At 37.6% G+C, this 144,179-nt stretch overlaps 2 protein-coding genes and 1 non-coding gene across 4 annotated transcripts; 2 read left to right on the top strand and 1 right to left on the bottom strand.

The window, feature by feature from the left end:
* Positions 1-24,325: 24,325 nt before the first annotated feature.
* Positions 24,326-24,432, bottom strand: LOC142179663 (small nucleolar RNA R71). The gene has a single exon (XR_012708208.1). It is a non-coding gene; the product is annotated as a small nucleolar RNA R71 (small nucleolar RNA).
* A 13,438-nt stretch (positions 24,433-37,870) lies between these two features.
* Positions 37,871-45,639, top strand: LOC142175492 (uncharacterized). The gene is made up of 5 exons (XM_075242351.1): positions 37,871-38,540; positions 39,996-40,257; positions 40,683-40,968; positions 41,085-41,318; positions 45,433-45,639. The coding sequence occupies exons 1-5, from the start codon at positions 37,871-37,873 to the stop codon at positions 45,637-45,639; spliced, it is 1,659 nt and encodes a 552-aa protein (XP_075098452.1).
* Positions 45,640-57,989: 12,350 nt separating this feature from the next.
* Positions 57,990-131,820, top strand: LOC107773460 (uncharacterized). Of its 2 annotated transcripts, none has more exons than XM_075249149.1 (17): positions 57,990-58,102; positions 58,566-58,672; positions 83,552-83,770; positions 84,273-84,572; positions 85,484-85,549; positions 121,686-121,910; positions 122,443-122,769; positions 123,127-123,348; positions 123,803-124,087; positions 124,454-124,675; positions 125,181-125,513; positions 125,620-125,685; positions 125,820-126,038; positions 126,542-126,841; positions 127,465-131,117; positions 131,200-131,277; positions 131,357-131,820. In XM_075249149.1, exons 2-15 carry the CDS (start codon positions 58,628-58,630, stop codon positions 131,107-131,109), a joined length of 6,474 nt encoding a protein of 2,157 aa, XP_075105250.1. In that variant the 5' UTR covers positions 57,990-58,102; positions 58,566-58,627; the 3' UTR covers positions 131,110-131,117; positions 131,200-131,277; positions 131,357-131,820. The 2 variants fall into 2 exon arrangements, with proteins under 2 accessions (XP_075105250.1, XP_075105251.1); XM_075249150.1 differs by having other exon boundaries at positions 131,352-131,820.
* Positions 131,821-144,179: the final 12,359 nt, after the last annotated feature.

Below are 144,179 nucleotides of genomic sequence, written 5' to 3'. Positions count from 1 at the left end.
ACTCACATTACTCTCTGCACCATGTGTGCAGATCCAGGAGTCTCGGGTCACGTTAGCGGGTGCTGATTTGCTTTCCAGCAGGCTTGTTCAGAGTTAACTAGGTAGCTGCTCGACGTTCGTAGCCCAGTGCTTCTCCTTCCTATATTTATATTATTTTGTTGTTGTGAGCACGTGATTTTTGCCTCGCGAAAACTACTCCAAAATAAATCAAAAAATAAAATAAATTTCTTTTAGTGTGCAATTTTAGAAATTGTGTTGCGTTTATTAATTATTGGTGTTGTCCGTAAATATTTGCTTTGTTATAATTAAACAAAAAATAAAAATTAAAATACATGTTTCATGCGTAGCTAGGATTTAATTATGCATTTAATAATTGAGTCAATTTGAAATAAAATCACAAAAAATATGCATTTGTTCTGTTTTTAATGTTTCACTGCGTGATTAATGTTTTATCTGTGTTAATGGTTATTAAAAGGTAATTAGTATTTTTTTAATGATAATTTTTGTTTTTATAATTTTGATTAGGATTTTAAAAAAATTTAAAAATAAAATTAGGAAATATAAAATAAGCTTTAATTATAATAATTGGACCTGGATTGAAATCCAGGCCCAAATAAAACAATTTTTCCCTTCAGCCCAATCCAGGCAACCCAGGACCGGTCCAATTCAAAGCCAAGACCAAACGACGACGTTTGGTCACATTTTTTCAAGGACCGTTGGATCAAAGCCAACCAACGGCTGAGATCCCACGAACCTAACCCGTAATCATTACCCGATCCAATACCCGGTTCAACCCGTCCCCCAGCTTAAACCAAACGACATCGTTTGGTTAAGTGGATAAATCCTAGCCTTTCATTCTGCTAGATCTAACGGTCAGCATCAACCCACCCCGTCCCTATATAAGTCCAAACCCCTACCCCAGCCCCCTAACTTAACACCCCTCCTCTCCACTGTTCATCATCATCTTCCTCAAACACACCCCTAACCCTAGCCGCCCTTATTCCACACCGCCTGAAACCCGGCGTCATCAACGCCGCCGGTCACCACCATAACACCCCAAAACCCCCTGAACACCCTCTATCCGAATATGTTAGCCGCTTGGCTCGAATCTTCCTGAAGGTTCTCGAATCTTCATTTGAAGATTCGAGCCAAACTCAAATCTAAACCAAACAGCCCCTAGTTAACACCATACCACCCCCTAGCATGCCTCGTTATGGATCCGGTGTTTGTTTGGCTCGAATCACCTTAGAACTTCTCGAATCTTCATTTGAAGATTCGAGCCAAACAATAACTCACCCAGATCTGTTCTAAACTAACACCAAGTCACCCCTAGGTTTCCCTCACCCTTGTGTCATCATTGGTTCCACTCGAATCTAACCAGAAATGGTTACGCCCCAAATCGAACCTTCGGGAACCCTAGAAATACCAGACTTTTGGATTCTGCCCAAATTAAATAGAAGATTGAGGTTTAATCGACCTTAGTCGAAGTATTTTCAGTGGAAAATACTTCGACTAAGGTCTGTTTGATTTCAAACAAAGTCCAAATCCAAGTTGAGTTCGAGTCCAGTTGAATTTAAAGATTTAGAGGTACTTTTCTTATTTCTTTTTGTTTCCTACATGAATAATTATTTGTTTAATAACCTGTTAATTTTTCATATTTTTTTTGATTAATTCTGTCATTTTTGTCTCATGCCCGTATGGTTAGTCAAATAAATGAATTGTTTCTGTTGGTTGTGATTAATTACAATGTGTGTGATCGACTCGATTAAGTTCGTCGATTGTTTGTATTGTAAATCTTGTTTCTGAAAATGTTGACTGAAACAACCTATTTTGAATGGATTATTTTGTTGTAATCGGTTGTTTCTTATTTGATAATCAGACAATTAAAACATCTTTGTTTATAGTTCAATAAAATCCGTCAAATGGATGTTGTATGTATATTGTTTCCTGAACATTAAGTTTCAGGGCATTGTCAGTATATTGACAATGCTCCTATTTGTTTGATCTTAGTTCAAAAGCTGAAGTTCAGTTTGAATTATTGTATTGAGTTCAGGGTAATGTTATTGTGATGCTAGGTTTAAACTCCATTTTACAAGTATTGATTAGATACCATTGTATTAGAAAGAGTATATTCTCAGTCAAAATTCAATTTAGAACTTAAGAGAATTAGTTGTAGCTGTCTTAAATCAGATTAATAATCAGGTTTGAACAGATTTTAAAATCTGTATTGTTAGATTCTGATTTTAAGTTTGAAAGCAGTAATAACAGTAATTACAGTAGGATTTCTGGGAGCATTTCTGGGACAGAACAGTAAGGGTAATGTGATAGTATAGTGGGCTGGAAGTGGAATGTTAATGGCTATAGTTTAATATGATAATGGGAAACAAAGGGTAATGGGGCTGCTTAAAATCAGGATAAGATCATTTAAAGTATTCAAAAGCAGTTTTTAATGGAACTTTCTGATTTTAAAAGAAGAAGGGGGTCCAAGAAGCACTAAAAGGAAATAGGACAGACCTGTATAAGTACAGGGACTGGAAATTTGAAAAGGGATCAGATTGGAAAAGGGAATTTGGAGAGAGAGAAATCAGTTTTTAGACAGAGAGTTTTGAGATAGAGTTTTTTAGAGAGTTTTAAGAAATCAGATCATTTTGTAAGAAGAAAAAAAAGAGGAAGAAAACAGAAAAAGAAATAAAAAGAGAATATTCACACACACACACACAATCTGAAACATATACAAAGGCAGAAACAGAAAATCAGAAAATGTGAATTTGAAATAGGAAAGAAACTGAAAATCTGAAAAAATATTGTTCTAGAATATGTCTGTTGTTTGTTTGTGGATATTATTCAGTTTGAATCTGAAATTTTTCTCAAGTTCCTATCACTGATCATCTGGATTAACGGGTCTTGGTCAAACTTGTTGTGTTACTGGTATATTTTGCTGATTCTGTTACTGCTGCAACTGCTGAAATTTACTCCTTCTACCTTCATTTCCAGGTACCTATCTTTTAAATTCTATGTTGAGAAGAGATTCAGCATGACAAATAAATGAAGCTTGAATTGTAATACCGTCTTCTATTCGTTTAAGCTTAAACATTTAAATTTCAGCTTTGGTTTCATGTTGGTTAACCAGTAGTGAGTTCGACTCGATGGCTACAAGTTAATTGTCTTATTTTGAAATTCATATAAAACTTTGTAATAATGTTATCCATGTCAAAATTTCATTAGTTTAGTTATCTTTGAGTTGTGTAAATATGAAGCATGGCAGAAAGTTGGCTTTTATTTACACTTTATGGTATTGTTAGCTAGGTATAGCATAATATGAAAATATTAAGGGAAAATACGCTATTAGTTTATTTTGTTAATTAGTTAGTTGTTGTTTAAAGTTAGATGACGTTGGTTGCAATTTGCTATCTTTTGGCACAACATTGGTTATGTTTATAATCAATAGTTGAAAGACGCGTTAGTACAATCCGCTATGTTCACGATGTCAAATATGGTGATTGTATGCAATATCATTTATTTAAGTCAACAGGTAGATTTGTTCTCTTTCTTAATAACAAAGGGCCTAGGAACTTATACAATGTGAAAGTTAATGTTTAGCAAAAATTCATATAGATTGAGAATCAAATTGGTTTGATTATATATATATATCTATCCCAACTCAATCATAAGCATAATTAGTTAAAATAATTAGGCCTATTAGATTAAAAGCAAGTATATGAGAATAAGATGAGATGTACAAGAACAAATTGCAACACTTTATATCAATGTTAATTAGAGATAGAATTTGCACTAAATAAAAAATAATGAAAAATTGTTCAAAAATACTTCTTCCCTTCATAAGTCATTTTTTGTTAGTTTCATATACAATTCATTCTTTGGCATATATATATATGTTGTATTCGCTAAAAAAATAGTATTAATCATATTTTTATTCTTTTTTTGAATTTGAATAGTTTGGATGAATAAAATTTATACTTGAAAATTATAATCGACGGTCAACATTTAATAAATTGTGCACTTTTTTTTAAAAAAAAAAGAATTTAAAGGCATCCCTTAAATGTGAATTTCTCAGGATTTTCATATAAAAATGTGTAGATATAATAAACAATTTGTGGAAAATCCATAATATTATTACAAAGATTTTGCGCAATCAGGGATGCGTTTACGCACCCTGATTATATTTTTAAAAGAAAATTCGGATTATGCGTACGCGCAATTTCGAGCGAATATTTAATAAAAAGGATTTCTCCAAAAATGTTAAAATAATTTCATATAACCCGGGATGTGCAGTTCACTGTTTAAATATAAGGGTGATGACGTTCATAATTTTATTTAAATCATGAACATATAAATTTGAATAAAGGATATAATATGGTCAATTTTATTGTGTACACGTATGCGTGACACGATCCCCTGTAATTATAAAAGGTATATAATACGAATATACGTACGCGTAATTCGTTTATATAATTGTAAACCATAAATAAAAGCGGTAGTAAAATCATGCAATAAAAACGTATTTAGTAAAATCAAGATAATTAAGCCAATAATAAAAACAGTTGAGCGACCGTGCTAGAACCACGGAATTCGGAAATGCCTAACACTTTCTTCCGGATTAACAGAATTCCTTACTCAGGATTTCTGGTTCGCAGAATAATAAACAGAGTCATATTCTCCTCGATTCAGGGATTAAAACCGGTGACTTGGGACGCCTTAAAATTCCCAGGTGGCGACTCTGAAATAATTAAATAAATCCCGTTTCGACTGTCCTTCAATTGGAGAAAACTCCCCACGCGCCCCGCGGGCGCGGTAAAAAGGAGGTGCGACAGCTCTGGCGACTCTGCTGGGGACCGAACCCAGAATCTCTGGTTCAGGGTTTAAAGAATTCGAGCTTAAAATAACTGTTATAACTGGCTTTATTTATTGTCTGATTTTTACATGATATATGCTCAATATGCTAAATGAAATTTTTACTGCTTTAATATTATTTGAATTATGCATATACAATTGCCATGAAACCTCCTTCTTTCTGAGTCTTCTGAATTTATGGTGCACACGTGCGCGTGGCCCACCTTTCTGTTAAAGTCATACCAAATAAGACGAAGTTGGGACAAGTAACTAGGCCGGGTAGACTTTCGTGCTCCCGGTACGTTGCCCCCGCTTCGGCTCAAACTGTCCGTTTGGGTAAGCCAGGTTTAGAACAATCAACCTCAGGTTTTTCACCTAGAATAACTCAGCCATGTACCGGATCCCTAGTAGGAACGTCTATTTGCATCATGTACATTTGGCCTTGGAGACTCAACACAGGGGTTGGGTCTGTCTAGGACAGGTGAACCCGAAACAAAAAGACCATCCTGATACATCCTAATTGCTACTTGTACATTCCTTTGCCTCGAACATGTTTGTTGACCAGCTTAAATGAAATCATGGTGAGAACCAAGGAATAAAATGGGTTGTTTTAAAAATTTCCAAAAAAATAGTTTTAAATCTTGAAATAAAGGTTTTAATAAATAAATATTTTTGAAAATGATTTTTTTAGTGTATATTTTCAAAATGAGTCTTGACTTTATTAAATTAAATTTCAGATACAAAATGAGCACCACGCAAAACCCCCCATCCACGAATACAAAAGAGTTTCTATTTCAGCTTCAAATGTGGTGGTATGATTTAGGCGAAGATGGTCAAAGATGGGTCGTCAAGCATTTGGGAAATCTCACGGATATTATGAAAGTTAAACCCCGTGATGATCTGATTACGGCGTTAGTAACTTTTTGGGACCCTGTTTACAATGTCTTTCGTTTCTCTGACTTCGAGCTTACTCCTACATTAGAGGAGATAGTTGGATATGCTGGTTTTGACGGAAGTCTAAGAAATCAAAGCCTGATATTCACAAAGGCTCCTTCGGTACATAGATTCTTCGGTCTTCTGAACATCAGCAGTCAAATCAGGAAAAGCAATGTCATCAATGGATGTTGTTCCTTCAACTTTTTGTACTCAAGGTTCGGAAAGTCAGATGGGTTCGAAATTCATGAGAAAGGCCTTACTAACAAGCAAAACAAAGACACTTCGCAGATTCTCGCTTTGCCTTCATGGTGGCTTTTCTAGGAATCATAGTCTTCCCAAACAAAGAGCGAACAATTGATATTCGCACCGCGAAAGTTGTACAAATCCTCACCACCAAAGAAAATCACACTCTTGTCCCCATCATTCTATCAGACATTTATCGGGCTTTGACTTTATGTAAATCAGGAGCAAAAGTCTTCGAAGGATGCAAAATTTTATTGCAAATGTGGGTGATTGAACATCTCCAACAACAGCCCAAGATCATACAGTATGGTCCAAACAATGATAATTATATTGAGAGTTATGAGGAAAGAATAAAAAATTATCAGGCTCCAGAAGGGATAGAAGCATGGGTATCTCATCTAAGGGTTTTGACGGCAAATCAAATTGAATGGACTTTGGGATGGCTCCCGATGAGGGAAGTGATACACATGTCAACCTCAAATAGTTATCTGATACTATTGGGATTGAGAAGCATCCAGCCGTATGCGCCACTAAGAGTCCTAAGACAACTAGGGAGATATCAAGTAGTTCCTGATGATGAAGATTTGAGTATGCAAGTAATCGAATTACACCTAGAAGCCACTATTCCTGAGGCTCTACTTCAGCAAATGTGGAATGGATGTCGATACTTGAAAAGTGATACTCAAGTCCCAGACACTACAAAGGGTGAGATAAATCCTGGATATGCAAGGTGGTTTGAAAAACGGTCTCGCGTGGATGATGTACCAGAGCCTGAGCTAAGAAGGCCAACAAAAAGACCCCATGTTCAAAACTTCAATGATAAAATCCAAGAGCGGTTGATCTGGGGAGAAAAGGAAAAAGGGTACAAAGCAACTATCCATGCCCTAAAAGAAAATCTGAGAAGCCTCAGTCTGGAGAAAGATTTGCAAGCACAAGAAGCCGAAGGCGAGAAGAAGAGTCTAGCTTGTGAGAATGAAAATCTTCATGCTCGATTCCAAAAAATGAAAAGAGTTTCTGAAACACCAAAGAGGAGCTGGAAGGATCAAAAAACCATCGCCAATCTTTTTGAAAGAATGCAAGATTATGATTCCATTCTTGCGGAAAACGAAAGGGCGTTGAGCAAAGCAAAAGAAAGGATCCAACAATTAAACGAAGAAGCCAGATCTAATAAGGAATGCCAAGATAGGCAATCCGAAAAAGACAGGGCACAATTCAAGAAGGAAAAAGACCATTGGATACGATCAGAAGACCATCTTCGTGCACAACTAGAAGAGACAAGAAGATGCAACAGAGAACATCAACAAGCAGACATCGATAGGGAAAGAGCGCATGCACGATTAGAGAAGGCTAGACTCCGAGCTCTATTAGAATCAGCTCTAGATCGTGAAAACCGTGTAAGAGATATAGCCACCACTCGTCAGCAGCAATTGCAGAACCAAGACCAACGTCTCCAAGATTTCAGGGCACAAATCCACGACCTGGCAGTCTACATTTCTCAAAGTTACGTAAACTGCCAAGGAATGGATTATGAAAGGTTTACAGAGCATGCACCCACTTTTGCCCGTCATCTAGCAATGGAGTTGGAAAGGATGTATCGTACGCTGGGAGGTCATCCAGGTCAAGCCCCACATTGAGCAAATAATCTAATAATTTACAACACAAGTGGAAAGTGGGGCACGTTGTGAGATGTTAAGAATTGTATCTTTTATTTTGATTTAAGTGTGTGTGTTTCAAGCCATTTTCTTACAAAATTTTCAAATGTAATGTCTATTCATCTTTGTATAATGAATAAAAGTGTTTGCCTCATGTCTGAACTACGCAAGGTCTGATTCATACGGGTGCATGATACGTAGGCAATCTTTATAAGATTCGACCACCACAATAAAAGAACATAATAAATAAAATAAAAGTGAGTAACAATAAAAATTTCAAGAAAGCTGGGACGACACAAGCAGCCGAGCAAATGCATAATAGAAAGGGGATATTTGTCTAGGAGCATTGCATCTCAACGTGTAATTATATATGTGTTAAACTCTCAAGACTAACAAGTTTGTTCATTGCCAGAATTCAAGCAGTTAGTTTCTCTAAAGAGTATACTGGCATATTATCATTATCACACGAGATCAAAATGACCAATACCCGAAAGTATGTCTATCCCAGATGTTGACACAGGTATGGAGCTAGAGGAGATGGATGTCGGGAAAATGAAAGAAGAGATGTTTAAACTCAAGCAGCAAATGGCTGAGATGTACCAAGCTTGGTCTAAGGACAGTTACCCCCGTCTTACCCAACTAACACTGCTCCATCAATGACCCAAACTCAGGATAATATTACCACTGAATTATCCCTAAATTTCCCCATTTACCAGCACTACCGAGGCACCACCTCTCAGACACCGCAGTCTCCACCTCCGAAACCAGTTCCATATTTTACTCCACCTATGACTCCTGTTTTCGTAGCACCTCCCCCGGCTACATTCCACAAATCTCCTAGTGAGCCTACATTCCAGGCCCAGGACAACCAATATTACCCCCCAGAGCCCACCCTCAAAGCCTCTGAAATCCATTCAACTGCTCCTCGTTTTGATCTCCCAACCGAAATTGACAAGCCAGCCAAAAATGCTGAACAAGAAGAGATGTTCATGAAGGTCAAGAGTCTAGAAAAATCGTTCAGAGACATGCGAGGATTAGGTGGGCAAGTCAGTGTAACTTACAAGGATTTGTGCTTATTCCCCAATGTACAATTACCAGTTGGCTTCAAGATGCCCAAATTTGACCTATACAATGGGCACGGCGACCCAGTAGCCCACTTAAGGGGTTTCTGCAGCAAGATGTGAGGAGCTGGGGGAAAGGATGAATTATTGATGGCTTACTTCAGTCAAAATTTAAGCGGATCAGCTTTGGAGTGGTATACACGCCAGGACCATGGGAGATGGTACACCTGGGATGACCTGGCACAGGCATTCACATACCATTTCCAATACAATCTGGAAATCATCCCAGATCGACTATCTTTGACAAAATTTGAGAAGAAACACAATGAAAGTTTCAGAGAGTACGGCTTCCGGTGGAGAGAACAGGCAGCAAGAGTGGATCCTCCTATGAAGGAGAGTGAAATGGTAGACTACTTCCTCCAAGCCTTGGAACCAACTTACTATGCCCACTTGGTTTCAGCAGTAGGTAAATCATTCAACGAAGTAGTAAAAATGGGAGGTATGGTGGAAGAAGGCCTCAAGACAAATAAAATCATGAGTTATTCAGCAATTAAGGCAACTACTCATGCTATTCAAGGGGGGTGGGAGGAATCGGAAGAAAGAAGAGGGATGAAGCAGCAGTAGTTGATTCAGGAATTTGGTTAGGACCCAGAGGTTCACCACCTTACTATAATCAACAACGACCTCGCCAATCAATTTACCACCACGATTCATCCCAGCACTACTATCACCCTTCCGAGCCTCATTTTTCCATTAACCATGCACAAACATACAATCAGCCACCTGTTCACGCCAATTGGCGTGCTCCTGCCATACCAAGTACTTACCCACGAGCCTATCCCGGACCAGGTTTCAGGCCTAGGCCAGCATTCAGGGGAGAAAGGGAACAGAAAAAGAAAACTTACACTCCATTGGGAGAGTCTTACACTAGTCTGTTCCACAGGCTGAGACAGCTAGACATGCTAAGACCAATACAATCCAAGCTACCCAATCCTCCTCCAAAGAACCTGGATTACACCATTAGCTGTAAGTATTGCTCCGATACACCAGGCCATGATACGGAGAAATGCTGGCATTTGAAAAATGCAATACAAGAGCTGATTGATACTAATAAAATCGAGGTTCAAACCCCCGAAGCTCCCAATATCAATAGAAATCCAATGCCAACCCATCAAGAGGCCAATATCATAGAAATCATACAAGCTGATGGGGAGACAAAGAAGCCGTTACAAACTGTCATGATGATCAAGTCTCATGAAGCCAAGCCAGATAAGCAGTTAACAGAGGAAAAGCCGGTACCTAAGCAGAACAGAAATGGTGATGAACCATCTATGATAGTCGAGGAGGGATCATCGAGCAAAGTTGCCACAAAACAAGAAAGGCCGAAAGTGATAGTACCAGGGGTTGCTAACAAACCCATTGTATTCGTGGAAGGAGCCCGTACAGATCGGGTTATTATCACACCTGTAACCCAGCTGTCAGTCATCAACAACAAAGCCATCCCATGGAACTATGAACGGGTGACTGTAATGTACAAGGGAAAAGAAGTCAAGGAAGAAGTGTGTTAGGTGAAAGGCTTGACTCGTTTGGGAATATGTTTTATGCCCGAAGAGTTAAGAAAAACTAAAAATAATCCAACATCAATAAAGAGAGCTGTGACGGAAGAAGAGGTGGAAGAATTTTTAAGAAAAATGAAACTCCATGACTATTCTGTAGTGGATCAATTGAAGAAGACGCCCGCTCAAATTTCATTATTGTCATTACTGATCCATTCAGAGGAGCACCGTCTGGCTTTGATGAAAATCCTGAATGAGGCTCATGTTCCTGAAAAAATCTCTGTAAATCATTTGGGAAGAATAGCCAACAGAATCTTTGAGACAAACAGAATTACATTTGCTGATGATGAATTGCCTGTGGAAGGTACCGAGCACAACAGAGCTCTTTACCTCACCGTGAAATGTGAAAACTCCGTAGTAACCTGGGTATTGGTTGACAATGGGTCAAGTGTAAACATCTGCCATCTCTCCACTTTAAGCAAATTAAAAAATAAAGAAGAGAGGATCCAGAAGAATAGTATCTGCGTACGGGGGTTTGACGGTGGAAGCAGAGATTCATTTGGCGACATAGTGTTGGAACTAACAATAGGGCCAGTTGAATTCACAATGGAATTTCAAGTGTTGGACATAATTGTTTCTTACAACTTGTTGTTTGGTCAACCATGGATCCATGCTGCTAAAGTAGTCCTGTCAACACTACATCAGGCTGTCAAGTTTGAATGGGAACATCAAGAAATAGTTGTGCATGGGGAAGAAAGTTTAAATGCTCACAGCAGTACCATTGTACCAGTTGAGGGAACAGAAAATGACCAGGGACCATGGGTATACCAAGTATCCGACACAGTGTCGGTAGAGAAAATTCCAGAGGGGAAGTACCTTCCGAATCCAAAGATATCCTCTGCATCAGTCATGATAGCTTATGAAATGTTAAAAAAATGGTTTTATACCCGGCAAAGGTCTGGGCTCATCTTTGCAAGGAATTATACAACCAGTATCTCTCCCCGAGAATTGGGGAACATTCGGTTTGGGGTTCATACCCACTGTCAATGACGTGATAAAGGCCAGAAAGTTGAAACACAAAGCATGGGTTCTTCCAAAACCAGTCCCATGTCTGTCAAAGTCTTTTGTCAAGACCGGTGCTAAAAATCGCCCGATAACAACAATTCCTAAATCCCGGGTCAATCCTGAGGAGGAATTAATTGAAAGATTCGAGAAATTGTTTAATGATGTGAATATGTTGGAAAGCGGAGAAGGGTGTAGCAACGCAGAAGTTCAATTCGTTGGGCCAGAAACAAAGCTTAATAATTGGAAAGCCACCCCTCTCCCAATTCGAAAGGAGTCTTGGTAGTTTATTTTGATTTTCTTTCAGTTTGTTTGGGTTACTTCAGGGTTGTAATCCCAAAGCTTATCTTACAGTTTGTTTGAAGTGTGCAAACCTTGTTATCTTTCATCATCCAATAAAATACAGTTTCCTTTTTCATTATCATTCATGATAGTTTCTTTTTCCATTTCTTCTTTTTCTGTACAGTTCTTTTTACGTTGGCTCTAGTGATATGGCATGCATGAGGAATCCTCAGCCCAGTCTTAAAAATCAATCTGATTCCGAAGTAATAATTCAAGAAATATATTGTGATTATGAATCAGAATATGATGAAGATGAGGTTTTTGAGGAGATTAGTAAAGAGTTAATTCACTTTGAGGAAAAAATCAAACCTAACTTGAGTGATACCGAGGACATCAATATAGGGGACACGAGTAATATCCGGGAAACTAAAATAAGTGTCCATCTCGAACCAAAGATCCGAGAAGAGTTAATTAAAGCACTCATAGAATTCAAAGATGTTTTTGCATGGTCATATGACGACATGCTGGGCCTGAGCACCGATTTAGTGGTTCACAAATTGCCCACCGATCCAACGGTGCCTCCTGTCAAGCAGAGACTGAGAAAATTCAAGCCTGATATGAGTGTGAGAATTAAGGAAGAAATCACCAAACAGTTGGAAGCAAAGGTCATTCGAGTCACTCGATATCCTGTTTGGTTAGCTAATATCGTTCCTGTACCAAAGAAAGACGGCAAAATTAGAGTATGCGTCGACTACCGCAATCTCAACAAAGCAAGCCCGAAGGATAATTTCCCATTACCCAATACCCATATTTTGATCGACAATTGTGCCAAGCATGATATAGGGTCTTTCATGGATTGTTATGCCGGGTATCATCAAATTCTAATGGATGAAGAAGATGCAGAAAAGACGGCATTCATCACACCATGGGGAACTTATTGCTACCGGGTAATGCCATTCGGTTTGAAGAACGCCGGAGCAATTTATATGAGAGCGATGACCACAGTGTTTCATGATATTATACACAAGGAGATTGAGGTATACGTGGACGATGTGGTCATAAAATCAAAGCATCAGACCAACCACGTTGGGGATTTGAGGAAATTCTTCTTAAGACTTCGAAGGTACAACCTCAAGCTTAACCCTGCCAAATGCGCATTTGGAGTTCCATCTGGAAAGTTGCTGGGATTCATAGTCAGTCGACGAGGCATCGAGCTAGACCCATCAAAAATCAAAGCCATCCAAGAATTTCCACCTCCAAAGAACAAAACTGAAGTAATGAGTTTGTTGGGAAGGTTGAATTACATCAGCAGGTTTATTGCTCAGCTTACAACAACCTGTGAGCCTATTTTCAAATTGTTGAAAAAGGATGCTGCGGTCGAATGGACCGACGAGTGTCAGGAGGCGTTTGATAAGATAAAAGGATACCCGTCAAACCCACCTGTGTTGGTCCCGCCAGAACTAGGAAGACCTCTGATTCTTTACTTAACGGTCTTGGAAAATTCATTTGGTTGCGTATTGGGGCAACATGACCTCACTGGCAAAAAAGAGCAGGCCATCTACTACCTTAGCAAGAAATTCACAGCTTATGAGGTTAAGTATACTCATCTGGAGAGGACATGCTGCGCCCTGACTTGGGTAGCTCAAAAATTGAAACACTATTTGTCGTCCTACACCACTTACCTCATTTCGCGTCTGGATCCATTGAAATATATTTTTCAAAAGCCTATGCCAACGGGAAGACTTGCAAAGTGGAAGATATTGCTCACAGAATTTGACATCATCTATGTGACTCGAACTGCAATGAAAGCCCAAGCATTGGCTGATCATTTAGCCGAAAATCCGGTCGATGAGGAATACGAGCCGTTGAAAACCTATTTTCCCGATGAAGAAATAATGCATATCGATGAGATCGAGCAAATTGAAAAACCTGGTTGGAAACTTTTCTTCGATGGGGCTGCTAACATGAAAGGAGTCAGGATAGGAGCTGTAATCATCTCTGAAACAGGATATCACTATCCTGTTACGGCTCAACTGCGATTTTATTGCACCAATAATATGGCTGAATATGAAGCTTGTATTATGGGGTTAAGGCTAGCCGCAGACATGGGTATCCATGAAATCTTAGTCATGGGAGATTCGGATCTTCTGGTACATCAAATTCAAGGAGAATGGGAAACTCGATATTTGAAGCTCATACCATACCGACAATGTCTACATGATCTTTGTCAGCGGTTTCAATCAGTGGAGTTCCGGCATATTCCAAGGATCCATAATGAGGTCGCCGATGCATTGGCTACTTTGGCATCAATGTTGCACCATCCAGACAAAGCTTATGTGGATCCACTACATATTTGAGTGTACGATCAGCACGCTTATTGCAATATGGTTGAAGAAGAATTTGATGGTGAACCATGGTTCCACGACATCAAGGAGTATATCAGGATGGGGATATATCCCGCACAAGCCACAGGAGATCAAAAGAGGACCATTAGGCGATTGGCAAATGGATTCTTTTTAAGCGGAGGAGTTTTGTATAAAAGAACACCAGACCTTGGATTATTAAGATGCATAGATGCCAGACAAGCTACAGATGTCATGTCTGAAGTACATTCGGGAGTTTGCGGACCCCACATGAGTGGATATGTGTTGGCAAAGAAAATCCTCCGAGCTGGTTACTATTGGCTTACCATGGAGCGAGATTGTATCAGCTTTGTGCGCAAGTGTCATCAATGCCAGATACACGAAGATTTGATTCATTCTCCACCATCCGAGTTGCACACAATGTCGGCACCATGGCCCTTCGTTGCCTGGGGCATGGATGTTATTGGACCAATTGAGCCGGCAGCATCTAATGGGCACAGGTTCATTCTGGTAGCCATTGATTATTTTACCAAATGGGTCGAGGCCAAGACATTCAAATCGGTGACCAAGAAAGCTGTGGTCGATTTTGTCCACTCAAATATCATATGTCGATTCGGAATCCCAAAGGTGATCATCACATATAACGGGGCTAATCTTAACAGCAACTTAATGAAGGAAGTATGTCAACAGTTTAAGATTACACATCGCAACTCTACCCCATATCGGCCCAAGGCGAATGGAGCGGTCGAGGCAGCCAACAAAAACATAAAGAAGATACTTTGGAAAATGGTAAAATGTTCAAGACAATGGCACGAAAAACTACCATTTGCGTTATTGGGATATCGTACTACTGTTCGCACTTCAGTAGGAGCAACTCCTTATTTGTTGGTATATGGCACTGAAGCAGTAATTCCTGCAGAAATTGAGATTCCTTCCCTTCGGATCATCGCCGAAGCAAAGATTGATGATGATGAATGGGTCAAAACTCGTCTAGAACAGTTAAACTTGATTGATGAAAAATGATTGGCCGCAGTACGTCATGGTCAATTATATCAAAGAAGAATAGCAAGAGCATACAATAAAAGGTGCATCCACGGAAGTTCGAAGTGGGTCAACATATGCTGAAACGTATTCTTCCACATCAGGTTGAGGCAAAAGGCAAATTTGCCCCGAATTGGCAAGGACCATTCATTGTGACCAGAGTATTATCGAATGGTGCACTATGCTTAACAGATATTGAAGGCAAATGCATAGACATGGCGATCAATTCTGACGCGGTAAAGAGATATTATGCATAACTTTTTGAATGTTTGTATTTAGCATTATTTCGAAGATTGGAATGACAAAGGCAATTTATTCTGCTATCCAAACACTATACCATTTGCTTCCCCTTCGAGCCATATTTGTTTCTTTCTTACCCTCTCTTGGAATCAATGAAAATCAAATATGAAATTAAAAAAAAAAAATCACTATTATTTAGTGAACTACGTTTGACCTGATTCCTCAAAGAAGGATACGTAGACGCCTCATGGCTCGGTCATAGGGTGCACAATATGCATAATGTGCACAAAAAGAAACATCAAGAGACCCCAAATCAAGAAACTGGGGCAAAGAATTGTATTGGAAATAAGAAATAGATTCCAAGAGGTGTAATTTTAAACCCATACCAAAGCTATTTAGCTTTTAATACCTTTTCCATTTCTAACCACATATCAAAAAGACCTTTCGATCAATCTTAGAAAAATGCTGAGACAAACAAATGAAGATGGTTCATAACACTCTGGTACAAACAAGAAAAGAAGGTAAAAATGAGAGAGTCTTATAGGTGAAAACCCACACGGGCACCATAAGGCGATGGAAGTTGAGAGAAAGTAAAAATGAGAGAGTCTTATAGGTGAAAACCCACACGGGCACCATAAGGCGACGGAAGCTGAGAGAAAGTAAAATGAGAGAGTCTTATTGGTGAAAACCTTCGTAGGCACCATAAGGCGAAAAAGAAGTAAGAAATGAACAAATGAGGAAGGTTTATCGGTGGAAACTCTTGGAGATATTGCAAGTCCAACAGGTCTGTAAAATGAAAAATGAAGTTAGATTACGGAAATTTTGGGGAAAACAAAAATGAGACAATTGAAAGGAGATTGATTAAAAGACTGGGTTGATTAATCCAAATTGCATACCATGATCATTGGCGCCAGTGACTCCAATCAGATAAGTCCTTTATTCCTTCGTCAACGATCATCCAAATTTGGATTCTTCTTTTTCATTCTATAATTGTCGAAATCAGCGTGTTTCGTCACTAATAATCTTACTTTTCTAAAGCTTTGAGATAAGTTTTATTCCAAACAAATAATAAGGAATGTCAAGGTATACTACCAAGATTCAAGGTTACATAATGCAAAATACGGCCATGAAGGGCGGGAGATAAAAATAATAAGATATGGGTGTAAGAAAAATGGAATCAAAAGCAGATCAGCAATGTCAGGAGAACATATGATTACGGTTAAAAGGGTTTGAAGGAAAACATACAGAGGGGAATCCTATAGTTAAGGATCAATTACAAGGACAAAGAATTGAAGAAGTCAGGCGTCCACCTGGAGAATGAGGACAAAGAATTAAAGAAGGAATCAGGCGTCCACCTGGAGAACGAGGATGAAGAATTAAAGAAGGAATCAGGCGTCCACCTAGAGAATGAGGATGAGAATTAAAGAAGTCAGGCGTCCACCTGGAGAATGAGGACAAAGAGTTGAAGAAGTCAGGCGTCCACCTGGAGAATAAGGACAAAGAGTTGAAGAAATCAGGCGTCCACCTGGAGAATGAGGTTATAAAGAAGAAATCAGGCGTCCACCTGGAGAATGAGGACAAAGAATTGAAGAAGTCAGGCGTCCACCTGGAGAATGAGGATGAAGAAGTTAAAAAGAAATCAGGCGTCCACCTGGAGAATGAGGATGAGAGTTGAAGAAATCAGGCGTCCACCTGGAGAATGAGGATGAGAATTAAAGAAGTCAGGCGTCCACCTGGAGAATGAGGATGAGAATTGAAGAAGTCAGGCGCCCACCTGGAGAATGAGGATGAGAATTGAAGAAGTCAGGTGTCCACCTGGAGAATGAGGATGAGAATTGAAGAAGTCAGGCGTCCACCTGGAGAATGAGGACAAAGAGTTGAAGAAGTCAGGCGTCCACCTGGAGAATGAGGACAAAGAGTTGAAGAAATCAGGCGTCCACCTGGAGAATGAGGATATAAAGAAGAAATCAGGCGTCCACCTGGATAATGAGGACAAAGAATTGAAGAATTCAGGCGTCCACCTGGAGAATGAGGATGAGAGTTAAAGGAATCAGGCGTCCACCTGGAGAATGAGGATGAGAGTTAAAGAAGTCATGCGTCCACCTGGAGAATGAGGATGAGAATTAAAGAAGTCAGGCGTCCACCTGGAGAATGAGGATAAGAATTAAAGAAGTTAGGCGTCCACCTGGAGAATGAGGATAAGAATTGAAGAAGTCAGGCGTCCACCTGGAGAATGAGGATGGAGAATTAAAGAAGGAATCAGGCGTCCACCTGGAGAATGAGGATGAAGAATTAAAGAAGGAATCAGGCGTCCACCTGGAGAATGAGGATGAAGAATTAAAAAAGGAATCAGGCGTCCACCTGGAGAATGAGGACAAAGAATTGAAGAAATCAGGCGTCCACCTAGAGAATGAGGACAGAGAATTGAAGAAATCAGGCGTCCCCCTGGAGAACAAGGGAATACAATTAAAGCAGACAGAAGTCAGGCACCCACCTGGAGAACAAGGGAATGCAATTGAAGTGTTGAAATCAAAAGCCCGCTCATATGAGAAAGGAGCACATTTAGAGTCAATAAAGCAGAGAAGTCCAACAAAGTCCCCAGCATGAAACAACAAGAATCCCAAACAGATAAAGAAAATACGGGACACAATGAAAAGGAATACGTAATAAGCCAAATGCCCAAGAGTCACCAAGATATCAAGACAACAAGAAACGCAAGGGCATGATCTAGATAAGATTTTATAATTCATGTACCATAGTCTAGTTTAGCTTTTTGTATTACCTTTGAAGTAAGGTGTAATAAGGAGGTCAACAAGCAGTAAAAACAGTACGAAGCAGCAGTAACATCACAGTCCCATGGTAGTCCCAACTACCCAAAACTTCCGGAACTACATTGACCTGATTCCTTTATAGCCAAGGATATGTAGGAAACCTTTGAAGCAGAGGTTCGGTCAAATCTTTCAAAAATGCTTCCCACGGAGTATTTAAACGGGCAAAAATCGCTCGTATCCGCTTACTTTATCTTTGCACGAAAACTCTTCGAGTTTCCGCGAAAAGAGGGGCAGCTGTGAGCACGTGATTTTTGCCTCGCGAAAACTACTCCAAAATAAATCAAAAAATAAAATAAATTTCTTTTAGTGTGCAATTTTAGAAATTGTGTTGCGTTTATTAATTATTGGTGTTGTCCGTAAATGTTTGCTTTGTTATAATTAAACAAAAAATTAAAATAAAAATACATGTTTCATGCGTAGCTAGGATTTAATTATGCATTTAATAATTGAGTCAATTTGAAATAAAATCACAAAAAATACGCATTTGTTCTGTTTTTAATGTTTCACTGCGTGATTAATGTTTTATCTGTGTTAATGGTTATTAAAAGGTAATTAGTATTTTGTAATGATAATTTTTGTTTTTATAATTTTGATTAGGATTTTAAAAAAAATTAAAAATAAAATTAGGAAATAGAAAATAAGCTTTAATTATAATAGTTGGACCTGGATTGAAATCGAGGCCCAAATAAAACAATTTTTCCCTTCAGCCCAATCCAAGCAACCCAGGACCGGTCCAATTCAAAGCCAAGACCAAACGACGACGTTTGGTCACATTTTTTCAAGGACCGTTGGATCAAAGCCAACCAACGGCTGAGATCCCACGAACCTAACCCGTAATCATTACTCGATCCAATACCCGGTTCAACCCGTCCCCCCAGCTTAAACCAAACGACATCGTTTGGTTAAGTGGATAAATCTTAGCCTTTCATTCTGCTAGATCTAACGGTCAGCATCAACCCACCCCGTCCCTATATAAGTCCAAACCCCTACTCCGGCCCCCTAACTTAACACCCCCCCTCTCCAGTGTTCATCATCATCTTCCTCAAACACACCCCTAACCCTAGCCGCCCTTATTCCCCACCGCCTGAAACCCGGCGGCATCAACGCCGCCGGTCACCACCATAACACCCCAGAACCCCCTAAACACCCTCTATCCGAATATGTTAGCCGATTGGCTCGAATCTTCCTGAAGGTTCTCGAATCTTCATTTGAAGATTCGAGCCAAACTCAAATCTAAACCAAACAGCCCCTAGTTAACACCATACCACCCCCTAGCATGCCTCGTTATGGATCCGGTGTTTGTTTGGCTCGAATCACCTTAGAGCTTCTCGAATCTTCATTTGAAGATTCGAGCCAAACAAGAACTCACCCAGATCTGTTCTAAACTAACACCAAGTCACCCCTAGGTTTCCCTCACCCTTGTGTCATCATTGGTTCCACTCGAATCTAACCAGAAATGGTTACGCCCTAAATCGAACCTTCGGGAACCCTAGAAATACGAGACTTTTGGATTCTGCCCAAATTAAATAGAAGATTGAGGTTTAATCGACCTTAGTCGAAGTATTTTCAGTGGAAAATACTTCGACTAAGGTCTGTTTGATTTCAAACAAAGTCCAAATCCAAGTTGAGTTCGAGTCCGGTTGAATTTAAAGATTTAGAGGTACTTTTCTTATTTCTTTTTGTTTCCTACATGAATAATTGTTTGTTTAATAAACTGTTAATTTTTCATATTTTTTTTGATTAATTCTGTCATTTTTGTCTCATGCCCATATGGTTAGTCAAATAAATGAATTGTTTCTGTTGGTTGTGATTAATTACAATGTGTGTGATCGACTCGATTAAGTTCGTCGATTGTTTGTATTGTAAATCTTGTTTCTGAAAATGTTGACTGAAACAACCTGTTTTGAATTGATTATTTTGTTGTAATCGGTTGTTTCTTATTTGATAATCAGACAATTAAAACATCTTTGTTTATAGTTCAATAAAATCCGTCAAATGGATGTTGTATGTATATTGTTTCCTGAACATTAAGTTTCAGGGCATTGTCAGTATATTGACAATGCTCCTGTTTGTTTGATCTTAGTTCAAAAGCTGAAGTTCAGTTTGAATTATTGTATTGAGTTCAGGGTAATATTATTGTGATGCTAGGTTTAAACTCTATTTCACAAGTATTGATTAGATACCATTGTATTAGAAAGAGTATATTCTCAGTCAAGATTCAATTCAGAACTTAAGAGAATTAGTTGTAGCTATCTTAAATCAGATTAATAATCAGGTTTGAACAGATTTTAAAATCTGTATTGTTAGATTCTGATTTTAAGTTTGAAAGCAGTGATAACAGTAATTACAGTAGGATTTCTGGGAGCATTTCTGGGACAGAACAGTAAGGGTAATGTGATAGTATAGTGGGCTGAAAGTGGAATGTTAATGGCTATAGTTTAATATGATAATGGGAAACAAAGGGTAATGGGGCTGCTTAAAATCAGGATAAGATCATTTAAAGTATTCAAAAGCAGTTTTTAATGGAACTTTCTGATTTTAAAAGAAGAAGGGGGTCCAAGAAGCACTAAAAGGAAATAGGACAGACCTGTATAAGTACAGGGACTGGAAATTTGAAAAAGGATCAGATTGGAAAAGGGAATTTGGAGAGAGACAAATCAGTTTTTAGACAGAGAGTTTTGAGATAGAGTTTTTCAGAGAGTTTTAAGAAATCAGATCATTTTGTAAGAAGAAAAAAAAGAGAGGAAGAAAACAGAAAAAGAAACAAAAAGAGAATATTCACACACACACAATCTGAAACAGATACAAAGGCAGAAACAGAAAATCAGAAAATGTGAATTTGAAATAGGAAAGAAACTAAAAATCTGAAAAAATATTGTTCTAGAATCTGTCCGTTGTTTGTTTGTGGATATTGTTCAGTTTGAATCTGAAATTTTTCGCAAGTTCCTGTCACTGATCATCTGGATTAACGGGTCTTGGTCAAACTTGCTGTGTTACTGGTATATTTTGTTGATTCTGTTACTGCTGCAACTGCTGAAATTTACTCCTTCTACCTTCATTTACAGGTACCTATCTTTTAAATTCTATGTTGAGAAGAGATTCAGCATGACAAATAAATGAAGCTTGAATTGTAATACCGTCTTCTATTCGTTTAAGCTTAAACATTTAAATTTCAGCTTTGGTTTCATGTTGGTTAACCAGTAGTGAGTTCGACTCGATGGCTACAAGTTAATTGTCTTATTTTGAAATTCATATAAAACTTTGTAATAATGTTATCCATGTCAAAATTTCATTAGTTTAGTTATCTTTGAGTTGTGTAAATATGAAGCATGGCAGAAAGTTGGCTTTTATTTACACTTTATGGTATTGTTAGCTAGGTATAGCATAATATGGAAATATCAAGGGAAAATACGCTATTAGTTTATTTTGTTAATTAGTTAGTTGTTGTTTAAAGTTAGATGATGTTGGTTGCAATTTGCTATCTTTTGGCACAACATTGGTTATGTTTATAATCAATAGTTGAAAGACGCGTTAGTACAATCCGCTATGTTCACGATGTCAAATATGGTGATTGTATGCAATATCATTTATTTAAGTCAACAGGTAGACTTGTTCTCTTTCTTAATAACAAAGGGCCTAGGAACTTATACAATGTGAAAGTTAATGTTTAGCAATAATTCATATAGATTGAGAATCAAATTGGTTTGATTATATATATATCTATCCCAATATCCCAACTCAATCATAAGCATAATTAGTTAAAATAATTAGGCCTATTAGATTAAAAGCAAGTATATGAGAATAAGATGAGATGTACAAGCACAAATTGCAACACTTTATATCAATGTTAATTAGAGATAGAATTTGCACTAAATAAAAAATAATGAAAAATTGTTCAAAAATACTTCTTCCCTTCATATGTCATTTTTTGTTAGTTTCATATACAATTCATTCTTTGGCATATATATATATGTTGTATTCGCTAAAAAATAATATTAATCATATTTTTATTCTTTTCTTTGAATTTGAATAGTGTTGATGAATAAAATTTATACTTGGAAATTATAATCGACGGTCAACATTTAATAAATTGTGAATTGTTTTTAAAAAAAAAAGAATTTAAAGGCATCCCTTAAATGTGAATTTCTCAGGATTTTCATATAACAAATGTGTAGATATAATAAACAATTTGTGAAAAATCCATAATATTATTACAAAGATTTTGCGCAATCAGGGATGCGTTCGCGCACCCTGATTATATTTTTAAAAGCAAATTCGGATTATGCGTACGCGCAATTTCGAGCGAATATTTAATAAAAAGGATTTCTCCAAAAATGTTAAAATAATTTCATATAACCCGGGATGTGCAGTTCACTGTTTAAATATAAGGGTGATGACGTTCATAATTTTATTTAAATCATGAACATATAAATTTGAATAAAGGATATAATATGGTCAATTTTATTGTGTACACGTATGCGTGACACGATCCCCTGTAATTATAAAAGGTATATAATATGAATATACGTACGCGTAATTCGTTTATATAATTGCAAACAATAAATAAAAGCGGCATTAAAATCATGCAATAAAAACGTATTTAGTAAAATCAAGATAATTAAGCCAATAATAAAAACAGTTGAGCGACCGTGCTAGAACCACGGAATTCGGAAATGCCCAACACCTTCTTCCGGATTAACAGAATTCCTGACTCAGGATTTCTGGTTCGCAGAATAATAAACAGAGTCATATTCTCCTCGATTCAGGGATTAAAACCGGTGACTTGGGACGCCTTAAAATTCCCAGGTGGCGACTCTGAAATAATTAAATAAATCCCGTTTCGACTGTCCTTCAATTGGAGAAAACTCCCCACGCGCCCCGCGGGCGCGGTAAAAAGGAGGTGCGACAGTTGTAGCTTTGTATTAGACTATGTTGTCTTTCATACTCTTAGACGTATTTAGATGCTTATGATTGGCGACCACCCGATGTCGGGCTGTGTTTGTTTCCACATTTGTTCTATTTTACTCTATTTTGGGAGTTATACTTATTAATGACTGTTTAATTTATATATTGGGGGTTGTGTCGGCTGGCCTTGTTTCACGATAGGCGCCATCACGACCGGTCTGGTTTAGGGTCATGACATAGAGCGAGGTTCGAGATAGGTTCAACTTGGCGAGTTTAGTTCTAGCCATAACCTAGTTGATGATAATCGTGATTTTTATAAGAGAAATTTGACCGGAGTTTGACTCACGTTGAGACAAACTTTGTGGTGGAGATTTGGAGATGTGACCTGTTGAAGACTCTGTGAAGAAGGAGGATCAAGTTTATTTCGTCATAAAATTCAGGCCAAAGGGAGAGTTGTGAGGTGTTTGTCTAGGTTTTCTTACCATAATTTGTTTTCCTATCTTATGAAGAAAAGGGAAATATATTTACAATAATTGGGTTTTTCTTTTCCCAAAAGGAAAATATAATTCTTTCATATTTGGCTAGTCATTTTTCTTGTAAAAAATGTTTGGAGTTATATATATTGAAGATCTGTTCTTCTTATTCAGCGGTATCCATAATGTAGTCATATGGGGTTTGAGAGTCGTGTTTAGGGGGAGAACTTTATAGGACAAGTGTTAGTATGTCACTTGTGTTTGCCTCTTCGTGAGGTTATTCTCTCGATATTTTGTACTCTCTTTTTATACAGTGGATTTCTCATCTTCACTGTGGATGTAGATCAGTTGACCAAACCATGTTAGATGTTTATACCATGTTAGATGTTTATGTCTCTTTTGGTATGTTTCTCTTTGTTGTATGATTTATCAATGTTCATGGTTTATTTTTCTAGCTTCCGCATAACGCCTGACTTTTTTTATCCTAACAAAATCGTGCCAATATGACTCAGGCTATTGTATAGCCTGATATCACTGGTCATTTTGAACTCAAACAATATATGGTACAACTGATTCAGTTCACTGGGCAATATGTAGATCTATCTCACAAAGACTTGCAGAGGCACATTCAGAACTTCTTAGAAAACATGTACACTTACAATTATCTGAACGTTTCCAAGGGTTATGTCAGGATGACACTGTTTCCTTTTTCACTGCTGGGAGAAGCTTAGGAATGGTTGCAAAAAGAGCCCACAAACTCAATATCCATACTTGGGATGATCTAGCAAAGAAATTCTTAATCAAAATTTTCCCCACTAAGAAAACAAAGTTATTGAGAAGCCAAATTTTTGGGTTCTAACAACGGGATGGTGTGACTCTTCGTCAAGCTTGGGAAAGATACAAGAAGCTACTCAGAGATTGCCCACATCATTGTCAAACTGATGAGGTGTTGGGTCATTCTTTTATTGAAGGGCTAGATGAGACATCAAAGATGAATCTTGATTCAGCTTGTAGGGGTAGTTGCATGGCGAGACCATATAGTAAAATACAACTTCTAATGAACAATTTCATTGCTGATGATCATAATTGGCAAGGAGAGGGAGAACCCCGAAGAGCAATTAAATAGAAAGCAACAAGTGTAATTGAGCTTGATGACCTCTCTGCAGTGAGAGCAAATATAACAAATTTGGCAAATCAAATGAATAGAATGACAATGCACCAAACACAATAGATGCATCATGTACAACAAATGTCTACTTGCTGTGAAATATGTGGTGATAGTCACACGAGTGAAATGTGCCCCACAAATCCTAAATCTATGTACTATGTGGTACAACAGAGTAGAGGTCTAATGAACCAACATGCACAATATGGGAGCACTTACAATCCCAATTGGAGGAATCATCCTAATTTCTCCTAAGGTGAAATCAGTCAAATCATAATCATTATAGACCCTAAGGAAATTTTAATCAACCTTAGAGGCCACCCCAGCAAATAGAAGAGAGTATGAATGATTTGTTACAAAAATTGTTGCTTGACAATCAACAACCCAGGACTAACTTCAGAAATCTTGAATGGCAAATGGGGCAGCTAGCATTAAATCAAAACATTAGGCCTACAGGTGCTCTCCCCAGTGATGCAGAGAAGAACCGTCAAGTTAGTGCAGTTACACTCTGAACTGGAAGGGAATTAGAAAAAGTACCAAAGAAGAGAAAGGACAAGCCTATACCTTAGGGAGAATTGTGTAATGACTCAGCCGGTCGTTTCATGAATTATAGCCCCGTTTCCCCAATTCTGCTTTCTTTTTTATTCTTCAGTTGTGTTTTATTATATCGTGTTGATTGGTTCGGGCTTAGAGTAGAATGAGACACTTAGTCTCCTATTTAGAAGTTTAAGTTGGAAATTTTGCGATTTCGGTTGGTAGCAGAAAAATTTGCTATCGGGGTCGGAATGAAATTACAGAAGTGAAAATAGGTTTGTAGTGTCATATTTGACTTGTGTGCAAAATTTGAGGTCATTAGGACGTGACTTATCGGGTTTCATCATCATTTATGGAGTTTGGAAATTTAGAAATTTTTAGGCTTGAATCCAAGGGTAATTTGGGATTTTGATGTCGTTTTGAGTTATTCGAAGGTTCGACTAAGTTTGAATAATATTTTAGGATATGTTGGTATGTTTGGTCGAGGTCCTGAGGGCCTTGGGTTAGTTTCGGATGGTTAACGGATCATTATTTTGGCTTTAGAAGTTGGCAGATCTCTGATGTTTGAAGTGCGGCCACAGAGGAAATTATGCGGACCGCGAAAGTATTATGCGGACACGACAAAATTACATGGACCACAGTAAAGGGAACGCGACCATAGTGGAATCTCACGTACTACAGAAGGAAAAGGCTTAGGACTGCGGCCGTGACAGAATTTTGCGGACCGCAGTAAGGGGTGTGCGGCTGCAATGGAACTATGCAGACCGTACAATGAGGGTTCAGAGAGCACTATATAAGCGAGTTTAAGGGTTTTATTTCACATCTTGGACTTTGGGAACTTGGTTTGAGCGACTTTTTGGGAGCTCTTTAAGAAAATCATCAGGGTAAGTAATTCTAACTCGGTTTTGGCAAATAATCACGAATATATCATGGGATTCATCGTTTGATTAGTGATTTGGGATGAAATTTTGGGAAAATTTGTAGAGTTTCATAAAATGAACTTTTGGGATTTGAAAGCCAATTCAAAGTCGGGTTTTGAGTGAAACTAGTATGGTTAGTCTTGTAATTGAATAAGTTGTCGGATTTGTGACTTTGGTCTAATTTCAAGACGTGGACCCGGGGCCCGACTTTTGAGTTGACTTTGAATTTTGACCTAAAACTTTGCATATTCTTATGGAATTGATTTTTTTAGCTCGTGTTGATTGTGTCAAATTGTTTATGGCCAGTTTTGAGGCATTCGGAAGTTAATTTGAGAGGCAAGGGCATTACAGAGTAGAGATTTGATCGATTGAGGTAAGTAACAATTGTAAATCTAGTCCTGGGGGTATGAAACCCCATATTTTGTATCATTTTCCTATTTCGAAGTAACGCACATACTAGGTGACGAGCATGTGGGCGTGCACTATTAAGGATTGTGACTTGGTTCGTCCCGTAGCAACTATAAGGTTGCGTATTTGGTAAAAAATACATGATACTTATGTATTTTAGAAAGAGTTTCTGTAAATTAGGCTAAATGTCATGTTTGGGCCTTGTGCCAGAGCTGTTTGGACCCTGAGGTGCCTTTTTCTTACTATACTCTCACTGTTTTCTATTGAAACCTATATTCAATCATGTTACACTAATTGTTTTCATAACCCGGTCTTTATTACTATATTTTGATGCATATAAATGTTGTTTTGGGCTGAGTACTCTATTTTTACTGATAGCCCAATTGGCTTGAGAGGTTTATGACTGAGTGAGGCTGAGGGCCTGATTTATGAGGATATTATGGCATCAGGCTGCATGACGCAGCATGTTTTACGAATACGTGATTGAGTGAGGCCGAGGTCCTATTTGATTTATGCCACGAGATGACTTGTTATAGCGGTTGGGTTGTAGGAGCTCCTTCGGAGTCTGCACTCCCCCCGTGAGCGCAGGTGCCTATTGAGTGATATTTCGCAAGATAGGCTGTTTATGGGTGACTATGAGGTTTGCCCGAGGGGCTCTATATGAGTGATAGTGAGTTTTGCCCGAGGGGCTGTTATGATTCATTTTTGCTAGAGGGGTTGTTCACGAGTGATGTTTTCCCCAAGGGACTGTTTATGGTTTCATCATTTTTACTCACCATTGCATCGAGCCTCTATTTGAAAAATTGTTGGAAAAATATCTTTAAACGATTTTTACTGAAACTGGGTTTTAAACGAGATGATTTGATTCAAACCCTAATTTTTAAAGCCTATTGTATTTTTAATGAGATTTCATGATATGAACTTTATATGTTTTATTGCTCATCACTACTTCTCAACCTTTATTTACTGTTATTACTTATAGAGTTAGCGTACTCACATTACTCCATGCACATTGTGTGCAGATCCAGGCACATCTGGCATGGTAGCGGCTGTTGACTATTCCAGCTATAGACTTTCCTCAGAGATAGCAAGGTAGCTGCTTGGCGATCGCAATCCTGCTCTTCTCCTTCGAATCCTCCTTTAGTTGTGTTTTTGTTATTTCACAAACTATGTTAGTCTTAGTATTGTCAAACAAAATGTAGTAAAGGCTCACGACTAGTGACATCCCGATGTCGGGATTTTCTTTCTGCACTTTTGTTGTTTAACATTTTCTTTATAAATTTTTACTATAAAATAGCTTGAATTTATCTTTTAAAAATGGAATATCCTATTGTTTTTGGTAAATAATCGGCTTGTCAAGTACCACGATAGAGGTTATCATGACATGATAGTTTGGACCGTGACAAGTTGGTATCAGAGCATAGGTTACATAGGTCTCACGAGTCATAAGCGGGTTTAGTAGAGTCTTGTGGATCGGTACGGAGATATATGCACTTATCTTCGAGAGGCTGTAGAACCTTTAGGAAAATTTCACATTCTTAAATTCTTGTCATGCGAATCTGTTGATTCTGGTAACTGAACATCTATTATTCTATTCTCTCATAGATGGTGAAGATACGTACTACCTGTTAGGATGGACAGCCACCAGTACCACCAGTTTGGCCACGAGAGGCTGAGGTTGTGGTAGAGGTAGAGGTGCAGCTCGCACCGCAGCTAGGGCAGCACCAGCAGATCCACCAACTGCCCCAATTCAGGATCAGGTTCCGATTGTAGATGCCCAAGCGAGACCAGCTCATGCACCAATTATGCCTATGGTTATTTCAAGTCTTCAAGTGACCTTAGCTCAGATTCTGACCGTGTGCACTAGGCTTGCTCAAGCGATTGTTGTTTCTACTACAGCAGCTACTTCATAGGCCGAGGGAGGCACTCAGACTCCCTCCGCCCGCACACCCGAGTAGGTGGTTTAGGGACTTTAGACCCGGGGGCACCACCAGCCCAGCCGGTTTCATCTGCTCAGAACTATATGGTTCCAATCATGCTTGATGATGAGAAGCGTAGATTGGAGAGGTTTGGTAAACTTCAGCCTCCAACTTTCAATGGTAGAGAGGGTGAGGATACGTAGGGATTCTTGGATAAGTGTTAGAGGATTCTCCATATAACATGTATTCTAGAGACCATTGGGGTTTCATTCACTACTTTTCAATTCTATGGAGCTACCTTCACTTGGTGTGGGGCTTATGATAGGTGTAGGCATGTTGGTGCAGCGCCCCTTACCTGGTAATAGTTCTCCGTTCTCTTCCTGGAGAAGTATATGCCATAGTCCCATAAAGAGGAGTTGTGCAAGCAGTTTGAGTAGTTACGTCAAGATGATATGACTGTGATGCAGTATGAGATGAGCTTTTTTAAGTTATCCTATCATGCTATTTGGTTGGTTTTCACAGACAGAGAGAGGATCAAGAGGTTCGTAGATGGCCTCACATATCAGCTGCAGATTCCTATAACTAGAGAGAGGGTGTCTGGTTCTTCTTTTGAGGAAGTTGTTGATATTGCTCGGGGTATAGAGTCGATCCGTCATCGGGAGCGAGTGGAGAGGAAGGCCAAGAGGCTTCGGGGATCCGGTAGTTTTGGAGGTGCTCCTCATGGGGGTCAGTTACAGCACGGTAGAGGTCGTCTATTTAGAAATGCTCAGTCAGCTCGCCCACTTCATCGTGGTGCATCATCGGGCCATTTCTCTCATAGCTCTCATCAGAGCCATTCATCACTTAATGCCCTCCCAGCCTAGAGTTCGTCCCGTGCTCCATCAGTTCAGGGCTCTTCCATGTTAGGTTCTTCTACCAGTTATCATGTTATTAGGGGTTCCCTTCAGTCCCCGTCACCAGTATCAGGGGGTTGTTATGAGTGTGGGGAGTTTGGGCATATGTAGAGGTAGTGTCCACGTCGTTAGGGGGGTCCACCTCAGTAGTGGAGTCAGCCATCGACTTCAGCACCAATTACTTCCCTACTTGCCCAGTCAGCTAGGGGTAGAGGTCAGTTAGACAGGGGTCGTCCTAGAGGGAGAGGTTGATCCGGTGGTGGTCAGGTCCATTTCTATGCACTTCCATCCAGACCCGATGCTATTAATTCAGATTTATGACCACATGTATTGTCTCAGTTTGTCACAGGGATGCCTCCGTATTATTTTACCCTGGTACCATGTATTCATATGTTTCCTCATATTTTACTCATTTTCTAGATACGCCTTGTGAGTCTTTAGTTTTATCTGTTCATGTATCTACTCCTGTAGGTAATACTATTATTGTAGACCGCATATATCAGTCATGTGTGGTGACTATTGGGGTTTTGGAGACCCGATTGGATCTTTTGTTGCTCAGTATGGTCGACTTTGATGCGATATTGGGTATGGACTGGTTGTCCCCATGTCATGCTATTCTAGATTGTCACACTAAGACTGTGACACTAGCGATGCCAGGATTGCCGCGGATTTAGTGGCGAGGTTCTTTAGATTATGTTACTAGTAAAGTGATTTCAACTTGAAGGCCCAATGGATGGTTAGGAAGGGTTGTCTTTCTTATTTGTCCTTTGTGAGGGACATCAGTGCAGAGACCCCTACTATTGATTTTGTCTTGGTGGTGTGTGATTTTCCGGATATGTTTCTTACTGACTTGTCGGGCATGCCTCCAAACCGTTTCTATTCCTCCATACCGTATGGCACCAACTGAGTTGAAAGAGTTAAAGGATCAGCTTCAGGAACTCCTTGAGAAGGGGTTTATTAGGCCTAGTGTGTCACATTGGGGTGCATCAGTTCTATTTATGAAGAAGAAGGATGGCACTATGAGGAAGTGCATTGATTACAAGTTGTTGAACAATGTCAGTATCAAGAACAAGTACCCTTTACCGCACATTGATGATTTATTTGACCAGCTTCAGGGAGCGAGTGTGTTCTCCAAGATTGATCTTTGGTCAGGGTATCACCGGTTAAATATTTGGGACTCAGACATTCTTAAGACAACATTTAGGACCCGATATGGTTATTATGAGTTCCTTATTATGTCTTTTGGGTTGACCAATTCCCCAACAACGTTCATGCATCTGCGTAACAATGAGTTCCAGCCTTATCTTGACTGATTTGTTATTATATTCATTGATGATATCCTGGTGTACTCTCGTAGCCAGAAGGAGCATGCCCAGCATTTACGGATTATGTTGCAGTGGTTGAGAGAGGAGAAGTTTTATGCTAAGTTCTCCAAGTGTGAGTTATGGCTCATCTCAGCGGCGTTGTTGGAGCACGTGGTGTCCGGTGGGGGTATTTAGGTTGATCCGAAGAAGATAGAGGCGGTTTAGAGTTGGCCCAAACCATCCTCAGCCACAGAGATTCGTAGTTTTTTTTAGTTTGGTGGGTTATTACCACTGGTTCGTGCAGGGCTTCTCTTCTATTGCATTGCCCTTAACTAAATTGACTCAAAAGGGTTCTCCTTTCAAGTGGTCGGACGAGTATGGGGCGAGCTTTTAGAAGCTCAAGACTGTATTGACCGCAGCTCGAGTGTTAGTTTTGCTATCAGCTTCTGGTTCATATTCGGTATATTATGATACTTCTTAGATCGGTATTGGATGTGTTTTGATGCAGTAGGATAGAGTTATTGCTTATGCTTCCCCGTCAGTTGAAGCCTTATGAGAAAAATTACCTTGTCCATGATTTGGAGTTGGCTGCCATTGCTCACGTGTTGAAGATTTAGAGGCATTATCTCTATGGTGAGTCTTGTGAGGTATTTACTGATCATCATAGCCTCTAGCATTTGTTTAAATAAAAAGATCTCAATTTGAGGTAGTGGATATGGTTGGAGATGCTTAAGGACTATGATATTACCAGTTTGTATCATCCGAGAAAGGCCAATGTGGTGGCCGATGCCTTGAGTAGGAAGGCGGTGAGTATGGATAGTCTTGCATTTATTCCTATTAGTTAGAGACCTCTTGCAGTTGATGTTCAGGATTTGGCCGACCAGCTAGTGAGATTGGATATTTCGGAGCCCAGTCGGGTGTTAGCTTGTGTGGTTTCTCGGTCTTCCTTGTTTGATCATATCAGGGAGCACTAGTATCAAGATCCTCATTTTCTTGTCCTCAAGGACAAAGATCTACATGATGATGCTAGAGATGTGGCTATTGGGGATGATAGGGTATTGAGGATGCAGGGCCGGATATGTGTGCTCAATATAGATGTTCTTCGGGAGTTGATTCTAGAGGAGGCCCATAGCTCGCAGTATTCCATCCATCTGGGTGCCACGAAGATATATAAGGATATTAGATAACATTACTGGTGGAGAAGAATGAAGAAAGATATAGTAGGGTTTGTAGCCCGGTGTCTCAACTTTCAGAAGGTGAAATATGAGTATCAGAGACCAGGTGGCTTGCTTCAACAGATTGAGATTTCAGAGTGGAAGTGGAAGCTAAGGTAAGTAACGATTGTAAATCTAGTTCTGAGGGTATGAAACCCCAGATTTCGTATCATTTTATTATTTTGAGGTAACACACATGCTAGGTGATGGATGAGTGGGCGTGCACCGTTGGGGATTGTGACTTGGTCCATCCCAAAGCAACTGTACGGTTGTGGTTGAAACTACATGATACTTATGTGTTTTAGAAAGAGTTTCCGTAAATTGGGCTGAATGCTGTGTTTAGGCCTTGTGCCAGAGTTGTTTGGACCCTGAGGGGACTTTTTCTTACTATCCTCTCACTGTTGTCGATTGAAAACCTATATTCAATCATGTTGCACTTATTATTTTCATAACTAAGTCTTTATTACTCTGTTTTGATGTATATAAATGTTATTTTAGGTTGAGTACTCTATTTTTACTGAGAGCCCGAGTGGCTTGAGAGGTTTATGACTGAGTGAGACCGATGGTCTAATTAGTGAGGATATTATGGGATTGGGCTGCACGCCGCAACATGTTTTACTAATTCATGATTGAGTGAGGCCGAGGGCCTGATTGATTTATGCCACAAGGTGGATTGTTATAGCATTTGGGTTGTAGGAGCCCCTCCGATAGTCTGCATACCCCCAATAAGCGTAGACACCTACTGAGTGATGTTTCACCCGATGGAATGTTTATGAGTGACTGTGAGGTTTGCCCGAGGGGCTGTATATGTGTGATAGTGAGTTTTGCCCGAGGGGCTGTTCATGATTCATGTTTGCCCGAGGGGCTGTTCACGAGTGATGTTTTTGCCCGGGGGCTGTTTATGTTTTCATCATTTTTACTCACTATTGCATCGAGCTTCTATTTGAAAAAATGTTGGAAAAATATCTTTAAACGATTTTTACTGAAAATGGATTTTAAATGAGATGTTTGATTCAAACCCTGATTTTTAAAGCGTGTTGTATTTTTATTGATATTTCATTAAATGAATTGTATATGTTTTATTGGTCATCACTACTTCTCAGCCTTTTTTACCATCGTTACTTACTAAGCTGGCGTACTCACGTTACTCCCTGCACATTGTGTGCAGATCCAGGCGCATTTGGGAATGGTAGCGGCTATTGACTATTCCAGCTATAGATTTTACTTGGAGATAGCAAGGTAGTTGCCTGGCGATCGTAGTCCTGCTCTTGTCCTTCCTATCTTCCTTTAGCTGTATTTTTGTTATTTCCCAGACTATGTTAGTCTTAGTATTGTCAGACAAAGTATAGTAGATGCTTATGACTAGTGACACCCCGATGTCGGGCTTTTCTTTCCGCACTTTCATAATTAAAATTTTCTTTATGAAGTTTTATTATTAAAAAGCTTGAATTTATCTTTAAAAATGAAATATCATGTTATTTTTGGTAAAGAATCGGCTTTCCTAATACCATGATAGGCGCCATCACAACATGGTAGTTTGGGTCATGACAAATTGATTCCAAAAGCAACATACATGAGTCAAAGAAAGATGATGCAAGTTTTGAGACGGTGAATGCTACAAGGCCACCACCACATTTTCCCCAAAGATTACAAAAGAAGAATGGTGATCACATGTTCAACAAATTTCTCTCTATGTTAAGCCAGGTTCAAATGAATATTCCGTTGGTAGATGCAATTCGTGAAATTCCAAAGTATGCTAAGTACATAAAAGATACAGTGGCTAACAAGAGGAGATTGACTGAATTTGAGATAATTACACTTATTGAGAAGTGAACTTCAAGGGTACAAAACAAGCTTCCTCAAAAGCTTAAGGATCCTGGCAGCTTCATCATCCATGCCAGCATAAATTTGATGCGCCTGTCTTTGTACAAGCAATTGGGTCTGGGAGCTCCAAGACCAACCACTATAATGTTGTAACTAGAGGATACATCCATAGCCTACCATGAAGGAGTGATTGAAGATGTGTTGCTGCAAATTGTGAAATTCATCTTCCCAACTAACTTCATTACCCTTGATTTTGAAGTTGACGAACAAGTTCCCATCATATTGGGATGACTACACTTGGATACAGGTGATGCTATTATTAAAGTGAGAGAAGGAAAAATGATTATGAGAGTTGACAAAGTCCTCAGCATAATTATGAAGCAGTGCACATAGTTATGTATATGTATTTTTAGTTCGGTTGAAATGTCCTCGGCATGATTCGTGCTTAATAATATTTGGAATCTCGATTATATTATTGTTGTTTCATAGGCTGGAAAGGGTAAGCGATTCAAGGATGGGAATTTATCTGGAATTTATTATAAATGAAGGAATTGGTTAATTACTGCTCATTTTTGGATTATTATTATCATTTACATATTTCGTGCTTATTTAAAGATTTCATTTTATTATTATTAGACCTTAGTAAGTGCCGAAGTCGATCCATCGTCACTACTTTTTCGAGGTTAGTCTAAGCTACCTACTGGGTATACATTGTTATTATACTCATACTACATTCTGCACTACCCATGCAGGATCTGAGGCAGAAGCATTCGGTTATCACCCCGGTATGCACGCCTGATACTACGAGACTTTGCGGTGAGCTGCCTCCTGAGACCGTTTCTGCAGCACCCAGAGTCTCATCTTTGTTATTTGATAGTAGGTTAATTTAAATATAATTAGGCCCTAAATAACCACCTTCTTGTATAGTTTGGATGATAAAAGTGATAATAAAATGCTCTTATTAGTGTTTTTTATGCTTTGCAGGTTATATATGACCAGAGAATGCTATGGAGTACTTTTGGGATCAAATATGGATAAAAAGAGGCCGATCGTAAGATTCCGTCAAGTAAACCATGCGAAACAGCTCAAGTTAGAACTGAAAGAGGACTGCCGCGGTTCCACCGTGACCGCGGCAGAACTGCGGTAGAAGATGGCTGCAAACAAAGTGAGAATCAGAGAGCATGTTTGGCCGCGGTTTGACTGCGGCAGAATCGCGACGGAGGCGGAGAACTTCAGGGACTAAAGTGCAAAACATGGGATTTTTAGCCCAAAACCCTATTTTAAACACTAGACTTCGCCCAAGAGAGGCATGTATTAATTTGGAGAGTATTTTGGCAAGGAAAAACAATTGTGAGAGATCACCCAAAACATCTTTCTTCTTTTCTTTGATTTTTCTTGCAAGTTTTATGATGAATATTGTTTTAGTTTGTTTACCCATAGTTATGAGTAGCTAAATCCTTTGTCTAAGGTTTTGATGGAACCTATTGGGGGATGAACTTCTTGTTTATGTGAATACAAATTGCTAGTCTCAATCCTTATTTGTTCAACTTTGTGCATGTTGTAGTTAATTGACAGGATCCTCAATTAGTTGTGCCTATTTAGTGTGCATAACTCGGGAGAGAGTGCATATTTAGGTTATTGTTGAACAACACCACTCCCAAAGTATAAGAGGGATCTATAACTGAGGGTTTAAAGGCGGGATTAGGGATAACGAAGCCTTGAGTGCAATCTAAAGTGAACCATGTTAATTAGAGCTAGCTAGTGTATCTCGGGAGAGTGCATTTAGTATATTAATGTGATTACTCGGGAGAGATTTACGGTAAGATGAGCGTTCATAATTGATAGAGAGGTGTTAGTCAATTTGTATGAAGCATAAACAGAAGGGATTTCATCAATAGGGGAAGTCATTACCTTAGCGTTTTCTCATTATTGTTTACAACCTTAGCGTCCTTAGTTTACAGCTGTTTATTTACTTGCAATTTTAGTTATTAAAGACACCATCAGCTGTGATTCAAACATTTAGGAAAATTGGTTCTCAAGAGTTTAGTGGGTCTAAAGATAGTTATTGATAGGTTAGCTCTCTGTGGATTCGACTCTGGGCAGAATACTCAGGTTATATTTGCAACGTCCGCAGGGTCCTTTTTATAAGGCATAGTTGGGCATGATCAAATTTTGGCGCCGTTGCTGGGCAGTTAATGGAATTATCAATTACCATTGATAGAAATACAAAAATTCTTAGTGTAGTCAGTTTTCTCTACACCAAATTTTTGATTGAAATTTTTGATGGTTGTTGACGTGGTTGCACAGGTGTATGCCTAGAAACTCTACGAGGATTGGAGAACTACTTGAAGGACTCTCAGACCCCGAGAAAACATTCTGGATATTGAACCGTGCCAACAAAAGACTTCAACAACCTCATCAAACACACAAACTCGAAATTGACATGGGTGACGTAGACAACGTCAATGGAAACGTCAGAGATATGGCACCTCCTGTGCCTGAGGCTGTACTATATGACTGGGCACAACCCACAGCTGACAATCTGGCCACTGCCATTGTTGTGCCCGCGATACAAGCTGAATCGTTCCAGATCACGAACAACATGCTGCACTTGTTGCAAAACAAGGGACTATTTTTTGGGACACCAGCCGAAGATCCTTAGCAGCACTTGAAGAACTTCCTGTCGATTTGCAAAACTCAAAGGCAACCCAACGTAACTCCGGAAGTAATCAGGCTGTTATTATTTCAATTCTCGATGACAGGAGCTGCTCAGATCTGGCTAAACTCACTCCCCATAAACTCTATAGAAACTTGGGATAAGTTAGTAAAGCAATTTCACATCAAGTTCCACCCACTCAACAAATTGATGAGATCGTGAGCTTTAAACAGAAACCAATGGAGATACTACATGAGACATGGAGCCGGTTTAAAGGAATGTTGGTTATATGTCCACACCATGGCATTCCAGATCAAATGTTGGGACAACGGTTTTACATAGAACTGTCAGATAGCATAAAGAACATTGTAGATGCCTCAGCTGGTGGGGCATTTTTGAGCAAAACTTAGAGAGAAGGTCAGAGTCTACTTGACAAAATGGCTCAGAATTCGGGGTGGATGATGAGGAATGCACCTATCACTCCAGTGGTGCACTCAGTGCCTTTTGACCCATCAAATTTCATGGCTGAAAATATGGCGACCCTCTTGACATAGATGAGCATACTCACCAAAAAGGTGGAGGAATCAAGGTAGAAACATTAAGTGCACATTGTAGATACTACCAATGGGGGCTTGTGCACATCTTGCATTAGTCAGCCAGTTGGTAATCCTTGGAATGCAGAACATGATCATCATCAGCAGCACCCTGAAGACATGAACTATGTGTCAAACTATGGAGGCCAGAGACAGGGCAATCAGAATTGGGGTTAGCAAACTCAGCAACCATACAGACCACCTCAGCCACAGTACAACGCTGGAAGCATGGGAGGTATGAGACCCCCCAACAATGTGGCACTTTATCCAAGGCCACAGGGGTACAACAATCAGCAGGAAGGGTATCCCCCACCTCATCAACAGCATGGTGGAAGGTAAGAAGATGGGTTCACTAGACTTGAAGCAATGATGTAGCAGGTTATTGGGTCCAATGCAAAAATAAATGAAAGAGTAGATGCACATGACGCAGCAATCAAAAATATTGAAGTGCAATTGGGCCAAATTTCAATGTCTCTGAACAATTGTCCTCAGGGGACATTACTTGCAGACACCCAGATTAATCCATAAGATCAGGACCCAAAGCAGCTGATGGCGGTGAATCTCCGTAATGGCAGGGATCTAGATGTAGAACAAGGGAGAGCTCGAGAAAATATACATGCTGAGACATTCATTCCAGTGCCCATTGAGCTGGATGAGTCTACGATACTGACAGAGGTGACAGTCCAGCCCGCTCAGGAAGAAAAGAACATTCAGCAGGAGACCGAGAAAGTAGCTGAGCCAGTTGAAGAGCCAGTAGTTGAAATAGTAGCTGATAAAGAGAAGTCCCAAGTGATTGGGAAGAAGAGACCTCCTGCACCCTTTCCATAGAGGCTGGCCAAGCATCAAAAAGAGGAGCAGTATAAAAAGTTCTTTGAAATGCTCAAACAAATCCAGGTAAATATTCCATTAATTCAAGCTTTAAAGGAGATGCCTGGTACGCAAAAATGATGAAGGACTTGATGTCCCGAAAATTTGATTTTCAAGACTTGGCTACAGCTACACTTACTCAGACCTGTAGTGCAGTGGTGATGAGACCTATTGCTGAAAAGTTGTCTGATCTAGGTAGCTTTACAATTCCATGCACTATTGGGAATTTCGCCTTTGCTAAGGCGCTCTGTGATTTAGGGGCCAGCATTAATCTTATGCCTCTGGCTATCTATAAGAGGTTGGGCATTGGGAGAGTTAGAACCACCTCCATGTTGTTGCAGCTGGCCAACAGGACTGTGAAGCATCCATTCGGTATCCTTGATGATGTGCTTATTCAAGTGGGGAAATTTGTGTTCCCTGCAGATTTTGTGATCTTGGATTGCAAAGTGGATGAAGAGAGTCCTATAATCTTAGGAAGACCATTCTTGGCCACGGGGAGAGCTCTGATTGACTGTGAGACTGGGGAGCTCAAAATGAGACTCAATGATGAGGAAATAACATTCAATGTGCAGAAGTCTATGAGGCGACCAAGCGAGTTCGCCAATTGCTCTTTTATTGATGCCGTGGATGTAATTATAGAGTCTGATGATGAGGTATTGACAATTGAGGACCCCCTTGCTGCATATTTGATGAACTTAGATGAAGTGAATGGTGAGGATTTGGCGGAATGGGTGTTGGCATTGGAAGGTAGAGGGTTCTGGGAGAGAAATCTAGAGTTTGAGCCCTTGCACTTAGAAAAGAGAGAAACTCCTCCAGCAAAGCCATCCATTGAAGAACCACCAAAGCTGGAGTTAAAGCCATTGCCAGCCCACCTCAGGTATGAATTTTTGGGACCTGACTCCACATTACCTGTTATTATCTCATCTAGTTTGTTAGATGTGCAGGTTCAAAAACTTTTACAGGTACTAAAGGAGTGCAAAACTGCCATTGGGTGGACCATGGCAGACATTAGGGGGATCAGCCCCGCCTAGTGCATGCACAAGATTCTACTGGAAGAGGGGCACAAACCTTCCAGGGAACATCAGAGGAGGCTGAAACCCAACATGAAGGAAGTGGTGAAGAAGGAGGTGATAAAGTGGTTGGATGCGGGAATTATTTTCCCAATCTCTGACAGCAGTTGGGTGAGCCCAGTGCAATGTGTTCCTAAAAAGGGTGGCATGACGGTTGTGACAAATGACAACAATGAATTGATCTCAACAAGAACCGTCATAGGCTGGAGAATTTGTATGGACTATCGAAAGTTGAATCTAGCCATCCGGAAAGACCACTTCCCACTTCCCTTCATTAATCAAATGTTGGACAGATTGGCAGGGAGGTCACACTTCTGTTTTCTGGATGGGTACTCAGGGTACAATCACATCTCCATTTCACCGGAAGACAGAGAGAAGACCTCCTTCACATGCACGTATGGCATTTATGCCTTTAGACGGATGCCCTTTGGCCTATGCAACGCACCTGCCACATTCCAACGGTGCATGATGGCCATATTCACTGACATGGTTGAGGACATAATGGAGGTATTCATGGATGACTTCTCAGTGGTGGGGAATTTATTTAATGAGTGCCTGATAAATCTGATGCGTGTGCTGAAATGGTGCATCGAGACTAACTTGGTTCTGAACTGGGAGAAGTGCCATTTCATGGTACAAGAAGGCATAGTCTTGGGGCACCGGGTGTCAAGCAAGGGAATAGAGGTGGATCGCGCGAAAGTTGATGTAATAGCAAAGCTGCCTCCACCAACTTCAGTCAAAGCCATCAGAAGCTTCCTTGGACATGCCGGTTTTTACCGGAGGTTCATAAAAGACTTCTCCAAAATCGCCAACCCACTCTGTAAGTTGTTAGAAAAAGATCACCTGTTTTTGTTTTCTGATGATTGCAGGGTAGCATTTGAGGAGTTGAAAAAGAGACTGGTCATAGCACCCATCATTGTTGCCCCCAACTGGGAGCAACCATTCGAACTAATGTGTGATGCCAATGACTATGCAGTGGGAGCAGTGCTGGGCCAGCGGAAAGACAAACTGATGCACCCAATCTACTATGCTAGTAGAATGCTGAGTGGAGCCCAGTTGAACTACACTGTGACTGAAAAGGAGATGTTGGCTGTAGTGTTTGCGTTTGACAAGTTCCGATCCTACCTGATAGGGTCCAAGGTAATTGTATATACTGACCATGCAGCTCTTAGGTACTTAATAGAAAAGAAAGTATATAAGCCACGCCTGATTCATTGGGTGTTGCTATTGCAAGAGTTCGATCTTGAGATTTGTGATCGTAAGGGCACTGAGAATCAAGTCGATGATCATCTATCACGACTTGAGGGAGCTGAAAATGTAGTTGAGGTTGAGGAAATACTGGAAACTTTTCCAGACGAGCAGCTACTCGCCACCACTCATCAGGAAGCGCCATGGTATGCAGACTTTACTAATTACCTGGCCAGTGGTATAGTTCCTCACGACCTTTCATCGATCCAAAGGAAAAGATTTTTTCGTGAAAGCCGCCAGTATTACTAGGATGAACCTTATCTGTTTAGAATATGCCTTGATAATATGATCCGGAGATGTGTCCCCGAGATAGAGCAATTTTCTGTTTTGTAGGCTTGTCACGCATCGGCGTATGGTGGACACTTTGGAGGGGTTAGGACAGCGGCAAAGGTGCTAGAGGCAGGATTCTTCTGGCGACAGTGTTTAAAGATGCGCACCTATAGGTGAAGGGCTGCAATGAATGTCAGCAAATCGGGAACATTTTCCGACACCACGAAATGCCCATGAACCCAATTCAAGAGGTGGAAGTGTTTGACGTCTGGGGGATTGACTTCATGGGTCCCTTCGTCAGCTCCTATGGCAATAAGTACATTATTGTTGCTATAGACTATGTGTCTAAATGGGTGGAAGCTGCGGCGTTACCCACCAATGATGCAAAAGTGGTGGTGGAATTTCTAAAGAAGAACATATTCACCCGCTTTGGGACACCACGAGCAATTATCACTGATGGAGGCACTCATTTATGCAACAGGGCCTTTGAAAAGTTGCTTGCTAAGTACGAGTGTGCCACAAGGTGGCTACTCCTTACCACCCGCAAACTAGTGGATAGGTTGAAGTGTCCAACAGAGAAATCAAGAGTGTGTTAACCAAAACTGTGAACGCCACAAGAACTGATTGGGCGAGGAAGCTAGATGATGCATTCTAGGCTTACAGAACTGCCTTCAAAACTCCAATTGGTATGTCACCTTACAAGTTGGTGTTTGGGAAGGCCTACCACCTGCCAGTGGAACTTGAACATAAAGCGTGGTGGGCATTGAAACAATTGAACTTAGACATGGAAGCTGCAGGCACGTCAAGAGTCACTGAATTTCATGAGCTCGAGGAGTTCAGATATCTTGCTTTTGAGAGCACAAAATTGTACAAGGAGAGAATGAAGAGGCTGTACGACCAGAACATTGTTGAGAGAAATTTCAAACCCGGGGACATGGTATTTCTATAAAACTCAAGACTACGTCTGTTCCCAGGTAAACTTAAGTCACGATGGTCTGGACCATTTTGAGTAGTTGAAGTTTTCCCGTCAAGAGCTGTTGAGATTGCCACAGAGAATGGCTCTCGTACATTCAGAGTCAATGGTCAAAGATTGAAGCCATATGTGGGCATGAGCGAGAAAAAGGAAGTGTCTGATCTGCACCTGACTGAACCACAGAGGTCGAGCGAGCCTTAAATGCGCTCATCCTGTGTCGTGCCGCAACATCAAATCAGGCGCTGCGTGGGAGGCAACCCACAAAATTGTTGTAAGTGTAACACGTTATATGAAAAAAAAAATCAAAAAATCAGACAACTGCCCAGACCGCGGTTCCACCGCGACCACAGTTCCACCGCGACCGCGGTCAAACCGCGGTCAGAGACCCTCTCTGAACTTCATTCACTGCGGTTCCACCACGACCGCGGTCAGAGACCCCCTCTGAACTTCATTCACCGCGTTTCCACCGCGACCGCGGTAGAACCGCGGTGGGAACCCCTCTCTGAACTTCGTCTACCGCGACCGCGGCAGACCCCGTCGGGCCCAGGTATGCAGAATTTTTTTTTAATTCCCCCCCCCCCCCCTTTTCTAATTCACCCTTCACCCACCTCAAAACAATTATTCCCCCTCCCTATTCAGAAACAGAATGCCCCCCCTCCAAAATAAAACCCAAATGCTCGGGTAATGTATTGTAGTGTATATAGACATGGTGTAGGTTGTAGTATTTGATTGGTATTGTTGTATATAATTGACTGTACTCACATTAGAAGTAACTGACTTGGCCCAATAACGGACACTTGTCGACGGGTCTATTGATGGTCTAAGTCGGAAAAAAAATGAATGAAAAAAAAAACTAAAAAAAATGTAGAGGACTCTTATTGAGGACGGACCACTTGGACAGTACTCTTGAGGGAAGTAGTCCATGTAGTTTCTTTATTTTATTTTATTTTTTTTCTTTTTTAGGTAGTGTAGTAATTCTCCCTTGGTTTTTCTTTTGACCACGGTTTTTTTTCAAGGGCTTTTCTTGAACCGGGTTAGGTAGATTTTTCGTTTGTAGTTTTAGGACCAAAATGGGTGAAGGCTAGAATGCAACCCTTGATGTACACACCTGAGAATAACAAAAACGAACATGAGGGTGCGACGTCTAGGCTCGTTTGTAGACTCGTAAATCTATGCCTTAATTTTGCACATCTTGTCTTGCTTGAACGCTCGTATGAGTGTGTTGATAAACTGATTCGGAATGAGTTACATGCCAAGTGTGTGTGAGCTATTACTTGTATTCTGTGCTTGCATGTGATACCTAGAACTTGCCCTGTGTGTTTGCAAAGCGAAATAGAAGTTGTTTGGTTTTAGAGATGATTGAGGCATTTCTTTGTGTAGCCTGTATATTTGTGAATCCACCTGTATATATTGTCATAGTTAACCCCTTTGAGCCTGAAGCCTGTTCTTTGATAACCCTATAATGACCTATATCCCTGTGTTTGAATAGTTTGACTGTTTGAACCTGTACCTCCTAGAAGCACTTGAATTACTAAAGAACATACAAAAGTCAAAGTGTGGGGTAGTAAGGAAGTAGGAAAAAAGGAAATCAGGAAAGAAATACTTGAATGGTGCAATGGATTTGAAAAAGAAAGAAAAAAAAAGAAAAAAATGAAGAAAACAAAACAAAAAGAAATAAAAAAAACAGTTGCACCTAAAGAAAAGTGGGGGTCGCCTATGAACTAAAATGTGGAAGAACGAGTGGGCTGAGCATGGAAATTGAAATAAAAGGAAGTGTGTATTAAAAGTGCTTAGGGAGGTTAGTCACTATATCCAAATATATCCTACCCGTCCCTTAGCCTACATTACAACCAAATAAAGACCTCTTGATCTTTAACTGGATAGCTCGATTAGTAGAGTACTACACTAGGGGCAAGCTTACGGTGTGTCTGTGTGGCATGTGAATGTTCTTTGCTGAGAGTGAGTGAATTCTTCCTATCTTTGGTTCCTTGTTGCTTGAATTTTATGTGTGTGGAACTTCTCTCAGAATTATGATGTGAGGGCATGTGACTCAGGAAGAAAAAGTGAGTTTTCACCTCTGTTAGAGTAACTAGAGTGAGCATGAGTGTGTCATGGTGTTAGAGTCATCATCTGAGGCGTGACTGTTGCACTGCTTAGGTTGTTCCTTCATAATGGCGGGTGTGGCATAAAAAAATTGGGTAATGCATCGAACGATTAGGCCTAGAAGTGTGGTTTAACTTGCTCGAGGACGAGCAAAGGTTTAAGTGTAGGATGTTGATAATAGGTGAATTTAACTATAATTAGGCCCTAAATAACCACCTTCTTGTATAGTTTGGATGATAAAAGTGATAACAAAATGCTCTTATTAGTGCTTTTCATGCTTTGCAGGTTATATATGACCAGAGAAGGCTATGGAGTACTTTTGGGATTAAATATGGAGAAAAAGAGGCTGATCGTAAAATTCCGTCAAGTAAACCACGCAAAACAGCTTAAGTTAGAACTGAAAGAGGACTGTCGCGGTTCCACCGCGACCGCGGCAGAACTGCGGTAGAAGATGGCTGCAGACAAAGTGAGAATCAGAGAGCATGTTTGGCCGCGGTTTGACCGCGACCGCGGCAGAACCGCGGCAAAGGCGGAGAACTTCAGGGACTAAAGTGCAAAACACAGGATTTTTAGCCCAAAACCCTATTTTAAACACTAGACTTCGCCCAAGAGAGGCATGTATTGATTTGGAGAGTATTTTGGCAAGGAAAAACAATTGTGAGAGATCACCCAAAACATCTTTCTTATTTTCTTTGATTTTTCTTGCAAGTTTTATGATGAATATTGTTTTAGTTTGTTTACCCATAGTTATGAGTAGCTAAATCCTTTGTCTAAGGTTTTGATGGAACCTATTGGGAGATGAACTTCTTGTTTATGTGAATACAAATTGCTAGTCTCAATCCTTATTTGTTCAACTTTGTGCATGTTGTAGTTACTGACAGGATCCTCAATTAGCTGTGCCTATTTAGTGTGCATAACTCAGTGCATATTTAGGTTATTGTTGAACAACACCACTCCCAAAGTATAAGAGGGATCTATAACTGAGGGTTTAAAGGCGGGATTAGGGATAACGCTTGAGTGCAATCTAAAGTGAACCGTGTTAATTAGAGCTAGCTAGTGTATCTCGGGAGAGTGCATTGAGTATATTACTATGATTACTCGGGAGAGATTTACGGTAAGATGAGCGTTCATGATTGATAGAGAGGTGTTGGTCAATTTGTATGAAGCATAAACATAAGGGATTCCATCAATAGGGGAAGTCATTACCTTAGCGTTTTCTCATTATTGTTTACAACCTTAGCACCCTTAGTTTACAGCTATTTATTTACTTGCAATTTTAGTTATTAAAGACACCATCAACTGTGATTCAAACGTTTGGGGAAATTGGTTCTCAAGAGTTTAGTGAGTCTAAAGATAGTGATTGATAGGTTAACTCTCTGTGGATTCGACTCTGGGCAGAATACTCGGGTTATATTTGCAACATCCGCATGGTCCTTTTTATAAGGCATAGTTGGGCGTGATCAATATTTAATTCCTGTCTACTTCATTTCAGAAAGTATTTTTGTTTGTTTTGTATACTCTGCTAGTAGCTCATATACTTGTGACACCAGGTATTGGAGATTTTTGTTAAGAAAACCCTTGATGGTTTTGGTCATTTACTTCCTCTAGTTTACTCTAAATTGTTTACCACTCACCTTGTGAAAGATATTCATCTTTTAATTGTTCAGAATTCAAAAATCAACTATTTATTAATTACTAAAAGAAGCACTTACATGGTTAGTTACTGTTGGCTTGCCTAACAGCAATGTTGGGCGCCATCACGATCTGTAGGAGAAATTAGGTTGTGACAGTGTACATCAATATAGGATATCCCATCTCAAAACTTCAGACAAATTGGTTAAAGAAAAATGTATTAATTAATCCTAATCTGAGTGGGAAATTAAGATGTAGTTTTTCACTAAAGCAAGAATTCTCCACTACCAAAAAAGAAGTTTAAATTGAGTATCACAGCTACTGGTAGTTGTGATAATATAAGGAGGAAGCTGAAAAAATTGATCCAGATGTGCAAGAGCCACTAGATGGTGGTTCCATCTCTAAGGTGATAAGCACATACTACAGCGAGGGCGATTTCAAGCTCAAGGAAGAGTCAAGGCAGCAAGGAGCCTATCTCTTGATGCATACGCCTAGTACTTTCTGCAAGCGAACAAATATCGTTGCCTCAAAGGCTAAAGAAAGCGAATGATGATAATTTAGGCATGTTACCCTAAGATGTGTAATGAAGTATGAATAGCACAACAAGTTCGACAAGTGGAATTCCATTTGTATCAGGTCATGATATTGTCAGCACAACGTAATAACAATATCCACAATGTAGTCATTAACAACTTTGTTTGGATGGTTGTTACCCATTGTATTATATGGTACTGTTACTTTAAATACGATATTTTTTTGATTGTTCCTTAAATTTTACTGTATCGTATCGTTAAATCCGTCGTTACATAACGACGAAATATCACTACAAGAAAATAGGCATTTAGCGAGGGGAAATTTGGTCGTTAAAAGTCCAGATCCGGTCGTTATAAGTCAATAACGACCGATAAAAATTCGGTCATCACCGGTCATTAAAAGCTCCGACATTAAAAGTTAACGACCGATTTTCAATCCCATCGTTAAAGACCCTTTAGCGACGACATTATTTCCGGTCGTTATATATCGTTTTTAGCGATACGATTTTTCCCTCGTTAATGTGTTATCCAGTCGCTAAAAGTCTTCAATGCCAACAACTAATTTGGTCCTTACAAATGCTTTTAGCGACCGAAAGTCCCTTCGATAATTGTATAATTACATTTAATCGTAATGCTTAATAAACTATTTGAGAAACCTACTATTCAATAGTTACTATGACCACATTCCCTTCGCTACTGGAATATTTTGATAAATACAATGACAAAAATATATATTTCACTAATAGTACATATGCTTTCATACACAAACCAGACACATTTGAAAATGAACTAAATGATTGATATTTTGTTAATACAAAGATCTAAGCATCACATTACAAGAAAGAAATTCAAATAGTATAACATCATCACGTTATCAGAAAGCAATCCAAATAGTATAATATCATTTTTAACAATTCCTAAAAAGAGAAAAAAAATTGCAACATATGTACATAAGACAGTGCCTTAAACCATCCCTAACATAACAAAATTCTCTTGTTCTTAAGCTTGATGTGCACTTTCTTCAACAATAGGTTCTTCAGACTTCCAAGTTTTTGATCTGTTGAAGTAAAACGTTTATGTCAGTTTGTAACAAAGAATAAACAACTAAAAAAGAAGATTAGATTCATCAAAGACTACAGTGATCGCCATAGTGAAATAATACAATTATCACTTGACATAACAGTCGGAAATATTGTAACAGAAAAACGTCGCATTATATTCCCTACGTTCACAGACAATAATCAGAAGACTGATGAATTTCTAAATCACTCATCCTAGTCATACTAAAACCTGCAAAGCAAATTGTCTTTTTCTGGCAAGCACATTCTATATGGAGCTTCATGCGATTCTACACATAAGGAGGAAAAGCGATTGAGATACAAAATGCATATAGAAATTTTTGAGAAAGAGTCGAATAATGCCTTCAAATCAAGTCTCTATTAAGAACCGATGATTGTTCATATACCAAACTTCGCTTTACAACTCACCTTTTGGTTCTGCTTTGAGGTATATTATTTCATCAATTCTCTGTTCATTGAGCTAGATTATGACAACTCTAGGTGATATTGGGTATGGAACTTCATTCTTGCTTATAAATTTACCTGTCTCGATGACTATATTTTTATTTAAATTCATAAACCTTAATGTAATGGAAAAAAAATCACATGCGCATTGTAACAATTTCATCATAGAGTATAATATTAATGGCATATAACACACATCGATATGCAACTTCTAGCACATGCCAGATGTGTAGAAGCACACAGTATAACGGATCAACTTTCCAATTAATTATGTGAAAGAGAATTCACTTTTGATAATTATAAGCTCTTCGCATTACCTGGAGTCCAAAAAATCAACCCAAAACTATCTGTATGCTATTTGGTTTCAAAGAATGCTATTTGGTATCATTCTTTGAAAGAAGTTGTAGCGTAAAAACATATTACTCTAAGTAATTCAACTGATTCTATTCCTTCTTCTACATAATATGAGCTAGTACCGGTAAGATGAAATAGCTAACTTGGGGGAAGTCACCGTCAACTACTGTTAAAAAACAGATGTTACATTTGTTAAGAACAAAGTCACCATTAAAGCTGTTGAAAATTGAAATACTAGTGTTATTTGCTAACTCTATCTCATGCCAGGCAATCGAAAGGAAGGAAATGAAACATAATTAAAAAATAAATGGTATTGAGACAGAAAGCTCATTTTCATTGCACTTGCAGTTTTATTTTTCAAAAATTGTTTCTTCTCAAACAGATAACGATAGACTTATCTTCTTTTACTTATGCATAATTGGAATATTAAAATTCTCAAGACAATAGTTCAGAAGAAATCAAATGCTTGACAATTGGGCGTAACATGGGATCAAACTGCTGGCAACTTATTCATTTGGGGTTGTAGTTAAATAAGTTGGCAAGAATTGCAAAAACATTTTTACATAGTGCAAAAAATATCAGGACGAGAGTGGTAGAATATTCTCATCATTCTAATCGGTATTGATTATCTCAGCTCTCAAGTACATTTATAAACTATTCGGTGTGAATATGTTGGTTCTTGATAAAATAAACTAAGGGTGAATCATAGACAACATTCCCAAAAATCATCTTCCTCTATATCTATAGGTCAATATCAAAAACCTCCATTGAGGAAGGTTCCAAGTAATACATACAACAATGGGATTAAAATCAACTCAGTATTAAATGCCCCTCCACCAAGTTTTTTTTGTTTGAGCTCTATCTTTTTCACAAGCAAGGAAAAGTACAAGAAAGAGGTGATTAATGTAAAATTGTATTTTTTTTAAGTTTTAGATAAAGTATTTTTTGAAAGGTGATTAATAGGATTCTTAATCTACTAACCTATTAAATGCTCCAATCTATTGTTCACTTTAAAATGATGATGAAGTCTGGTTAAACAGTGCACTTGCAAGTAATTTTATTTTATCATTTACCCTACCTTTCTTTATAATAATTTTGCCCTGTATCATAATTGTTCTTTATAATATTACAAGTTTATCCTTCATATTGTTGGTGCGTGATATCATAAAACGATAGCAAACGACACAATCTAGTCAAACAATGTATTTATCAAACGATACATTAGAATATAATACAGTACAATACGATACATTATGAAACGAGTAGTTTTAGCATTTTAGGGGATATCTATATTTTTGCATTTTCTTAATCTGCTCGACAAAGAGCACGATCATCAAATTACTTTGAAGCAACAAGATTTAATAGGGTCATTTCTTATTTTAAATAATATCACATTTATAAGGAAGTTTGGGTACACTTACTCCACTTTCTTTCTTGCATTTATTTTATGTTGTTATTTTAGTCATGTTAAAGTCAATGAACGGTGGGAGTCTGTTTGATTGGTTTTCCCACTAGCTGGCGTTTGAAGTTTTCTTTCGCAAATTAGGCCAAATCAAGCCTATTCAAACTTAAGAGTCCAAATTTTACATTTCTTGTTGGTGAACTTATTTCCTCCACTTCTTTTTAAATTTAAAAATAATTTAATTTAAACCTCCAATTCTACCTGTAATGAGAATCTTTTATACTCCCATATATTTAGCACCACAAGGTTCAAGAGAATTGTAGCAACACAAACATTATGACTTGTTTAAGACAATAAATTTTAAAATTATTTACTATTATTTTTTCTTAAGCTCCGTGCCTAGTAAATAAGTAATAGAAAAGTTATATATACTGAATTTTTATTCATATATACTACGATACTGTTCAAATTGGGTCTGGATTTGCTCCAGTATCCCATCCTCCAGTAATTATCAATACCCCTTTAGATTTAATATTCCTCTTCCTCCATTTCAGTTAACCCCAAGAAGCATAGGTTCTCATACTCCCTCTCCCCTGTTCTAATTTATGTGAACCTGTTTGATTGGGTACGAAGATTAAAAAAATGAAGACTTTTGAAATTTGTGGTCCTAAACAGGTCAAAAATAGGGTACATCGTATTTGTGTGGTTATAAAAGCTTCTAGTTAAAGGTAAAATTATAAATTTAAGCTAAATTGTTACCAAATCTAGAAATGAGTTATTCCTTTTTGAACGGACGAAAAAGGAAATAGGTTCACATAAACTGGAACAGAGGGAGCAGAAGAAATGCTTTTGACTCTGATTCTTCTGTAATTTGTTATTTTTATGGTTTTCCAAAATTTCTATCTTTTCTAAAGCTTTTACTATCCATTTACACTTTAATTTTGGTAAATTATAGGAAATGTTATAAGTATTAAGATTCTTGTGTTTAACTAATTAACTAATAAATTAAAATAGTAAATTAATAACTAAAGATACTAAGGAAGTCTAGAGTTATGATTTCCCCAATTGTCGGAATCCTTCTACGTTTTTTATAAATTCGCCTAAGTCTTCTCTATCGATCATAAGCAATATGATTGTCGTAACTCTCTCCCGAGTAATTACAATAATATACTAGGCATATTCTCCCGAATTACGCTAGCTAGCTTTAATTGCAACTCACTTAGATCGCACTCAAGGTTTCGATATCCTTAATCCCACCTTTAAACCCTTCGTATTGATCTCGCATATACGTTAGGAGTGATGATGTTCAACAACAACCTAAATATACACTCTCTCCCGAGTAATGTACACTAAATAGGAACAACTAATTGAGGGCCCTTCAATCAACAACAATAAGCATTTAGTTGAACAAATAGAGATAATATTACGGCAAATCTTTATTAACATAACGAGAAAATCATCTTTCAACAGGTTCCATCAAAATCCAAGATAACAAATGTTATTCATAATAGTATGCATAACTGCAATACTAGAATTCATAACCATAATGAAAATAGGAAGAAAGAAGAGAAAAACTAGTAGAAGAATTCTCCGCCTTGCTCCTAGTGTGTTCTTGCCTCCTTAGGTCGAATCTCCGGTCTCCACGACGGCTCTGTACTCTTCCTAGGTCTAAAGTGTGTCAAGAGTCTCCAAAATAACGTTTTCCATGTATTTATACCAAGTAGGGTCGGGCCCAGACGAAAACACCTTCTCCCACGCGAAATAGGATAATCACTCTGTAAAATTTGTACAGGCGCGCCGCATGGGGCGATGCACTATGCGGCCCAGCAGTGGGGAAGTTCAGAGAGCTGTTTTCTGACAGGCTATTGGAAAATTGCACAAGTGCGACATACGATGCGGTGCACTGTGCGGCGCAGTAGTGGGAATTCGCAAAAATGCAAAACATGAAAGTTGTAGCCCTTTCGAATAGCTTTCCAACTATATATTGTAGAGCCCAAACAGAGTTCTAAATGATAAGTTATATGTATTTTACTAGACAATGTGCCCGCTCAATTCTTCGTTTCGCTCTTAACTATCATCCGTTGATCTCCGAACATGATCCCAGCTTGATTCCTTGTGCTTTTACTCAGACTTCAAATTTTCAGATCACTTGAATTTATTCCATAATATCTACATAGCTCGGAATCACTCTACAAGGCATAAAATACACAATTTAGTGCAAAACACTAGCGATTAAAGCTCAAACTCAATTAAAGTGCAGTACATTAGAGTGTAATAAGCGACTAAAATACGTAATTATAGCCTATCATCACTTTAAAGCTCAAACTCAATTAAAGTGCAGTACATTAGAGTGTAATAAGCGACTAAAATACGTAATTATAGCCTATCATCACTTGGGTATACATAAAAGTCCACGGGTGATAACTCATGGCTCTTTATTTTCTGAAACCAAAACAACAACCCAGTATAATCCTACTAGTGGGGTCTGGGGAGGGTAGTGTGTACGCAAACCTTACCCCTACCTTAGGGTAGGAAGGCTATTTCCAAATAGACCATCGGCATGCTTCCCTCCAAGAACTCTCCACCTTGCTCTTGGGGTGACTCGAACTCACAACCACTTGGTTGGAAGTGGGTGTTGCTTACCATCAGAGCAACCCTTCTTGTACTAATGGTGATCAAATCAAATTGAAAAATCATATCAAAATCGAAATTCAAATTAAACCGATTAAAAAATTCGACTCCGATTAGGTTGGGTAAGGGGAAAATTAGAATCTTAGCCTTTGAATTTTGTGGTGGACAGGTGGCTTAAATCTAATGGCCTACTAATAATTACTGGAGGATGGGATACTGGAGGATGGGATACTGGCCCGTTCAAATGTCTCATAATATATACTTGGACAGAGTTTTATCCAAAAATAGAAGCAACTCAACCCTATTAATAAAATCTTAAGACAACATCATCTACATTCACAAGCAAACTATCACAAGAAGTTGAAGGAAAATAATAAGTTATTAAATGTTTGAATGGTCTACAATTCTCCACTAGTCTTTACACATTAAAAATAGCTAGCAATTTATATGAATCGCATTTAAATTTGACTACAAATCCTATTTAAACATAACTTAAAATAAATGTACAAATATTAAATCCTAAACAATTTTGATTTCGTACTTCCCTAATTTAGTCCTATTACTTCTTAAGCCATATTTCCAAATATTTCAAAAATTGAATTTCCTTAATTAATGCAATACTTTATTATCTGGAGAAAAAGAAACTAAAACTTTTCCACATAGATCAATTTTAAAAAATTGAAATATCTTAGCACTTAATACACTCCACCTCTATTACAGTTTTCCTCCCGTTGGTTCAGTACATGCTTGGATATCTTACACCTGTCCATTTATTAGATCTAAATGTCACGTCCTTAGTCGCTAACTAAGTACACGTACGGCAATTGACAACTTGCTTACGTTTTTGCTTTGCCAAATCAGTCTTTCTACACTCAAGATCGCTAAGAGAATGACAGAAAGAACATAAGAGAATTGTTAAAGGAAGCTCTGTATTAGAGAAAACTTGAATTTTTGCTTGGTGATTTACAAAAGAATTACCCCCTTTATATACTAGTCTCCTAGAAGCTAGTATGTAAATATTAATTGTTACGCAAGTCCTTAATTTTTACAAGATAAACGCTTTCTCTAGAATTCCGTAAAAGCGTAGAAGATTTCAAGGACTTTCCTAGCAAATTCATAAGAATCTAGATTATTTCTAAAGAAAAAATATCCATAGTTATCTAGAATCTTCTCACAAATGCTAGACTTCTTCTTATGTAAGTTTCCATATAACATTAATATATACCAAATGACGCCTATGTGGCATAATGACGTGGCGGGTCATCACATAAAGGTCAAGAAACTCAAGACTTATTTAATTACATAAACAACCCGTTAACTATGGTTTGGCCAAAAGTTAGTTTTCTCCCTTTACCAAATTGGTAAGAGAAGAACTGTAGCTCGAAAATATAGCTGGGAATTTCCTTGTGGTGGAAAACAATTTTCTTACCATGGAAATCATCTGTTCAGCTGAGGAACTGTGGAATTCAACAAAAACTGAATTAAATGGCTGCACCAAAAGTGTTGTGATTCTTGCAGCGGCAATTTGTAATGTTAATTAAACAATGGCCACAATCTGTTTGATAGATGTCTTAACTGAACTATTTGTGAATATTAAGTAGAAATGAGTTAATGAATGGTCCTGTTTCATCACATTAACTTATGGTAATTTGGTCAAACAAATTAAAATGGCAAGCATTTGTTGTTGTGTTTTTGTTTTTTCCTCATGTTCACCATTTTACTTGTATAAAAATTGACTAGATATCATCCGATTGTTCTTCTTACTAAATAACTAGATTATTGGTGTAGTTCCGAAGACGAGTAGAGTCAAAGGTATATTAGATTACAGGTCGTCTGTCTGGACAAGAGATAATTTTACCAATTGCTAAGGGGAAAATGCATAATTACCCCTGATGTGTAGCCGGATTTCTACCTGTGCCGGGGTCCTATTATCTTCCTAAACTATATTTAAGTGAAATTATTTGCACTCTTAAAGCGTACATGGCAGAGTGTGTGTATTTTACTCTCCTTGAGAGAGTGAGAAGCAAGAAAAAATAATTTCCAAATTTTTCTTTTTGCTTTTTTACATTTTTTTCCTTTTCCTTTGTCTTTTTCTTTTAAATCTTTATTTGTTTCTTCTCCACTTGCAAAAGTCATTGTCACTATCCGGAATTCTCACCTTCGGGATCGTGATGACGCCTAACATTTCACTTGCTAGACAAGCCAACGTTAGAACGATTTATCATTTTTCAACAGTTCAAATTAAATGATAAGAAAGAAGCTGAAATAACTGCAATAATCTAAAGTAAACTGCGGAAACCATATCAACTAAAATTTCTAATACAACTATGGACATGGTGTTACAAGTGTACGAGCTACTAGAATAGTACAAATAAAGGTCTGAACAAAACATAGAGCTGTCTGAGAGAAATTACACAGTAAATTAAATTAAAGGGACTTGAGGCTACGGAAGCCGAGCAGTTGTACCTCAATTATCCACACTGATAGCCAACCCGAGCGCACTAATGACCGCCACTGAGACCGACTCCAAAATTTGCACAAGAAGTGCAGAGTATAGTGACGAGACTAATGCGGGTTACTTACACTATAACTTGTACGTAGTATAAAATAAAGATAGGAAAGGAAAATACTGAACAAAATAAAGTAGTTAACTGAAGAAAATGGCTCAATCCTGAAAGAAAAACCAGTGAAGGCCAGAATTATACCAATCGTTAGAGTCTCATATGAAAATATTGAAAAACAACACAACACAATAAGGAAATAGAAACACACAGATTATTGTGGCGCACAACTCGATCCCACCACACAGCAAAATCGCCCCTTATTTCACTGTAATAATATCAAAAATAGTGTGTGTGTGTGTGTATATATATATATATATAATATACCAGTATCAAATAATTAATGAGTACAATTAAATCAATAACTCAACTCACAAGAACCTTTACGATTAACGAATATGGAGATGAATAAGAAAGGAAACCTTGTACCAAATTGAGAATTCACCATATGTAATATGAAACGGTAAGACAAGTCCAGTAAATGACAATCAAAGAGTGCAGGTAAGTCAATTAACGCAAATAGTAGTGAGTCATGAAAGCATGGGAAGATCTAATATTTTTAACACGAGCACAATGATTAACAAGTGGCAAATAATGGCATGGGAGCATTTTAAACACATAACAGTTAAGGCATGGAAGGAAATAATTAAGGAAATGCGAAAAATCAGGGAAACAAGCAATCAGGAGCGTATAAGCACTCGTCACCTCGCATATACGCCGGCACATGAATTTCACATAGCACATAGGTCAAGGATTCCTAATTCCCTCAAATCAAGGTTAAACCCAACACTTACCTCACTCTGCAGTTAACTCAAAGATCTACTAGGGCCTTTCCTCTAGATTCCGCCTCCAAACTGCTCGTATCTAACCACAATTGAATCGATAGTGTCAAATATTGCTAAGTGAATCAATTATAATGCATAAATTTAAGATTTCCATACTTTTCCCAAAAAGTTAAAAAAAGTCAACTTCGGGCTCGCTTGGTCAAAACCAGAGGTTCGGACCAAAACCTATTTACCCAGTTCACCTCCGAGTCCAATTATGTAATTAGTTTTGGAATTCGACCTTAAATTGAGGTATAAACCCTAATTTGCAAAAATCCTTAATTCTTCCTAAATCCCTAGTTTTCTACCATGGAAGAGCAAAGATTAGGGCTAAAAATTAATGGATGATGTTAGAAATGCTAGAGAATGAGTTAAAGTGTACAAACCTATGAATTGTTATTGAGTTTTCCCTTTAAAATCGCCTCTAGGTCGTGCCCTAATGGCAAGTTTATGAAAAGTGGGTGAAAATTCACTTGCCGGCGACTTGTCTAACCATTCTTCTTCCTCTTTGTATCCTTTTTACACACAAATTAAACTCTCAAAAAGCTATATTCATAAGCAAATCAATATACACTCAAACTTGGGAAAAAGATTCATCATCGAAAAAATCTTCCCACACGGGGAAAAATGGAGGTATTAAAATTATAACTGAAAAAAACTTTCTTCTAACCTAGAAGGCACACTTATATTCATATTAATATCATCACTCACCTCCTAATTATAACATCCATCATCTTTACGCCACCCACAATCAGCAATTATAGCCACCATCCAAACATCTTCTACTATAATAGCCAATTAAAGACCTCAAGCCTAGCATAGCAGCAGAAAAAGAATAAGGCAGATTAGAGGATAAATAAATATGAGTGAATATTTGTTATTCCGGTTTGTTGGTGATAACTAGAGTAATGAAGAAGTGAAAATAGAATGGAAAAGGAAAAAAAGATTTTATTTTTTTATTTTTTGTAATGTAATCTAATGTGTCCAGCGAGCGTGGTTCACCGCGCAATGAAAAATTGGTTATGGTACTTTAAGAGTGAATTTATTTGACTTTAACATAGTTTAGGAGGATAATAGGACCCCTGCAAAGGTAGAGTATGTAGTTGGGAATCCAATGGGGATACTAAGATGATAATGAGTATTGGTGACTTCAGAAGTCAATGGATTGTATTTTGATCTTGGAATTGTCAGTTTCAAGCTCTAGCTATTTGATTCTGCTATCTGTTGGCTTTTCAAGTACTTCTTCAGCAAATTACTTCAACTTCTCACACAAATTTTTCTGAATCCCATGGCTTACTCACCCCGTAGAGGTGGATTCAAGATTTAAATTTTATAGGTTCAAATTTATAATTTTACTATAGTACAACAATAACAATATACCTAGTATTATCCCACATCGTAGGGTATGAGGAGGGTAGTGTGTACACAGACCTTACCGCCAGGGGCGGATGCAGTAAGGATGAAGCGGTGTCACGTGACAGCGCTTCGTCATTAATTTTTGTTAAATATATATATAAATAATCTGCAAAATACCATATAACGTAGAAAATGAATAAGTGTGACAACACTTTTCATCACACCTTTCTTGGCCAGTTGGTGTAACTCCTGATTTCCTTAACCAAGTTCGCGGGATCGAATATGGTTTATGTGGTTTTATTCTTCAATTCTTTGTGGAGGATTTAGACTGGGAAAAAAAAGGCAAGAGAATGTATCTCTTGTTACTTTTTCATTGTTTCATTCTTACTCTTTTTTTTTTAGAATTTCTTAAAATAGTTTTACTTTATGAGTGTACTCTATAAAAATATTCGGAGGTTCTCAAATATATATTTTAATTTATAATTCAGCTTAAATTCAATAGATTATTCTAAAGCATCTTCCAAACTTTCAAATCAAGTTCAGAATCTCAAAATTCATCTAATTTGGAAGAAAAGGTCAATAGGAGCAACATCGACAAATTGAATGAGTTAATTTAAATTCCTTAAAGGTTGACCCTGAAAAAAATTATTGGCACCTCAAAATATTATTCAAATAACCCTGATAAAATAAGAAGAGCATATCTTCAAAAATGCCTTTTCCAACCTCGAAATCACAATTTTTCTTAAAGAAATTTATGATAAATTTGTCGCTTTGATCTTCAAAAGTTTGTTAAGTATAATAGGATGGAGTATAGTTTAACCCAATTATGTGACTTTTGCTTCTATTGTTACTTGATTCAGGATGAATGCATTAATCAAGGAGAGGAGATGTATTTTAAGTATAAGGTTTACACCCGGGCGGATGCACCAAGGTTGAAGCAGTGTCGAAAATGTCATTTCTTATTTTTTTAAATGTGACACCGCTTACGAAAAATCTTGCGTACACCACTGCTTACCGCTACCTTTGTGAAGGTAGAGAGACTGTTTTCAGTAGACTCTCAGCTCAAGAAAACATAAGCACCACATTAATTAAAAGATAAAAGAGGAGGGACAACAACAAAAAGTCATGTAAAAGCAACATAAAAACAACGCGATAATAAGATGATCAAAATGATAGAAAACGACAGTTAGTCAAAGAAACCTACTACCAACAGAATGCGAGAGCGTGTACTTATTATTTATTGGGTTTAAATCTTATTATTTATACATATTTAATAACGTTTTAGGTAAAAACACAAGGTATGGGCAAAAGTTATTGATTCAGATGAACTCGTATCGTCAACACTGGATACGCCCCTACCCCCCCCACAAAAACATTATTTTATATAAATCGCATGAGATAGGAATCAAAATATATATGTTGCTTGTTGCATATATATATATATATATATATATACATATATGCTTTCAGAACTCACATTCATTGACTTTGCTTCCTTGTTGGAATAAGCATCTGAAATTTTTTCCGAATTACTTCTTTGAATAGTCTTCTTTGATATCAAGAACCGAGAGACGTGCAGATAACTATCACAATTGGTTAAGAAGAGTAGGATGATAATGGTATTAAAAAAGTAGTTCAGTAGTCAATGACTTGTATTTTAAATAATGTAGGAATTGTCAATCTCTAGCTATTTGATTCTTCCTTCTGTCGCTGGCCATTATTACTTCAACTTTTCTCGCAAATCTTTATGAATCCCATAGTTTATTTCTCAAACAAGAGGTTCTAATAGCAGCTTAATCTTGGTTTGCTGAACTTTAAGCGGCCAAAAGGTAAGAGGCATAAATTAAATGTACACAGGATTTGAACAAGAGGATTCGAATTACGGAATCTGCCATATTCCATTTAATTTACTGGGTTCGAAATATATTATTTGTAATTTTTTAGTATAGATCTTTTATTGCATATACAAAACTATTGGATATGAATTAACCCATAAGTTATGATCTACATTCGTCCCTAACATTGGTAACTTAAAAGTAGCTAGTAATGGTAAATGAGAAGGATTTGGGAGGAATAATGCGGTGATAGGTTTGTTTTCTTGAATATTCAGGTCTTGTATTTTCTTCTTTATCATATGAACTCCCTTTTTCTTTGGTAAATCAACTTTGTTGGATCAATATCTTGAAAATGACTTTTTATAAATCTGCAAAATTGTTTCCTGCTATGACTTTTTATGCTTCTTTCTTATATTTATTTCTCCTGTTAAAGTCTTGTGTACTTTTTATACATTAGGTCTTTTGAACTTGAAAGAAAAAAAGTGATTACTTTGGCATTAACCAGTGAAAATTACAATCATGGAAAGAGGAGAAAGAGACAAAGGGGAAGCAAACAACTTATCGGTATGTCATACAATATAGTTATAGACGATATATAATTATTTTTGTGTTCAAATTTCATGTTACACGTCACACATATGTTTTAATAGTATATTTACATCGTTTAAAAAAAATAATACTCTAGAAAATAGTATTTATAAAAGATCCAAGAGAAATGCAGTAGATGCATCCAACATATATATGCTGCAAATTAAATGACATGCTTTCGTCAAATTTAAAGCAGCATATTGCTTATAGTATAACTTCCATTATTAGTATTCTCGTAGAGAGATTCATAGTACTGCTTTAATTTACTCATGTTAGACTAAATATGCGTGGAAGGATGAAGATGAACTATAAATAGCGTAACAAAATTGACATGCACTTATATACGATGTACCCAAATTATTAAGTGGCTTGGTACACAATAATTAATTCTCAAAGAGAATTACAACCAATGATTAAAATACATGACAAACTAATAATTAACTAAGACAATAAAAACTGCTACATAGTGATAAAAAAGACGGCAAATAAGACAAGAAAGTGTATAAAAACTGCTACATAGTTATTTTGAATTGTGACTTTTTATTTTGTAAGTCTTAATAGTATTCTTTCTACTTTGATCAAAAAATTTATTCAGTAAAGGTTGTGAACTACTTCATAACGAACTCCACTGACTTTGATAGCAAAAGCTAATTCATAAGGTGAAAAGTTGTCAAGTTTTTATAAGCTTATATTCCTGAATAGATTTGCTGCTTTATGTTTGCCAAAATTGAGCATATTTGGTCTCTGTCTAAATATTTAAGAAATTCGTTAGATTTAGCGAAACTTTGATAAAAGAATATTTAAGAAAAATACTCCCTCGGGGTAGGGGCAATATCTGCGTACACTATACCCTCCTCAGACCCCACTAGTAGAATTATACTGGGTTGTTTTTGTTGTTGTTGTAAACATATATGTAGAACAACTAGGTGGTACACTATGGACCACCGTGCTTCACCTCTAGTTACATTGTGGACGACTGATGCTTCATAAAATGTATACAATATATACACGCCTAATGTTGCGGAAGCCAAATGTATATAGTGTGAATAAGTCACAACTACTATACCAAAATTATGACAGCCACCAAATAATAAATAAGACAATAAAGCAACAATAAAGGGAACACCAGAATTTACGAGGTTCGGCTAATTTTGCCTACTCCTCGGACACAACCAATATTTTATTTCACTCCAAAAATACAAGTGAAATAATACTAAAGAGAGAAGATACAAATGCCTTAAACAGATGAGAAGGCAAATGAGAGGTGTGTTTCAATCCTAAACATTAGGCCTTCTTTTATAGGGGAAAAATCCCTTCCAAACTTAACTCCCAACCAATGTGGGACTTTGGCATTTTGCCAAACTTCAACAAATCTCCACCTTGGCAAAATTCCACATTTTCAATTCTCTCTCAATAAAAAATTTTGGTTGTGTCTTCTTCTTCAATCTTCAGTGTTCAACAATGTTGATCAAATCCAAACAATGTTGAAACTTGACCGCAGTCACCACCTTTGTCAGCATATCAGCAGGATTCTCTGTAGTATGAATTTTCTTCACCGTGACTCCACCTTCTTCTATGATTTCTCGTACGAAATGATACCGAACATCAATGTGCTTCGTCCTTGCATGATAAACTTGGTTCTTCACTAATTGAATAGCACTTTGACTATCACAAAAAATTGTGATACCTTTTTGTTTAACACCAAGCTCCTTTAGCAATCCTTGAAGCCAAATTGCCTCTTTCACAGCATCTGTAATAGTCATGTACTCTGCCTCTGTTGTAGACAAAGCAACTGTTGACTTCAAAGTAGACTTCCAACTAACTGGTGCCTTTGCAAAAGTAAACACATAACCAGTAGTTGATCTTCGTTTGTCCATATCACCCGCAAAATCTGAGTCACAATATCCAACTACAGACTGATTGTCTTCCTGCTCAAAAACTAACCCGACATCTACAGTATTATGAATATACCGTAGAATCCACTTCACAGCTTGCCAATGCTCCTTCCCTGGATTGTGCATATATCTGCTAATAACTCCAACAGCTTGTGAAATGTCAGGCCTTGTGCAAACCATTGCATACATCAAGCTACCAACAACATTTGCGTATGGTACCTTTGACATATACTCTCGTTCAGCTTCATCCATTGGCGACATAGTAGTACTTAGCTTAAAATGGGAAGCAAGTGGAGTACTAACTGGCTTAGTCTTGTCATCTATGCCAAAACGTTGAAGTACTCTCTTCAAATATTCCTTTTGAGATAAACAGAGTTTCTTTGAACGTCTATCTCTAATTATCTCCATGCCAAGAATTTTCTTTGCCTCACCCAAATCCTTCATCTCGAACTCCTTCTTCAGTTGAATCTTCAACTTATCAATTTCTTCCAAATTCTTGGAAGCTATCAACATATCATCAACATATAGGAGAAGATATACAAAGGAACCATCTTTAAGCTTGTGCAAATACACACAATGATCGTATTTGCTTCTCTTGTACCCTTGCCGCAACATAAACTCGTCAAATCGCTTGTACCATTGTCTAGAAGATTGTTTCAATCCGTACAACGATTTTTCAAGTTTGCACACCATATTTTCTTTTCCAGCAACTTTGAATCCTTCTGGCTGAGTCATGTAGATTTCCTCCTCCAAGTTTCCATGTAAAAACGCAGTTTTTACATCCATCTGAACTAGTTCCAAATCCAATTGTGCTACCAAAGACAACATAATTCTAATGGAGGAATGTTTTACAACTGGAGAAAACACTTCATTGTAATCAATTCCCTCCTTTTGAGCATATCCTTTGGCCACCAATCTTGCTTTGTAGCGAACATCTAATTGGTTAGGAAATCCTTCTTTCTTTGCAAATACCCATTTGCACCCAATTGCTTTCTTTCCCTTCGGGAGATTGGCCAATCTCCATGTATGATTCTGATGAAGGGACTGTATTTCATCATTCATGGCAATCCTCCACTTATCTTCTTCTGAACTTTGGACAGCGTCTTTATAAGTAGTAGGAACATCATCAGCTACAATTGAGGTTGCACAAGCAACCGTCTCTATGAGACGAACAGGTTTCGTTATTGTTCTTTTTGGCCTGCTGGTTGCTATTGATTCAAGTTGTTGTTGAGATTCCTGAGTTGGAATCTCCTCTACTGGCTCTCCTTCCAGAGGGTAATCTTCATTTGTTTCCTCCTCTGCTTCTTGTGTAGGAAAAATAAATTTTTCCTCAAACTCCACCTGCTTAGAAGCACCTTCATTTTGTTTGGTATCTTCTGTTACCTTATTTACCATAGCAAATTCATCAAAGGTAACATCTCTGCTGAACATTACTTTCTTTGTCATAGGACACCATAAGCGATATCCTTTGACTCCAGAAGTAATTCCCATAAAAATAGCCTTCTTTGCCCTTGGATCCAATTTTGACTCCGTCACATGATAATATGCAGTTGAGCCAAACACGTGCAAAGAGTTATAATCTACAGCAGGTTTTCTGTACCATTTTTCAAATGGTGTTTTGCCATCAATAGCAGCAGATGGTAGACGATTAATGAGGTGGCATGCATATGTAATTGCCTCAGCCCAAAATTCTTTGCCCAAGCCAGCATTGGACAACATACACCGTACCTTCTCCAGCAAGGTCCGGTTCATACGTTCTGCCACTCCATTCTGTTGTGGTGTATGTCTAACAGTGAAGTGTCGGATGATGCCATCATTTTCACAGACCTTATTGAAATGATCATTTTTGTATTCACCTCCATTGTCTGTGCGAATACACTTGATTCTCCTGCCTGTCTGATTCTCCACCATCATCTTCCATTTGAGAAAAATTCCCAACACTTCATCTTTGCTCTTCATTGTATACACCCATACTCTTCGGGAAAAATCATCAACAAAGGTTACAAAATAGTGCTTCCCACCCAATGAAGGTGTTTTGGAAGGACCCCAAACATCAGAGTGTACATAATCCAAAATGCCTTTAGTATTATGGATCGCTGTACCAAATTTAACCCTTGTCTGTTTCCCTTTAACACAATGCTCACAAAACTCCAAGTTGCAAGCCTTTACTCCTTTTAACAATCCTTGATCTGATAGAGTTTTCAAGGATTTTCCTCCAGCATGTCCCAAGCGCATGTGCCATAGCTTGGTTGCTTCTGTCTCTTTGTCGTCACTGGATGTTACTGTCGCTGTCCCAATAACTGTACTGCCACGATAGCGGTACATATTATTATTCTTCCGATTAGCCTTCATTACCACTAGTGCACCGGAGCATACTCTCATCACTCCATTTTCTGCAATGATTTTGAACCCTTTTGATTCTAGGGCTCCCACAGAGATGAGATTTTTCTTCAAATCCGGTACATATCGAACATCTATCAATGTTCTGATCATTCCATCATGGTTCCTTAATCGTATTGAACCAATGCCATATGAGGTAAGAGGGCTGTTATCCGCTGTGTGGATGACTCCATATTCTCCTTCTTGAAATTCCACGAACCAGTCCCTGTTGGGACACATATGATAGCTACAAGCCGAGTCCATCAACCATATGTCTGATGATGTTGATGACTCTGTTGTAACTAATGAGAAGTCTGAATCATCACAATCAGCTACATTTGAATCCATAATAGCCTTTCCATTGTTATGTTTGGCCTTATTCTTCAACTTCGGACAGTCTTTCTTCCAGTGCCCTTTTTCTCGACAAAAGGCACATTCATCTTTGCTGGGTCTGGATCTTGACTTGGATCTTCCCTTCTTTGTCCTCGTTTGATTTTGAGGACGACCCCTCACAAACAGTGCTTCTCCTTCTCCGCCCTTCTGTTTTTCTCGCTTTCTTTGTTCATAGCTGTACAAAGCTGAACAAACTTCTCTGAGAGAAATTTCGTCATTTCCATGGAGTAGAGTAGTTTCAAGGTGCTCGTACTCATCAGGAAGTGACGCCAACAACATTAAGGCCAAGTCACCATCATCATAAGTTGTATCCATATTTTGCAAATCTGTGACCAACTTATTGAAACTGGTGATATGTTCATTCATCGTGGTACCAGGAACATAGGTGAAGTGAAACAGTCTCTTCTTCATGTACAATTTATTTTGACTGTTTTTCTTCAAAAATTTATCCTCCAGTGCTTTCCATAATTTACTTGCAGAAGTTTCCTTTGTGTATGGATATTTCTGCTCTCTAGCAAGGTAGGATCGAATGGTACCGCAAGCAACACAGTTGATAATTCTCCAATCTTCTTCTCCAATAACATCTGGTTTCTTTTCTTCAATGGCCAGATCTAGCCCTTGTTGAAAAAGGACATCTAGAACCTCGCCTTGCCACATCCCAAAATGTCCGGACCCGTCAAAAATTTCTACCGCAAATTTCGCATTTGACACAATTCTTGTCATAAGCGAAGATGCCAATGATGACGTATTGTTGACACTTGATGTAGATTCTTCTTGTTTATTGTCTCCCATATTTGACACAAATATTATTTAATAGCCGACGACACAAATCAAGATTATTTCCTTTCTGATGTAGAAGATCAGACTAAGCTGCAACTACAGAGCATACTCAGACAGAACCTTGACTCAGTTACCAAGATAAATCTTTTCTGATGTGGAAGATCAGACTATGCTGCAACCACAGAGCATACTTAGACAGTACCTTGGCTCTGATACCAATTGTTGCGGAAGCCAAATGTATATAGTGTGAATAAGTCACAACTACTATACCAAAATTATGACAGCCACCAAATAATAAATAAGACAATAAAGCAACAATAAAGGGAACACCAGAATTTACGAGGTTCGGCTAATTTTGCCTACTCCTCGGACACAACCAATATTTTATTTCACTCCAAAAATACAAGTGAAATAATACTAAAGAGAGAAGATACAAATGCCTTAAACAGATGAGAAGGCAAATGAGAGGTGTGTTTCAATCCTAAACATTAGGCCTTCTTTTATAGGGGAAAAATCCCTTCCAAACTTAACTCCCAACCAATGTGGGACTTTGGCATTTTGCCAAACTTCAACACCTAATACTCTCCCTCAAGTTGGCACATGTGGATTACAAATGCCCAACTTGAATAAGAGAGAAACATATTACTGCCTCTGTTCCAGTTTATTTGAACCTATTTCCTTTTTGGTCTGTTCCAAAAAGAATGAACCCTTTCTAAATTTGGTAACAATTTAGCTTAAAGTTACAACTCTACCCTTAATGAGAAACTTTTATAACCACACAAATACTTTGGGCCCCATTTGAACTTGTTTAGGGCCACAAATTCCAAAAGTCTTCATTTTTTTCTTAAACTTTGTGCTCAGTCAAACAGATTCACGTAAATTGAAACGAATGAAGTAAGATTTTCCCAATGCCTTCTTAAAGAATCCACCAACTGCTCATGTGAAGACACAAAGCTAATACGAATGCATTCCTTTACTATGCACTTCAATATGTTTGGTTCTTTCATGAAAGGCTGAATTCTTGGATGTGTGCAATGCTGCTTGACTGTCACAAAGAAGACGAATAGGAAAATTGCAAGTCACTCCTTGAATAGACGAAATTCCATTAGCCATTTCAGCTCACAAATCGTCATCGCCATAGAATGATATTTGAATTCTACTGATGATCGAGACATGTTTTGTTGCTTTTTAAACTTCCAAAATATACGTGAGTCATCTAAAGAGACAAACCAATCTGTCAGTAAGCAATGAGTTAAAGGACAACATGTCCAACCAGAGTCGCACCATCCATAGACACGCAAATCACATTTACTAAAGGAAATGCCTTGTCCTTGATTCCCCTTCAAATGGAGTACAACCCGCGATGCTGCTTGCCAATGCTTTTCTTTCGGTCGTTGCATGAAGTGGGTTTAAACGTAATGGCGATAGGACAAATCTACCTGTGTGAAACAAAGATAGATGTGTCGTTGGAGGATTCTTTATTAAGGCATATTTATGTTAGCTCAAGGCATTGGTTCAAACATCTGAAGTAATTTCCAAGGCATATTTATGTTAGCTCAAGAAAATTCCATAGTAGTTTCTGGAAAACCCAAAAAATATTTTGTTGAAGATGTCAAAGTCCCACATCAGGAATTTGGCAATTTGGTTGAGATTTTTTTCCTATAAAAGGAGGCCTATGTTTAGGATTTAAATACGCCTTTTATTTGTCTTCTCATCTTCTTAAGGCATTTCACTTATATTTTCAGAGTGGAATAAAATGTTAGTTGTGTGTGAGGAAGCAGGCAAAATTGGCCGAACCTCGTAAATTTTGGTATTTTTTTTAATTGTTGTCTTATTGTCTTGTTTATTATTTAGTGGCTACAATAATGTTGGCATAGTAGTTGTACTTATTCACACTATATATGTTTGGCTTGCACAACAATTGGTATCAGAGCCAAGGTACTGTCTAAGTATGCTCTGTGGTTGCAGCATAGTCTGATCTTCCACGCCAGAAAAGATTTACTTTGATAACTGAGCTAAGGTATTGTCTGAGTATGCTCTATGGGTGTAGCGTAGTCTAATCTTCCACACCAGAAAGGAAATAATCTTGATTTGTGTTGTCAGCTATTAAATAATATTTGTCTCAACAATGGGAGACAATAACAATAAAAATCTATATCAAGTGTCAATAATATGTCATCGTTGGCATCTTTGCTTATGACAGGAATTGTGTCAAATGCTAAATTTGTGGTAGAAATTTTTGATGGGTTAGGATATTTTGGGATGTGGAATGGCGAGGTTCTAGATGTTTCTTTTTCAACAAGGGCTAGATCTTGCCATTGAAGAAAAGATATCAGATGTTGTTGGAGAAGAACGGAAAATTATCAACCGTGTTGCTTGCGATACCATTCGATCCTACCTTGCTAGAAAGCAGAAATATCCATACACAAAGGAAACTTCTGCAAGTAAATTATGGAAAGAAGAGGAGGATAAATATTTGAAGAAAAATAGTCAAAATAAAATGTACATAAAGAAGATATTGTTTTGTTTCACCTATGTTTATGGTACCACAATGAATGAACATATCATCAGTTTTAATAAGTTGGTCACAGATTTGCAAAATATGGATGCAACCTAATGATGCTGACTTGGCCTTGATGTTGTTGGGGACACTTCCTGATGAGTACGGGCACCTTGAAACTACTCTACTCCATGAAAATGATAAAGTTTCTCTTAGAGAAGTTTGTTCGGCTTTGTACAGGTATGAACAAAGAAATGGAGAAAAACAGAAGGGCGGAGAAGGAGAAGCATTGGATGTGAGGGGTTGTCCTCAAAATCAAACGAGGACAAATAAGGGAAGATCCAAGTCAAGATCTAGACCCATCAAAGATGAATGTGCCTTTTGTCGAGAAAATGGGCACTAGAAGAAAGAATGTCCGAAATTGAAGAATTAGACCAAACATAACAATGGAAAGGCTATTATGGATTCAAATGTAGCTGATTGAGATGATTCAGACTTCTAATTAGTTATAACAGAGTCATCAACATCATTAGACATATGGTTGATGGACTCGGCATGTAGCTATAATATGTGTCCCAACAAGGACTGGTTCGTGAATTTTCAAGAAGGAGAATATATAGTCATCCACACAGAGGATAACATCCCTCTTACCTCATATGGCATTGGTTCAATATGATTAAGGAACTATAATGTAATGATTAGACCATTAATAGATGTTCGATATGTACCGGGTTTGAAGAAGAATCCCATCTTTGTGGGATCCCTAGGATCAAAAGAGTTAAAAATAATTGCAGAAAATGGAGTGATGAGAATATGCTCTAGTGCACTAGTGGTAATGAAGGCCAATAAGAAGAACAATAACACGTACCACTATCATGGTAGTATAGTTATTGGGACATCAATAGTGACATCCAGTGTCGACAAAGAGGCAGATGTGTTTGGGACATGCTGGAGGAAAATACTTGAAAACTCTATTAAATCTAGGATTGTTAAAATGAGTAAAAAACTTGTAACTTGGAGTTTTGCGAGCATTATGTCAAAGGGAAATAGACAAGGGTTACATTTGGTATAGCGATCCATAATAGTGAAGGCATTTGGTATCCTACCACTTATAATAAAGCAGTTCAGAGTTCAGAAGAAGATAAGTAGAGGATTGTCATGAATGATGAAATGAAGTCCCTTCATCAGAATCATATATATGGAATCGGCCAATCTCTCGAAGGACAAGAAAGCAATTAGGTGCAAATGGGTTTATGCAAAGAAGGAAAGATTTCCTAACCAAGTAGATGTTCACTACAAAGCAAGATTGGTGTCCAAAGGATATGCTCAAAGCAGGAAATTGATTATAATAAAGTGTTTTCTCTAGTTGTAAAACTTACTCCATTAGAATTATGTCGATTTTGGCAGCATAGTTGGATTTGGAACTAGTTTAGATGGATGTAAAAACTGCATTTTTACATGGAAACTTAGAGGAGGAAATTTATATGACTCAGAAAGAAGGATTCAAAGTTGTAGGAAAAGAAAATATGGTATGCAAATTTGAAAAATCATTGTATGGATTGAAACAATCTTCTAGACAATGGTACAAGTGATTTGACAAGTTTATGTTGCGGCAAGGGTACAAGAGAAGCAAAGATCATTTTGTGTTTTTGCTCAAGCTTAAAGATGGTTCCTTGTTATATCTTCTGATGATATGTTGATAGTTCCAAGAATTCGAAAGAAATTGATAAGTGGAAGATTCAACTAAAGAAGGAGTTCAATATGATGGACCTAGGTAAGGCAAAGAGAATTCTTAGCATTGAGATAATAAGAGATAGATTTTCAAAGAAACTCTGCTTATATCAGAAAGAATATTTAAAAAGATTACTACAATGTTTTGGCATAAATGAGAAGACTAAGACAGTTAGTACTCCACTTGCTCCCCAATTTAAGCTAAGTACTACTATGTCGCCAAAAGATGAAGCTGAACAAGAGTATATGTCAAGGATCTCATACACAAATGTTGTTGGTAGCCTGATGTATGCAATGGTCTGTACAAGACCTGACATTTCACAAGTTGTTGGAGTTATTAGCAGATATATGCATAATCCAGGAAAGGAGCATTGGCTAGCTGTGAAATGAATTCTACGGTATATTAATAATACTGTAGATGTTGGGTTAGTTTTTGAGTAGGAAGGCAATCGGTCTGTAGTTGGATATTGTGACCCAAATTTTGCGGGTGATCTGGACAAATGAAGATCAACTACTGGTTATGTGTTTACTTTTACAAAGGCACCTGTTAGTTGGAAGTCTACTTTGCAGTCAATAGTTGCTTTGCCTACAATAGAGAGAGTACATGGCTATTACAAAGGCTGTAAAGAAGCAATTTGGCTTCAGGGCTTGCTAAAAGAGCTTGATATTGGACAAAAAAGTATCACAATTTTTGTGATAGTCAAAGTGCTATTCAACTAGTGAAGAACCAAGTTTATCATGCAAGGACGAAGCACATTGATATTCGGTATCATTTCGTACGAGAAATCATAGAAGAATGTGGAGTCACGGTGAAAAAAATTGATACTACAGAGAATCCTGCTGATATGCTGACAAAAGTGGTGATTGTGGTCAAGTTTCAACATTGTTTGGATTTGATCAACATTGTTGAACACTAAAGATTGAAGATGAAGACACAACCAAAATTTCTTATTAAGAAAAAATTGAAGATGTGGAATTTTTCCAACGTGGTGATTTGTTGAAGATGTCAAGGTCCCACATAGGGAATTTGGCAATTTGGTTGGGAATATTTTCCTATAAAAGGAGGCCTAATGTTTAACATTTAAACACACATCTCATTTGCTTTCTCATCTTCTTAAGACATTTGTATCTTCTCTCTTTAGTATTATTTCACTTGTATTTTTGGAGTGGAATTTATTGGTTATGTCTGAGGAAGTAGGGAAAATACCGAACCTTGTAAATTTTCTGGTGTTCTTTTTATTATTGTCTTGTTGCCTTATTTATTATTTAGTGACTGCCATAATTTTAATATAGTAGTTATGATTCATTCTCACTATATACATTTGGCTTTCGCAACATATTTCAATGTACCTAAATACTTCATGTGAAAACATTCACTAAGATATATCATAAAATTGCGGACAACCTCAAGTCTATTGCCAGAAATAATAAAATCGTCGACATACATAAGGTCATTTATTCGCATTTCACTCCTTTGCTGAGTAAAAAGGGAGTAATCAGAATATGATTGTTAAATGTTCTAATCCATAATCTCCTAAAGTCGTTGATAGCTTAACAAACAAACAAACAGATTGGTGCTTGTTTCAACCCATAAATCGATTTTTTAAGTTTGCATTACTTCCCTGGACACGCAACCTGAAACCTGTTGCGGAAGCTAAATGTATATAGTATAAATGAGTCATAACTACTACACCAAAAATTATGGCAGCCACCAAATAATAAATAAGACAATAAAACAACAATAAAAGGAATACCAGAATTTACGAGATTCGGCCAATTTCGCCTACTTCCACGGACACAACCAATATTTTATTTCACTCCAAAATACAAGTGAAATAATATTAAAGAGAGAAAATACAAATGCCTTAAAAGGATAAGAAGGCAAATGAGAGGTGTATTTATATCCTAAACATTAGGCCTCCTTTTATTGGGAGCAATTCTCCCCCAAATACAAGTTTCCCACCGATGTGGGATGAAGACATATTCAACAAATCTCCACCTTGGCAAAATTCCACATCTTCAATTTTCTCTCAGTAACAAATTTTGGTTGTGTCTTCATCTTCATTCTTTAGTGTTCAACAATGTTGATCAAATCCAAATAATGTTGAAACTTGACCGCAGTCACCACTTTTGTCAGCATATCAGCAGGATTATTTGTAGTATGAATTTTCTTCACCATGACTCCACCTTCTTCTATGATTTCTCGTATGAAATGACACTGAACATCAATGTTCTTCGTCCTTGTATGATAAACTTGGTTCTTCGCTAATTGAATAACATTTTGACTATCACAAAAAATTGTGATACTTTTTTGTCCAATACCAAGCTCTTTTAGCAACCCCTGAAGCCAAATTGTCTCCTTCATAGCCTTTGTAATAGCCATGTACTCCGCCTTTATTGTAGGCAAAGCAACTATTGACTGCAAAGTAGACTTCCAACTAACAGATGCCTTTGTAAAAGTAAACACATAACCAGTAGTTGATCTTTGTTTATCCAGATCACCCGCAAAATTTGGGTCACAATATCCAACTACAGACCGATTGCCTTCCTACTAAAAAAACTAACCCAACATCTACAGTATTATCAATATACCGTAGAATCCATTTCACAGCTAGCCAATGCTCCTTTCCTGGATTATGCATATATCTGCTAATAACTCCAACAACTTGTGAAATGCCAGGTCTTATACAGACCATTGCATACATCAATCTACCAACAACATTTGTATATGGTACCCTTGACATATACTCCTGTTTAGCTTCATCTTTTGGCGACATAGTAGTACTTAGCTTAAAATGGGGAGCAAGAGGAGTACTATCTGGCTTAGTCTTCTCATTTATGCCAAAACATTGTAGTACTCCTTTTAAATATTCTTTCTGATATAAGCAGAGTTTCTTTGAAAATCTATCTCTTATTATCTCAATGCCAAGAATTCTCTTTGCCTCACCTAGATCCATCATATTGAACTCCTTCTTTAGTTGAATCTTCAACTTATCACTTTCTTCCGAATTTTTGGAAGCTATCAACATATCATCAAAAGATATACAAAGGAACCATCTTTATGCTTGCGCAAATACACAAAATGATCGTATTTGCTTCTCTTGTACCCTTGCCGCAACATAAACTTGTCAAATCGTTTGTACCATTATCTAGAAGATTGTTTCAATCCGTATAATGATTTTTTCAAGTTTGCACACCATATTTTCCTTTCCAGCGACTTTGAATCCTTCTGGCTGAGTAATGTAGATTTCCTCCTCCAAGTTTTCATGTAAAAATGCAGTTTTTACATCCATCTGAACTAGTTCCAAATCCAACTATGCTGCCAAAATCGACATAATTCTAATAGAGGAATGTTTTATAACTGGAGAAAACACTTCATTGTAATCAATTCTCTCCTTTTGAGCATATGTTTTGGCCACAAATCTTGCTTTGTAGTGAACATCTTCTTGGTTAGGAAATCCTTCTTTCTTTGCAAATGCCCATTTGCACCCAATTGCTTTCTTTCTCTTCGTGAGATTGGCCAATCTCCATGTATGATTCTGATGAAGGGACTGTATTTTATCATTCATGGAAATCCTCCACTTATCTTCTTCTAAATTTTGGACTGCGTCTTTATAAGTGGTAGGAACATCATCAGATACAATTGAGGCGGCACATGCAACCGTCTCTATAAGACGAACATGTTTTGTTATTATCCTTTCTGGTCTGCTAGTTGCTATTGATTCAAGTTGTTGTCAAGGTTCTTGAGTTGGAATCTTTCTCTGTGCTGGCTCTTCTTCCGAAGGGTAATCTTCATTTGTTTCCTCTTCTGCTGTTTGTATAGGAAAAATAAATTTTCCCTCAAACTCCACCTACTTAGAAGCACCCTCATTTTGTTTGGTATCTTCTGTTACCTTATTTACCATAGCAGATTCATCAAAGGTAACATCCTTGCTGAATATTACTTTTTTGTCATAGGACACCATAAGCGATATCCTTTAGCTCCAAAAGTAATCCCCATGAAAATAGCATTCTTTGCCCTTGGATCCAATTTTGACAAAATCATATGATAATATGTAGTTGAGATAAACACGTACAAAGAGTCATAAACTACAACAGGCTTTCCATACCATTTTTCAAATGGTGTCTTGCCATCAATAGCAGCAGATGGTAAGCGATTAATTATGTGGCATGCATATGTAACTGCCTCAGCCCAAAAATTTTTGCCCAAGCTAGCATTGGACAACATACACCGTACCTTCTCTAGCAAGGTCTGGTTCATACGTTCTGCCACTCCATTTTGTTGTGGTGTATGTCTGACAGTGAAGTGTCGGATGATGCCATCATTTTCACAGACCTTATTAAAATAATCATTTTTGTATTCACCTCCATTGTTTGTGCGATATACTTGATCCTCCTGCCTGTTTGATTTTTCACCATCATTCACCATTTGAGAAAATTTTTTAACACATCATCTTTGCTTTTTATTGTATACATCTACACTCTTAGGGAAAACTCATCAACAAAGGTTACAAAATAGTGCTAACATAATCCAAAATACCTTTAGTATCAATGCTCACAAAACTCCAAGTTGCAAGCCTTTACTCCTTTTAACAATCCTTGCTCTGATAAAGTTTTCAAGGATTTTCCTCCAGCATGTCCCAAGCGCATGTGCCATAGCCTAGTTGCTTCTGCCTCTTTTTCGTCACTGGATGTTACTGTTATTATCCCATTAACTTTACTACCGCGATAACGGTACATGTTATTGTTCTTCCGATTGGCCTTCATTACAACTAGTGCACTGGAGCATACTCTTATCACTCTATTTTCTGCAATGATTTTGAACCCTTTTGATTCTAAGGCTCCCACAGAGATGATATTTTTCTTCAAACCCGGTACATATCGAACATATGTTAATGTACTGATCATTCTATCATGGTTCCTTCATCATATTGAATCAATGCTATATGAGACAAGAGGGTTGTTATCCGTTGTGTGGACGACTCCATATTCACCTTCTTGAAAATCCACGACCTAGTCCCATTGGGACACATATGATAGCTACAAGCCGAGTCCATCAACCATATGTCTGATAATGTTGATGGATCTGTTGTAACTAATGAGAATTCTTAATTATCACGATCAGTTACATTTGAATCCATAATGGTCTTTTCATTCTTATGTTTGGCCTTATTCTTCAACTTCGGACAGCCTTTCTTCCAGTGCCCCTTTTCTCGACAAAAGGCACATTTATCTTTGCAGGGTCTAGATCTTGACTTGGATCTTGCTTTCTTTGTCCTCGTTTGATTTTGAGGACGACCCCTCATAACCAGTGTTTCTCCTTTTCCGCCCTTTTATTTTTTTCCCTTTCTTTGTTCATAGTTATACAAAGCCGAACAAACTTCTCTGAAAGAAATTTCGTCATTCCCATGGAGTAGAGTAGTTTGAAGGTGCTCGTACTCATCAGGAAGTGACCCCAACAACATCAAGGCCAAGTCAACATCATCAAAAGTTGCATCCATATTTTGCAAATCTGTGACCAACTTATTGAAACTGGTGATATGTTCATTCATCGTGGTACCAGGAACATAGGGGAAGCGAAACAGTCTCTTCTTCATATACAATTTATTTTGACTGTTTTTCTTTAAAAATTTATCCTCCAGTCCTTTACATAATTTACTTGCAGAAGTTTTCTTTGTGTATGGATATTTCTGCTCTCTAGAAAGGTAGGATTGAATGGTACCGCAAGCAACACAGTTGATAATTCTCCAATCTTCTTCTCCAATAACATTTGGTCTTTTTTCTTCAATGGCAAGATCTAACCCTTGTTGAAAAAGGACATCTAGAACCTCACCTTGCCACATCCCAAACGGTCCCGACCCGTCAAAAATTTCTACTGCAAATTTCACGTTTGACACAATTCTTGTCATAAGCGAAGATGCCAATGATGACGTATTATTAACATTTGATGTAGATTCTTCTTGTTTATTGTCTCCCATATTTGAAATAAATATTATTTAATATATGACGATACAAATCAATATTATTTCCTTTCTGGTGTGGAAGATCAGACTAAGCTGCAACCACAGAGCATACTCAGACAGAACGTTGACTTAATTACCAAGATAAATCTTTTCTGATATGGAAGATCATACTATGTTACAACCACAGAGTATACTTAGACAGTACCTTGGCTCTGATACCAACTGTTGCGGAAGCCAAATGTATATAGTGTGAATGAGTCACAACTACTATACCAAAAATTATGGCAGCCACGAAATAATAAATAAGACAATAAAACAACAATAAAAGGAACACCAGAATTTACGATGTTCGGCCAATTTCGCCTACTTCCTCGGACACAACCAATATTTTATTCCACTCCAAAATACAAGTGAAATAATACTAAAAAGATAAAATGCAAATGCCTTAAAAGGATAAGAAGACAAATGAGTGGTGTATTTTAAATCATAAAAATTAGGCCTTCTTTTATAGGGAGCAATTCTCCCCCAAATGCAAGTCTGTCACCGATGTGGGATGAAGACATATTCAACAAAACCCAGTAAGTAGTTTCATGTATATATCCTCCTGAAGATTCCCGTGCAGGAAGGTAATATGCATGTGCCGCTCCTAATTTTTCACCACTGCAATTGCCAAGAATGCTCGAACAATCACCATCTTTGCCACCGCAGCAAATGTTTTAGTATAGTCAATCCTTTATACCTGACGATTCCAAAATATTACTAGATGAGCTTTATTTTATCCAACCGTTCTATCTGAGTTGTAATTTATCTGGTAAACCTACCTACAATTCAGAGTTTTTTTTATTAGGAGGAAAATCTTCTATCGCCCATGTCCCATTATTCACCAATGCTTGTATTTCTTTCTTCATTGCCTCTCTACTTTTCATATTTCATGGTTTTGGAGGAAGTCCCTAGTTCATGTTGGGAATAAACCCCGTAAAAATAGTATTCACAGTATTAGTGATAAACGCAGAACACTAAGTTATGGTTAAATCAGCAAGAATAGAAATAAAGCAATAATGACACCAAGATTTTACGTAGAAACCCTTCTGAATAAGGGAAAAAACCACGGCCAAGAAGAGCAACTGAAATCACTATAGAGAGGAATTTTACACTGTGTAGTAACGAGTAAAAATACTCCTAAGACCACTACACCTTCAAAAGATATAAACACTCTTTTGCTTTTTCCACCCCACTACAATATCTCTCATACTCTATTTTTTTCACAAACTATTTTCTTATAGTTTATGGAATACCTTGCTCTCTCTTTTCTCTCTTTGTTGGTGTGTTAAAATGAGAGTTAAAGCTCTCCTTTTATAGCCAAAACCTCACTCTCTAAAGCCTACAATATTTGACAATTTGCACACCCTTTTCACAATTTCAACAAGGTGGGCTACCAAACCAAACCAAGTCAATAAAATTGGCTACCAAATCATACAAATTCAACAAGGTTGGCTACCAAACCAAATCAAATCAACAAAATTGGCTACCAAATCATTTGAATGAGATGGACACCATATCAATCTACCCCTCCATTCTCATTCATCTAGAGGAGGAAGCACTATTTTCTAGTTTGAGTGCATGCCGACGAGTTCTTTGCATAGCTCGAACTTGTCTCTTGGTACCACCTTGGTCAACATATCTGTATGATTTTCACTCATGCAAATCTTTTTGACTTGAAGTGATTCATTCTCCACTTGCTCACGAATCCAATGATATTTGACATCAATTTATTTTGTTCTTGCATGGTACTTGGAGTTTTTGCTCAGGTCTATTGCACTCTGACTGTCGCAATAGACAACATACTCCATCTGTCGCAATCTAAGTTCTTGAAGAAATCTCTTAAGCCATATCATCTCTTTGCCAGCTTCAGTAGCCGTAATATACTCCACTTCAATTGTAAATAGTGTGACACACTTCTGCAACTTCGACTGCTATGATTTAGCTCCCCCTGAAAAAGTAAACAAATATCCAGTTGTGGATTTTCTGTTATCAAGGTCACCTACTATATGAGAATCTGTATAGCCCTTCAAAATTGGATTTGATCCACCAAAACATAAGCATTCATGTGAGCTTCCTCTTAGATACTTGAGTATATACTTTACAGCTTCCCAATGCTCTTTTCCTGGATTTTCGAGAAATCTGCTAACAACACCGACTGTATGAGCAATATCTGGTCGAGTGCATGCCATTGCATACATCAAACTTCCGACGGCAGAGGAATAAGGAATCTTGGTCATTCTCTTTTTTTCCCCGTTGTTGTTAGACACATCTTCTTGCTCAACTTCAGATGACCAGGAAGGGGTGTGCGAACCAACTTAGCACTTTTCATATTGAAGCGCTCCAGTACACATTCTATTCTCCTGTGACAAGTAAAGCTTCCTTTCGTTTCTCGAACGAGTAATTCTCATGCCTAAAATCTGCTTAGCATGACCCAAGTCTTTCATTGCAAAAGACTTATTCAATTGTTTCTTCAACTTGTCAATCTTGGAAGTGTTCCTGCCCGCAATCAACATATCATCCACATATAGCAAGAGGATGATAAAATCGTCATCAGAAAATCTTTGTACAAACACACAATAATCTGAAGAAGTCTTCTTGTAGCCTTACTCCTCCATAACAGACTCATACTTCTTGTACCACCGTATGGGAGCTTGCTTCAATTTATATAGACTCTTCTTAAGTTTGCATACAAGATTTTCTTTACCTTTTGCCTTGAAGCCTCCAGGGTGTTCCATATAAATCTCATATTCTAAGTCACTGTGAAGAAAAGCAGCCTTCACATCCATCCGCTCAATCTCCAAATCAAGACTGGCAGTCAAACCAAGAACTATCCGAATGGAGGACATTTTCACGATAGGAGAAAATATTTCGTCAAATTCAATACCTTTCCTATGACCAAATCCCTTGACAACCAATCTAGATTTGTATTTGGGCTTCAAACTATGTTCTTCAGCTTTAACTTTGAACACCCACTTGTTCTTCAAAGCTCTCATGCCCTTAGGCAATTTCACCAACTCATAAGTATGGTTCTCATGCAGAGATTTCATCTCATCTTGCATGGCTTCAATCCATTGATCCTTGTGCTCATCTTCTATGGCCTCTACATAAGATTCGGGTTCTCCCTCATCAGTGAGTAATATATACTCATTGGGTAAATAACGGAAGGAAGGAGTACGAGGTATAGAAGACCTCCTGAGTGGAATATCTAACTCATCCACAGCTTCGTGAGTATGAGCATCTACCTCATCAACATTAGCATTTTTATCACCATCACCATCAATATGTTGACTTGGAATATAGTTCTGGGCATCACCATCGTCATTGAGCCCACCAACGCTATCCGCATTTGTATGAGGAACTTCATCAAGATTAATTTAACCTTTAGAACTTGGAGATTTTAGCTTCTCCGCTTTGTTAATATCTTCAATGGTTTGATCCTTCACAAAGATAACATCACGGCTTCTCATGACCTTCTTCTCAATTGGATCATATAGCCTGTAACTAAACTCATCAAGGCATAACCAATGAAGATGCACTACCTTGTCTTGGCAGTTAATTTTGACCTCTCATCTTTAGGCACATGTACAAAAACTTTGCAACCAAACACTTTCAAGTAGTCATAGGAAACATCCTTGCCATACCAAAATTTGTTTGGAACATCACTTTGCAAATTAACCGTAAGGTATAGATTAATAACATGTGCAGCGGTCAACAAAGCCTCACCCCAAAAGGAATTCGGCAACTTTGCTTCAGAAAGCAAACATCTGACTCTTTCCATCAAGGTCCTGTTTATCCTTTCTGCTAAACCATTAAGCTGAGGAGTCTTAGGAGGAGTCTTCTGGTGTCTGATACCCTGTTGCTTGCAGTATTCGTTAAACGGTCCACAATATTCACCGCTGTTATCAGTACGAATACACTTCAGCTTCTTTCCAGTTTCTCTTTCAACTGAAGCCTGAAACTGCTTAAAGACACCCAACACTTGGTCTTTAGTCTTCAAGATGTAGACCCAAAGTTTCCTTGAACAATCATCAATAAATGTAGCAAAATAAAGTGCACCACCCAAAGTTCTTGTCTTCATTGGACCACATAAATCTGAATGCTCTAACTCAAGCAACTCTGTCTTTCTTGAAGGAGGATGCGACTGGAAAGAAACTCTTTTTTGTTTTCCAACCAAGCAATGCTCACATTTTTCTAATTTTGCACTTTCAAAATTTGACAACAATTTCTTCTTGGACATAACATTTAGTCCTTTCTCACTAATGTGGATAAGCCTCTTATGCCATAACGTTGAAGAGTTATGGCTCTCAACGACATTCACCATATCAACACAGGTAGAGGCCGTAGTTTAGTATTGACCACAACGCTTTTCCCCACGAGCCACAATCATGGAGCCCTTAGTGAGCTTCCACTTTCCAGCACCATTGGTACTAGCATATCCCTCATCATCCAAAACACCAACAGAGATCAAGTGCAAACGAACATCAGGTGCATGCTTTACATTGTTTAAAACTAGTTTAGTTCCAATACTAGTTTCCAAACAAATCGTTCCAATACCAGCCACCCTAGATACAGTCTCATTACCCAAACTCAAAGTTCCAAAGTCACCCTGAGTATAGGATGAGAAAAATTCCTTCCTTGATGTCACATGAGATGCGGCACCATTGTCCACAACCCAGCTTGACTCATCACAAGCAATATTTATAAGATCCGCATCAAGAACAGTAACAAGATCTTCTGTAGTGACGGTAGCCACATGATTGCCATCTTCTTTCTTTTCTTCCTTGTCTTTATTCTCCTTTTTCAAAATCCGGCAAAACTTCTTTGTGTGCCCTTTCTTCCCGTAATGATATCACTCAATATTTTTAAGTCTGCTTCTGGATTTGCTTCTATTATGTTCTCTATTTTGAGAACCCCGATTCTTGCTTCTCCCCCTAGAGTCAGTCACTAAGACATCTGATGAGGAGGAACCCTGAGATTTTCTTCCCATCTCTTCATTTAGAAGGCTGCTCTTGGCAAGATCCATAGATATCACACCATCTGGAGAAGAATTTGATAATGAAGTTCTAAGAATTTTCCAAGAATCTGGTAGGGAACCAAGTAAAAACAGGCCTTGAATTTCTTCATCAAATTTAATACCCATAGCAGATAACTGGTTCATGATCCTCTGAAAATTATTCAGATGATCTGTCATCGCGAAACCATCATGGTAATTTAAACCCAACATCTGCTTTATCAGAAATATCTTGTTGTTTCCAGTTTTTCGAGCATACAAACTTTCAAGGTGCTCCCATCGGGTTCGAGCATGTGTCTCCCCAGAAATATGGTTCAAAACATTATCGTCAACCCACTGTCTAATAAAGCCGCAAACCTGCCTGTGTAACAGATTCCACTCTTCATCTTATTTATTATCAGGATTTACAGTGGCGAATACAGGTTGATGAAAATTCTTGACAAAGAACAAATCTTCCATTTTGCCCTTCCAAATGGCATAGTTTGTGTCATTCAAAGTAACCATTCTACTAGTGTTGGCTTTCATCGTTTATCACAAATACAAATACTATTTATTATGAGACCAAAGTAATTCTTTTCTTATGTGGAAGTTCAGACTGGGCTGCAACCACAGAGCATACTCAGATAGAACCTTGGCTCTGATACCACTTGTTGGTAATAAACCCCGTAAAAATAGTATTCACGGTATTAGTGATAAACGCAGAACACTAAGTTATGGTTAAATCAGCAAGAATAGAAATGAAGCAATAATAACACCAAGATTTTACGTGGAAACCCTTCTGAATAAGGGAAAAAACCACGGCCAAGAAGAACAACTGAAATTACTATAGAGAGAAATTTTACACTGTATAGTAACGAGTAAAAATACTCCTAACACCACTACACCTTCAAAAGATATAAACACTCTTTTGCTTTTTCCACCCCATTACAATATCTCTCACACTCTATTTTTCTTCACAAACTATTTTCTTATAGTTTATGGAATACCTTGCTCTCTTTTTTCTCTCTTTGTTGGTGTGTTGAAATGAGTGTTAAAGCTCTCCTTTTATAGCCAAAACCTCACTCTCTAAAGCCTACAATATTTGACAATTTGCACACCCTTTTCACAATTTCAACAAGGTTGTTTACCAAACCAAACCAAGTCAATAAAATTGGCTACCAAATCATATAACTTCAACAAGATTGACTACCAAACTAAATCAAGTCAACAAAATTGACTACCAAATCATTGAGATGGACACCATATCAGTTGATACGCCGTAGTAATCGCTGCAAGAAAATTTCTTTGTTGTGCAGAAAATTTATCGCAGTTTACATAGTATGCTAAGGGATAGGGCATACCTGATATGATGTTGTGAAATAGATAAAGGCCAAAATAGAGTCAATATTTGGATCATATTAGTAACATAACCAGACAAATGGATTGGGCGTACACTGTGCTCGTAAGGGATTTTTCCATCCAAAGTTAAGAACGATGTTCGATTAATCAAATGACATGACGTCAAATACATTCCCCTAAAACTCTATAGGTAAATCACCTTTAAAATGCAAGGCCCGTGCTACATTCAATATGTGATGATGTTTTCTTTTCACTCTTCCATTCTAATGAGGATTTCTTGTACATGAAGTTTGATAATAACTCCGCACTCCAGAAAATATTTTTTTCATACGAGTAAGCTCTATTCCATTATCGGTCTTGAAATTTTAACTCTCTTATTGAATTGTCTCTCTATCATAGCAAACCATTTCGTCACAATTTGGCTACTTGACAAAGTTGTTCGGTAAAGTCCCCATAAATCAACAACAACAACAATAACAACTCAGTATAATTTCACAAGTGGGACCTGGGGAGGATAGTGTGTACGTAGACCTTACCCCTATCCTGAGATAGAGAGGCTATTTCCGATAGACCATCGGCATCCCTACCTCCAAGAACTCCCACGTTTCTTTTAGGGTGACTCGAACTCACAACCTCTTATTGGAAACGCTAGAAACTATAAAACTACTCAAAGGAAATTTTTCTCTCTTTTGTTTTGCCCGAGGACACACATCACAACTCTTACTCATAATGCTAAATTTTTTCTGAAAAGCTGCAACAAAAGTAAATTTAGTCTCTTGTAGAAAAGGATGTCCCATATGCTTGTACCAAAGATCCAACGAGTCAACACCACCTATTTTCAGAGCACACACCCTGACTTGTTCTAAAAATAGTAGAGTCCATCTCTTCGTTCACACACTCCAATCAACATCGAGGTGATACAATGTATAACACATAAAAGTTTAATGCGTAGGAAAATGAGTGATCCATCAATTGCAACATAGATATCAAATTGTATGTAAAGCCGGACACATAAAGAATATTTTTCAAAACCAAATTTCATACAAGTTTCGTTAAACCCTCGTTGGTGGCTACAACATTGCTTCCATCAAGCAAAGTAACAGGACATCTATATATTTTTCGCACATTATGCAATAATTTTAAACAACCTGTCATATGATTAGATGCCACGTGTCAATGATCCTTTATCATATTTCTTTTTGGTTCTAATGTGTTAATTTTTGAGGTTATGCCTCTTTTCCTCTCCCTAAATTGATCCTCTAACCTTTGAATCTTAGTGTTCAGTGGGCAATAAGGAAATATACAGATGAAAACGGAGAGACGCGACATAATTAAATGCTAAATTTAATAAGATAAAAAGTTGTAACATATTCCAAGAGGAAGATCATTATTGTTTTATGATATTTGTAAGTTCTATTAATAGACAGATATAATTTTTATAGATGAAAAATTTGTTTAAGTATTTGTCATATTTCTCCCTTTTATTTAGGAAAAATGCATAAGTGCCCCCTGACCTATACCCGGATTCCCAACTACACTTTTTCTTTGGGGGAATCCTATTACATCCCTAAACTTATTTTAAATGTAATTATTTGCACCCTAAAACTAGACAACCAAACTCTTGGCAAGTGGTGAGCTACACGCGCCCCCAAATGTATTTTTAGTACTTTTTTTTATTCTTTCTTCTTTTTTATCCTTTTTTCTTATTTCTTATTATTCTCATTTTTTTGGTTATTTCATTCTTTTTATTTTTGTTTCGGTCACCGACGGCATAAAATGGTGGTCGTCGGAATTTCACAAATACCATTTTTTTCCGGCGGAAGATTTTTATCCCGATCTAAGTGTGTTTTGTTTTATATATAAAATTTTTTCTTGAAAGTGTAATTTATGTGTGGGAGGAATAGTAAAAGAAATAAAAACGAATATAAGCTGAGAAAATTTTTTCCAGTTAAAATTTAAATATATCATTTTTTTCCGGCGTGGGAAGGTTTTCCGATGATGAATTTTTCCACAAATCTGAGTGTAAATGCTAATGAATAGATCTTTTTGAGAGTTTAATTTGTGCGTGAAATGAAAAATTGGAAGAAAAACGGTTAGACAAAGTTGCCGGTGAATGAGTATCCGCCGGAATTAGAGAAGAAACGAAAAAAAAAGTAAAATAAAAAAGACAAAGAAAAAGGAAAAGGAAAAGGAAAAAAAAGTAAGAAAAAATGGTAAAAAATGATCTGAAAATTGTTTTTTCTTGCTTCTCACTCTCCATTGGGAGAGTGAAATACACACACTTCGTCACGTCGGCGTTTAGGGTGCAAATAATTCCATTTAAAATAAATTTAGGGGGTAATAAGATTCCTGCAAAGAAAAAGTGTGTAATTGAAAATCCGGGTATAAGTCAGGGGGTACTTATGCATTTTTTCTTTTAATTATGGACTAATTTATAAAATGATCATTCGGTAATTTGTTGAGACCGTGCAAAGGCGGATAAATTATGTTGTGATTATTTCCTTCTTTGCTTAATCACCTCTACTTCCTTTATTAACCTCATACTTACACATAAGCACAGATCCCTTATTATCTTCTAACTCCTTATATAGAAGAATGAATAACTTAAAAAAGAAAAAGGATGACTGTATCAGATGATCATAAGAAATATTAAGAGAAAGGGAAAATAACAAAAAATCAGAGTATATCGCCAACAATGGTAACTTGCCTTCTTTTCTTTCACATGACAGTCTAAATATTCGTTTTTTTCCCACTGCAAAATAATACTACCAATATAGGGATAAAATTTGATAATGGAACCATTGATTTATTATGTACGAGTAGGGAAATCAAGTGAGTTACGATCAAGCAGATTCAATATTGGTGGAGCCACGGGGAGGCACTGGTGGATCACAATGGAATTACATGCTGAAAAGTCCCATTAAAGAAATATTGATTGCTCATGAAAATTGTATAGACTCCATCATCTTCAGAACAGTTACTGAACAAGGCACTACCATGGAGTCAACAAAGTTTGGAGGTGATGGAGGTCGAAGAGACAAGGTAAGTCCAAAATATTGTGGTCGACATATTTATTTCTCATGATTATCATGTTCTTCTCAAATTAAATTTGAGTCATGTCATAGCAATGAGCTTAAATTATGTAAAAAAATATTTATTAAGAGAATTAAACCAGTAATAGCAGATTATTCTTTTATCTTACAACCTTCAAGTTACCTTATCATGCTCATGATATGAAAAATCACGTTATAGGTCAACTTAATATGATAGTGTGGCAACATTTTGCATTTCAATTTCAGTGTACACAATGTAAAATCTATAGTTATATAAACATCTTTCAAGTCAAAGATATGAATGCACTAGTTACTTCATATTTAAGTTTGCCTCTTCCTTTGCATTGAGAGGATACAACTAAGTGTCCAAATTTGCTTTAGGTCACAGATTTCGAATCCTAATATGACATTCTTGCACTTTTATGAATTCTTGTCAAAGTTCCCAAGCTCTGCTACTTATTTAACCGATATGTGATTTGTAATATTCTTAGGTTGTTATAGAAGCAACTCCTTTGGAATATTTAACAGACATCAAGGGGACAATTGGACTTTTTTGTGGCCATAAGGTTATAAAATCTCTATGTTTTATAACAAATGCAAAGAATTATGGACCATTTGGGTGTGAGGATGGTGGAACCCCATTTTCACTTGTGATGAAAGAAGGTGTAGCTATTGTGGGATTTCACGGGCGTTGTGGAGCGTACCTTGATGCTATTGGTGTTTATTTGAAGAAACTTGATCCTCCCACTTCAGCAAACGAACATATGATTGAAGACATTGAAATCCGTGACGTATGTTATTATTCCTCCTTTTCTTAATCACCTCTACTTCACTTTCTTCACTTTATACTTCAGCAAACAAACCTATACTTCACTTTCTTCACTTTATACTTCAGCAAACAAACCTATGATTGAAGATATTGAAATCCATGACGTCCATATTACTTTTTCTCTTAATATCATGACTTGGACAAATTTGTTTCTTGTTTGTTTATTTTATTTCATTCTGATTAATTGTGACTTTATATTAAACTCGGAAAAAGCCTAAAAATGCCATTCAACTTCCAGAAAATGGTCTAGTCATGCCATCCGTTAAAAAAATGCTCATTTCATGCCACTGCCGTTACACATTTGGCCTATCCATGCCATTATTGACTAACGGCAGTGGCATGGACGGGCAAAATAAAAATTGAGCCGTTAGTCAATAATGGCATAGGGGAGCCATATGTGTAACGGCAGTGGCATGGAATGAACATTTTTGTAACGGATGACATGTATAGGCCTTTTCTGAAAGTTGAGTGGTATTTTTAGGCCTTTTCCCGTATTAAATTTAATTTCCTTCCGAGGAAAGTCCTGTCACATTCCAGAAACGACAACATTAAAGACTTTAAAGAACACTAGAAATTGGTCAAAAAAGCAAGAACTGCGTACTCTCTGTTGCAGCATTCTAAAGCCATATATCTCAGATTTTTCATCTTCAACATCAAGTAAAAAGGCTTGTCATTTGGTCTCTAATAAATCAAGAAAAGTGTGTTTAATTTTGGTACTCAGATTGGGAAATATTCTTCAAAAAACACTTACTACTTTTTAAGCATGGCTATATCTGCAAAAATGTTTTCTGCTATATATTCTTCTTTCTTCATTTTCTTTAAATTCTTACTTCTTTCTCCTGGTAAAGTTTTATGTGTTGTTTTATTCATCAGATCATGGAAAGAGGAAAACAAATTGAAGGAGAAAGAGAGAAAGGGGAATTAGCAAACAGTTTTGAGGTATGTCATAGTTATTTTGTGCTAGTAGTGTTGGTTTGAGGTGTCTATCCTACGAAGGTTAAGAATAACTATTTCTAATAAACTTTTCACCTAACTGTCTAAATCCATATAAAACGATTAATTTAAAGAACTAATTGAAGATACATAAATTATTAAAAAATTTATTAAATATATATGAGCTACATTATAATAAATATTTTTATGTATACAATATTTTTAAAATATACATATATAATCTCGTGTTGGTTTGGTTTCGATTTGAATTTTAAGTTAAAGTTTTATACTTTAGTACCACACAAGAGGGTGGGGTGATTTCTGTGATGTTCAATTTTTTCGCGTGCACAGATTATAGAAGGACATGGTTCTTCTATGTGTTTCTTACACGACGGTTGCAGAATAGTAAATGCAAAATGTATATATAGAACATAAGTAATCTACGTGAAAAACACTTTGCTCAAAAGGTGAAAAAATCACGACCTACTTTCCAGTAAGATTTTTTCCAATACTCCACTAAATCATTGAGCCAAAACAGAGTTTACAGAACTCTTGTAAACCTAAGGATTACCTCTAACCCTTTGTGGCAACCAGCCTCGGGTTGTTGCAACAACTTCAAGTTAACTCTAACTTGAACAATACGCTCAAAGTATCTAGTACAAGTGTTTCTAGAGAAAGCTGAAAGGTACAACTCAAAAGCCCTACTACAATTGAACTACAATAAAAGACAACCACTTGGAGCTGTTTCTTCTATCTAGTTCATGTAGCTTCTGGTTCGCAAAACTTGAATCACACAGGAATTGCTTGCAAAATACCTTGCTATTTTTCTCTCAACTCTTGTTTAATTTCAGCATTTGTGTGTCACCCGTAAAAGAGAACATCCCAGAATATATAGTGTTAGTAGAATAGGATTAACTAGAGTTCTAATTCTATACTCTTCCCTCGTGGAAGAGTTCTGGTTATCTTCAACTTGTAACTCCTTCCTTATCTAGGATAGAGTTCTCTTCAAGTAATGAGTCATGCTCCTTATCAATTGTGCAACCTTTTCGTTCAGGAGATATTACATATAACTACTTATGCTTGTCCTCTTTATGTGCATGCCTTGTCCTTGAATATGCCCGTATCCTGTGTACACTGTGTATGGATCTGGTTCACACATGTGTTCCTTTGTCAATCAACAAAAAAAATTTACTCACGCCAACAAATTTCCCTTTTTGATGACAACAAACTTTGTGCTTTTCATAAGCATGAAACCTATTTCAACTCACCTCAACATTGACACAATATTAGAACACTTTCTATTTTAAAGTCACAAATCATCAAGAACCGGGTTTATTACGTTATAAAGATCACAGTCCAAAGTAAAAAGCATAACATATCTTCCCCACTTTAGTATCATCAAAAAGTTGCATAATTATGTTAGATAACCTTATTTTAGCAAATCTTACTCATGGCCATTTAGGTTACCTCAAATGTAATCACAGAATCACGTATCATTATCAATGTAAGGATATTAGGCACTTGAAGAATACCTTCATTCTTCTCCTTTGCCTTTGCAAGCTTAGTCTTGAAAGCATCCCTCTCAATTTCTACTTTAGCCAGCTTCTTCTTCAGCCTCTCAATCTCAACATTCTTAGCCCCACTATCCTGCTACAAGGCTATCACTTTGATGTACACATGTGTCACGCCCCGAACATGGTCCTGGACGTAACACAACACTCGGTGCCTGACTATTCGTGATCGAGCGAATCAACTAGCTCGCTGAATCAACCTGCGATATGATAATATACTAAATGCGGGAGATAACTAACACATGCTGATATATTGGAAGTCTGAATGATATAAATCAATGTGTAAAACCACTAATACAAGTCTGAAACATATATGCAGTCAATATTGCTTAACATGAAAAGTATGTGACTCTGTCTAACGATTACTCTAGTATATGAAACCTCTAATGAAGTACTGAAAACACTAATTGTCTGAAAATACTAAAAACTGTAAGCTAATTATAATTCCCCGAAAGAACTGGGGATCACCAAACAACTGGTACGAGAGTCATAGCACTGTAAATCGTCAACCTATAACTCATTAGCTGCATCGTGAGATATATGCCCCGGGAAAAAAGGACGATAGTACATTTGAATTGCACTGGTATGTAAAGCAACTGAATGAATGAACTGCAAATAATGAAACTAAAACTGAGTTGATAACTAAGAATTGATCATTCATAACTGAAATGATCACTATTGAGACTGAAACTAAAATGATAACTGATACTTGAAATGATAACTGATAACTCATAACTGAAATAATAAGTAATAACCGATAACTGAAATGATATAACTGAACTGAACAAAGGAAGTAAGGATATGAATACTCCATCTTCTGAATGATGAACAACTTGTTTATCTAAATATTAAACTCTAGCCTCGGGCCAAATATATATATATATATATATATATATATATATATATATATATATATATATATATATATATATATATATATATATATATATGCACAAACTACAGCCTCAGGCACAAGTATACGTATACATATCTGTGCCTCAGGCCCATAATGCATAAAGCATAAACGGCGGTCTTAGGCCCAAATATGCATAAAGCATAAATTGCGGCCTCATGCCCAAATACATGTATTAAACATTCAGGGATTTAAAATCAGGAACTGAGAATCATACTGCAATACATGATACTGAAATAGTGAATCACACTAAGTTACATGATACTGGAATACTGAATCACATTGAGTTACATAATACTGGAATACTGAATAGGATTAGACTGAGACATGTATTCTTGAACTGATTATGAACACTAAAACTTCAATTGATTATGACATGTTGAGTAATCAATACTGAGACTCGGGGGAATCAAACCCAAATCTCTATATTGAATACGCACTGAGCTCACAACGTTCAGAATGAAAGTCATGAACGAGTTATGAAGCTAGAGAATAGAAGTTCTGCAACTATTCAAGGAAATAGGCTTAAATATATTTCGAGGCAATTAATAATGTTGTAAAAGAAACGTAGTGTAGGGAGAATCATTAACATTCCCAAACATAGAGAGTTAGCCGCATATACCTTGACTATGGTCCTTTAAGCATATCATAATGTTCGTCGCCTCTTTCAACAATAATCTATGTCAATATATATCAAGAGGAACCAATATTAGCACTAATGCTCATGTCTTAACCACTTAGGAATTTTATCAAACACCTTATGACGTAAAGCCTCAAAGCCCTTCGTAATTGGTCTTTTCATCACCAAGTTCTCATTTTACTACTTCTAGGTGATTCTATAATCCCAAATAGATGTAACTAACACCATTTCTTATAACCCAAATGTTTACAACAATCATGAGTCAAAAACCCAAAACCCTAGCATAGTTCATATGGTTCTATTTATAAAACCCATTTACTATTTTTCCAAAACTCATCAATTCATAGCTATAAATGGTTAGGGAGTTGAAACATTACCTCTTGATGTTCAACCATCTTAAATTCGAGTTCTAGGGTTTCTTTCTCAACAATGGTATCCCAATTAAATATATAATGATTTGAAGGACTTAACTATGTTAATAAGGTGTTGGGGAATTGACATCAACTTAGAATCAAAACTAGAATTTACCTTGGATAACTGAGGGACCTTGGGAAAGTTTGATTCTTGAGAGTTCTCCTTCCAGAGTAGGTTTTCATGTTTGGGGGTGTGAGGGATGAGTTATGGCCTTTAAATAGGAGAACATATCCCAAACTTGAAGAGGAACTAAACTTAACTCAGATAAGTAGCGCTGGCGCGAGGCACTATCAGGGGCGCCAAACTTACTATGCAAGGTGCCAAAACTATAGTGCCTTGCACTATTTGGGGTGATGAGGACGATATCGTGGACAATGCCTTGCTCTGTCTGTGGCGCTTAACTAACAGTGCCTTGCACTATCTGTGGAATTGAGGACGATGTCGTGGACAGTGCCTTGCACTGTCTGTGGCGCTGAACTTACAGTGCCTTGCACTGTCTGTGGCACTGAGGACGTACCTCCCATAAACTTAGTCGATTCTATGAAATTTTATGCACCTCACTCTCGGTATTGATTGTAAAACAATTGTTTCCATCCATACTCATCGCGATGGGGCTTCATATGTCTAAAAGATCACATTAATACTCATTTCACGCATCCACAACTAATCCGGATTTACGGTGTGTTACAACAGGCACCCTTTTGGATGAGCCAAGTTGTCATGACCCAAAATCCAACTAGCTCTGATGGTACCTAACTCAACCCTCTAGGTAAGCCAATTAATAACTATCTAATTCTAATGAAATTAATAAAAACTATCAAATAGAGAATTTAACAAATTCTTATACATTTTTCCAGAACTGGTAGTATAAATCATGAACTTCTAAGAATAGAGTTTACAAATCTGGTATGAAGTAAATACAACATCTGTTTGAAAAATACATAAAGAGAGATTTATGAATCTTAAGGCTATCATGAACAAGAGGCAGTTACAACAAGACCACAAATACATTTTCAAATCCATCTCCAACCGAATACAGCAACATCAACAGCCATCATCTGCACGCAAGGTACAAAAGTGTAATATGAGTACAACCCACCCCATGTATTCAATAAGTAACAAACATAATCTTAGGTTGAAAGTAGTGACGAGTTGGAAGAAAGGTCGGGCCCAACATACAATAACCAACAACTCAAAGCAAGTAATAAAAGAAGTAACTCAGAGATACAATACTCAGCTTTTTCATAGTTTCCCGAAAAATAGTTCTGCTTTTCAAGTATGTCAGTGAAAACCCAAATCCTTTACCGAATTGTCTAAAATATGAATAAGTTTGAAAATTATAAAAGCTTTCCCACAATAAATAAGATATTTCATTTTGTTTCCAAATAGCAAATGTGAAATACCTTTCTATATATACCCATATTTAAATATGTGTGAGAAGTCATGAATGACGTGATATCATACAACATGAGAAAAATGCATCTCTACGCATGTATGTCATGTGTGCATGTCAATGCCATGTATCTCAGAGATGAACTCATGTACTCACACTCTCAGAGTACTCAATCTCAGTGTCTCACCCTTTCTACTCATCATGCTCTATCACTCAGTATTGTATATGGCCAATCCGGCCTAGGGAAGATCCATCCCAAAATATATACATCAACTGACTAGTAGTCGCTCAGTACTGAGTAGGGCATAATCCAGCCCGTATGGAAGATCCATCCATAGGTATACAAATTCTTCGGATAAGATCCATGTCCAAGGAAGATTCATCCCCAATATAATTAACCGCGCTCACTGGGAATGTGTGCAGACTCCGAAATGACTCCTTCAACGCAAAGCTATCATAAATCAGTATTGTGGTATGCAGCTCGATTTCATATATGTGATCAATATAACATGTTGCGGTGTGTATCCCAATCCCATAATATCACTCACATTCATTCTTTCGGCCTCGCTCAGTCATTAATCTCTCCAGTCTCTATGGCTCGTAATGCCATAAAACTAGCCCAAAATGAGGATATGATATACCAATAAATGGTAATAGAGACTGGAATATGATATGCATATGAATCCATATGACTGAGTATATAATGCAATGAAAGCAGATAACTCAACAGCATAAATGACCTCAGCGGTCCCAATAGCATAATCATGTAGCCTAGACATGGTTTCTAACATGGGTCATAGCTCAATAGATCAAGTAGGTAAAATTTTTATAGTTACTGGTAACATCGGGCAGCTACACTGTACCACAGAAATAATGGAGTCACAATTCACACAGCGCACACCCACACGCCCATCGCCTAGTATGTGCGTCACCTTAACACTAATCACATACACATGTAATTTGGGGTTTAATACCTTCATCAGTAAGTTTAGAAGAGTTACTTACCTAAAATTGTGAAATACTTTATTCCAATAAGCCTTTTTCTCGTGAATTGGCCTCCAAACGACTCATATCCTATCACAATTAATTTGATTCAGTCAATACAAGTTATATGAATTAATTGCATATGAAAATTGCTGGTAAGGCCCACATCTCTGAACCTGACAAAAGTTATGAATATGAATGTCCATCCAACTACGAATCCAACCATACAAATTTCACCAAATTTCGACATCAACTCGACCCTCAAATCTTAAATTAAAGTCTTTGAAGATTTCTACCATTTCTAACCCAACCTTTACCCATTTGAATTTAATAATCTTCCCACAATCTTATTTGGTACATGTATGCAAAATTAATACTCTTACACACAAGAATCACACTCCTAAATAACCATCTTCTACCCAAATCCGAAATTAAAAATTAGGGTATGGAAACTTACCTCTTTGATGATGAACTTGAGGAATTTCTTGTTGGAGGCTTGGACAAGATTTTGATGAACAAAGTTCTTGGGTTTCTTCCTTTCTCTAGAATTGCTCACCACTCTCTCTCAAACATCAAAAACTCCCAAAAAATAAACCATAAACGAGTAAAATTAAATGGGGGTCAGGTAAAAAAAACCAGATTTGCACTGTCGCACTGCGTGAGGCGCCGCGGTAGTGAAAAATGTGTATGATAAATGTTTTTCAGAGTGTTCTGGAAATTCTCACATGCACACCTCTTGCGGCACCATGATAGTGTAAATTTCTGCGATCCTTCAGTAATAATATCGTCATAACATCTTCTAGAGAGTCCAAATGAAAAATGTTTTGAAGCATTAGAAACTAGACTCGAAGATCTTTTATTTGATAGATGGTGCATTACATAACTCTTTACATATATGAAGATATGCCCGTCGAAAGTTTGATCTTGTGCGTACTCATTTGGAACTTTAGTCTATCATGTAATTCTCTAATTTGACTTAGTGACTCTCCTTAGACCCCAAATTACTTACGGAAAAAGTCTAAAAATACCACTCAACTTTCAGAAATGGTTTATCCATGCCATCCATTAAAAAATTGCTATTTCCATGCCACTGCCATTAAACAAATGGATCATTCATGCCATTATTGACTAACAGCTCAATTTTTATTTGGCCTATCCATGCCACTTCCGTTAGTTAATAATGGCGTGGATGAGCCATTTCTTTAACGACAGTGGCATGAAATGAGCATTTTTTTAACGGATGGCATGGATAGACCATTTCTGAAAGTTGAGTGGCATTTTTAGGCCTTTTCCGAATTACTTACAATATGTCTCATGTACTTATTATCATACCCAATTGACATCCATAATATTAATACTCCTCATCTGCACACAAAATAATATATTTAGCGCACATCAACTTTCTTAATAGCTCTTAAGTACTTTGAAATTTTCCGAAGTCTTACATTCTCCCCTACTTAGGATCATTCGCTCTCGAACGAGAAGTAGAGTCCTCCCCTAAACACATAACATAACTATCTCTTATTTCGCACATCTCAATCTCCCGAATTTTTACTATCTCCCAAAATTTTCAGAAATTTCGGCAGAGTCTTATTTTTAATTGTGCCTATCTACTTGCCAGAGAATCACAAAAACCATACTAACAACATATCCACAATTAGACAAAGCATCACAATGCATATTAACAACACTAATTGCAATATTACAAGCATTATATTATCAAAATTGATACCTTGACATGAGTTGCTATAATCATAACAAATATAAAATATCTTCCGAGTTATAGTTTTTGGAATATAAAACCAAGTGAGAATATTTTCTTTTTGTAACACTTTTGTCCTTAGTCGAAAAGGGCTCCTCGACTCACAAACTTCGATATAACACATTCACGGAGGCAATCTCAACTCCTAGACTTATCTAACAAGGATGACAATTAAGTACCTCTCATAGGCCAATTATCCATTAACTTTACCTTCAGTAGTTTTCACCGGAATGATACATAAAAGATTTCCAACTACCTTCATTAGACATAGACACATAAAAACACAGAATACATGGAGGACAAAAATAAGGAGATATCATACTCATAGTTTAGCATATTCCCTTCAGGATTTCATAAAGCCTGATACAACTACACATACTTTACCCTTATTAAAAATTCACATAACATCCTCATGGAGAAAATATTGAGAATAACCCATTCTCTTTCTTCAACTCTAAATCTCTACGCCGAACACCCGAACTAAACCTTTGGCGACCTCCAACAATTACTCTTAGATATTCTAGTATAAAAAGGACCATAATCCTATATAAAATCATACAACATACTACATAACTCACATACTCACACCACCATTCCCGATCACAGTAACTACACAAAACCAACCAAGTACTAGTATTAAACTCCACATAACCGCATTCCAAAACCTTCATACACTACCGGTATTATTCTCCCACATATACAATAATCAAATTTGATAGTGCCCATTCTAGGTCCAAATGACCTTATATCACCAACACAACTATTTTAACTATTCCAGTGTAATTCCGCCCTTCCGACACAGAACATTATTTAAAACCAACTCATCAAATCCTATGAGAAGGCTATCTGTGTGTGCATGCACACAATATTTTTCAAATTGCCTGATAAGGGAATATCATAGCATGCAAAGGAAGAAAACAATTAATTCAATAAACGAGCGAGGAATCGCAAATCCCGCACGCTACACAGACAACTCATATGCTAACAATGGTACATGTATGGACAACTCACATGCCAATAATGTCAATATATTTGCATAGACAACTCGCATGCTAATAATAGAAGCCGCACGGATAAATCACATGCCAATAATATAATCTGCCAAATATAGTCTCAGGCCTCCAGTCCAAACATATCATATGGGAACATTTAAACATGTATACATGTATATGATGAGTGAGATAAGACTTTTATGTTCTTCGACTGGTATAAGTGACATGCTAAAGTGTAAGCATGTAAAAAGTGTGCTATCGTAGCTCAAATCGAAAATCATTCATCACTGAGGCATTTATCAAGTTCGTTCATGGATGTTAACCCCTATTTAGCCTCAAACACAACTCAAATAGCCCACACAATGTTACAATTATGAGAAAAATAATAGCTTAATGCTTAAAAGTCAATTTCAGGCTTATTATAGCCTAAACACAATCTGATATGGATAAATATCCCTCTAAAAGTCCTCAATGACTTAAACATAACACGTACTATTATCTATTTAACTTGGACATACCTTCATAGTCTATAGCCCCGAAATGATTTGCTTCTGAGAACTCCAATCCTTAAATTCATAGAATACATGAGCCACCGTAACTGATCCCAACTCCAACATTCGAATGACTAAAACATCCTTAATGCATGATTATCCTATTAGGAATATTCCATAATTCTTCCGTGCCACATAACAATAATTTGAAATCGGCATCCTATCAACCAGGTGAGTACAACAATACCAATGAATATATGTAAGTCAGAACACAATGCGCCTTCTGAAATGCACACCATTCTCGGTAATTACCGAGCAGTTATAACATTAATCTAAATATCTGAAGCAGACCATGTTATCCATATTTCATGACCTTCGCTCAAAACAGAACTAATACCTTGTACATGCAATTCTCAATCCCACATGACACACCACCTCTATTAGACCACCATATAAAAAGTACGAGAATTTCATATAAACTCTGAGTCACCTGTAGAATACATACTTGATTAGTTAGAAATATTGCACATGCTCTCTTCCAAGATGAAATCATAATACATAACACGTTCCTCACACCGATAGAAAACGTTCGGCTCAAACCATGGTAATAACCATCAAGAACACTTTGAAATCTGTTTGCACATAACCAAGCTATCAAAACTGAATTCCTCTAACTCAACCAAGACACGTAGGTTACCAAACCCAAGAATATTGCCACCAAAACATCTGTAGAGCATCACTGCATCATAATTACCAGCATAAATATCTCAACTGAGACACCCACTCTCAAAAGACCTTATGTGGACGTAACTGTTCTTTTACCTGTCTTATATTGGAATGTAGAATCCATAGTCATACTGAATTACTGCGAGTCCCAACATCATCAAATGCAAGCCCCAGAATCTATCCATACACAATCCCAAAATTTATATTTCAATTGCTACATATAATCATCGGACCCATTAGAACCTTCTCAAGAGTCACCCACTCTGCTTAATTCTAATTTGTGCTGGCCAAACGGGCAGAACGATATGTGCCCCATTAATATACAAACAAGTAACCTTGCTTTAACACTACCGATCAAATTGATTCTTCATGCTCACTACATTATTCACAAAAAATCTTAATCATTGCATGATTTTTCATATTTTCATAAGTGCATTATGTCTCGTACTATGGAAATTTCCCTACTTGAGTCATCCTCGATCTCAGCCCATGTGTCACGACCACAGTTTTCCCTCCGTAAACTATCATGACGGCACCTATTCTCTACGACTAGGTAAGCCTAACAATGCGGAAAATAACTAAACTTGCGAAATAACTAGTCAAAAGCCATAAATAACTAAAGGAAACAATATTTAAATGTCGTTGGGCATATACACACAACTTCTTAATAATTTGATACACTATCCCAGAACCCGAAAACTCACGGATCCACAAGCTGAGATAAACACTACATAGCTCTAATCTCCAGAATGTCTAATAGGAACAGAAAGTACAGAAGGGCTAAATACTAAGTGCAGGAATAGAAAGAGACTTCTCGGTCTGTGGATGTGGCAGATGTACCTTGAAGTCTCTAGAGTAGTTGCATCCTCCAAGATGATAGACCTGAGTAGGGGTACCTGGATCTGCACATGAAAAACATGCACAGAAGAGGCATGAGTACACCACAACGGTACTTAGTAAGTGGCAAGCCTAACCTCGTTTGGGTACTGAGGTTAAATACAATACAAGGGTTAACAGTGTGAAATAAAACAGTATAAATAAGTGCAACAATAATAAATGACATAGAATTGACAAAACAACCACAACTAGAACAGAGACAAAACAAGCCACGGAAAGAAATACAGTTCAACACGTAGATAACAATCGGGGCACCTTCCAAGATACCGTCCTGTAGTGCCAATTACAACTATCCAATGGATCTCCCAGGATACCATCCCGTAGTCCGTCGTATATATATGTCCGAAGGATCTCCCGGGATCTACCGGAATCCCGTTTCGTAGTCCCAAAAGTAAATAGCTAGTACTGGGGAAATCTACCGGGTGTATTCCCGTAGTTCCACATAACTGCAGGGGGATCTACCGGGAATCTAACCGATAGTCCCAAAGTAATTGTGCAGGGGGATCTACTGGGAATGTAACCCGTAGTCCCAAAGTAAACAGACAAGGGGGGAGCTACCGGAATCCCACATCCGTAGTCCCAAAATAAATATACAACAGCAGCAGGAAGATATATAGAAATGGCACAAATTTCATATTAAGGCAATAAGTGATTCTAGCCTAGCATGCTGCACAGAATTCAAGTAAGGCAGGTTGAATCAAATAAAGCAATTAAATCACTTAGACATACTTTCCTAAGCTAACAACAGGCTTAATAGTGCAAGAAATAGAAACAGGAAAGGAAACATACTAGTAATTACTTAAAGAAAACCGGATTTCCAACAATTAGCACAAGTAAGCACTTGTCACCTCACGTACAAGACATTTCAATTACCAAATATACCAATCCTAAGGGGAAAGTCCCCACACAAGGTTAGACAAGCCACTTACCTCGATGCCACGAACTCGATTCATGATTCAACTATAGCTTTACCCCTTGATTCCACCACCAATTCGTTCGTATCTAGTCACACGTTACTTAATTACATCAATAAACGCTAAATGAATCAACCACAATGCATGAAAATGGGTTTTCTAAAGTTTTACCCAAAAAGTCAAAAATCGCCCCCAGACCCACATGGTCAAAACCCGAGGTTCGAACCAAAACCCGATTATCCGTTCCCCCACGAACCCAAATATATAATTTGTTTTGAAATCGGAGCTCAAATCAAGGTCAAAATTCTCAATTTTTGAAAAACCTAGGTTCTACCCAAAACACCCAATTTTCCCCGTAAAAATCAATTATTTTAAGTTGAAATTATGTTAAAAGATGTTAATGATTGAAGAAAACTAGTTAAAAATCACTTACAATTGATTTTGAAGAATAGTTGTTCTTGGAAAATCGCCCAAAGGAGTTTGTGTTTTGAAAAGATGTGAAAAATGGGTTTAAAATCGTCTAAGTATAAAGTTGCAGGTTGCAGGTATGGGAATTGCGAACAGGGGTTTGGAATTGCGAACCCCGACCTCTGCTAACTTGGTAATTGTGAAACAGGGTTCGTAAAAGCGAACCCTTCAGGAAAGCTGGACCTTCGCATTTGCGAACAGTTTGTCGCATTTGCAACTTGGGAATTGCGAAGACAGGGTCGCATTTGTGACCCAAGGTTGAACAGGGGAATTTTGCATTTGCGATCAAAGTATCGCATTTGCGAGCAAGACGGGCCTGGGCTGGTTTCGCATTTGCGATCCAGCCTTCACATTTGTGAGCTCGCATTTGCAAGTGCGAAGCCTGCAAGCCTGGGCACACTAGCTAAAATCTGCAACTGTCTAAGTCTAAAAATCCACCCCGTGGCCTATCCAAAACTCACCCGAGCACTCGAGGCTCCAAACCAAATATACACACGACCTCAAAAACATATCACAGACTTATTCGTGTAATCAAATCACCAAAATAATATCATCAACATCAAATTAAATCTCAAAATCAATGAATTCCTCAAAACTTCTTTAAACATCAAATTTTGCATTTACAGTCCGAATCACATCAAACGAATTTCGTTTCTTACCAAACATCACAGAATTATCTTAAATCATATATAAGACATGCACCGGGCACCAGAACCAAAATACGGGCCCGATACCAACACGTTCTAATCAAAATCCATTTCCAAACCTTATGAACAATTTCAGAAAATAATTTTCTTCAAAAATTCATTTCTCGGGCTTGGGACCTAGGAATTCGATTCCGGGCACACGCCCAAGTCCCATATTTTTCGACGGACCCTATGGGACCGTCAAATCATGGGTCCCGGTCCTTTTACCCAAAACATTGACCGAAGTCAAATTAATTCATTTTATAGTCAAAATTTATCATTTTCACAGATTTTCAAATTTAGGCTTTCCGGCTATGCGCCCGGATTGCGCACCCAAATTGAGGTGATGCTAAAAGAGGTTTTAACGCCTCAAAATGCAGAATTTATTTTGAAAACAAGTGACGACCTTTTGGGTCATCACACCATGCAGTCATGACTGCTCCACAAGTATGTCTCGGACCAAAACCTAAATATAACCTATAACCATAAAATCAATTTTTTCAATAGCATTCTCCCCTAATAGCTGAAAGCCATAGATCAAAATATTTAATAATTTACAATACCCATATTCAATAACTGCCATAACACTGTAGTGCAATTTAACTAAATTCTTCACAAGCTCATGCAATAAAAACCCTGTAGTACTTCAATTCATTTTCTAAGATCGTCTTCATTCTTGTGATAGCCAAGTCAACTTTCTCAACTAATTTAAATTCAAATCTTGACACAATTTAATTTGTCCCACAATTTAACCACGTGATAGATGATTCAAAACACTCATAACTCAAGACTATACATCAAATCAAATCTCAAGCAAACTCATTTCATCACAATCAAACCATCTCAACACATCCCGTTGTTGCCACATACTCGTCATATAGCCATTCGACCGCTCATCGAGGCATATATTTTAACTCATAAGGACACTATCAGGCACATAAGTCCAATGCACAAGTTTTCACAACTCAAACTACCGAGCCTAAGTTGCGGTCTACACCTGGCCCCAAGTCATCCAGACTAGCCCAACACAAAAACATAGAAAACACATCTCGTACCTCGTTTATAGAACCACACACTATCGATGCACAACTAAAACCAAGTGTTCACATACGCATATGAGTGAGTGGAAGAAATTCAAAGAGGTACGCTTCAAGATGAATCAATGTCGCACAATAGGGAAAGAAGGATGGAACGTTTTATCCTAAATGTCCTGTAGCCTCTCGAAGATAATTATGGACATCATCATACCGATTTGCAAGACTCTACTAGACACTTGGTCATGACTCGTGAGACCTATATACCCTAGGGCTTTGATACCAGTGCGACCAAAAATCCAACTAGTTGTGATGTAACCTAACCCAACCTGATAGGTAAGCCAATCAACAACTATTCAATTCTAATGAAATTAATAAAAATAATCGAATAGAGAAGTTAACTAAATCATATACTTCCCAAGAACTGGTGTTACAAATCATTAGCTTTTGACAATAGAGTTTACAAAGCTGGTATGAAGTAAATAAAACATCTGTTTGAAAAGTACATAAATAGAGTTTTATGAAACTCAGGCTACCATTAATAAGAGGCAGCTACAATCGAAATACATGTATATCTTCAAAAGCTCTCATTGAACACAACAACATCAGTATCCATCATCTGCAAGCAAGGTGCAGAAGTATAGTATGAGTACAATCGACCCCATGTACTCAATAGGTAACAAACCTAACCTTAGGTTGAAATAGTGATGAGCTGAAACAAAGGTCAGGCTCAAGATTCGATAGCCAACAACAATTCATAACAATGCAAAGCAAGTAATAAAAGAAGTAACTCAGAGATAAAATACTCATCTTTTTCATAGTTTCCCAAAAAATATTTCCGTTTTTCAAGTATGTTAGTGAAAACCCAAATCCTTTTCTAAAATCGTCGAAACTATGAAAAAGTTAGAAAACTATGAATTTTTTTCTAAAAAATCCTTCCCACAATAAATAAAATGTTTCATTTTCTTTCCAAATAGCAAATATGAAATACCTTTCTATTGCCATATATCAATATGTGTGACAAGTGATGAATGATGTGATATCGTACAACAAGAGAAAAAATGCATCTATATGCATGGATGTCATGTTTTCATGTCAATGTCATATATCTCATAGATGAACTCATATACTCACACTCTCAGAGTACTCAATCTCATTGTCTCACACTTTCTGCACATCATGCTCAATCACTCAGCGTTGTATATGGCCAATCCGGCCTAGGGAAGATCCATCCCGGAATATATATATATATATATATATATATATATATATATATATATATATATATATATATATATATATATATCAACTGAATAATAGTCGCTTAGTACTTAGTAGGGCCCAATTTAACCTGTGGGGAAGATCCATCCCAGGTGTATAAATACTTCTGACAAGATCCATGTCCAGGGAAGATCCATCCCCCAATATAATTAACCGTGCTCACTAGGTATGTGTGCAGACTCCAAAGGGACTCCTTCAGCCCAAAACTATCATAAATTAGTATAATTGTTGCGGCATGCAGCCTGCTCCCATATATGTAATCAATATAACATGATGTGGCGTGTAGCCTGATCCCATAATATCACTCACAATCATTCCCTCGGCCTCATTCAGCCATCAATCTCTCCAGTCTCTCTGGCTCATAATGGCATGAAACTAGCCCAATATGAGGATATGATATGCCAATGAATGGTAATAGAGACTGAGATATGATATGCATATGAATGCGTATGACTGAGTATATAACGTAATGAAAGAAGATAACTCAACACCAGAAATAACCTCAGTGGGTCCCAACAGAATAAGTATGTATTCTAGATATGGTTTCTAACATGGTTCACAACTCAGTAGTTCAAGTAGGAAGAAATTTTGTGGTTACACATAAGATGATCAGACACTACACAGTACCACAGGAATAACATAGTCACAATTCACATGGTGCACGCCCACACGCCCGTCACCTAGCATGTGCATCACTTCAACAAAAATCACCTAACACGTAATTCGGGGGTTCACACCCTCAACACTAAGTTTAGAAGAGTTACTTATCTCAAAACATAATACTATTTATTCCAATAAGCCATTTTCATGCAAATCAGCCTCTGAACGACTAGTATCTAATCAAAATTAGTTTGATTCAGTCAATACAAATTATAAAAATTAATTCCATATGAAACGTTTCCCAACAAAATCCGAAATTACACCCAAATATTATCAGTGGGGCCCATATCTTGGCACCCGACAAAGTTATGGAAAACGAATGCCTATCCTACCACGAATCCAATCATACAAATTTCACCAAATTCCGATATCAACTCATCCCTCGAATCTTCAGTTAAAGTCTTTGAAGATTTCTACCATTTTCACCCAACCTTTACCTATTTGAATTCAAAAATCTTCCCTTAACCTTATTGGTACACGTATGTAAATTTAATACTCTTACACCCAATAATTACACTCCCAATTAACCATCTTCCACCCAAATATGAAATTAAAAACTAATGTATGGAAACTTACCTTTTTGAAGAACTTGAGGGATTTCTTGTTGGATTTCAAGGCTTGGACAAGATTTTGATGAATAAATCTTTGAGTTTCTTCCTCTATCTAGAATTGTTCTCCCCTCTATCTAATACATCAGAAACTCTTAAACAATGAGCCCCAAACGAGTTAAATGAAATGGGGGTCGGGTTAAAAAAATCCAGATTTGCACTACTGTGCCACGTGGTGTGGCGCGGTAGTAAAAAATGTATCTGGAAAACATTTTTTGAAGTATTCTCGAAATTTCCACAGGCGCACCGCATAGGACGCCACAGTAGTGTACGTTTCTACTAGCATTTGGTAATTTGGTCATAACATTTTGCAGGAGTGTCCAAATGACAAACCATTTGAAGCGTTAGAAACTAGACTCGAAAACATTTTTAAAACATCTCATCTGATATATTGTGCATCACATAACTTCTTACATATATGTAGATATGCCTGTCCAAAGTTTGGCCTTGTGGGTGCTCATTTGGAACTTTAGTCTATCATGTAATTTTCCAACTTGACTTAGACTTAGGCCTCTATTTAGACCCCAAATCACATATAATATGCCTCGTACACTTATTATCATATCTAATTGATATCCATAATATTAATAGTCCTCGTCTGCACAAAAAATAATATAATTAGCGCACATCAACTTTCTTAATAACTCTTAACTACTTTGAAACTTTTTGGGGTGTTACACAGGTTCTTTGGGAACATCATGGACTTCATAGTCATATGAAGTCAAGGTGTTGGCTCTAAAGTAATTTTTGCTTGTGCTAACATTCCATTTCTTGAGGGGAACCTTGAAGTGAGCAAGCACAACTGTGAGAATGAACACATAGGGTATGGCATAAGTTTTGTTTCCAGTGAGTATGGAATAAGTTTTAGCTTCTTGTAATTATTGTACCCTTCAGTAGGTACTCTTAGAATTTCTCCCAATTCCTTGGCATCAAAGCTCACAGTCACCCCGTTCACTACACTGGTTACCCTGTCACTCTTGATCTCACAATTAACCATGAACTTCACAATTTCTTCTTAAGCTAGTTTTCCTTCCATCTAAAGGACCATATCCTTCCATCCATGAAATTCTAGCTTCTCTAGTAGGATCACCATTCCGTCCTCCTCCATGTCCTTGAGGAGTCAACCCTTGAAAATTATTGTTTTTCCAAACTTTCCCATTTCTTCTTCACTATCTTCTTTCACTACTTTCACATTCCTTGTTTTCCTGGAAGACCTAGTTCTTTTTGCCAATGTAGTAGGCTCTATATTAGCAATTTTGAAGGGGTCTTCTTTTTAGAAGTTATTATTTACTTCACTTTTGGACTCACAACCTTCATCTCATCTACCTCGTCTTCATCGTGAAGGACAAGGTCCATCTCCTCAATCTCAATTTCTTCAACCGATTCACTCACTTTCTTCTTTACATTTATAACAACTTTTCTTTTACTCTCTTCTAGGGCCTTTTCAAGTTCAGCCTCACTCTGCTTCCTCTAACTCCTTGTAACTCTTCCTCTTGTAGGAGGAGTCTCCACAGGTATAGAAGAGGCAGTCTTTCTCTTCTTATATGCCCTAACAATTCCAGGGATTTAAACTCCCGAAATTTTCTTCTTATTTGGATTGTAGCTATCAGACACCCTTTTTAGTAAATTTTTGAGGGTTCCTTCACATATAGAACAAGTTCTTGGAACCTCTTCCTCAACTTAACAATCCCCGAAGTTGCAAATGCATCTCCAGATGAACTACCTCCTTCTTCTCTCCAACTTTCTTCCTCATCAACAACTTATTCACTCCAGAACACCATTACATCTGTTTCTTTGGTCAACCCAATAAGAGTAGGTGAAAATTCAACCACTCATTCGTTTCTCTTTCCCCTTACATATCCTTGAACGCCCTCACTCTCTTTTTGTTTTTCCTTTTTGTTTTACCACCAATTTCACCAGACTCAGTAGTCGCTACCCAAATAACAGTACCAACAAGAACAAAGGTTACCTATTATGTTTCATACGAAACAAGTTCTTCCCCCTCAGTTGCTGAACTTAGATGCAATATTTACCCCAGAGGTTACCTTTTCTGTTTCATACGAAACAAGTTCTTCCCCCTCAGTTGCAGACTTGAAAGATTCTTCCGATTTTTGGGGTTTGTCTACTTGACTTGCTTTTAATTGCTCATTTAATTTCATGGATAGTTCACACCTAGCCAATGTCTTACAAGCAAGAATTTTTAATCATACTTTCTTGGAGGTAGGGGTGGTTTAAGGTGTGGGTGGTGATTCTTTGGGTGGTGAAGAAGGGTTTTTAGAAGGGTTAGCCATTGATGTGAGTGGAAGAGATGTGTGTGTAGAAGATATGAGAGAAGATAGAGAGAATTATTTTACGTCTTCCAAGATTAGAAGTGAAGAAATGGTTAAAGGCAAATCAATTTAAAGAGGGAGAGTTCGAGTGGGTAACATTTGCTTTTTGATGTTTAAGGGTCTAATCAAACTGGGAAAGTTAGTTTGAATGGATGTTGGACTTTTCCCTAGAATTTAGGTAATTATGGTATGTGAGACTCCTTTTTGTGAGACTGGTTCATTTGTAACAGATAGACTTGAGGGAGACTGAGATTGAATGGGACTCTCTTTATATCATGATCCAAATACAATTATTTCAAAATATGCGGAGCAGAGAGTATATACAATGTAATTTTGATGAACCATATTCTTCACTGAGAATTTTCTTGTCTATGTATGAATTTTCCAAGAAACTAACGATAATATCATTAGAGATTAATGTGATATTTTAGCACGTGAAAAAAAAGTATACTGATAAAAGTATGAGACGGAGCAAAATCTAATCTAATTATTTACAAAATTCACAAATTATCTAACCAATTATTGAGTAAGAACCGGTTCCTTTTAGGTGATCTTAATCATCCATAATTGTCACAATCCAGAATTTCCACCTTTGGAACTGTGATAGTGCCAAATATTTCACTTGCTGGGCAAGCCAATCGTATGCCATTTTAAACAATTCAAGTAATAAAAACCCATTTAAATTGAAAAAAATAAAATGATTGCACAAAGGTAAAATAACCAAAAATATCTAAGTACAACCCCGCACCTGGAGTCAAAAGTGTACGAGCTACTAGAAGTTCTACAAACAGAGTCTGAAGTAAATACAATTGTTTCGAATGAAATGAACAGTGCATGATGAAAGAGGAAGGTGACTTCAAGGTCTGCGAACACCAGAAGATCTACCTCAAGTCTCCAAATGTGATAATCAGAGTTGATGCACCTCATGTACCACTGGTACCCGTACCAAATTCAGCTCAAGAAGTGCGGAGTGTAGTATGAGTACAACCGACCTAATGTACTCCGTAAGTGCCGAGCCTAATCCTGACGAGGTAGTGACGAGGCTATGATGGGACACACATGTAATTAAACTTGTACAAATGTAGATATATATTAACATAGCAACAAATAGAGAGTAAATGCATACGATTCAGAGGAGACATGCAAAGGAGGGAAAGATATGATAAGTACAACAGTAATGACGACACAAATCAATCAAATAAATCATCAACCAATGAAAACGAATAAACATAATGAATAAAGATGGAACGACAATACCATAGTGCTTTTACTCTTAAACTCACCATGAAACGATAATAATAGCATGACATCGCCCTTCGTGCTTTTACTCTCAACCTCACCAAGAAACGATAAATATGGCACGACATCACCCTTCGTGCTTTTACTCTCCTCCTCTCTGTGTATTAATTAATAAATGAAGCAACAAATGGAAAGACATCACCTACGTGCTTTAACACTCTCCCTGACCATGTAGTAATGAATATAATATAAACATTCAAAAGATAGATAATTCAAGAATAAACCTTACGTCAATAATGGTTCCAAGACACCAAACCTCAACTTCCTAAAATACTCAACCATAACAATTAATTCCTAAAAATGGAAAGAACTATCAAGCAACCAATAATCTAGTCTAAGCATGAGTGTCATAATTAAGTAAGGTAATAAATCATAAGGAAACAAGTAACAACAACACATTTTCATCACCTTACATATACATTGTACTCACACATTTAAACACATAGCAAATAGGTAAACAAGTCCTAATCCTTCAAGTCAAGGTTAATCAGGATACTTACCTTACTCCGCAATCAACTTATAGCTCTACCAGAGCCTTTCCTCTAGAATCTACCTCTAAAAAATTGTATCTAACCAAACCAATTCGATAACGTCAAATAATGCAAAGGGAATCAATTACAATACATAATGTTAGGAGTTTTACCATTTTCCCAAAAAGTCATAAAACGTCAACCCATGCTCGCTAGGTCAAAACCTAAGATTCGGACCAAAACCCATTTACTCATTAATACCCCCCCATCCCCGATCCCGATTATGTATTTTGTTTCAAAATCCAACCCCAAATTGATATCTAACTCTCGAATTTGCCAAAAAAAAAACCCAGCTCTCCCCAAGTTCCTAGTTTTCTACCATGAAAGGACAAAGATTAAATCTAAAAATTAATGGGTGATGTTAGAATGGAAGAAAATGAGTTAAAGTATGCCAATCTTTGAATAGATGATGAATTTTCTCTTCCAAATCGCCTCTAGGCTAAGCTCCAATAGAAAGATGGTGAAAATGGATGTTTTTGAAGCGTTTAAATGACTGGGCAGTAGGTGTTCATCGCATTCGCGAAGGTCACTAGCCAGTTGGCTTATGCAATCATGAATTACTTTATGTGTTTGTGTAGGATTAGCCACCCAAGCCTTCGCGTTCGCAATCCTGAGCTTGCATTTGGGTAGACTAAGCCCATTTCCCAGCCCTTGCCTATCTAACACTATGCGTTCGTGATTGAGTGGTTGCGTTCGTGAAGAGCAGACCCCCCACCGCTCTACGTTTGCGACCAAGGTCTCGCATTCGTCATGAATGAAATCCTCCCTAGTCCCAGATTCCCCTTAGCGATCGCGAAACACATGACACCAGATACTAACATAACCTAAAAACTAGAATTTTTCCTTAAGTTCAAAACACACTTAGCCTATTTGAAACTCACCCGAGCCATCGGGGTTCCAAAACAAATATGCACTCAATTCCAAAATTATTATATGAACTCGCTTGCATGATCAAAATACCAAAATAACACTTAGAAATACGAATCAATCACTCAAATGGATGAAATTTTTAATAAAACTTAAAAAAATTCATTTTAACAACCGGACGTCCGAATCACATCAATGGAACTCCATTTTGCACCAAAATTTAAAGAAAAGTCTTAAATAGTCATGAATGTATACCAAGTTCGAGAATCAAAATCTCGACCAGGTAGCAACTAAGTCAAATTTTGGTCAAACTTGAATTTTATTTAAATCTTTAAACTTATAAAATTTCAACAAATTATGATATGTCTAGCTAGGGATCTCCGAATTCAATTTTCGTCATCTGTCCAAGTCCCAAATCACAATAAAGACCCACCATGACCGTAAAAATATAGATCCGAGTTCGTTTGCTCAAAGCGTTGACGAAAGTCAACTCAAAATTAGTTTATAAGGCATGGTTTCACATTTTAATCACTATTTCACATAAAAACCTTCCCGAAAAAAGGAACGGTCTGTACACGCAAATTGAGGAAGGCTAAAATAAATTATTTGAGGTTTCAAAACACAGAATTATGGGTTAGAGCTCTAGATAACCTATCGGGTCATCACATTCTTTACCTCTAAAACAAACGTGCATTCTCAAACGGACACAGAAAAGTACCTAGACAATTGAAATGGTGTGGACATCTACTCTGCATGTCCAACTCGGACTCCCAAGTGGCCTCAATCAGCTGACCTTTCCACTACACTAAAACTGAAGCATAGGTGATAAATCTTAATAGTCGGTCCTACCAGGATAGAATAACTATCGACACCTCCTCTTAATTCAAATCATTGTCTAACTGGACTGAAATGAAATCTAACACACGGGACAGATCATTGTGATACTTCCGGATCATAGACAATGGCACACCAGATAGACTGTTGATAAACTAGGTGTCCATTCGAGCTTGTGGGCCACCTCACCCACTCTCTGAAGAATTTTAAAGTGTATCATATACCTAGGGCTCAACTTTCCCTTTTTTCCGAACCACATCACACCTTTCATGGGTGAAATCCAGAGCAATGCCCACTTTTCAACCATGAATGCAACGTCACAAACTCTACGGTCGGCATAACTCTTCTACCTAGACTCAGTTGTGCGAATTCGATCTTGAATAATCTTGAGCTTGTCCAAGGCATCCTGTACCAAATCTGTACCCAACAACCGAGTCTCCCCCGGCTCAAACTATCCAACTAGCAAACGAACGCCTTCCATATAATCCCTCATAAGAGCCATCTGAATGCTCGACTGCCAGCTGTTATTATAGGCAAACTCCACAAGCAGAAAGAACTGATCCCAAGAACCCCTGGAATCCATAGCATAAGCGCAAAGCATGTCCTCCAATATCTGAATAGTGTTGTCGGACTATCCATCCATCTAGAATGAAATGTTGTACTCAACTCAATTTGCATGGGCAACTCACTCTGTATTGCCCTCTAGAAGTGCGAGGTTAACTATATATCGCGATCATAAATGATAGACATAGGCACACCATGAAGACGGATGATCTTGAAGATGTAGGTCTCATCCAGCCACTCTAAAGAATAGGCACTTGCCACATTAATGTAATGTGCTGACTTGGTCAGCCTTTTCACAATGACTCATACAACATCAAACTTTCTCCGCTTATGTGGGAGTCCAATAACAAAATCCATAGTGATACTCTCCCACTTCCACTCAAGAATCTTTAACTTCTGAATCGACCCACCAGGTTTCTAATGCTCGTACATTAATTATTGACAATTTAGACACCAAGCAACATATGAAACTATATCTTTTATCTTTGTCTACCAATAATGTTGTCACAAGTCCTGATACATCTTGGTTGTACTCGGATAAATAGAATATAGGGACCTGTGGGCCTCTTCAAGAATCAAATCACGAGGCACATCCACATCAGGGATACAAATTCAGCTTTTCATCTTCAATACCCCAACATCTACAATAGTAACGTGCTTGGCACAACCGTGCCGCAATGTGCCATTAAGGACAAGTAAATAAGAATCATCACACTGGCGTTCTCTGATGCGCTCATACAAGGAGGATAGAGCGACTGTGCAAGCTAGAACACGTGTGGGGTCTGAAACATCTAACCTCATGAACTTATTGGTCAAAGGCTAAACATCTACTGCAAGAGGTCTCTCACCAACTGGGATATATGCAAGACTTCCCATACTCATTGCCTTTCTACTCAAGGCATCGGCCACAACATTGGCCTATCCATAGTGATACAAAATGGTGATATCATAGTGTTTCAACGGTTCCAACCACCTACCCTTACTCAAGTAGAGATTCTTTTGCTTGAAATAATGTTGTAGACTCTGATGATCCATGAACATATCGCACGATACATATTATAGATAATGCTTCTAAATCTTTAATGCATGAACAGTGGTTGCCAACACTAAGTCATGAACATGGTAGTTCTTGTCACGAACCTTCAACGGTTGTGACTCATATGCGATTACCCTGCCATACTATATCAATACAGCATCGAGCCCAATACAAGATGCATCATAATACACCGTGTAAGATTACGAACCTGTGGGCAACACTTATACTAGTGTCGTAGTCAAAGCAGTCTTGAGCTTTTGAAAGCTTAACTTACACTCATTCGATCATCTGAATTGGTCACCCTTCTAGGTCAATCTGGTCAATGGGGTTGGTATATACGAAAACCCCTTCACGAATTGGCGGTAATAACCTGCTAAACCCAATAAACTCCAAATCTCTATAGCTAATATGGGTCTAGGCCAGTTCTGAACAAACTCAAACTTTTTAGGATCCATCTTTATGCCCTCTACCAATACAATGTACCACAAAAAGGCAACTGAGTCTAACCAAAACTCACACTTTGAAAACTTGGCATATTACTGGCTATCTCTCCGAGTCTGAAGTACCATCTGAAGATGCTACTCATGCTCCTCTCAACTGCGGGAGTAGATCAAGATATCATTAATAAATACAATCTCAAAGGAATATAAATAGGGCTTAAACACATGATTCATCAAATCCATAAATGCAGCCGGGGCATTGGATGCCCTAATCTTCAATTGATGAAAGCCATACCTCAAATCAATCTTCAAAAACACATGACACCCTGAAGCTTATCAAATATGTCATCAATCCTTGTCAATGGATACTTGTTCTTGATGGTGACTTTGTTCAACTTCCTATAATCTATGCACTTCCTCATCGATCCATATTTCATATTCATAAACAACACAGTCGCACCCCAGGGTGAGACACTATGTCTAACGAAGCCCTTATGCAACAAGTCCTGCAACTACTCATTCAATTCTTTTAAGTGTAGCGAGGCTATACAGTATGGAGGAACAGAAATAGGCTGAGTGCCCGGAGCCAAATCAATACAAAAGTCAATATCTCTATTGGGTGGCATCACCTACAGATCTATATGAAACACCTCTAGAAACTCACCAACAAGTGGTACTGAATTCATGGAGGGAACCTGTTGGTAGAATGGCCAAGAGTCCCCTTCCACTATAATCGAGGCAACCTTAATAAGGCTAAGGTCACTATCTTGGCATACCAATCAAATATAACATGATAAGGTCGTAGCCAATCCATACCCAAGATGACATCAAAATACACCATATCAAGAAGTAAGGATCTACGCTAGTCTCAAGGCTCCCAATATAAACCATATTCAATCGATAGACTCGATCTACAATAGTATAATATCCCACAAGTGTGGACGCATACACGGGAGTACCTAAAGAATTACGAGGCAAGACTAGATATTAAGCAAAATAGGATGACACATAGGAATAAGTAGAGCCCTAATCAAATAGAATTGAAGCATCTCTATAGAAAGGTGGAACAATACTAATTATAACACCGTCAGATGACTCATCCTCGGGCATAGCTAGGAAAGCATAAAATTGGGGTTGGCCCCCACCACTCTGAACTATCTCTCTAGGATGGGCCCTACCTGACTTGCCTCTACCTCTAACATCTTGACCTCCACCTCTAACTGCCTGGCCCATACCTCTAGCTAGCTGAGCAGGCGATGGAGCACCCAGTGTCGAACCATGCCACAAAAACATAGTTGATGCACTCTTCCTAATACCCATAGACAAAATCTAGCAATGTGCCTCAGATCGCCACAAGTATAATAGGCCATCGAGTGTTGTGACTGCTAACCTTGGAACTGGCCTTATCAACCTAGGTGACCACCTTGATAACAATGGAAAGGAGGTGCACTATAGGAGCTAGTGGTGTACTATAGGCTAGCTAGTCGGGATGAGAGACATTAGGGCCGCGACTTCCTGAAGCATTATGAGATGCTTGGAGCACTAATTAAAACAGTCTGGGAAGACGACCTCTACCAAAAGCAACCACCTCTAGACGAGGCACCACTGAACCCACCGAAATAAGGATGCCTCTTATCAGACACCTGCCCCCTCTCCTGAGCAAGAGCCATCTCGATCCGCCTAGGAACATTTGCAACCGTTTAGAAGGAAATATCACTCACGATCTCCTTGGTTATTCTGCAGCTTGATTGTGTTAGTGAGTTCCTAAGTAAATATACTTGCCCTCTCTCATTCGGTAGGAAGTAAGATAAGAGCATGATGAGCTAGATCCACAAAATGGGTCTCTTACTGAGTAAGTGTCATACTGCCTTGATGGAGATGCTCATACAATATGTGGTAATCCTCCCTTAGTGTGACATAGAGAAAAATCTCTAGAAATAGTTTTGAGAACCGATGCCAAGTTAGCGAAGGCGAACCTACTAGTGTGGTCAACATATAATCTCTGCACCACCTCTTCATAGAACCATTCATCTGAAACACAGCAAAATCTACTCCATTGGTCTCATCTATACCCATGTTCAACAACACCTCATAACAACGGTCAGGAGAGTCTTATGGGTCCTCAAAGGGTGCACCACTGAGGTGAACTGGAAAGAGCTTAGTAAATTTGTCCGATCTCAATAAAGCCTTAGAATACATGGCGGGCCTATCACTAGAATGTTCCACAACAACCGGCTAAACTACCCCAACTAACGGCGTGCTGGAGTTTGATATAGGGGGCCATCTACTCTGGAGTGTGAGTATCGGGAGTTTGTGCTCCTGCCCTAGCCTAAGAGATGGTGGGTGCTACCAAAAATATACCGACCTGGGCTACACTCTCCATAAGGTCTACAAATTGGACTAGAGCATCCAGAAGCACTAGAGTGGCGGTCAACCCCTGCGGGACCTGAGCTGGTCTAACAGGTATGGTATGAGGTGGAACATCCTCATCAAACTCTACCTGAGGCTCCACTGCTAGTGTTGGTGGTCGAGCTCTAGGCTGAGCTCTGCCTCTGCCTCGTCCTCTGGCGCAACCTCAACCTCGACCTCTACACTTAGTAGGAGCTGCCACTAGGGGCTTCGGCTATTATCCAGTAGTATATGCATTACGTGTTCTCGCCATCTGGGAGAGAACAATAATAGAGGAGTTCAATCATCAATGATCGCATGATAGAGAGGAATATAAGTGATATTGTTCCTAAACTCTATAGATTATGGAAGATAAGTATAGAAGTTTCCGTACCATTCCTCCAGACTATACTAAGCCTGCTTATGACTCGTGAGACCTAGGCAACATAGTGTTCTAATAACAACTTGTCATGACACGAAATTTCCTCCTTCGGGACCGTGATGGCGCCTAACATTTCACTTGATAATCAAGCAAGCATTGAGCAACTAGAATTGCTACAAATAAAGTCTGAAATAAATACAATTATTTCGAATGAAATGAACATTACACGAGGAAGGATGAAATGGTCTTCATGATTTGCAAATACCAGCAGAGCTACCTTGAGTCTCTAAATGTTATATTCTGAGCTGATGCACCTCACGTACAACTGGTACATATACCAAAATTTGCACAAAAAGTATAGAGTGTAGTGTGAGTACAAGCGACCCAATGTACCCTTGTAAGCGCCGAGCCCAACCTCGATGAGGTAGTGACGAGGCTATGATAGGACACCCACGTAAATATATATATATATATATATATATATATATATATATATATATATATATATATATATATATATATATAGAGAGAGAGAGAGAGAGAGAGAGAGAGTAACAAATAGAGAGTTAATGCATATGATTGGGAGGGAACATGCGAAAGGGAAAAAAATATGATAGCTACAATAGGAATGACGACATAAATCAGTCAAATAAATCATCAACCAATAAAAATGGATAAACATAATGAATAAAGACGGAATGACATCACCCATCGTGCTTTTACTCTGAACCTCAACATGAAACGATAATAATGGCACGACATCGCCCTTCATGCTTTTACTCTCAACTTCACCATGAAACTATTAATATGGAACTACATCACCCTTCGTGCTTTTACTATCTTCATCACTATGTATTAATCAATAAATGAAGCAATAAACTGTATGAAAATTTGGAAGATAGATAATGCAAGAATAAACCATACATCAATAATGGTTCCAAGAAGCCAAACCTCAAATTTCAAAAATATTCAACCATCACAATTAATTCATAAATACAGAAAGAACGATCAAGTAAGTAATAATCTAATCTAAGCGTGAATGTCATAATTAAGGAAGGAAATAAATCACAAGGAAACAAGTCTTACCCGTATGCTTTAACCAAACAATAACACATAAATACTCGTCACCTCATATATACATTGTACCCACATATTTAAACACATAGCAAATAGTCAAACAAGCCATAATCCCTCGAGTCAAGGTTAACCACGATAATTACTGTATTCTGCAATCAACTCAAAGCTCTACTGGGACTGTTCCTCTAGGACCTACCTCAAAACCAATCGTATCAAACCAAAATTGACTCAATAAAGTTAAATAATACTAATGGAATAAATTACAATATATAAATTTAGGATTTTTACACTTTTCCGAAAGGTAAAAAAAAAAAAGCCAACCCGTGCCTGCTTGGTCAAAACCCGACATTTGGACCAAAACACATTTACTCATTCATACCCGAGCCCGATTATGTAATTAGTTTAAAAATTCAATCCCCAAATTGAGGTCTAAATACCGAATTTGTAGAAAACCCTCAATTCTCCCCAAATCATTAGTTTTCTAACATGAAAAGACAAAGAATAAATCTAAAAATAAATGGACGATGTTAGAACCGGAAGAAAATGAGTCAAAGTATGCTAACCTATAAAAGAATTTCACTTCAAAATTGTCTCTAGGCGAGCCCTAATGGAAAGATGGTAAAAATGGATGAAATACCGTTTTTGAAATGTTTAAATGATTGAACGCCAGGTGTTCATCACGTTTGTGAGATACCTTACGCATTCGCGATGGGCATTACCCAGTTGTATTACACGACTGCGAATTACTCTACGTGTTCGTGTAGGCTTAGCACCATAGGGCTCGTGTTCTCCTAGAGTAAGTCAATTTCCCAACCCCCGCCTATCTATGATTATGCGTTCTCAGAATTGCCGAATTCACGAAGAGCAGACCCCCCTGCTCCACATTCATGACCAATATCATCCATTCGCGATGAATGAAATCCTCCAAGTCACAGATTCCCCTTCGCGATTGCGAAGCATACCGGCAGAAGCTGAAAACTAAAATTTTTCCTTAAGTTCAAAGCACTTGTAGCCTATCTGAACCTCACTCGAGCCCTCGGGGTTTCAAACAAAATATACATACAAGTCAAAAAATATTATACAAACTCGCTCGCGGATCCAAATACCAAAATATTAGCTAAAAATACGAATCTGACACCAAAACAAATGAAATTTTCAATAAAACTTAAGAACTTTCATTTTAACAACCAGACTTCCGAATCACGTCAAATCAACTCCGTTTTGCACCATATTTTAAAGACACGTGATAAATACTATGATAAAGGTATACCAAGTTAACCAAAATCCAAACACGGCAGCAACAAAGTTAAACTTCAGCCACACTTGAAATTTCTTTAAATATTTAAACTTATAATTTTCAACAAACAGCGATAAGTCAAGCTAGGGACTTCCGAATTTGATTCCTGGCATACGCCCAATCCCAAGTCATGATACAGACCCACCAGGATTGTCAAAATATGGATTCGGGTCAATTTGCCCAAAATATTGACCGAAGTCAACTCAAATGAGTTTTTAAGGCACGATTTCATATTTCATTAATTTTTCACATAAAAACCTTTTGAAAAAGGCACAGACTGCGCACACAAATGCAGGAAGGCTAAAAGGATCTATTTGAGGTTTTGAAACACAAAATTATAGGCTAGGGCTCTAGATGACCAATTGGGTCATCACAATAATTTGAACTTATTCCTTTCAAAGTGATATCTACTTATAGTTTTTGTGAAGATGTCAGCCATTTGCTTGTCAGTGACACAAAATTCCACAGTAATTTAAACTTTCTCATAGTTATCCCTCAACAAATGTTGCCTAACATCTATGTGCTTAGTTCGTTTGTGATGAATCGGGTTCTTGATCATACTAATTGCATTGGTGTTGTGGGGATACAACCTACATAAATTCCAAAGTCCGTTAATTGTTATTTGATCCACAATAATTGAGCACAACATGATGCATCAGCCATATACTCAGCTTCAGTAGTAGACAATTCCACATAATTTTGTTTTTTGGTGGCCCAAGACACAAGACAAGAGCCAAGAAAGTGTGTCCTACCTGAAGGCTCTTCCTATCCACAAGAAAACATTCATAATCCGCATCAGCATAGCCTACTAGGTTGAAATTACTATCTTTTGGATGCCATAGGTGGAGGTTAGTGGTGTCTTTTAGGTATCTCTAAATCCTCTTAACGGTGGTTAGGTGAGACTCCTTTGGATTTTCCTGAATTCTATCACATAGGCCTACACTGAAAATATTGTCATGTCTACAAGCAGTGAGATAAAAATAAGATTATTCCCCTATACATCTTCTGATCAACAGATAACCAGGTTCATCTATATCCAATTTTGTGGAATCTTCCATTTTAAACCTCTCAATCAACTCCTTCACATACTTTTGTTGATGGATCATGGTTCCATTTGAATTTTGTTTAATTTGTAAGCCGAAGAAGAAATTAAGCTCACCCATCATACTCATTTCAAATTTACTCCCCACCAACTTAGGAAATTCTTTACTTAACCTATATGTAGTTTCTCCAAAGATTATATCATCAACATATATCTAGACTACCAAGATATCTTTATCTTTTCCTTTCAAGAACAAATTATTGTCATTTTTACCTCTCTTGTAGCCATGCTCAAGCAAGAATTTACACATTCTTTCATACCATGGTCTTAGAGCTTGCTTAAGCCATAACGTGCCTTGTCAAACTTGTATACATGATTAGGATATTCCTTGCTTTTAAATCCAGGAGATTGCTTGATAAATACTTCTTCCTTTAGATAGCCATTGAGTAATGCACTCTTCACATCCATCTGATGGAGAGTCAATTCTATGTAAGCATCAAAGGCTCGAAGGGGTCTAATTACTTCCAATCTTACAACTGGAGAAAAAGTCTCATCATATTCTATGCCCTCCTCTTGACTATATCCTTGAGCTACCAATCTTGTCGTGTTCCTTATAACTATTCCATCTTCATCAAGTTTGTTTCTGAAGACCCATTTAGCGTCAATTACTAATTTGTCCTTATGTCTTTTTACCAAATGCCAAACTTGACTTCTCTCAAATTGGTTGAGTTCATCTTGAATTACATTCACCTAGTCTGTATCCTGCAAAGCCTTTGTAACATTTTTTATGTTCAATAAGAGATAAAAAAGCATCAAAACCATAAAGGTTCTTCAAAAAAGATCCGGTTTTGATTCCAGAGGTTTGATAAGTGATTATGCTCCCAATGGGATGAGAACTTTGATATTTGTAAGGTTTCACAACCAGCTGGTTTCCCTTAGATATTCTTTCAATATTTTGTTTTTAAGGAACAGGTTCATGGACATGTTCCCTCGTTGTTTAAGGATCAGTTCCACTTTGTTTAGTTACCCTGGGTAGAAGGACCTATTTCATCACATGTTTCTTCCTTTCATACAGCTTCAGGATGGGCTGTAGTTTCATTTGAGTTTCTTACCAGCCTAATTGCATCATAATTTTGTTCCTGCCTCTCAAAATGAATGTTAGTTTCACCAGAAACAACATCTGCAATTTCTTTTATACACATAGTTCTTTTGTTATATATCTTATAAGCTTTGTAATGTGAAGAATATCCCAAAAATACTCCCTCATCACATTTGGGATCAAAATTACCTGGGGGAGTTTTTTTCTTTTATTGTGCACAAAGCACTTACATCAAAATGACCTAAGGTGTGATATATTTAGCTTTCTCCCTTTAAGTAACTCATAGGGAGTCTTCTCAATAAGAGGTCTAGCCATGCACCTGTGTATGATGTAGCATGCAATGTTCATATTCTGCCCAGAAGCTGTGGGAAAATGTCTAGTAGGTAACATAGTCCTAGTCATTTCCTCAAATGTCCTATCCTTTCTTTCTACTACTCCATTTTGTTGTGGAGTTCTAGGAGCATGAAAGTTATGATCTATGACATTCTCATCACAAAATTTGGCAAATTTAGCATTCTCAAATTCATGATCAGGCCTAATTAATACAAGTTGATTACCTAGTTGTTTCTGAGTTTTTCTAAAAAAAAAGAATAAGTGAATATCTCAAATGTTTCATCTTTAGATGTTAAAAATGGTGTCTAACTAAACCTAGAGTAATCATCAATAAACACCATAACATATCTTTTACCTCCTCTGCTCAATATCCTCATTGGTCCACATAGATCCCTATGGACTAGTTCCATCGTCCTGGTAGTACTTACCATTTTCTTTCTTTTAAAAGAGAATCTTACCTGCTTTCCCCACGCACAAGCCTCACAAACTTTATCTTCCTTGAATTTAATATTAGGCAACCCTATCACCAAGTCCTTGGAGACTAGTTTGTTAAGTTGGCTTAGACTGGCATGTCCAAGTCTCTTGTGCCAAAAGAGTGGATAATTGTCCAACACACTTGACAAGTGAGTTCATTATCTGAAAGTGTGAAAAGATCCACCACATATATGTGATTCACTCTTTTTTCTTGCAAAATCATCTTGTAAGTGGTAAGATTAATCTCAAAGTATTTTGTAGGGCTGAAGGCTACTATATTAGCTCTATCACACATTTGTGATATACTTATTAGATTGTACTTTAGTCCAACTATCAAAGAAACATTCTCAATAGAATGAGAATTAGTCTTACCTACCTTTCCAACCCCAATGATCTCACATTTCTTTCAGTTTCCAAAGGAGACATTACCTCTTTTAAGGTCCTCAAGTGAAACGAATTGGTTCTTGCTTTCTGTCATGTGCTTAGAACAACCATTATCCATGTACCATATTTGGTTGTTTCCCTTCACTTGGACCTGCAAAAAATCAGGGGTTAGTTTTAGGAATCCAAACTAGTTTGGGTCCCTTTCTATAGGAAAAAGGATAAATTAAATTCTTTTTAGCCCAACTTGACAACCTATTTTCCGTAGAACAAATTTTTAATTCTTTTGATATTCCTTTTTCCTTGCAGTGCAATCACTCTTGTAGTAACCAGTGTTTTTATAGTGTATGCAAATCTTATTTTCAGAGCGTGTGAGGAACTTACTTTTGGGATCCCACAATTTTGTGCGAAATTCCCAAAGCCAAGTCCTCTTCTGTTGCTACTAAGATGTTCTTGTATCTATGAAAGTGCATTAGAGGACCTGTTCCATTACAGGTTTTGTTTAGCTCATGCTTGACCTTAATCAGATCCTCCTTTAAGGCTCCTACCAGTTCATTCCTTTTATACAACTCATCTTTTATTTTTCCTACACTTTCTTCTAAAGTGATTGTGTTTGACCAACAGTCCTTTTACCAATTCCTAATTTTAATTTTAGATTTTCGGATCTAAGTTTTGGGACAGTTGTATCAAGTGCACGAATCTGGTTTTTCAACACAACATTTTCACTTTTAATTTCACAAGCCCTAAGTTCCTGGTTTTTGCACTTATCTTTGATAATAATACATTCTTTTGACAGTTATTCTTTTTTATTATTAACATCCTCATATTCATCAATCAACTCTAGTAATAACTAAGATAATCTTTCTTTAGACAAAATTTAATCTTGCCTTTGAAATGAAAGACACTAACCTCAGTTTCTTCAACAGATTCTCCAATAACCATTAATGCTCATTCATCATCATCATCTTAGCTTTTATATGATCTTTCTCCCCAAGCAGCGACCATAGTCTTGGTTGATCTTTTGTTGTTGAATTTTTTGGGATGAACCTATTCCTTCTTCCTCTTCCTTCGTTCAACTCTTTCATTCTTCAATTCAATTTTCTACAGAGGACAATTAAGAAATTATGCACAAAATTAGAGAAATAACCAAATATGATAACTCGAATTAACGATGTTGTGATTAATAAACTTCAATATTCACGTCAACCACAATCCTAGAAACGAAGTTTAGCTCCACCTAGACATGGTAGCAGCAATAACAATAACAACCCAGTATAATCCCAGTAGTGGAGTTTGGTGAGGGTAGTATGTTCGCAGACCTTACCCCTACCCTAGGGTAGAGAGGTTGTTTACGATAAAACCTCGTCTCCCTCCCTCAAAGAACTCCCCACCTTGGTCTTCGGGTGTCTCGAACTCACAACCTCTTGTCACACATAGTCATGGTATTAAAACAACAAATTATCTGCAAAAAACATAAAGAATACTAAGTTTGATGCAAAAAGACACAATCTGATGAATTCCGGCCTCCATGGAAGCTCTACGCTCTCCCTTCGTCCAAAGTATGTTTGATCCCCCCCCTCCAAAATAGGTTTAAAACCCTTTTATACATATTGGAACGTGCAGGGTTGAAATCACCAAATCCCAACTGAATTAGGACGAAATCCTCCCTTGGGCGTCATGCTTTGCGCTTGCCATGGTGCTGGACAGTGAACTTTTTAGCCTACTATCAACGGCATTTTGGTTGATGTCTGGTGCGAACCCGGGCACCAAACTTATACTTCTTCAAAATTCTTTCATTTTTACTCCAATTTGTACGCAAACTTTTCAAATCACTTCCAATGGATTCCTACACATATAAATACCATTACTAAGTTCAAGTCACAAATATTCACACCAAAGTTAAAAAGATTGAACCATAATGTAAGACAAATTACATGCAAAATATGGAGTTTTCGCCAAATATCACCACCCACGTAAATAGCAGAAACTATAAAACCTGCACCTCCAAATCTGAGTTCCCTTTATCTCTTTTTATTTCACAATTCTGTTTAAATCTGACCAACACAATTTATCAAATATATAAAGAAACTACTGGGAAATATATTTAGAAACTTATTTCAAATTTGATGCCCAGCCATTTTTTGTCATTAATTTTTATCCCTAAACTCATAATTTTGGTGCCCTTATATACTTATCTCTTCTCCTCCATACGAATTTTAAACTTCTTATCTCAAACTGTTGGTTTGTTGAAAAGGGGAGAATTCAAACATACACAAGGACAGAAAGAAGCAACCATTCCATACTTTCTGTTGCCTCATTCTAAATCCATGACTCAGATTTTCATCAACTAAAAAGGTTAATCATATTTAGTGTATACAACAACAACAACAACAACCCAGTAAAATCCCACTAACGGGGTCTAGGGAGGGTAGTGTGTACACAGATCTTACCCAAAAATGTTTTCTGCTATGACTTTTTATGCTTCTTTCTTCGGTTTCTTTGTATTCTTACTTCTTTCTCCTGATAAATTTTTATGTGTTTTTTATACCTAAGTTGGTCAACAATAACTATTTCTAATAAACTTTTCACTTAACGGTCTAAACCCTAATAAAATATTAAGCTAAAGAACTAATTGAAGCATCGATTAAATTAACTAACTAAAAAATTGAATATCGTTCCTATATAATCGTGAAAGGTAAAACTTCTTTTATTAAATTGGTTAACTTCTGTTGTTGTCTGCTAATTGATAAAATGTTCTAATTAGGTGTGTATATAGTTCGAGTTAGCATGTTTATTAATTACTAAATTCAATCAATTATGTTGAGGTTTTAAATATATAAATCAAATCAAATCAGTAAAAGCCTTATTTTTGTTCTCTTTTTTCCAGTGTTTTGGTTTGGTTTGATTTTTTCGGGTTTTCCTCATAATATCTGGACAAAAATATAACTAATACTCCAAATATTTCTTTTATCCCCGTTGTCACTAAAGAAAAGCTTCAAGAATTCTATGCGACTGAGCTAAAACAATGGCATGAGTTATATGGGGAAGGGGGGGGGGGGGGTCAAGTAAAAAGGAGCAATTTTGTTAGATTGTTTTTATTCGATTTTGTTTGGGCTCAACCGAACACTTATATGAACTATTCGCAAATAATAGTGAAAATAGCACGGACTAGCTAGTTTAGGATTGGTAATTGAAAAATAGCCAGTGTTTGCCTTCTCTTCTTTTACATGATCGTGCCTATATAACTATATTCATTCTAGTTTTTTTTCACTGCAAAATAATACTACCAATATTGGGAAAAGATTTGATAATGGAGTCATTGATTTGTTATATAGGTGAAGGGAAATCAAGTGAGTTATGATCAAGCGGATTTAATATTGGTGGAGCCATGGGGAGGCACTGGTGGATTAGAATGGTATTACAAGCTGGAAAGTCCCATTAAAGAAATATTGATTGCTCATGGAGATTGTATCGAATCCATCATGTTCAGAACCGTTACTAAACAAGGTACTACCAAAGACTCACCAAAGTTTGGTGGTGATGGAGGTCGAAGAGACAAGGTAGGTCCAAAAAAATTGTGCTCAACACATTTATTTCTCATGATTGGCACGTTCTACTCAAGTTAACTTGTGTCATGTCGTAGGAATGAGCTTAAACTTTGTAATAAAAATTTAATTATCAAGATATGAAAAAATGACATGTTATATGTTAGCTTAACATGATAGTTTAGCATCTTTTTGCATTTTCAGTGTACACAACATAAACTCTATAGTTACATAAGCATCTTTCAAGTGAGAGATATGAACATTCTGGTTCCTTTCACTATAGATCCTAACTGGGTTTAACACAAGGCCGGCAGAGCTACGAGTTTAATTGAATCCCCTTCATCTAATAATTATGTAGAAAGGGTAAATATAATTTTCTTATATATCTAAGTTAGTTAAATCCTCTCAATGCAAAGGAAGTGGCAAAGTGTCCAAAATTGCTTTGGGTCACAGATTTTGGATTCTACTGTGACATTCTTGTACTTTTTTGAATTGTTGTCAAAGTTATCGACTCTGCTACTTATTTAACCGATTGCAATAATCTCAGGTTGTTATTGAGGTAAATCCATTGGAATATTTAACATGCATCAAGGGGACATTTGGATATTGTGGTAGCTATTTGGTTGTAAAATCTCTATATTTTACAACTAATGCAAAGAATTATGGACCATTTGGGTCTGAGGCTGGAACCCCATTTTCGCTTGTGATGGAAGAAGGTGGATCTATTATAGGATTTCACGGGCGCTGTGGAGCATACCTTGATGCTATCGGCGTTTATTTGCAGAAACTTACTCCTCCCACTGTATCAAAGGAACCTGAAGCTAAAAACATGGAGCCAAATGAACGTGTGGTTGAAGAAATTGAAATCCTTGACGTATGTTGTGATTATTCCCTCGTTTGCTTAAGCACCTCTACTTCACTTTATTTACCTCATACTTGCACACAAGCACATATCCCTTTCATAAAAAAGTAACTCTTCTAACAACTTAAATAGAAGAATAACTTTAAAAAAAAAGGATGATCAGAATCAGGTGATCATAAGAAATAATAAGAGAAAGGGAAAATAACAAAAAAATCAAGGCAAATCGCCAACAATGGTACCTTGTCTTCTCTTCCTTTACATGACTATATGTACTCATTCTATTTCCTTTTCACTGCAAAATAATGCTACCAATATAGGGATAAAAATTTGATAATGGGGCCATTGATTTAATTTGCTATGTATGTGAAGGAAAATCAAGTGAGTTATGATCAAACGAACTCAATATTGGTGGAGCCATGGGGGGGTAACACTGGTGGATCTGAATGGAATTACAAGCTGAACAGTCCCATTAAAGAAATATTGATCGCTCATGGAGATTTTATACACTCCATCATGTTCAGAACCATTAACGAAAAAGGTACTATCACAGACTCACCAATGTTTGGTGGGGATGGAGGTCGAAAGGACAAGGTAAGTCCAGAAAAATTATGGTTGACATATTTATTTCTCATGATTCGAACGTTCTTCCCAAGTTAATTATCAAGATTAAACTGGTTATAACAAATTATTCATTTAGCTTACAACCTTCAAGTTACCTTATAGATCAACTTAACATGGTAGTGTGGCAACTTTTTGCATCATTTTCAGCATACACAACATAATTTTATAGTTATATAAGCATCTTTCAAGTTAGCCGGGGTCTTTCGGTAATAGCGTCTGCGTACAAATTACCCTGCGCAGACCCTACTTTGTAGAATTATGTTAGGTTGTTATTATTGTTGTAAGCATCTTTCAAGTTAATGATATGAATGCACATGTTGATTTCGAATCCTAATGTGACATTCTTGCACCTTTCTCTGAATTCTTGTTAGAATTCCTGACTTTGTTACTTATCTAACTGATATGTGATTTGCAATAATCTCAGGTTATTATTGAGGCAATTCCATTGGAATATTTAACAGGCATCAAGGGGACATTTAGACGTTGTGGTATCCATTTGGTTATAAACTCTCTATGTTTTATAACTAATGTAAAGAATTATGGACCATTTGGGTCTGGGGATGGCGGAACACCATTTTCATTTGTGATGAAAGAAGGTGGAGCTATTGTGGGATTTCATGGGTGTTATGGAGCGTACCTTGATGCTATTGGTGTTTATTTGCAGAAACTTGAACCTGAAGATGAAACAATTGAGCCAAATGAAACTAAGGTTGAAGAAATAATTGAAATCCATGACGTATGTTGTGATTATTCGCTTGTTTGCTTAGTTGCCTATACTTCCTTAATTTTCTTCACTACACACTTACACACAAGCCCAGATCCCTTTCATTAAATAATTAATTTATGTTAGTCATCTGACACCTTATATAGCGATCAGGATCAGCTGATCATAAGAAAGGGAAAATCACAAAAAATGAATGTAATTTGCCAACAATTGTACCTTGCCATCTCTTCTTTTACATGACTGTATTTATATTCATTCTGTTTTTTTTTTGTTCGTTGCAAAATTATACTACCAATATAGGGATAAAATTTTATTATGGAGCCATTGATTTAATTTGTTATGTATGTGAAGAAAACTCATGCGAGTTACGATCTAGCGGACTCAATATTGGTGGGGCCATGGGGAGACACTTCTGGTGGATCAGAATGGAATTACAAGCTGAAAAATCCCATTAAAGAAATATTGATTGCTCACGGAGATGCTATAAACTCCATCATGTTCAGAACCATTACTGAACAAGGTACTACTATAAACTCACAAAAGTTTGGTGGGAATGGAGGTCAAATAAATAAGGTAAGTCCAAAAATATTATGGTCGACATATTTATTTCTAATGATTGGAACATTCTTCTCAAGTTAAATTTGTGTCATGTCATAGCAATGAGCTTAAATTATGTTAAAATAATAATTAATTATCAAGACATTTGAACCAGCTATAGCATGTAATTCATTTATTTTACGGTCTTCCAGTTACCTTACCGGACTCTTGATATGAAAAAATCATGTTATTGGTCAACTTAATATGATAGTGTAGCAACGTTTTTGCATTTTTAGTATACACAACGTAAAATCTATAGTTACATTATCATCTTTCTAAGTCAAAGATATGAATTCACGTGTTGCTTCATATTTAAGTTTGTCGGTTCCTTTGCATTGAGAGGTTTTCAACTAAGTGTACAAATTTGCTTTAGGTCACCGATTTTGAATCCTAATATGACATTCTTGCACTTTTCTAATTCTTTTCAAAATTCCCGACTCAGCTACTTATTTAACCGATATGTGATTTGCAATAATCTCAGGTTGTTTTTGAGGAAACTCCATTGGAACGTTTAACAGGCATCAAGGGTACATTAGGACGTTTCAATGGCCATTTGGTTGTAAAATCTCTATGTTTTACAACTAATGTAAAGAATTATGGACCATTTGGATCTGAGGGTGGTGGAACCCCATTTTCACATGTGATGAAAGAAGGTGGAGCTATTATGGGATTTCACGGGCGTTGTGGAGAGTACCTTGATGCTATTGGTGTTTATTTGCAGAAACTTACTCCCCTTGCTTCGGCACAGGAACCTGAAGATGAAACAATTGAGCCAAATGAACCTATGGTTGAAGAAATAATTGAAATCTATGACGTATGCTGTGATTATTCGCTTGTTTTCTTAGTCACCTCTACTTCCTTAATTGAGATCCCTTTCATTAAACAATTAATTTATGTTACTCATCTGACACCTTGTATAGGGATCAGGATCAGCTGATCATAAGAAAGGGAAAATAACAAAAAGCGAAAGTAAATTGCCAACAATGGTACCTTGCCATCTCTTCTTTTACATGACTGTGTTTATATTCATTCCGTTTTTTTCGTTCGATGCAAAATAATACTACCAATATAGGGAAATTTGATAATGGAGCCATTGATCTAATTTGTTATGTATGTGAAGGGAAATCAAGTGAGTTACGATCAAGTGGGATCGATATTGGTGGGGCCATGGGGAGGCACTAGTGGATCAGAATGGAATTACAAGTTGAAACATCCCATTAAAGAAATATTGATTGCTCATGGATATTTTATAGACTCCATAATGTTCAGAACCATTACCGAACAAGGTACTACCACTGACTCACAAAAGTTTGGTGGGAATGGAGGTCGAATAAATAAGGTAAGTCCAAAAATATTATGTCCACATATTTATTTCTCATGATTGGAACATTCTTGTCAAGTTAAATTTGTGTCATGCCCTATTAATGAGCTTAAATTATGTAAAATAATAATTAATTATCAAGACAATTCAACCAGCTATAGCATGTAATTTTTTTTTTATCTTACGGCCTTAAAGTTTCCTTACCAGGCTCTTAATATGCAAAATCACGTTATTGGTCAACTTAATATGATAGTGTCGCAACTTTTTGCAATTCCAGTGTACACAGCGTAAAATCTGTAGTTATATTGGTATCTTTCAAGTCGAAGATATGAATGAACCGGTTGATTCATATTTAAGTTTGCAGCTTCCTTTGCAGTGAGAGGATTCAACTAAGTGTCCAAATTTACTTTAGGGCACAGATTTCGAATCCTAATATGACCTTCTTGCACTTTTCTAAATTCTTGTTAAAATTCCTGATTCTTTTACTTATTTAATCGATATGTGATTTGCAATACTGTCAGGTTGTTATTGCGGCAACTCCATCGGAATATTTAACAGGCATCAAGGGGACATTTGGATGTTATTATGACCATTGTGTTATAAAATCTCTATGTTTTATAACTAATGCAAATAATTATGGACCATTTGGGTCTAATGCTGGTGGAACCCCATTTTCACTTGTAATGAAAGAAGGTGTAGCTATAGTTGGATTTCACGGGCGTTCGGGGTTTTACCTTGATGCTATTGGTGTTTATTTGCAGAAACTTGCTCCTCCCACTTCAGCAAAGGAACATACGGCTGAAGACACTGAAATTCGTGACGTATGTTGTGATTATTCCCTCCTTCGCTTAATCACCTCTACTTTCTTCACCTCATACTTCAGCAAATGAACCTGAAGCTAAAACTATTGAGGCAAATGAACCTACGGTTAAAGAAATTGAAATCCATGACGTCCATACTACTTTTTCTCTTAATACACTTTTTTTTTCTCTTAATATCATGAATCGGATAAATTTAGTTTCTTGTTTGTTTTATTTTATTTCTTTTCGATTAATTGTGACTTTATACAGTAAACTAACAGATACATGCCATGTGTCTGCACATAAATTTCTTTCACTTAATATATGTTCTTACGTTATTAAATCACTTAACCATTATAGTTATGATTTTCAAGAGGTTGTGTTTATATGTTTGACAGTTACTTCTATTCATGTCTTCCTCGGAATGGTTAGAATAAATCTTTACTAAATTATTGCATAATCTAGTAAATTGTGTGTGTGGAGGAGGGGGGGGGGGGGGCACCAACTGAACATACTCTTTTAATGCAGTTAAACATATGCGTAGTAAACCATTTTGTTGACATGCTTATTTTGGATACATAATACGTAGAGAATTAACCGTCTTTCTTTGTGAGAGTTTGATATAATGTTTGGTCTTTTAGCAGGTGTCCCTTTCTGCTCTTCGCAAGGACATTGTCAATATTTTGGATTTCATAAAGAGCGTAAAGAATGAAGAAAATCAAAAAGCACTTGACGTGGATCTAATTAAAAAGCTAGAATTGAAGCTGGCATTCTTTTGTACATATGTCCAGCTTTCTTATTCAAATATGGAAAATTTTAATTCTATAATGACTCGCAGAAGACAAGAAGTTGAAACAATTTTATATGATTTTGGCTACTACATGCAGTTCAAACAAGGCATGCATCATATCCATCCTCGCCTGGTGGAGAATATGGAATATTGTATCGGCTCATGTTATCTTGCTAAATCAAGTGCCTCCATGACTGGGGAGCAGTTGGACTTCCTCCTCCAGAATCTCCCTCATCTTTCCATGTATTGGGCTGATCAACAACTTTCTCCATTCGTGACTGAATATGAGATTCTTCAGAATGTATGTGCCAACATAAGAGATTTCCATGGGTTGATAGTGAATGGTTGTGTTGGGCATGAGATTGTTGAACATGTCCTACCTCAGTTTCAACTAATGGCTCAGAGAGTAGGACGCTTCCATTGGGATGATCAGTTTCCTGGAGATTCTCGACTCTTCAAACTAGCACATCTACTCTTGAAGATTATTCCAATTGAACGGGAGGTTATGCACATATGTTTTACAAATTTGAAAGCTTCAACATCAGCAGAAGTTGGACGCTTCATTGAGCAGCTCCTAGAAACCTCTCCGGACATTCTTAGAGAATATCTGATTCATCTACAAGAGCACATGGTAAATGTTATTACCGCTAGCACTCCAGGGGCTCGAAACATTCATATCATGATAGAGTTCCTATTAATCATTCTCACTGATGTGCCTAAGGATTTTATTCATAATGGCAAGTTGTTTGAATTCCTAGAACGTGTTGGAGCACTTACCAGGGACGTATCAGCTATTGCTCGCGACTTAGAAGAGAAATCAAAGAATGTAGAGAGTACCAATGAAACAAACAGTGCAACTCTAGGCTTGCTCGAAAATATTGAACTCATGAAGAGAGAACTCAAAGATGTTTACTTGAAAGCCCCAGAATCATCTCAACTCTGTTTTCCCATGAGTGATGGACCCCTATTCATGCATCTTCTACTTAGACACTTAAATGATTTGCTCAATTCCAATGATTATTTAGTCACTTTGATAAAGGAAGAAATCAGGCTGGTGAAAGAAGATCTTGAATTCATAAGATCTTCCTTCGAAAATGTTGAGCAAGAATTGTATAAAGATCTCTTGGCACGTACTTTAGATGTGGCATATGAGGCAAAAGTTGTCATTGATTCAATTATTTTAAGAGATAATGGTGTCTTACATTTTATTTTCTCACTTCCCTTTGCCATTAAAAAAACCAATCTTATCAAAGAAGAGGTCTCAAATTTATTTGAGAAGATTTCCAAGAACAGGGGTGTCATTGCTGTGAACACTCCCAATAAGCCAGTTGAGCGCAAGTCATCAATAGCTGGTAAAATAATCGTAGGTTTTAAAGAGGAGACATACTTGATAATTAGGAAGCTCACCAGTGGACCAAAAACGCTAGATGTCACTTCGATCACTGGTATGCCCGGTGCGGGTAAAACTACTTTGGCGAACCAAGTGTATAATAATAACTCAGTTTCTCATCATTTTGACATCCGTGCATGGTGTAGAGTCCATAAGAAGTATGACGAGATGGAGTTGCTGAAAAAACTTTTTAATCAAGTTGTTGGGTCATCTTCGAAATTCGGTAAGAATATTGATGTTGCTAATGAGCTACGGAAACATCTGTTTGGAAAGAGGTACCTTATATTCTTAGATGATTTGTGGGACACTGCAGCATGGGATGAGTTGACAAGATCTTTTCCTGAATGTGAGAAAGGAAGTCGAGTTATTTTGACGACTCGAGAAAAGGAAGTGGCTATGCATGCAAAACGCCACAGTGATCCTCTTGACCTTCGATTGCTAACACCGGAAGAAAGTTGGGAGTTATTAGAGAAAAATGTCTTTGAAAATGAAAGTTGCCCTAATGAACTAGTGGATGTTGGAGAAGAGATAGTCCAAAACTGCAAACGGCTTCCTTTGGTGGTTGATTTGATTGCTGGAGTCATTAAAGGGAAGGAAAAGAAAAGGAACGTGTGGCTTGAAATTCAAAATAATTTGAATTCCTTTATTTTCCATAACGTGATGGGGGTTATAGAATTAAGTTATGACCATTTACCTGATTCCTCAAAGTCATGCTTGATTCACCTTGCAAGTTTTCCGAAGGACGAAGTAATTCCAGTCCGTAATTTGGAAATTTTATGGCCTGCTGAAGGATTTTTGGAGCAGAGCGATTTGATGAGTGTGGTAAATTCTTTAATTTCCAGTAGCTTGGTAAATTCTTTCAATAAAGTAGGTGACGATCGGACTTGGCAAATTCATGATCTTGTGCATGAGTTTTGTTTGATAAAAGCAAGAGAGGAAAAGTTGTTTGACTTGATAAGTTCAAGTGCTTCATCATCATCTTCTTCAGATTTGATGCCACGTCAAATGAACATTGCATATCGTGAGTGGTATAACAATATGCATTCTGGTAAACACCTCTATTCTTTGAGGATAACTGGACACAAGTTTGGTGACAATAGTCCTAATAATATATGTCACCTAAGACACTTGAGGCTTCTTAGAGTGTTGCAAGTGGATCGGTTTTTTATCATGGTGAATGCTTCTTTGCTGAATGAAATATGCACACTGGTTCATTTGAGGTACTTAGAGATTCATACAGAAGTTAAATCTCTGCCTTCGTCATTTTCAAATCTCTTAAATCTGGAAACTCTATGGGTGAATAAACATGGACCACCCTTGGTATTATTCCCAACAATTTGGAATCTTGTAAAGTTGCGAGTACTGGAGATAGATGACTGTTCGTTCTTTGATTTGGATACAGATGAGCCAAAATTGATAGCAGAGGACTCAAGGTTAGACAAGTTGAGATTAATACAAGGACTCGTAGTTTCCTATTCAAAAGACACAGAGGATATTTTCAAAAGGTTTCCCAATCTTCAAGAGCTTCGATTTGATCTCAAGCAATCGTGGGATTGTTCAACAGGGCGATATTGGTTCCCGAAATTGGACTTCTTAAATGAACTAGAATCTCTCGAAGTAACTTTTATAAGTTCAAAATCAAATGATAGTGCGCTCTCTATAACGACAAATCGGCTTTGGGATTTTCACTTCCCTTCGAGTGTGAAAATGTTGTGTTTGCGTGAGTTTCCTCTGACATCCGATTCACTATCAACAATAGGAATACTGTCCAACCTTGAAGAGCTGTACCTTAAAGACGCAATCATCGAGGGGGAAGAATGGAACATGGGGGAGGAAGACACCTTCCAGAATCTCAAATGTTTGACATTGCAGCGAGTGAATCTTGCTAAGTGGGAGGTTAGAGAGGAATCCTTTCCTGCGCTTGAGAAATTACGACTGCGGGATTGTCGTAAGCTTGAGGAGATTCCGTCTAGTTTCGGGGATATTTGTTCATTAAAAAGTATCGAGCTGAAGTGGAGCCCTCAACTTGAAGAATCTGCTCGGAAGATTAAGCAAGATGTTGAAGATACGATGGGAGAAGACAGGATTCAGGTCCTTGTTCATAAGTGAGAAAATATGTGAGTATATACAGACTTATTACCTCCTTCATTTCATTCATTATATGTGGCAGAGTTTGACCAGTGTAATTATCTTTTGCAGAATGCATGTAAGGAATACATCCAATGCATCTAATGCATTCTCCCAGCTATTTCCGTTCTTCTTTTCTTCATTTTGTGGGTAAATATATTCCAGCATTTGTTCTTTTTTGGGCATGGCTTTAGTTGTTTGCATATCATATGTTACTCCTCAAGTCCAGAAACATACATGGGATTGCTGACTCTCCGCAATGATGATAGCAAGAAGCGGATTTGGAGGATAGCAAGAAGTAACTGAAGCAAAAGGTCGGCAACCTCAGTATATGAAAGTTACCTTATATCTCAGCTTTTTAAAGTTTTTATCTATCTTTCACAATCAGCCCAGCATAGAATTATAATTGTGATGCAGGCTGATGGAATTCACACGCACCAAGAAACAGCCCATCGACGTATTTGGAGGTGAGGCTGCATGTGTATTCACTTTACATAACAGTGAAGAAAGAGTAGATGGTGGTGCAACTTCAACTGTAATGCAGAAAATTCAAATTGGCTGCCAGTGGTGAGGCGCAACAAGTTGATGCACATGGGATGAAAGAAAAACAAGTTCAAAGCGCATTGTTTTGCTCCTCTAGTTGAGAATTTTCCACTTTCTTTCCCTCAAAAGGCCTATGATCAGTTGCTTTATGCTTTTCCTGATTTGTACCTTCAACTGTGTTATAAGTTGTAAATCCTTTTGTATCAGCTTCATGTTAATCAGTCAAAGTATTGGGAGCTTCTTGAACTAGTACTTCCACTTTTCTTGACAGATTTGCTTTGTATTCAAACATGCCATTTCACGTGCTGATTCTTTTATGACCCAAACACGTGGAATTTGTTTTTGTTAATGGGCGGCAATGAGACTTTAACAGGACTCAATTATGTGATTGTAGTCAGGTTCAATCTCCACCAACATCTTTATGATGGTCCTACCTAATGATCTTGATGTGTGCATTGTTGCGGAAGCCAAATGTATATAGTGTGAATAAGTCATAACTACTATATCAAAAATTATGACAGCCATCAAATAATAAATAAGACAATAAAACAACAATAAAGGGAACACCAGAATTTACGAGGTTCGGCTAATTTTGCCTACTCCTCGGACACAACCAATATTTTATTTCACTCCAAAAATACAAGTGAAATAATACTAAAGAGAGAAGATACAAATGCCTTAAACAGATGAGAAGGCAAATGAGAGGTGTGTTTAAATCCTAAACATTAGGCCTTCTTTTATAGGGGGAAAATCCCCCCAAAACTGAAGAGCCCACCGATGTGGGACAAAATTTGCCAAATTCAACAAATCTCCACCTTGGCAAAATTCCACATCTTCAATTTTCTCTCAATAACAAATTTTGATTGTGTCTTCATCTTCAATCTTCAGTTTTCAACAATGTTGATCAAATCCAAACAATGTTGAAACTTGACCGTAGTCACCACCTTTGTCAGCATATCAGCAGGATTCTCCGTAGTATGAATTTTCTTCACTGTGACTCCACCTTCTTCTATGATTTCTCGTACGAAATGATACCGAACATCAATGTGCTTCGTCCTTGCATGATAAACTTGGTTCTTCGCTAATTGAATAGCACTTTGACTATCACAAAAAATTGTGATACCTTTTTGTTCAACACCAAGCTCCTTTAGCAATCCTTGAAGCCAAATTGCCTCTTTCACAGCATCTGTAATAGCCATGTACTCTGCCTCTGTTGTAGACAAAGCAACTGTTGACTGTAAAGTAGACTTCCAACTAACTGGTGCCTTTGCAAAAGTAAACACATAACCAGTAGTTGATCTTCGTTTGTCCAGATCACCCGCAAAATCTGAGTCACAATATCCAACTACAGACTGATTATCTTCCTGCTCAAAAACTAACCCGACATCTACAGTATTATGAATATACCGTAGAATCTACTTCACAGCTTGCCAATACTCCTTCCCTGGATTGTGCATATATCTGCTAATAACTCCAACAGCTTGTGAAATGTCAGGCCTTGTGCAAACCATTGCATACATCAAGCTACCAACAGCATTTGCGTATGGTACCTTTGACATATACTCTCGTTCAGCTTCATCCATTGGCGACATAGTAGTACTTAGCTTAAAATGGGGAGCAAGTGGAGTACTAACTGGCTTAGTCTTGTCATCTATGCCAAAACGTTGTAGTACTCTCTTCAAATATTCTTTCTGAGATAAACAGAGTTTCTTTGAACGTCTATCTCTAATTATCTTCATGCCAAGAATTTTCTTTGCCTCACCCAGATCCTTCATCTCGAACTCCTTCTTCAGTTGAATCTTCAACTTATCAATTTCTTCCGAATTCTTGGAAGCTATCAACATATCATCAACATATAGGAGAAGATATACAAAGGAACCATCTTTAAGCTTGTGCAAATACACACAATGATCGTATTTGCTTCTCTTGTACCCTTGCTGCAACATAAACTCGTCAAATCGCTTGTACCATTGTCTAGAAGATTGTTTCAATCCGTACAACGATTTTTCAAGTTTGCACACCATATTTTCTTTTCCAGCAACTTTGAATCCTTCTGGCTGAGTCATGTAGATTTCCTCCTCCAAGTTTCCATGTAAAAACGCAGTTTTTACATCCATCTGAACTAGTTCCAAATCCAATTGTGCTACCAAAGCCAATATAATTCTAATGGAGGAATGTTTTACAACTGGAGAAAACACTTCATTGTAATCAATTCCCTCCTTTTGAGCATATCCTTTGGCCACCAATCTTGCTTTGTAGCGAACATCTACTTGGTTAGGAAATCCTTCCTTCTTTGCAAATACCCATTTGCACCCAATTGCTTTCTTTCCCTTCGGGAGATTGGCCAATCTCCATGTATGATTCTGATGAAGGGACTGTATTTAATCATTCATGGCAATCCTCCACTTATCTTCTTCTAAACTTTGGACAATGTCTTTATAAGTGGTAGGAACATCATCAACTACAATTGAGGTTGCACAAGCAACCGTCTCTATGAGACGAACAGGTTTCGTTATTGTTCTTTTTGGTCTGCTGGTTGCTATTGATTCAAGTTGTTGTTGAGGTTCCTGAGTTGGAATCTCCTCTACTGGCTCTCCTTCCAGAGGGTAATCTTCATTTGTTTCATCCTCTGCTTCTTGTGTAGGAAAAATAAATTTTCCCTCAAACTCCACCTGCTTAGAAGCACCTTTATTTTGTTTGGTATCTTCTGTTACCTTATTTACCATAGATTCATCAAAGGTAACATCCCTGCTGAATATTACTTTCTTTGTCATAGGACACCATAAGCGATATCCTTTGACTCCAGAAGTAATTCCCATAAAAATAGCCTTCTTTGCCCTTGGATCTAATTTTGACTCCGCACATGATAATATGCAGTTGAGCCAAACACGTGCAAAGAGTTATAATCTACAGCAGGTTTTCCATACCATTTTTCAAATGGTGTCTTGCCATCAATAGCAGCAGATGGTAGACGATTAATGAGGTGGCATGCATATGTAATTGCCTCAGCCCAAAATTCTTTGCCCAAGCCAGCATTGGACAACATACACCGTACCTTCTCCAGCAAGGTCCGATTCATACGTTCTGCCAATCCATTCTGTTGTGGTGTATGTCTAACAGTGAAGTGTCGGACGATGCCATCATTTTCACAGACCTTATTAAAATGATCATTTTTGTATTCACCTCCATTGTCTGTGCGAATACACTTGATCCTCCTGCCTGTTTGATTCTCCACCATCATCTTCCATTTGAGAAAAATTCCCAGCACTTCATCTTTGTTTTTCATTGTATACACCCACACTCTTCGGGAAAAATCATCAACAAAGGTTACAAAATAGTGTTTCCCACCCAATGAAGGTGTTTTGGAAGGACCCCAAACATCAGAGTGTACATAATCCAAAATGCCTTTAGTATTATGGATCACTGTACCAAATTTAACCCTTGTCTGTTTCCCTTTAATACAATGCTCACAAAACTCCAAGTTGCAAGTCTTTACTCCTTTTAACAATCTTTGATCTGATAGAGTTTTCAAGGATTTTCCTCCAGCATGTCCCAAGCGCATGTCTCATAGCTTGGTTGCTTCTGCCTCTTTGTCGTCACTGGATGTCACTGTCGCTGTCCCAATAACTGTACTGCCACAATAGCGGTACATATTATTATTCTTCCGATTAGCCTTCATTACCACTAGTGCACCGGAACATACTCTCATCACTCCATTTTCTGCAATAATTTTAAACTCTTTTGATTCCAGGGCTCCCACAGAGATGAGATTCTTCTTCAAATCCGGTACATATCGAACATCTGTTAATGTTCTGATCATTCCATCATGGTTCCTTAATCGTATTGAACCAATGCCATATGAGGTAAGAGGGCTGTTATCCGCTGTGTGGACGACTCCATATTCTCCTTCTTGAAATTCCATGAACCAGTCCCTGTTGGGACACATGTGATAGCTACAAGCCGAGTCCATCAACCATATGTCTGATGATGTTGATGACTCTGTTGTAACTAATGAGAAATCTGAATCATCACAATCAGCTACATTTGAATCCATTATAGCCTTTCCATTGTTATGTTTGGCCTTATTCTTCAACTTCGGACAGTCTTTCTTCCAGTGCCCTTTTTCTCGACAAAAGGCACATTCATCTTTGCTGGGTCTGGATCTTGACTTGGATCTTCACTTCTTTGTCCTCGTTTGACTTTGAGGACGACCCCTCACAAATAGTGCTTCTCCTTCTCCGCCCTTCTGTTTTTCTCGCTTTCTTTGTTCATAGCTGTACAAAGCCGAACAAACTTCTCTAAGAGAAACTTCATCATTTCCATGGAGTAGAGTAGTTTCAAGGTGCTCGTACTCATCAGGAAGTGACGCCAACAACATCAAGGCTAAGTCACCATCATCATAAGTTGTATCCATATTTTGCAAATCTGTGACCAACTTATTGAAACTGGTGATATGTTCATTCATCGTGGTACCAGAAACATAGGTGAAGTGAAACAGTCTCTTCTTCATATACAATTTATTTTGACTATTTTTCTTCAAAAATTTATCCTCCAGTGCTTTCCATAATTTACTTGCAGAAGTTTCCTTTGTGTATGGATATTTCTGCTCTCTAAGCAAGGAAGGATCGAATGGTACCGCAAGCAACACGGTTGAAAATCTTCCAATCTTCTTCTCCAATAACATCTGGTTTCTTTTCTTCAATGGCCAGATCTATCCCTTGTTGAAAAAGGACATCTAGAACCTCGCCTTGCCACATCCCAAAATGCCCGGACCCGTCAAAAATTTCTACCGCAAATTTCGCATTTGACACAATTCTTGTCATAAGCGAAGATGCCAATGATGACGTATTGTTGACACTTGATGTAGATTCTTCTTGTTTATTGTCTCCCATATTTGACACAAATATTATTTAATAGCTGACGACACAAATCAAGATTATTTCCTTTCTGATGTAGAAGATCAGACTAAGCTGCAACCACAGAGCATACTCAGATAGAACCTTGACTCAGTTACCAAGATAAATCTTTTCTGATGTGGAAGATCAGACTATGCTGCAACCACAGAGCATACTTAGACAGTACCTTGGCTCTGATACCAATTGTTGCGGAAGCCAAATGTATATAGTGTGAATAAGTCACAACTACTATACCAAAAATTATGACAGCCACAAATAATAAATAAGACAATAAAGCAACAATAAAGGGAACACCAGAATTTACGAGGTTCGGCTAATTTTGCCTACTCCTCGGACACAACCAATATTTTATTTCACTCCAAAAATACAAGTGAAATAATACTAAAGAGAGAAGATACAAATGCCTTAAACAGATGAGAAGGCAAATGAGAGGTGTGTTTAAATCCTAAACATTAGGCCTTCTTTTATAGGGGGAAAATCCCCCCAAAACTTAAGAGCCCACCGATGTGGGACAAAATTTGCCAAATTCAACATGCATATATTGCATGGTGCAAGTCCGAATCACAAGTTATCAATATCAAATCTTTCTCTTCATCTTCATACCTGATCGACGAATTTCCAACTAACTTTATTCTCTTTTATACTTCTTCTTCCAAATTCCTTTTCCCCGATGAAAATGAGAGTGAGAACCTCACTGTTCGATTTCCATAAGTTACTTTAACATTTATGAAATTTTCACATTGCATGGGAACATGCAATTCCTTTGAATTTGTTGCGGATATGAAATTTTTCCTTTGATATGAGAAAAAATCAACATATTGTTGGTGTCTCTCACCAGAATCTGAAGGTTGTCTATCAACAGTTTGTAATAACTCCGCTTGAGAGAGGAAGCAGTTATGCTTTCTTGATTTAACATGTGGCCACCGGTAAATCTCATAGTCTCTACATATGCGCTTCAATGTACTTCATGCAACTACAATGAGTGTTGAATTTGGCAAATTTTGTCCCACATCGGTGGGCTCTTGAGTTTTGGGGGGATTTTCCCCCTATAAAAGAAGGCCTAATGTTTAGGATTTAAACACACCTTTCATTTGCCTTCTCATCTGTTTAAGGCATTTGTATCTTCTCTCTTTAGTATTATTTCACTTGTATTTTTGGAGTGAAATAAAATATTGGTTGTGTCCGAGGAGTAGGCAAAATTAGCCGAACCTCGTAAATTCTGGTGTTCCCTTTATTGTTGTTTTATTGTCTTATTTATTATTTGGTGGTTGTCATAATTTTTTGGTATAGTAGTTGTGACTTATTCACACTATATACATTTGGCTTCCGCAACAATTGGTATCAGAGCCAAGGTACTGTCTAAGTATGCTCTGTGGTTGCAGCATAGTCTGATCTTCCACATCAGAAAAGATTTATCTTGGTAACTGTGTCAAGATTCTGTCTTAGTATGCTTTGTGGTTGCAGCTTAGTCTGATCTTCCACACCAGAAAGGAAATAATCTTGATTGGGTCGTCAGCTATTAAATAATATTTGTGTCAAAGATGGGAGACAATAAACAAGAAGAATCTACATCAAGTGTCAACAATACGTCATCATTGGCATCTTCGCTTATGAAAAGAATTGTGTCAAATGCGAAATTTGCGGTAGAAATATTTGACGGGTCCGGACATTTTGGGATGTGGCAAGGCGAGGTTCTAGATGTCATTTTTCAACAAGGGCTAGATCTGGCCATTGAAGAAAAGAAACCAGATGTTATTGGAGAAGAAGATTGGAGAATTATCAACCGTGTTGCTTGCGGTACCATTCGATCCTACCTTGCTAGGAGCAGAAATATCCATACACAAAGGAAACTTCTGCAAGTAAATTATGGAAAGCACTGGAGGATAATTTTTTGAAGAAAAACAGTCAAAATAAATTGTACATGAAGAAGAGACTGTTTCACTTCACCGATGTTCCTGGTACCACGATGAATGAACATATCACCAGTTTCAATAAGTTGGTCACAGATTTGCAAAATATGGATACAACTTATGATGATGGTGACTTGGCCTTGATGTTGTTGGCGTCACTTCCTGATGAGTACGAGCACCTTGAAACTACTCTACTCCATGGAAATGACGAAATTTCTCTCAGAGAAGTTTGTTCGGCTTTGTACAGCTATGAACAAAGAAAGCGAGAAAAACAGAAGGGCGGAGAAGGAGAATCACTATTTGTGAGGGGTCGTCCTCAAAGTCAAATGAGGACAAAGAAGGGAAGATCCAAGTCAAGATCCAGACCCAGCAAAGATGAATGTGCCTTTTGTCGAGAAAAAGGGCACTGGAAGAAAGACTGTCCGAAGTTGAAGAATAAGGTCAAACATAACAATGGAAAGGCCATTATGGATTCAAATGTAGCTGATTGTGATGATTCAGACTTCTCATTAGTTACAACAGAGTCATCAACATCATCAGACATATGGTTGATGGACTCGGCTTGTGGCCATCATATGTGTCCCAACAGGGACTGGTTTGTGGAATTTCAAGAAGGAGAATATGGAGTCATCCATACAGCGGATAAAAGCTCTCTTACCTCATATGACATTGGTTCAATACGATTAAGGAACCATGATGGAATGATCAGAACATTAACAGATGTTCGATTTGTACCGGATTTGAAGAAGAATCTCATCTCTGTAGGAGCCCTAGAATCAAAAGGGTTCAAAATCATTGCAGAAAATGGAGTGATGAGAGTATGCTCCGGTGCACTAGTGGTAATGAAGGCTAATCGGAAGAATAATAATATGTACCGCTATCGTGGCAATACAGTTATTGGGACAGCGACAGTGACACCCAGTGACGACAAAGAGGCAGAAGCAACCAAGCTATGGCACTTGCGCTTGGGACATGCTGGAGGAAAATCTTTGAAAACTATATCAGATCAAGGATTGTTAAAAGGAGTAAAGGCTTGCAACTTGGAGTTTTGTGAGAATTGTGTTAAAGGGAAACAGACAAGGGTTAAATTTGGTACAGCGATCCATAATACTAAAGGCATTTTGGATTATGTACACTCTGATGTTTGGGGTCCTTCCAAAACACCTTCATTGGGTGGGAAGCACTATTTTGTAACCTTTGTTGATGATTTTTTCTCGAAGAGTGTGGGTGTATACAATGAAAAACAAAGATGAAGTGCTGGGAATTTTTCTCAAATGGAAGACGATGGTGGAGAATCAAACAGGCAAGAGGATCAAGTGTATTCGCACAGACAATGGAGGTGAATACAAAAATGATCATTTCAATAAGGTCTGTCAAAATGATGGCATCGTCCGACACTTCACTGTCAGACATACACCACAACATAATGGAGTGGCTGAACGTATGAACCGGACCTTGCTGGAGAAGGTACGGTGTATGTTGTCCAATGCTGGCTTGGGCAAAGAATTTTGGGCTGAGGCAGTTACATATGCATGCCACCTCATTAATCGCTTACCATCTACTGCTATTGATGGCAAGACACCATTTGAAAAATGGTATGGAAAGCCTGCTTTAGATTATGACTCTTTGCACGTGTTTGGCTCAACTGCATATTATCATGTGACAGAGTCAAAATTGGATCCAAGGGCAAAGAAGGCTATTTTTATGGGAATTACTTCTGGAGTCAAAGGATATCGCTTATGGTGTCCTATGACAAAGAAAGTAATATTCAGCAGGGATGTTACCTTTGATGAATCTGCTATGGTAAATAAGGTAACAGAAGACACCAAACAAAATAAAGGTGCTTCTAAGCAGGTGGAGTTTGAGGGAAAATTTATTTTTCCTACACAAGAAGCAGAGGAGGAAACAAATGAAGATTACCCTCTGGAAGAAGAGCCAGTAGAGGAGATTCCAACTTAGGAACCTCAACAACAACTTGAATCAATAGCAACCAGCAGGCCAAAAAAAATAATAACGAAACATGTTCGTCTCATAGAGACGGTTGCTTGTGCAACCTCAATTGTAGCTGATGATGTTCCTACCACTTATAAAGACGTTGTCCAAAGTTCAGAATAAGATAAGTGGAGGATTGCCATGAATGATGAAATACAGTCCCTTCATCAGAATCATACATGGAGATTGGCCAATCTCCCGAAGGGAAAGAAATCAATTGGGTGCAAATGGGTATTTGCAAAGAAGGAAGGATTTCCTAACCAAGTAGATGTTCGCTACAAAGCAAGATTGGTGGCCAAAGGATATGCTCAAAAGGAGGGAATTGATTACAATGAAGTGTTTTCTCCAGTTGTAAAACATTCCTCCATTAGAATTATGTTGGCTTTGGTAGCACAATTGGATTTGGAACTAGTTCAGATGGATGTAAAAACTGCGTTTTTACATGGAAACTTGGAGGAGGAAATCTACATGACTCATCCAGAAGGATTCAAAGTTGCTGGAAAAGAAAATATGGTGTGCAAACTTGAAAAATCGTTGTACGGATTGAAACAATCTTCTAGACAATGGTACAAGCGATTTGACGAGTTTATGTTGCGGCAAGGGTACAAGAGAAGCAAATACGATCATTGTGTGTATTTGCACAAGCTTAAAGAAGGTTCCTTTGTATATCTTCTCCTATATGTTGATGATATGTTGATAGCTTCCAAGAATTCGGAAGAAATTGATAAGTTGAAGATTCAACTGAAGAAGGAGTTCGAGATGAAGGATCTGGGTGAGGCAAAGAAAATTCTTGGCATGGAGATAATTAGAGATAGACGTTCAAAGAAACTCTGTTTATCTCAGAAAGAATATTTGAAGAGAGTACTACAACGTTTTGGCATAGATGACAAGACTAAGCCAGTTAGTACTCCACTTGCTCCCCATTTTAAGCTAAGTACTACTATGTCGCCAATGGATGAAGCTGAACGAGAGTATATGTCAAAGGTACCATACGCAAATGCTGTTGGTAGCTTGATGTATGCAATGGTTTGCACAAGGCCTGACATTTCACAAGTTGTTGGAGTTATTAGCAGATATATGCACAATCCAGGGAAGGAGCATTGGCAAGCTGTGAAGTGGATTCTACGGTATATTCATAATACTGTAGATGTCGGGTTAGTTTTTGAGCAGGAAGACAATCAGTCTGTAGTTGGATATTGTGACTCAGATTTTGCGGGTGATCTGGACAAACGAAGATCAACTACTGGTTATGTGTTTACTTTTGCAAAGGCACCAGTTAGTTGGAAGTCTACTTTGCAGTCAACAGTTGCTTTGTCTACAATAGAGGCAGAGTATATGGCTATTACAGAGGCTATGAAGGAGGCAATTTGGCTTCAAGGATTGCTAAAGGAGCTTGGTGTTGAACAAAAAGGTATCACAATTTTTTGTGATAGTCAAAGTGCTATTCAATTAGCGAAGAACCAAGTTTATCATGCAAGGACGAAGCATATTGATGTTCGGTATCATTTCGTACGAGAAATCATAGAAGAAGGAGGAGTCACAATGAAGAAAATTCATACTACGGAGAATCCTGCTGATATGCTAACTAAGGTGGTGACTGCGATCAAGTTTCAACATTGTTTGGATTTGATCAACATTGTTGAAAACTGAAGATTGAAGATGAAGACACAATCAAAATTTGTTATTTAGAGAAAATTGAAGATGTGGAATTTTGCCTAGGTGGAGATTTGTTGAATTTGGCAAATTTTGTCCCACATCGGTGGGTTCTTGAGTTTTGGGGGGATTTTCCCCCTATAAAAGAAGGCCTAATGTTTAGGATTTAAACACACCTCTCATTTGCCTTCTCATCTGTTTAAGGCATTTGTATCTTCTCTCTTTAGTATTATTTCACTTGTATTTTTGGAGTGAAATAAAATATTGGTTGTGTCCGAGGAGTAGGCAAAATTAGCCGAACCTCGTAAATTCTGGTGTTCCCTTTATTGTTGTTTTATTGTCTTATTTATTATTTGGTGGCTGTCATAATTTTTTGGTATAGTAGTTGTGACTTATTCACACTATATACATTTGGCTTCCGCAACAATGAGAACATAATCTTAGCAGCTCGAGTTACCAAAGAAGTAAAGTGAAAAATGCGAATGTTAAAATCATAAAGCATAAGGTTCAAGTGACTCTTAAGTGTAGTGCTTAAGTTTACCCCCTAAGCTGTTAGCAGCATCAGTAAGCTTCTTCCCAAATTGTTGCTTTAGAACCTCCAGAGTTATTCCGTATTCTCTTTTTACCCTCTTCGTCTTGTTTTGCTTCTCCAAATCAGCATGTACTACATTCCTTTGGAGGTCCCTCGCATCAACTTCTACATCATCCACTTGATGATGTTCTGAACCTAGCTGCACAATCTGTGTCCCTATCCCCAATTCCAGTCCGGGTAGAGATCTAGCAACATCATTGTCTAAAGTAGGAGAATGTCTTCTGTTATCAGCAATACCGGTTGTAGTTGTTGGATTCTAGTCTACAAGATTTGCATCTCCTTTATCCTTTGTAGCTGATAGAGGTTGGCATGCATCGAGTTGCATCGTATCTCCATTATCTATTGTAGCCATTGCGGCTGGTTGATATTGGCCTATTTCAAAAGAATTGGGCACGTCAAATGACTCAAATAGGACACCAGATTGCATTGCATCTCCTTTATCCTGTATAGCCACTGTAGATGATCGAGGATGGCCTAATTCAAAAACATTGAGCATGTCAAATAGAGAAACTTTAAATAACTTCAACAAACAAGCTCTTCCCTAGCTCTCATCCTGAACTAACCACGAAACCTGGAAATTGTTGGGTGTGCAAACGAAGTCCCACATTGGTAGTCGAAAAGATTGGGAGACTACATTGCAACTGCAATGAGAACATAAGTGACTGCAATGAGAACATAACGGCTCAATTTTTATTTGGCTCATCCATGCGACTGTCGTTAGTCAATAATAACATGGATGGGCAAAATGTGTAACGGCAGTGGCATGAAATGAGCATTTTTTTAACGGATGACATGGATAGACCATTTCTGAAAGTTGAGTGATATTTTTAGGCCTTTTCCATATTTTTTATAATTTTATATGCATCGTACAAGGTACATGCACATCGCGCGTAACCTAAAACTAGTAAGCAAGAAAAACCTGGATTCTAACACTAAAATTAGAAGTTCCAACTAATGGATGATATTTATCCAATGACAGTGTAAAATCAAGTTATTTAAAATTAACTTCATCTAGTTTTGTATATTACACGTGTAGTATCTCAGATGAGAAATAGATAACCTGGTTTAATTGGTTAATTAAACTATATCAAACCCTGTCATTTGGTATGTGTGTTACAACCCATATTTTTGTACGTGAAAGTACATCGTAAGTCCGTTGATGTAAGCTCAGAAATGAGATCCTCTTGGAAAGTATATAAAGTGATTTACTGGTGTTACATTCCATATTTTTTATTTTTTTTATTTTTGCAAGCCTTTGAGAGTTAATATTCAAGGATAAATGTTTATAAGGGTACATGTTGTTACACCCCATACTTCAGATGTTACTATCATTATAGGATTATCTAATGTAAATTCAAAAAGGATGAAATCCTTCTACAAGGACTAGAAAGGTTTGCCGAAGTGTTACGCAAGTTAAGATGAATATGAGACTTGTTAATCATGATT

The sequence above is a fragment of the Nicotiana tabacum genome, chromosome 3 (genome assembly GCF_000715075.1).
Source record: "Nicotiana tabacum cultivar K326 chromosome 3, ASM71507v2, whole genome shotgun sequence".
In the NCBI taxonomy this organism is placed as follows: domain Eukaryota; kingdom Viridiplantae; phylum Streptophyta; class Magnoliopsida; order Solanales; family Solanaceae; genus Nicotiana; species Nicotiana tabacum.
This window is presented reverse-complemented; position numbering and strand designations above follow the sequence as displayed.

Coding starts and splice junctions, on each gene's coding strand:
- LOC142175492 (XM_075242351.1), top strand. CDS start 37,871: ATGATGAAGGACTTGATGTCCCGAAAATTTGATTTTCAAGACTTGGCT. Junction 40,969..41,084: donor GTCCAACAGAGAAATCAAGA/GTGTGTTAACCA, acceptor TCACCTTACAAG/TTGGTGTTTGGGAAGGCCTA. Junction 41,319..45,432: donor ATTTCAAACCCGGGGACATG/GTATTTCTATAA, acceptor TGATAATATAAG/GAGGAAGCTGAAAAAATTGA.
- LOC107773460 (XM_075249149.1), top strand. CDS start 58,628: ATGGAAAGAGGAGAAAGAGACAAAGGGGAAGCAAACAACTTATCG. Junction 83,771..84,272: donor ATGGAGGTCGAAGAGACAAG/GTAAGTCCAAAA, acceptor TAATATTCTTAG/GTTGTTATAGAAGCAACTCC. Junction 125,686..125,819: donor AAAGTAAATTGCCAACAATG/GTACCTTGCCAT, acceptor ATGTATGTGAAG/GGAAATCAAGTGAGTTACGA.